General features: G+C 43.3%; 1 protein-coding gene across 1 annotated transcript; it reads right to left on the bottom strand.

The window, feature by feature from the left end:
• Window positions 1–30,188: 30,188 nt before the first annotated feature.
• On the bottom strand, window positions 30,189–91,342 carry LPAR3 (lysophosphatidic acid receptor 3). Its single transcript, XM_082265822.1, has 3 exons — window positions 91,146–91,342; window positions 61,910–62,665; window positions 30,189–31,089 (listed from the first exon to the last, which is right to left on the bottom strand). Exons 2-3 carry the CDS (start codon window positions 62,643–62,645, stop codon window positions 30,764–30,766), a joined length of 1,062 nt encoding a protein of 353 aa, XP_082121948.1. The 5' UTR covers window positions 62,646–62,665; window positions 91,146–91,342; the 3' UTR covers window positions 30,189–30,763.
• Between the last annotated feature and the right edge of the window lie 41,418 nt (window positions 91,343–132,760).

Below are 132,760 nucleotides of genomic sequence, written 5' to 3'. Positions count from 1 at the left end.
GGAGAAAGAGCAAGGAGACTTAACCCTTTCCATGCATGTGGCAGTATGGTTAAAGCAGTGTGACAGCTTCCACAAGTAACCTCTTGAGGCCAAGTGAGAGTTGTCCTTATCTACTGTAAATAGTTCAAGTTGGAGTATCCCATTATTCCCCTTCTCCTATCCAAGTTCCAAAATAAATTAAAAAAAAATAAAAAAAACCCATGGACTGTTTATTGAGTAAGGAGCCATTGGGAGTATGGATGAATGTGTGAACTGTCCCTAAATAACTGTCTTCAGGAAATTAGAGGAGGCCCAACAACAAGTCATCTAACAGCAAGCCCTATGGGGACAGTGCTACGCACAAATATTTAGGGGTGGTTGTCAATAAAACAGCGAGTTGGGTACAGCAATAAAAACATGGTCCGATGTTTTAAAGTGGTTGTAAAATCAGAGTAGGATTACTGTCAGCCCCTCTGTTATACCAAAATATACCACACAGTGTAAATGTTTAAAATGATGCAGATAAATATCTTATTTCAGATCACCTTTGTGTGGTCACATGACCGCCGCTCTCCTCCCTCGATTAAAGAGCTACAGCGGGAGGGGCTGAGACCCCCCCCCCCCTCTGATGTCAGCCAGGACGTCCCATGATTGATGTGCTGTCCACTTAGCCCCTCCCGCTGTAGCCTTTAGATCGGGGGAGGAGAGCGGTGGGAGGTCACTAGACCACACAGAGGTGATCTGAAAGAAGATATTTAGCAGCATAATTTTAAACAAACATGTGTGGTATACCTTTGTATAAAAGAGCGGCTGGCAATAATCCTACTTTCTCTATCGTTCATTGACGGACGCAGTTCTCTCTGATTCATATCAGTAGGGTAATACTGTCTCCAACAGGAGTAGGACACTAGGCAGAAAAAAGTTCTGGCTACGCCTATGGGCAGTCCCGGAGGGTACACCCTCTCTCTTCCTGCATAGGATGCCAGTTTGCAATCTGCCTAGTCAGGAGTAAGGACCTAGTTCCTTGCTGGGATCTTTGGTCCTGGCATAGAAGTATTTTTTTATGTAGATCTTTTTTAGCTAGTCATTTTTTTTCCGAATTGTTTTTCCTGTGAGATCTTCTAGCAATTATGCTGGGCGAGAGACTGGACCCCCATATCCAGTGGTCACCCCAGTCTGGCCATCGAGCGCGTGCAGGCCTTAGCTGCACTGGGTCAGCCGTGACATAGTCCCTCTGGATGGGGACTGGTCCCACGAGTTAAACATCTCGCCAGGACACACACGACAGGGTCTAGGCTGATGTTGCAGCATTCCTATTTGTCCGTCAGCCCCCCTACTCCAGTGGCGTGGGGTCCTGTCATGAGATGGCGCCCTCCTGTGTTCCCGGTATGGTGAGTAAACATTCCCCCCCCTTCCCTGGTGGATTTTGGGGTGGATGTGGGCCCTCTCTCTGGGCTGGTCCAGGGTTCTCTCTGTCCTGTTATGACCCCTCCTCTCCACCACCCCTTACCCCCTCCCCCCTTCCACGTGGGGGACTGTTTGGGCCTACCTGAGGCTGGTGGATGCACTGGCTGTTTCGGTGCGTGACACCCTGCAATTGGGGGTCGCAGCGGTGGCTGCGTCTGGGGTGTAGGTGGCATCTGGCACTCACATGCCATCTGGAGCTGCTCTTTTTGCTGGCTGCTCATGTAGGACTGGACCACCCTGAGATGTTCCCCTGGGGTGTCTAAGCAGCCATTAGACGTTGCCCTTTTGGGGAGTCTCTGGTACAGAGGATTGTTCCGCCTTTGGTGGATGTACGGTCTCTAGCTGAATGGGACTACCGTTGTTCCAGTGGAGGAATCCCCATCCTTTAAGGACTTGGGTGATAGGATGGTGCGGGCTGTGGCCTGCGATCTGTACTCCCTGGCGTAGTCTGCACTGGGAACAGTGTTTGTTTTCCCTTGCCACGCAGACTCTGCCTCATGGGCGGAGTTCCACCGCCGTAACTTGGTGTGGGGCATGTCCCTCTTGTCCTGGGAGTGCTGTTGGACCAGCTGACGCAGGGCCTGCAATTTGTTTGCGATGCCGCGCTGGTCGAGGCTCCCTTGTATGGGTCACTGTGTCATTTTTGGCGGTGGTTGTCCTGCGTCTACTTGATCGTAGTGTTGGTCTGTGGATCAAACTTCTACGACGGTCTTAATGGATCTCCCTGTTCAGGGGGATTGCCTGTTTGGCACTGCCCTGGCTGACATTATATGAGGGTCTCACTGGGGGAAGAGTGTTTTCTTCCACAGGCTAGCAAGGGTAAGGGCCTTCGTCATAGTCGGGGTTCTTCCCTTTCGGCTCGCAAACAGTTTCTTCATCCCTCGGGGACGGTTGATGTGGCGAAGTCCTTCCAGACTTCCGTGTGTGGTTCCAAACGACCCTGGTCTGGAGAACCTGAGATCGTTTTTTTTTAGACCTGCAGACTAGGCCTACTCAGCCTGAAGGTGCTTCCTCACCCGCCTAGGGGGTGGGGGGGAGTTCCTTGCCCGTCGAGGACCTGCGGCTGGCCCGAATCCCGAGTCCCGATCCGGTAAGGTTTTTTCCCTTCCAATATACGGCTGTCCCCGGATTGCTTACTGGCGCTCTGTGGGGCAGTTCAGACTCTGGTTCAACGAGCTAGTCCTTTGATGGTTCCAAGCAAATAAAAAATTCAAGTTGGTATCGGTTTGCACGGCGGTGGCTTCCCTGAATCAGGGGGATTCCTGGCCTCCATAGACATCAAGCTGCCTACCTCCACATCCTATTATGTTCGGGACACCTACGTGTTCTCAGTTTTTTGCCGTGGGGAAGGATCTCTATCGGCTTGTGGCGTTGCCTTTGGGTCTCGCTTATGCTACTAGGGTCTTCACAAAGGTGTGGCTCCGGTCCTGACGCTATTGCGGCAGCAGGGCGTATCAGTCCGGGGTTCCTGGCTTATCTGCTTCTCCCTGTGGAGTCTCCTACGGTGCTGACAAACGAATTTGGAAGTCACCACGAGAACTCTGGAGGAGTTCAGGTGGGTTCTGAACCTTCAGAAATCATCCATGGTCCCTTCCATGAGACTGGAATATCTGGGCCTGACTTTGGATTCGCCCTCAGACAGGGTGTTTTCTCCATCCGGGGAAAAAACTCTTGGAACTTCAGACTGCGGTTCATGTCCTGCACATGGTCGTTCCTTCGGACCTGTATGCGAGTTCTGGGACTGATGGTGCCGTCTTTCGAGACGGTCTCTTTCGCTAAATCCCTCTCGGGGATCCCCCAGAAGGGATCCTTCTCGAATGGGACTAGAATGCAAACTCTCTGGACTTTCGGCCCCAGGTGAGCTGGCTGACCAGGGAGTCTTGAGCTGGAATCCCTCCCCGCCTTTTTCCTGAACACTTATCACCGCGGATGCAAGCCTGTCTGGGTGGGAAGGAGTCCTCATCAGGTTCTCTGCTTCGGGAGTATGGTCCCTGGAGGATCCAGGTTACCGATCAATGTGCTGGGGCTGAGAGCGATCCGGCTTTGCCTGGTTCACTGGATCAGGCACCTGCAGCTGTCATTCACCAAGGGGGCACCAAGGGTGTCCTGGCGGCCTTGGATATGTCAATTCTTTGTTGGGCAGTGCGCCTTGTTCCAACTCTTCCGCTGTTCCATTTTCAGATGTGGAAACCTTGGTGGGTGGATTGCCTCAGTCGACAGGCCTTGGATGCAGGGGAATGGTCCCTTCATTTGGAGGTGTTTCTGCAGTTGTGCCTTCGTTGGGGGCACTCCAGACGTGGACCTGTTGGCGTTGCATCTACAGGATAGTGCTGCGGTTTGTGGCCCGCTCCCGGGACCCTCTGGCGGGTGCAATGGTAGCACCATGGGTTCTGTCATGGGCAAGAACGTTCGCTAGGTTCAATTTGAATGATGCCGTGGAGTTTAGCATGGTTACCTGCGCACGGCTGCCGCCGGCATGGTCGTGTGTGCGTGCTCACAGATGAGCCAAGGTCAGTCTCAGCTGCGGTCTGCCTTTCCTCCTCCCAAGTTGCTGCCAAAAATTTTTGCAGGATCAAGGCGGAAGGGATTCCGGTCTATCTCGTGGCTCCGGACGGGCCTCACCGAGCTTGGTACGCCGGCCTTGTCAGGCTGGCCACAGACGCTCCTTAGAGAATTCCTCTCAGGGAGGAGTTATTGTCTCCAGGGCCCATCTCCCATCCGTCGCTGACTTTTCCGTTAAATGCCAGGTGCTGAAGGACGGGGGTTTGGCTGCTTCAGTGATTCCCACCCTGCTTGAAGCGTGGGAAGCAACTTCTAGGGTGATTTTTGTTCATCATATGAGGCATACGAGGCTCGCTCTTACTCGGTGGCCCGGATCTTGGCTTCCTTCAATGGGGAGTTGATCACAAGTTGGCCTTGAGTACTGTCAAGGGTCGGGTTTCGGTTTTGGCAAATTTCTTCCGAAGGCCGTTGGCCGCCTGTGCCCTGGTGCGGGACTTATTCCAGGGGCAGCGACACTTGGTGCTTCCGGTGCGACCTCCGTCACCCACTGGGGACCTTGATTTGGTGCAGTCGGTTCTTTTAGACCCTCTGTTTGCCTACCTTATTACAGAAGGTGGCCTTCTTGGTTGCTGTCACTCTGCGTGCAGGTGTCGGCACTGGCAACATTGTCCTGTCGTTCTCCCTATATGTTGATCATGGGGCTAAGTGGTACTTTGTCCGTATCCGTCCTTTCCTCTGAAGGTGGTTTTTGGTGTTCACTTGCACAGGGACATTGTATTCCCATCTTGTGTTAGGCTCGCTCTCTGTACTTACGGTTGGCCCGTGAACGGGACTGCCTGCGCCTGCTGCGTCTATTCCCGGATGGATCGGACAGATGGTGGTGCAGGTTTATTCTATTAAGGGTCAGGTCCTACCTTTCCCTGTTTCCGCACATTCTACTCGTAGTCTGGTACTACTGGTAGTCTGTTCACACCTTTACCACGTTTTATAAGGTGGATGTGCTGGCATCTGCAGATGCCTCTTTTCAGCCGCAAGGTTTTTTGCTGGCTGCTGTTTGGAGGGCTTTTGGCCTTCCTTGGGGGTGTTTACTGTTTGTTTTCAGATGGACCTCATCTTTTGTGCTGATGAGTCTTATGTTGCCTGGTCGGCTATGTTTTGCCTTGGGGACTTGTTCTTTTCTGCTGTTCCCACCCCTCATTTTATGGCACTGCTTTGGGACGTCCCTACTGATATGAATCAGAGAGAACTGCGTCCGTCAATGAACGATAGAGAAAACTGGATTTTTGACTTACCGTAAAATCCTTTTCTCTTAAGTTCATTGACGGAAGCAGTACCCGCCCCTCTATTTTGAGTTGGGTTGGTGTTACTTTTCTGGCACTGCTTTGATACAAAACTGGCATCCTATGCAGGAAAAGAGAGGGTGTACCCTCCGGGACTGCCCATAGGCATAGCCAGAACTTTTTTCTGCTTTGTGTCCTACTCCTGTATTGGGCAGTATTACCCTACTGATATCAATCAGAGAGAACTGCGACCGTCAATGAACTTAAGAGAAAAGGATTTTACGGTAAGTCAAAAAATCCAGTTTTGATTTTACTGCCAGCTACTAATAGTGGCAGGAGGGGAGGGGAGGAGATCACACACAGGAGCTGACAGGCAGGGAGGGAGGGAGGGGGAGAGGGATGACAGAGGGATGTAAAATGACCACAGTATCATGGATCAGCAGCTTTGAATACCGTGGTCAGTTTACATAGGGGGACACATGAACAGGCAGGTTTTTTACAGCATAGAAAGGACAGATTGCACAGCACAAGCACTGTGCTGTTTAACCTGCTTTAAAGGAACGGGATCTGTGCGGCGCGTTGGCGGGCGCGGGGAATCACTCACCTTAAACAGGTGTTCCTTCGGGGACGCTTGCTGGACTTTGCCCAGCTTAGTGCAGACTATGACTTACCTCCGAGCATGCTGTTTTCATATTTGCAGCTGCGGCACGCAATCCAAGCTCAGCCCTCCTTGCTGTGCCCGGAACTGTCCCCGACTCCGGTTTTTACTATGATGAGGCGCTGCGTTACGACTAAAGGGTTTATTTCGGAATGCTATTCTATGTTGCTGACTGACTACTTGGAGAAATTTCCTAGCCCTGCTAAATCTCATTGGGAGGCAGATGTTGGGGATATCAGCGATGATCAGTGGGATGAGGCCTTGGAGTCGGTGCGTACATGCTCCCTTAGCGTTGCGCAACGACTCTCCCAACTTTACATACTCCTTCGGGTGCACCGCACCCCCCTCCGTCTTTATAGGATGGGTCTTAGAACTGACTCCTTGTGCACCAGGTGTAGTAGGGATTGGGGAGACCTCATTCACCTTCTGTGGCGTTGCCCCAAGCTCCACAGGTATTGGACGGCGGTGGTCCAGACTGTTAACGTTGCATTTTCTTTATCTGTGCCCGTGGACCCGAAGCCGTGCCTCCTTGGTATGGTGGAGGACTACTCGCCTGATGTCAACGTGCGATTGGCGTTGTCGAGGTCTTTTTTTCAGGGCCAGAAACTTATTTTGCAGCACTGGACATCTCCGTCCCCTCCCTCGTTGGAGATGTGGGTGAGGGCTGTTGGCACTACTCTACGATATGAACGCCTAATTTATCAGCATAGAGGTGTCCCACTGCGGTATGACAAAATCTGGGCTGGGTGGTCGGCACAACTGGGCCTGGCCCCTGCAGATCTCATCATGGATCGCTTTTTGCAATAGTGCCATATGGGTTTCGATTGTGGATATGGGGTGGGAAATATATGCTCTATTGTGTAACCATGCCTGGGGGGCATAGCTGTGCTCTGTTTTGATGGGAATGCATTCTTCTGGGGATGTTATGTTTAATATATTTGACTGCTTATGCTCTCTTTGCAAGAGAGCTTGTTATGTGAAGCCTGTGAATTTTCTGTTTTGTTCAATAACTTTGTTTCTGATTTAAAAAAAAAAGGAACGGGATCTCTTCCTTTTTTTTTTTTTTTTTTTTTTAGGGTTACAACCTCTTTAACTTTCCCTATTCCACAAAAAATGTGTTTTTGTCTTTTATTTACTGTTGACACAGACAAAATAAAACTATAGCAGATGCTCTATTCCTTTTCCCCCACCTTATCCAAAACAAAATATGTTTTTGCTGGTGTGGGACTTTAGGTGGTTTATTTAGTATTTGTCTTCTAAGGGAGATAGATTAGTGGGGATATTTTCCCTTCCTTCGTGGATCTGTGACACAATGGCATGAAATGGAGAATGCTGACCAATTTCTATAGCAGCTGTGACTACTTGTATCTTAGGGAGAGCATGGACTTCCTCGCTGTTGCCATGGTCACCAGGATGCTGCCTGGTCAGGACAGTAAAGAACCTGGTCACCATCTCAGATCTGTGTTTTCCATAGACCTCATTTACATGGGCAGTAAGGGACTCGGTAAAATCAGGCAATTTATTCAGTTTTATTTCCATCAACCACCCACCTAAAACATAAAATGTAGGCAGAGGAATCAAGTAAAATGTAACTCAGCATGCTGGGGAATGATCGATTACTTCCCCTGCCCACTAATGTCAATAGGACCACGCCACATGTGAACCACACTTTTGTCTTGAGGTTGCAGCTTGGTATTTTATTGCATAAATCCCCTTCAGCTGAAAAACAAAAGAAACAGCCAAAAAGAAATAATCCCTTAAAATCATGGAAGCCTCTGCTTTACCACCATCTGAAAAGCGATTTGCTGCAATAGACAGTACAACAGGTGTAAACAAGGCCTTTGAAAACTGAGGAAGGCCAAGGGAGTGGGCATATTTAATTTTAGATGTACGTATGCTTCGGTTTTTTTTTTCAAATCACTGCTTATACCCCCGTCATTTTATTTTTTCAGCAGTACTATCATTCTTGGTAATTGCCAATTATGCAGATCCCTGGAAAAACATCTAATTGTGTAATTATTTGCTATGGATGAAATGCAAAACAAATCCTCTATTCTAAAGATGGTAATCCCCATCTGGTGGCACAATGAGGTTTCTGAGCTAATCCTAGCTACTATTAATCTCATAGTGCAATTACTGGGTTGTTGTCTTAGTGTTGTTAAATAAGGTGTCAAAAAATATATATTTTTCAATGGGCCCCCATATGGACAAACAGAGATTCCTTAAAGCGCAACTAAACTCTTGCTATAAATGTTAAGTATTTTTAATCCTTTTATGCTGCTAGTTAGGAAGGTAGTATATTATATTTACTTCCCACCTAGGTCAAAATGATTTCATACTTCACAGGAATCTATACAGGTATTTTGTTTTATTTTATCTGAAGAAGGGGAGTGGGTTTTTTTTTTTTTTCTTGAGTGGATTTTTTTTTTAATCTAAGCACACCCTCATGCTTGCATGTCTGAGCTAAGGGCAGATGGATTCCAGGAAGTAAATGTTACATAAATCATCTGCCCTTACTCAAGATGCCTGCAGCTTAAATTTCTAAACAAAAAAAAACATGACAACATGGATGGATGGGTGAGTTTGCTTTATATGTTAAAAATGAAATAAATATTGTTTTCAGTTTGTGGTGCTCAGATACAGTTTAATTTTGCTTTAGAAGCCTATAACTTCCGATTCTGGCGCCACATGTAGAGGAGCGGAGAATGGCAGCTCCACACATACCTCCTCTGTTTCAAGCGCGTTCTCCCCAATGGGCGGTTGATTCGATCTTCAATTTACCAACTCAACTTCCTCCCTGCCCTATCCAAAATAATCGTGGAACTAGATAACACATGCTTCTAGATATTCAAATTTTGAACTGGAATCCCAGATGGTGAACCCTTATGGTCTGTTGAAATATATTTTATTCATCCGAGATACAGTAGTGGCCTGGAAGGAGATCAGGAAGAAATTAGGCCTATTCCCTCTTATCTCCAGGCATCTCCAAATTTCTGGGCTATTCCCACAGGTGCAGCAATATGCAGCATTGTCATGTCACAAATGAATTCTGGCGTGAGCAACAATTCAAAATCATGCACAGGGCAAATATCCCCCATTTGATGTCCAATAGCCTTCCAGATAGCAAATGTGTCCTCTTTTCGAAGGCCTTAGGCCCTCTCTGCTTCACATGCTCTGGGCCTGTCCTCTCATCTCACACTTATGGGATCAAGTTGAACTCTTTGCAACATCTGTCACTGGTCTCCATCCCCGCAAGGACATTTTATTTCCTACTTTTTGGCTTCTTGATGCCATTTTGACTTTTTGATGCTCCCTCCCGTAAACCAATTAATCCACAAATCAAAATCATCCAACACATCAAAGCTTTGCTATCCACTTGCTACATGGCTGCCAGGAGAGGCATCCTTTAAAGTTGGACTTCCCCTTCTCCTTCAACAATCAAAGATGTAAAAACCGACCTGCTAGGCCTTTTAAGGAAGGAGCACTTGGACACGGTTCTATCCAATCATCATAAGTCAACTCAACTTAGCTGCAAATGGAATCTATTTTCTACCAGAGTGATACCGGCTTCAGATCACCATTCTTTCAGCATATCACCAAATATCAAGAAGTAGTCTGACTATACCACCCCCCAGGTGTTCAATGCCAAGGGCCATTGAGAGCTAAGCACAAGCATCTTCCAGAGACTCTTACATCAGATTTACTTTCATAGGGTAACCACCCCTAGGTCACACCTGCTACTGTTGGTTACACTTGTATAAAGGTAATTCTCGTGTTCATGATATCTTTTGACTGCCATGTACTTGATATGTCAGAGCTCACTGACAGCTCAGTCTACTGTATGTAAAAGATTTTCCCTCCCCTCCCCTCCAAACTTGTCCTCCTCCTCCTCCCACTCCCCCCTTTAGATGTCTATATAAATGCTACCCTTCTCTGTAAACAGATGTTATCCTATTTTAACATATGTTTCGATATACAGTATCTATTGGTTATGTTTGACAAATACCAATAAAAACTTCTTTAAAAAAAATAAAAAATAGCCTAGAATTGGCCTTTCTCAACCTTTTTAATATAGAGGAACCTTTGAAAAAAGTGTTCAAGTCTGGAGGAACCCCTACTGAAAAGTACCATATGTACAGTTAATGGTATTCACATGGTCAGCAGGTTGTAGAGAGTTTTAAATAAAAGAATTAAGAATGAAATTAATAATTCTGGTCAGAAAAGAAACACAAACAATGAAAATTGTAGTGAATCTGTATAGGCAAGAGATCACTCTGCCACTGTCCTCGAGGAACGCCTAGCAATCAGTGGAGGAACCCTTGTTGAGAAAAGCTGCTCTAATGTTGGTGGAACTTGCAGATCACAGTTAAGAGATCCTATGCACTTACGCTCTTCAGCCAAATAGGGCAACTTGGTCATTCCTGAATCTGAGGCGGTGAGATTGCAAACAATCTCAATCTCTTGCTCCCTCTAGCAGCTAATAAACACATCTCTGGTTTAATAACAAACATATGGAACAGTAAGCATGTATATATTCAAAAAGTACATACAAAAAAGAGTAAAGAATTTCGTAATAACTTAAAATCTGCACTCACTGGAAATACAATATCTGGGGAATTCATAAAGAGCATCTACGACACTCTTTATGATTCAGCAGTGCTTCCTCACAACAAATGTTGGTGCCTGTGACAAATTCATGTACCTGTCAGGGACGAGCACTTGACATTCGTTGGATGTTTGGTGTGGGGCAGCCATACCACAGACACTGCTGTCTTCAGTGTATGTTTCGCCCCATTAGAACAATGTCATTGGACATTGTGCAGCCAACAGTGTCATAGCAACCTGTAAAGCATCCCTGGCCCCTTTCAGCTGCCAGATGAGGAATTTCATGTTATTATCCAAATATAGCCATTATTGGGTAATGACATTAGCATCTCCTGCCTCTTTGTGTACATTTATCTATGGGCTGGGAGATCTTCCATCTTACAGTTGAAAAGGGCAGGTATGAGTCACGGGTTACTAGGAAGCTGGTGGCCCAACAACCACTGTACCCTTTACGGGAAGCTGTCCTGTTCATGGCAGCTTTCTAGCACATACATGCCACACCCTGAGGACTGGCGGCACTCCGTATGACAACTTAAAGTTGATCTTAATTATAATTACCCCGTTTCCTAATATGCGCTCTGATGGCATATGTGTGTGTGTGTGTGTATGTATGTATGTGTATATATATATATATATATATATATATATATATATATATATATATATGTATGTGTGTGTGTGTGTATATATATATATATATATATATATATATATATATATATATACATATACACACAGTATCTCACAAAAGTGAGTACACCCGTCAAATTTTTTAAAACATTTTATTATATCTTTTCATGTGACAACACTAAAGAAATGTCACTTTGTTACAATGTAAAGTAGTGAGTGTACAGCTTGTATAACAGTGTAAATTTGCTGTCCCCTCAAAATAACTCAACGCACAGCCATTAATATCTAAACTGCTGGCAACAAAAGTGAGTACACCCCTAAGTTCAAAATGTCCAAATTGGGCCCAATTAGCCATTTTCCCTCCCTGGTGTCTTGCGACGCGTTTGCGTTACAAGGTCTCAGGTGTGAATGGGGAACAGGCGTGTTAAATTTGGTGTTATCACTCTCACTCTCTCATACTGGTCGCTGGAAGTTCAACATGGCACCTCATGGCAAAGAACTCTCTGAGGATCTGAAAAAAATAATTATTGCACTACATAAAGATGGCCTGGCCTATAAGAAGATTGCCAAGACCCTAAAACTGAGATGCAGCATGGTGGCCAAGACGATACAGTGGTTTAACAGGACAGGTTCCACTCAGAACAGGCCTCGCTATGGTCACCAAAGAGGTTGAGTGCAACCTGTTGAGTGCAGTGTTGAATACAACATAACGACCCCAAACACACCACCAAGACTACTACTGCCTTGCCAATATCAAAGGGAAGGTGGAGGAGCTCAAGTTCTCTAACATCCACAAGCTCTGTGATATCATCATGGAGGAGTGGAAGAGGACTCCAGTGGCAACCTGTGAAGCTCTGGTGAACTCCATGCCCAAGAGGGTTAAGGCAGTGCTAGGAAAAATGGTGGCCACACAAAATATTGACACTTTTGGGCCAATTTGGACATTTTGACTTAGGGGTGTACTTACTTTTGTTGCCAGCGATTTAGACATTAATGGCTGTGTGTTGACTTATTTTGAGGGGACAGCAAATTTACACTGTTATACAAGCTGTACACTCAATACTTTACATTGTAGCAAAGTGTCATTTCTTCAGTGTTGTCACATGAAAAGATATAATAAAATATTTACAAAAATGTGAGGGGTGTACTCACTTTTGTGAGATACTGTGTGTGTGTGTGTGTGTGTGTGTGTGTGTGTGTGTGTGTGTATATATATATATATATATATATATATATATATATATATATATATATATATATATTATCTGTTGAAGCCATAGTGACAGGTTCATAAAGTGGCACAAAAAAAAAAAAAAAAAATAATTACTAGCATCTTCTGGATAAGTCAGAACTTGGAACGAACTCCCAGAATTTTGCCGTAAATGATTTATTAAATTCCCCTATTTACAGCATGTTCCTTGGAGCTGGCAAGTAGTAAATACAGTAAAACCTTGGATTGCAAGCATAATTAGTTCCGGAAACATGCTTGTAATCCAAAGCCCATTTTATATCAAAGCGAATTTCCCCATAAGAAATAATGGAAACTCAGATGAATTGTTCCACAACCATTTATTCATAAGTCCTTATAACTCCAGTTTATAGTTCATATAAAAAGACAGCTTTACCCCGGATGTCTGCATACTTAGATGTGCCTGTTTTAATCATCAACTATGCAAGTTGCTAAATGTTGAACCTCCATTAAATGTAACCATATTGCTACACTTATGCCCCGTACACACGTTCAGATAATCGGACGACAAAACTCGCTTTCGACCTGATCGCACGATAATCTGATCGTTAGTACACAGCTTTTGACAGCCGATCACGACAGTTGGTCCAACAAAATCCGAAGGGACAAACAGGAAAACTTCTGTCGTACGACAGCCTCGCGAACGACAATCGTTTCATCAGTACACTATGCGTCCGCTAAAAATTGATCGACAAAGACCGCGCATGCTCAGAAACACTAAAATAGCCCCGAAAAAAGCCTGGCTGCCATTGTTTTTGTTTTGTACCATCTAATACGTAGCGAAGCAACCAGGAAGCTTTTCCAGAATCGTACGACAAAAATCATACGGTTTGTACGCATTGTTGAATTCGATGTTAGTATCATGAAACAAAATGCGAACGATAAGTCGTCCGATTATCTGAACGTGTGTACCGGGCATTAGAGGCGCCTATCTTCTCTTTTATACTCAGTTGTGACTTGACATTACTTGAATATCAAGACATCGCTTGTTTATTAAGTCAAAGTTTGTAAAACAATTTTGCTTGTCTTTCAAAACGCTCTCAAATCAAGTTACTCTCAATCCAAGGTTTTACTGTACACCGATCTGTCTAGCTATGCCTTACTCAGTCCACTTTTAGGCGATTCCTGAAGACTCATCTCATCAGGGAAAGCCCATCCTGCCTTAAAGAGGAAGTAAACCCAGTAATTTAACAGTTTGAAAAAACAGTTACATTTCCGGCACGTGCCCGAAATGTAACACTCCCATTGGATGTGCACTCAACCAAACTGTCAAACCATCCAATGGTTGGTATCATAACCGATCACATAAGCAGCATCATGGCAGTTGAAGATTAAATGGAGGCCAAGATGGCAGCTTCCTTGCTAGAAAACGATAGGAGGGTTTACTTCCACTTTCAGATAATAACGAAATCTTCTATTTCATCCCTTACAGTTATTACCTTTTATTCCACCAGCCTCTCCCTATTAGATTGTAAGTTTGCAGGAGCAGGGCCCCCCTAACCCTCTTGTATTGAATTGTATTGTTGCTGTATTGTTTCCTTTTATATTGTAAAGCGATGTGCAAACTCTTGGCACTATATAAATCCGGTATTATAATAATAATAATACAGCAACCACCTAGAATTCACTTGGCTGAAGTCAGATCAGTGTATGATGGTCTGTATGGAATAAGTCCAGTTTTTAATTATGTTCCTAATAGTTAAAGCTCATTTAAGTTTTCTTATTGTTTTTATTTACTGTTACAAAACTATGAGGCCTTGTTCTGGATGCTGGACAGCTCTAGTTCCTGCCTGCAAAGTCTTGCAGTTTGACACTGGGCAACCTATGCCATCTTGTAGGTTGGGCATGTGTAATAGTGAGCTGTAGCTATTACCTGGGTTACCAACCCTCCAATATATAAGCTTTCTGGAAAGTCTTTTCAAAAATTCTGGACTTAGACAAACCGGAAGACGTGATTGCAATCTTAACATTTCCCAGTCATTAGGGGTGTCCATGGCCTCTACAATCTGTCTTAGGTTTGTCATAGGCCTTCTTTCAAGCTTTAATTACAATTAACAGGAATGACAGTTTTAGAAAAGTGATATCACCTGAACCCTGGGAGTGCTAATTTTGTTCTACTACATAAAGACATTTTGAATACAAATTTTTGGTTTCTCTTAGTCAGAAAGTGTGATTTTCCCCAATGCAAGTAACTGGAGTCAGAGACAGGTTAAGCATTCCATGGTCCACTAGTAAAATTTATACTAATTTATTTTGCATTGTTATATTATTACCAAATTACTCTGCTGCTGAATGAAGAAGTTGAGGTTATCTGGAAAAACAAGTATTAAAAAAAGGAAGTTGTGCTATAATTGCTCTCTCTGTTGTTTTCTAATAATTTGCTACCTACAAATGCATTTGCATACTTGTTCCAGGGAAGCAACTCAAAATGTACTAAAATCAAAGGATTCGCATGTCAGTCAGGCAACAAGAAAAGAGAGACAGAGACGCGGGGTCTATGCAATGACAGCTAAAGACAAGTTACACCAAGTTTCCACCATACTGACTTACCAACAAATTTAAATTAATAACAACTTTAAACACAAGCAACAGATAAGCATATCAAATGGTTCTACAATAAATACAGGGTATAGGGGGAAATTGCAACAACTCACCAAATCTTTCCTGTTTTGTGTGAAATAAACAGTTTGTACACCGCAGGCAGCTGCAAGACGTAGAATCTACTTGTGTTTTTGAAGCAACACTAAACAGCTATTCTCAACCAGGGTTACCTAGAAGCCAAGAGTTCCTTGGAGGTTACCAGGCCTTCCTTGAGCTGTGGCTGAGTGACCCCCTATTAGAAGGTACCTGTACAGTTCTGGGGCCAATACCACTTGGCAGAGCCAGAACAAGGACACCAAAGGTTGGAATTTTTCCTATTGATGTCTGATAAATTGCTTTGAGCTGGGTCTAAAAATTATTTTAAGAGTTCCTTTAGGGTTCAAAGATTGAGAACGGATTAATTATTATTCAAAAATGAAGACTGCATTACATTTTACATTATTAGAATATGGTGTTTGGCCCATGCTTTAAAAGGTATCTAAACCCTCCCTTTACAATATTCTGGCCCAGTTCACACTGGGGCGACATACGCTCTGACTTTGAGAGCACATGTCGCATGACGTGTATATGTGAGCCCTCTTATCTGGTCCGACACAAGTCAGTCTGACTTTGAAAAAGGTTCCTGCACTACTTTTGCCTATTCAACATTATTGAAGTCAGATCAAAGTCAGATCATCATCTTAACTGATCTGACTTGTGGCATGCGACTTTTGCTCTGAGGAACTTGAAGGGGAACCCCATGCCAAAATTAAAAAAATAAAACAGCTTGGGGTCCCCCCGAATCCATACCAGCCCTTTGAATCTGGTATGGATCTTGAGGGGGGACCCCACACCAAAATAGTCCATACCAGACCCTTACCTGAGCATGCAGCCCAGCAGGTCAGGAAAGGCGGGGGGGGGGGGGACAAGTGAGCGCCCCCCCTTCTAATGGACAATATTAGGCCACATGCCCTCAACATGGGGGGATGGGTGCTTTGGGGCAGGAGGGGCTTTGTGCCCCCACCCCAAAGTACCTTGTCCCCATGTTGATGGGACAAGGGCCTCTTCCTGACAACCCTGGGCAGTGTTTGTGGGGGTCTGCGGGCAGGTAGCTTATCAGAATCCGGAAGCCCCCTTTAACAAAGGGGCCCCCAGATCCTGCCCCCCATGTGAATGAGTATGGGGTAAATTGTACCCCTACACATTCACCCCCCAAAAAAGCATTGTAAATAAAAACAAGAGATGATTTTGACAAGTCCTTTATTAAAAATTAAGAATGTCCCCCGTTGTTGCTCCAACATGTCTTCTTGTTCTGGTTCTTTTCCCCCCTCCAGTTCTTCTCTCTCTGCCGCTTATGTCTTCTTCCTCTGGTTCTTCTGACGGTTCTTCTTCTATTTTTCAGTGCTTTGAATACTGTCCTTTGAGGAAGGCAGAGATGTCATTAATCTTATCCTCCAACATCCAACTTGGAGCTTACACAGGGTTTGACATTCAGCGCAGGAAGGGGGAGTTCTAGTGGGTCAGGGGGTAGGTTAGTAAGAGATCTGAATGGGTAAAGCAAAAATTACATTTATTGCAGCAGGTTGGCTCATACAGGCACAACCATGTACCTGTAGATCACGGCTTTCTTCCGGGTCCACTTGCCCATGTGCACCCGGACCCAGAAGACTGTGCCATTCACTGCAGTAAAACTGATCAGCGGGTCCCAGCCAATGATTTACAGCCAGCACCCACTGATCAGTTGACCAAATGACAGAACAGAGCTCTGTGTTGGTAAACATCGCTACAGAAAGCAGCGATGTTCCGTTTTTTTCTCCCTGCAAAGCAGGGAGATAAGAACGGCACATTGCTTAAGAAAAACAGCACACACACTAAATATTGTTAGGCACACATTTAACCCCTTGAATATCCTAGATATTAACCCCTTCCCGGCCGTGTCATTAGTACAGTGTATATTGTTAGCACTAATCACTGTATTAGTGTCACTAGTGATGGCAATTGGCCAGTTCCCCCCAGCGTCAGATTAGTGTCAGATTGTTTGCTGCACTATTGCAGTCCCACTATAATCCCACTATAATCCCATTTACCTATAGATAAGCCTTATTATAGGCTTACCTATAGGTAAAAGGCATGTATGGAAGAAGGGCCGGGACAAGGGGTGGACAGGAGGGACGGTTTCCCTGTTCGCAATAGTTTATTGCAGGGACGGGGGCGCCCTGACCCTAACCCCAATGTAGGGTGAGGGGTGCGGGTTGGCATCTTTGCACTGGTCCCTCGATGGCCTTGTCCCGGCCCTGTATGGAAGTTTACTTCCTCTTTAAAAAAGATCAAAAACAACTTTTAAAATTGCATTAATGTGTTAAAGCTTATAAGAGATTTTAGTAATTGGTTGGTAGGTGTACTTTAATTTTAAATTCTGATTTAAGTGTACCTTTAAGTGATTTCTGAGATCTGTCAAGATAAAGAGTCACCTGGGTATTGTATAAATGGTGGTACAAGGTCAATCCATCTGCATAAATCATTTTAAAGCTGAAATATAAAAGGATCCATTTGCATTTAACTTACATTAGACCCATAACTTTACTTAATGGATGTATATACAGTGCCTATGTCCATGAATCATTTATGGAATGGTTGCATTTAGGCCAATGTCCTGAAAGCTTTACATGCTCTGAATTACATAATTCACAGCATTATGTTTTAAGCTGGTATTAATTCTTACAGGTAAGCAGAAGAGAGGATGTAAAGGACATTCCCTGCTTACTGCAACCAATAATCTCTAACAATACTTCAGAGAACAGAAAAACCGTTAAATGGGGCTGCAGGGAGAACATCGCTAATCCTGACACCTGAGCCTTCAGGACCATTGGCCAGAAGGTTGCTCTCCAGAGCTTTTTGTGACTCACATAATGAGATAGTGATGGACACAAGGACGTGCACAATGTCAGCTATACTTTTCTGGGAAATGCAGCACATTGTAATCGGGGGGGGGGGGCAAGGCAATGTTTCTTTTACCACAGTCTTCCATTGCAGCAACAAATTCTATTACAAATTGAAGTGACAATAAACTCCCAAAGCACCCAAAGCCGATTTTTGTTTTGGCTCTCTGAAGCTGCTGCCGCCATTCAAGGTAAGTGAAGCGCGCTGTGCTTTGTAATTGGCCTGGTGGTGGAGGAAGAAGGAGGGGGCCGAACTTCGGAGGGACAGTGCCGCAGCGCTGTCTCCCGGGTGTGGGGAAGGGTACCTGTCAAAAACAGGTACATGTACCCGTTCCCCCCTCCCTCCTGAAAGGTGCCAAATGTGACATCGGAGGGAGGGAGGAAGCAAATAAGTGGAATTGGACCACAAGGATTTGCCCCCTTAATGACCAGGCCATTTTTATTTTATTTTTTATTTTATTTATAATTTTTTATTTATTTTTTATTTTATTTGTAATTTATTTTTTAGTTTATTTTTATGTTATTTTTTATTTTATTTTACTTTATTTTTATTTTTTTTATTATTTATTTTTATTTATTTTTATTTTTATTTTATTCTTTATTTTATTTTTATTTGTATTTTATTTTTTATTTTATTTTAATTTTTATTGTTATTTTATTTTTATGCTATTTTTATTTTATTTTTTTATTTTTATTTTATTTTATTTGCTGACTTTTTTGGACTTATATCTATATATATTTTTGCTCATATGATCATATGGACTCACTTTGTTAGGTGATTAGAACTAATAATCTCATGGGTTTTTCACAGAGACCTCATTGGGGAGCCAAGAGGTGGGCCCCCTGAATGAGTGCGTAGCCAAAGGGCGTTGAAAGAAAATCATCATGGCCTTTCAATAGCCACACCATTACAGCCAGCGAAGTTTTAGAGTGGGAATCAGACGATACCGGTCCCAAGGGGCCACCAGAGCGTCTGTGGCATCTGCCAGAGGATCCCGAGACCTGGCTATGAAACTCTGTACCTTCCTGTTGAGAGGAGAGGCCAACAAATAAAACCAATAACACAGCGCAAACACCGATAGTGGGTGGAAAAAATATAGTGGACTTGGTGTTGAGTTATTCACTTTAGGGTCAGCACAAGGGGGTACTCTTTACTTCTAGAGGAAAAGAGATTTCATCTCCAAATACGGAAAGGTTTCTTCAGAGTAAGAGCTGTGAAAATGTGGAATAGACTCCCTCCAGAGGTGGTTCTGGCCAGCTCAGTAGATTGCTTTAAAAAAGGCCTGGATTCTTTCCTAGGTGTACATAATATAACTGGGTACTAATATTTATAGGTAAAGTTGATCCAGGGAATATCAGATTGCCTCTCGAGGAATCAGGAAGGAATTTTTTCCCCTGCTGTAGCAAATTGGATCATGCTTTTCTGGGGTTTTTTGCCTTCCTCTGGATCAACTACGGGAATAGGATTATGTATATGGGATTGTACGATTGGGTTTTCATTTTTGTTTTTTATTGGTTGAACCAGATGGACTTGTGTCTTTTTTCAACTATGTAACAATGTAATGTTCCTGACTCACATTCATACATACCCATACAAGGGCCAATATAGACAGAATCCAGGTAACCTACCAGCATGCAAGGTGAAGCAGCGGCATTGCCGCATTCTACAGTCAGTTGTCCTCAGAATTGCGCATAGTTACTAGTAGGAGTGTCCCACTCATCCCTTCCCCCATCTCCCAGTTCTAAATAAAACACAAAAACCAAATTCCCTGGACTGATTTTTGTCTGAGCCAAGAACTTTTAATGCCGTGTGTCTGCTGTCAGTTGTGTAATTCTCAGCAGCTCTCTAGGGGGCAGTGCTACACAAGTTTTACTTTTTGAATTGAATTACTGAAATAAACTTTTTGATGATATTCAAATTTTTTGAGATGCACCTGTATGTAATAAATTTTCAGCTGTAAATCAACGGGTTTAGTTCTGCTTTAAATCGGAACTAAACTTTCTCAATTAGCATTAACTATTTTTATTCCTTGTGCTGCTAGCATTAGTAAATAGCTAGGAAGGTATATTATCTTTATTTGTTCTAAACTATTTTTATTTAAACATTTCTTCAGTTGCTTCCTGGTTTCTGGCCTAGGCCAAAATTATGTCATACATCCCAGCAGTCTTAAGCCCCGTACACACGATAAGAAAATCTGTAGGGAAAATTCGTCCGACGACCGATCTGCCGATTTTCGGATTGTTAGTATGGTGCTTTCGACAGCCGACTCCGACTTTTCAGCTGACAAAATCCTGATGTGAAGGCTATAAAATTTTTGTTGTCCGTAATACAACGTCGGATTTTTGTCTCATTAGTAAAGATTTCGACAGAAAAAAATCTTAAGAGCAAGACTAGGCATGCTCAGAGAGAAAGAACACATACAAAGCAATCCAACACATGACATCACTTATGAAGTAGAATTTTGTCGTACGGGAAAATTCGTATGAAAATAACCTCTTCACTTTCCACACCAGACTAGCATTCTACAAAAACCGGACGACAGATCGTTCGATAATCTGATCGTGTGTATGGGGCTTTATGGCCATTTTTCCCTTTATCTAGAGGAGGGGAGGAGGGGCTTTCTTAGCTAACTACACCCTCCAGCCTGTATGCCTGAGCTAAGGGCAGATGGATTCCAAGAAGTAAATGCTACAAGAATCATCTGCTCTTACTCAAGATGGCCATGGCTAGAAATGCTAGGGGGGGATGGTTCAAGGTGATTTCTCAACAAAATGAAACATGAAGACATTGACGTATGGGTGTGTTTGCTCTGCATATTATAAATAAATTTAATAGTGTTTTAGGTTTGTTGTGTTCAGATACAGTTGAGTTGTACTTTATACTCCGGAATCATGGAAGACAGTGCAGCCCCTTAGGTCATCTGATACAAAGACAGGATTGCTTGGTGGAACTAAATCCGCCAATTTAACAGTTTCCCAAAACAGCTCCATTCATGGAATGCCTGGAATGATAACGGTTACAGTTACTAATGTGCTTATGTTAGCCATTAAATGGCTGGTGTCATGGCTGATCACTTGTGGAGCAACTAATGATCAAACAGAGGCCAAGATGGCAGCTACCTTGGCTATAAAGGATAAAAGGATTTTGTTCCACTTCAAGTACAGAATGGGGGAAATTTGCTAACCCTGGTGAACTCAGAATCTGATGCAGCGGTGCATAGTACCTAATCAGCTTTTAAATTCAGCTTGTTCAATTAAGCTTTGGCAATAAAACCTGGAAGCTGATTGGTTACTATGCAGAGCTGTACCAGATTTTGCACTCTCCAGTGTTATTAACTACTTGCCGACCGCCCCACGTAGATTTACTGCGTCAGGGTGGTTCAGCTGCGCATAATCACGTAGATCTACGTGATTATGTGCACATGGTCTCGGCGGCTTGCGCGCGCTGCCGGAGCCGCGCTCCCGCTGTGATTAGACTCAGCAGGAGGCAGACCGCGGGAGGAGCAGGCGTGATCGCCGCCAGCCCCCCGCGATCTTCGGCAAGACTGACAGGAGAGCCGTCTGATATGTAAACAATGCAAGACGGCTCTCCTGTCAGAGAGGCAGGGAAAGATCGAGTAATTCAGCTAAGCTGAATCACAGATCTCCCCACACAGTTAGAAAGCACATATAGGGAACACACTTAACCCCTTGATCACCCCTAGTGTTAACCCCTTCCCTGCCAGAGTCATTTATACAGGAACAGTGCATATTATTTAGCACTGATCACTGCTAAGCTGAATCACAGATCTCTCCCTGCCTCTGTTAAATCCATCCCCCACACAGTTAGAAAGCACATATAGGGAACACACTTAACCCCTTGATCACCCTCCAGTGTTAGCCCCTTCCCTGCCAGTGGCATTTATACAGGAACAGTGCATATTGTTTAGCACTGACCACTGTATTAATGTCACTGGTCCCCAAAAAGTGTCACTTAGTGTCAGATTTGTCCGCCGCAATGTCGCACTCCCGATAAAAATCGCTGATCGCCGCCATTACTAATAAAAAATAAATAAAATAATAAAAAGTCCAAAAATCTATCCCATAGTTTGTAAATGCTATTTTTTGAGCAAACCAATTATTATAAGCTTTTTGGGATTTTTTCCCCAGAAAATATGTAGCAGAATACAAATTGTTCTAAACTGATAAAAAAAAATGTGATTTTTTAAGTTTTTTTTATTGGGAATGTTTTATAGCAGAAAATAAAAAATATTGTTTTTTTTTTTTTCAAAATTGTCGCTCTTTTTTTGTTTATAGCGCAAAACCTAAAAACCGCAGAGGTGAACAAATACCACCACAAAGAAAGCTCTATTTGTGGGAAAAAAAGGGCATCAATTGTATTTGGGTACAGCATCGCACGACCGTGCAATTGTCAGTTAAAGCAACCCAGTGCCGAATCACATAAAAAGGCCTGGTCATTAAGGGGTTAAAACCTTCCCGGAGCTGAAGTGGTTAAGTAACCCCCAAAATGTATCTCCTTTGTATTAGAACCACAAGCTATGCAACACTCTTTCTGTGTACAAGATAGCCTTAGCATGTATAGCACCTGAGTCTTGGTGGGCCCTTCCTATGGAGAAGCAGCCATCTTCATCTGCCCCATTATTACTTTCAGAAGAGAAGTTTAAATGCTGAATATGTCATATGGCCAGGAATGTATGGCAGGATCCAAGATACTTTTAACACTCATTTGTGAAAAAAAATCATTTGCAAGTACAGTGCAGGTAGAATATTTTATATGCATTTTCTGGGATAATTAGAATGCCATTTAATGAGCAAAAAGGGGACACCAATACATAAGGTTTTCGTACCCTTACTACACCATGGGAGTTTGTTTATACCCCTTACTACACCATGGGAGTTTGTTTATACCCCTTACTACACCATGGGAGTTTGTTTATACCCCTTACTACCCCATGGGAGTTTGTTTATACCCCTTACTACCCCATGGGAGTTTGTTTATACCTCTTACTACACCATGGGAGTTTTTTTTCTTTTCTTGATTCAGATGCTATAAATATAACGAAGTGTTACCCTAGTATTAAGTAATTACAAAATATTCTCAGCACGAATGCACATAAAATGATAAGCATTCAATAAATATGTTTTTTAGCCCAACAAAAGTAAAAACTCACATAGTCAATAAAAAAAGACAAACAATTACACTTTATATGGTGATCTCCTATGTATCATGCATAGGAAGTTCATTAAAGTATAACAAAAATTGAATGTTTTGGATAGAATGGGGAGGTATGAGGACTCCTGTCAGATTTCATTGCCCTCTGTGTCCCCATTAGTGAGATACACCCTCTATATTTGTCCTGTTTACCATTATCACCAAGAGTGGAAATGAAAGAAAACCCCAAATTTTGGGCTAATGAACCTGTAAGTAGCCAGGGATTTCCCTCACTTTGGAGTTATTTCCTCCCACTTCATGTTCCGACTATGCGACATAGGAAAATTTTGCCAATTGGACACTGATGGTAGATTGTGCTTTTGCAAAAAGCAAACCATTCCCCAGCCAAATGTATATCCACATTTATACACTCAACGGTCACTTTATTAGGTACACCCTACTAGTACCAGGTTGGGCACCCTTTTGCCTTCAGAACTGCCTTAATTCTTCCTGCCATAGATTCAACAAGGTGTTGGATTCCTGGGAGATTTTGGACCATAGTGACATAACATCACGCAGTTGCTGCAGATTTGTCGCCTGCACATCCATGATGCAAATCTCCCATTCCACCACATCCCAAAGGTGCTCTATTGGATGACTGTGGAGGCCATTCGAGTACAGTGACCTCATTGTCTTGTTGAAGAAACCAGTGGTGAGATAATTGAAGCTTTGTGACATGGTGCATTATCCTTCTGGAAGGAGCCATCAGAAGATGGGGACACTGTAGTAATAAAGGGATGGACATGGTCAGCAACAATACTCAGGTAGGCCGTGGCGTTTAAGCCATTCTCAATTGGTACTAAGGGGCCCAAAGTGTGCCAAGAAAATATCCCCCACACCATTACACCACCACCAGCCTGACCCGTTGATACAAGGCAGGATGGATCCATGCTTTCATGTTATTTACACCAAATTCTAACCCTACCATCTGAATGTTGCAGCTAAAATTGAGACTCATCAGACCAGGCAACGTTTTTTCCAATCTTTCATGTTCCAATTTTGGTGAGCCTGTGCGAATTGAAGAGTTATGCCCCGTACACACGTACCGATTGTCGGCCGTAAATATTCGGCCGACGACCGATCGGCCGATTGTAGGCTTGTTAGTATGATGCTTCCGACAGCCGACATTTTTTGTTGGCCAACACCAGAACGGCCGATTGTTCGCCAGTCAGTACAGATTTCGGCCGACAGACAGCAGATTTGCAAGACTGGGCATGCTCAGAAAAAAGACAAGGAAAGTTAACCATCACATGACATCACTTCTGCAGTCGGCTGTTGTTGGCCGACAAAATTCGTGTGCAGTCTTTTGCAGTTTTCAACAGACACGACAGCCCTGGACAAAAGACGGCCGATCGTTCGGCCGACAATCGGTACGTGTGTACGAGGCTTATGTTTCCTCTTCCTAGCTGACAGGAGTGGCACCCAGTGTGGTCTTCTGCTGCTGTAACCCATTTGCTTCAAGTTGCGATGTGTTTATGGTATTCCATATACCTTGTTTGTTATCAGTGGTTATTTGAGTTACTGTTGCCTTTCTATCACCTTGATCAGTCTGCCTATTCTCCTCTGACCTCTGACATCAACAATGCATTTTCCTCCACACAACTGCGGCACACTGGATATTTTATCTTTTTCGGCTCATTCTCTGTAAGCCCGAGAGATGGTTGTGCATAAAAATCCTAGTAGAGCAGCAATTTTTAAAATACTCAGACCAGCCTGTCTGGCACCAACAACCATGCCACGTTCAAAGTCACTTAAATCCCATTTCTTCTCCATTCTGAGGTTCAGTTTAAACTTCAGCAAGTCAACTTCACCACATCTAGATGCTTAAATGCATTGAGTTGCTGCCATGTGATTGGCTGATTAGCAATTTGTGTTACCAAGCAATTGAACAGGTGTACCTAATAAAGCGGCCGGTGAGTGTATATGACACACAGCATGTGTATATGTGTAAAAAAAGTGCGCAGGATGTGAATCAAGTAAAGCTGCAACCTTAGAACCAATCGGGGAAAAGAATATATATAAAGAAGCAGGTGCGCTATACTGATAAGTGTCAACCAATCGGGTTGAAGTGAACCAAAACAACAATATGCAAATCAAATAGTCACACAACTAATACATATGTGTCAATTGGTAAACTGATATACATCAAATGCAAAAATAAGGTTACTATATCAGCAATGTGAATAACTGGATCACACTCAAGCCTAACCCAGCCTAAAGAAGTTCCAATAATTGGCACCTAATCTGGAACACCTGATTCTAACGTCATACATTTGAAGTGGTGTCTCTGACCATCTCCTGTACTATGTCCAGCGGGAACACTCTGCAGCCACACCGCACAGCACACCCAAGATACTTGCGTGGATATATTTACTGGTACCAGAGAGGAATTGTCCAGAATGAGGACGCCTAGGAGAGAGGTCAAGCATCATTCAGGAGAATTTACGATCGAGCCCTAAATTATCCATTGTCTGGTAAGAGGCTTATCCTCCTATTTGAGTGGTATCCCATCCTCCCCTGAGCACTTATTCCTCAACTGGAGTTTTCCATACACGCCCTTAAAATTCTGCTCTCTGGTAAGGGGCCAGTCCTCAACATGGTGGCGGGATCATCTGCACCTTAAAGTTGCTGTGGATACTTCACTTGGATATCTTCACATCTAACTGAAAATATTGTTTTGGACTTAATGCACCTTTATTTCTAACCTTTCACCTTCACTTGAGTGTGATCCAGTTATTCACATTGCTGATATAGTAACCTTATTTTTGCATTTGATGTATATCAGTTTACCAATTACCACATATGTATTAGTTGTGTGACTATTTGATTTGCATATTGTTGTTTTGGTTCACTTCAACCCGATTGGTTGACACTTATCAGTATAGCGCACCTGCTTCTTTATATATATGACACACAGCATACCTCCCAACGTTTTGAGATAGGAATGAGGAACACCAATTAGCAAAAGTATCTAGGCATAGGATACACCCCCCTGCCACGCCCCTTAAAGGAAATTATACAAAAGAAATGAGTTAACCCCAGAAGTGCTTTTTTACCACTACTATTCCTTTATACTGGCTTTAGAAATTTACAAATGAAGCAATTTTGAAATTGGATGAAAGGTTTAGCACTGGGAAACACTTTTTGAAAGATAAACTGTGCATTTTATATACAACTATATAGATCAGACCAAAATGAGGGACAAATGAGGAGGAAAGAGGGACAGAGGGACTTTATTTAAAATCGGGAAAATGGGGAGCTATGAGCACAGGCTTTATTCAGTAAATCTTGTTTGGTTCCTACCAGAATAAACTGCAATGTGAGCACCCCACCAGCTAAGACTCCAGCTCACTATTGCATACAGTCATGGAGCTTAGCGGCAGTATTATATATATATATATACACACATACAGTATCTCACAAAAGTGAGTACACCCCTCACATTTTTGTAAATATTTTATTATATCTTTTCATGTGACAACACTGAGGAAATGACACTTTGCTACAATGTAAAGTAGTGAGTGTACAGCTTGTATAACAGTGTCAATTTGCTGCCCCCTCAAAATAACTCAACAGACAGCCATTACTGTCTAAACCGCTGGCAACAAAAATGAGTACACCCCTAAGTGAAAATGTCCAAATTGGGACCAAAGTGTCAATATTTTGTGTGGCCACCATTATTTTCCAGCACTGCCTTAACCCTCTCGGGCATGCAGTTCCCCAGAGCTTCACAGGTTGCCACTGGAGTCCTCTTCCACTCCTCCATGATGACATCATGGAGCTGGTGGATGTTAGAGACCTTGTGCTTCTCTACCTCCTGTTTGAGGATGCCCCACAGATGTTCAATAGGGTTTAAGTCTGGAGACATGCTTGGCCAGTTCATCACCTTTACCGTCAGCTTCTTTAGCAAGGCAGTGGTCGTCTTGGAGGTGTTCTTGGGGTCATTATCATGTTGGAATACTGGCTTGCGGCCCAGTCTCCGAAGGGAGGGGATCATGCTCTGCTTCAGTATGTCACAGTACATGTTGGCATTCATGGTTCCTTCAATGAACTGTAGCTCCCCAGTGCGGGCAACACTCATGCAGCCCAAGACCATGACACTCCCACCACCATGCTTGACTTAGACTTGAAAAAGGAGTGTGCATGCCCGAACCGGGTATTCGCGCATGCTCCGAAAGGCATTGTGAGCCCAGCTTGCCATTCCTGCCCTTCTTCCTGTCCGTGACGTCAAACGCCGCCGGCCGCAGCAAGTGTCCCCGCCCGTTAAACCCGGAAGACGACAGAGCGGGCTCTCTTCAGTCTCCCCTGACCTGTCAGACACCTCCTGGAAACTGCAGACCGCTATACCACCTTTCCGGAGCCTGACGTCTTCATATGCTAATTCCCTAACCTCCATGTGAGTCACTATGTTTTTATTGCCACATTAAAACGTTTATCACACTCAGAGGCGCTCTCCTCTCTTCCTATTACCATGCTTGACTGTAGGCAAGACACACTTGTCTTTGTACTCTTCACCTGGTTGCCACCGCACATGTTTGACACCATCTGAACCAAATAAGTTTATCTTGGTCTCATCAGACCACAGGACATGGTTCCAGTAATCCATGTCCTTAGTCTGCTTGTCTTCAGACAACTGTTTGCGGCTTTCTTTTGAATCATCTTTAGAAGAGGCTTCCTTCTGGGATGACAGCCATGCAGACCAATTTGATGCAGTGTGCGGCGTATGGTCTAAACACTGACAGGCTGACCCCCCACCCCTTCAACCTCTGCAGCAATGCTGGCAGCACTCATATGTCTATTTCCCAAAGACAACCTCTGAATATGACGCTGAGCACGTGCACTCAACTCCTTTGATTGACCATGGCAAGGCCTGTTCTGAGTGGAACCTGTCCTGTTAAACTGCTGTATGGTCTTGGCTACTGTGCTGCAGCTGAGTTTCAGGGTCTTGGCAATCTTCTTATAGCCTAGGCCATCGTTATGTAGAGCAACAAATCTTTTTTCCAGATTGTCAGAGAGTTCTTTGCCACGAGGTGCCATGTTGGACTTCCAGTGACCAGTATGAGTGAGAGCGATAACACCAAATTTAACACACCTGTTCCCTGTTCACACCTGGGGGGTCACATGACACCAGGGAGGGAAAATGACTAATTGGGCCCAATTTTGGCGTTTTCACTTAGGGGTGTACTCACTTTTGTTGCCAGCGGTTTAGACACTAATGGCTGTGTGTTGAGTTATTTTGAGGGGACAGCAAATTTACACTGTTATACAAGCTGTACACTCACTACTTTACATTGTAGCAAAGTGTCATTTCTTCAGTGTTAGATAGAATAAAATATTTACAAAAACGGGAGGGGTGTACTCACTTTTGTGAGATACTGTACATACACACATACACACACACACACACACAAGGATGTCTAATTACCTAAATAGTTTTTAGTATATTTGAGTTTACTGTAGTTTAATTAATATTTACTAGATTAATTTTAGAGTTTTTTTTATTACTTGTGTATAAAATCTTTACCATTATATACAGGGTGCTTTAATGTCACCTAGACAGAAGAGCATACTTGGCTTGCCGATAAATCCCAGTGCCTTTGTGATATTTCACCGTACAAGTCTTATTGAAAATCCAGCCAACTCTATATGAGCTAAAGAGAGGGGTGTGTGCCACTTTTCTATACCTGTATCTGTGACTGTGACGTTGATAGAACAAATTAGCAGGAGAGCAAATTACCAAGGCTTCTCAGGTTGTTCAGAGAATAGTGCTAAAATGACTCATCCCTATCTACTCGCTGCAAGCGGTAAATTTAAAATATTTCATAATTACCTGACAAAAAATTGTAAACAATTGAGAAAAACACAACAGATTTAACTAATAATATATATATATATATAACTGCCCCCAGGCAGTTATTCATGCTCCCACCCCACCTCTCCAAACCAGTGGAGCATCTGTAATGGAGCAGGACTTCTAGGTAATAGGGAACAAATCAACTTCCGCCATGTGACAGGGCTTGGGCCTGATTGGCCAATCACCAGATCTGAAGACTGTCAAGTGGGGTCTGCAATGTCCCCCCATCATATATCCAACACTGGGGTGAAGACAGGTTGGGATGCTGCAGTGGGGCAGTGGAAAGGAAGCATGGCTTGGCAAATATAAAAGCCAAGGGGATAGTGGTGTGACAGAACCATCTGACTTTGTATTATATTGTTGCTGCCTCCTTTCGTCTGTTTGTTCGGCTGTTCCACGGCCCGTACAGCCCCCCTTTGTTCCTCTATGTTTTAGCTGCTACGCTCCAAATTCCTTTAAATAGGTTGTCACTATGTCTGCAAATTCAATGTGTATTAGCTGCAGATTGAGGGGGGGGGGGATTGTTTCCAGCAGCCCCCTCCTAAAGAATGTCCACTGATTAAGTGCTTTTGTCTAAAATAGGACAGTATGTTAATAGGGTCTGAGACTATTGATAAGCATGTTAATGAGCTCACCTGGCTGTAATTACACAGTCATTGTTCATGTGGTATTCTCAAAGTATATATAAATGTTGTGTTTCTTGCAATAAAAGAGAAGAGAGTTACTCTTGATCGAACCTCACTACAGAGCCTTGTCTCGTACTTGGGGGGGAATTATTGATGTGCTTCATGTATGGTGGATTGGAGTGGTCGATAGCTGTCCGGGTGTTTGGGAGTGGATTATCCTAGACGACTGTAACCCCTTTCATACTTTGGGGTGTCGTAACAAGTGGACTATCCACAGCATGGGTGTCCAACCTTTAGGCTTCTCTGGGCCACATTGAGTGTAGAGAAATTTTCTCGGGCCGCATATAAAATATATACTATAGTTAAGGTATATAAGTAATAAAACAGCGCCACATCCTTCTCGCACAGCGCTCCCCCTCCCCTCCCCTCCGAGGCAGCCTCTGCCTACAGTTAGTTGGAAGCCGCTGTGGCTGTGCCCCCGACTCAACTTCCTTCCTCCCCAGCAAAAAAATACAAATTGTCAGGGTGCAGTGGGCCGCATTGCCTGCGGTTCTGGGCCGCATGCGGCCCTTGGGCTGCAGGTTGGACATGCCTGATCTACAGACATTGTCACTTTGATTAGCCATAAAGGTTTTTTTATGTGCCCCTTTGGTTTAATTTTATTATTAAGGGCCTGACTTCAATGAGTGTATCAGTAGCTAGGAAGGGTTCTCTTATTGACTTCCCTGACTTTTGCACTAAGCTCCACCCAGTGATGGGTGGAGCTTTGCTCTGAAGCCAGGGAGGTCAAGACGTTAGAGACAAAATAAAAACAGAAAAATTCTATAAATGCATTAGGTCACATTATACATCAGAGATCATCACATAAATTGTAATACTTTTCTACTTACTGTATAGTTTTGTCTAATGTGGAAAATATATAAGATCTTCATCAAACATTTATTATTTTATATACAACAGGGCTGTGGACATGTGTATAAGTACATCATTTAGTATGTTGAGACAAACAACTAGTATATTTACATGATTCATATTTATAAAAAGTCCACCACAGGTCTATATACAGTAATATGTCATCCGGTCTTCTATTTAATACATTTCTTACATTGACATAAATAAAATATGTATCGGTTTTTTACTTCCTCAAAGTCAATGTGAGTCATTGCATTCATTCTCTTTGGGTCACTTGGCATTTACTGTCGGTGACTGGCTGCCAATTTCCTCTAGGTAATGACTCATAGTCGTGTCATTGCTCCGCGTGCTGTTCACCGTAGATGGAAACCTCGAGCTGCGCCGGTTTCCCCTATAAAAGCTGCAACGCATCATTCCTTTAAATGTCCTCCACATCTCCTCGTCCTTGTAGGAGTAGATAATGGGGTTTATGACAGAGTTCATCAGGGCGAGCAGAAGAAACCACCTTTTCACCTGCTGAAGTCCACATTGGGTGCAGTTGAGGCCATCCAACAGCAGGACCACCATCCCTGGAGTCCAGCAAATTACAAATGCACCTGCAAGTACAAAGTCAGAGGTTTCACGGTCAATGAAAGCAAAGCACTATTACATACTACAAACTGTCAGTTAACTTCATTTTGAACAAAACCCAATAAAAAAAAGGTTACTTTTGGATAAAATGGGGAAGGGATAGAACTTGCCAGGTTGGAGGTCACCCTGGAGACCCATCATTTCTCTACTGCCGTTAAAACTGAGGTTAATTACTGCCCCATCTCCTTAATGCTGCTAGGAGATGAATCCCTATTTATTGGAAGCGGCCGCAGGTACTGGGCAACTTGGAATGGAGGCGCATGGTTGACGGCATCAGAGACGCAGATGAATGGATAGCTAGATGCAGGGGGACCAGGGAACACAATGCGGCGATATGGAGGCCTTGGTTAGATCACATTGGTGACCCTACCCTCATGCCCTCCAGCCTTGATAGAGCTCTGCTGATTTTGGCCGATCCATCTCTGGCTGATTTAGACAATCCCTGCCCCCAGTCCGGCCCCTGAGTTAGAGTCTTCCCCCATCTTACGATACTGCCAGGTGTGCTGTTTGCAAGCTACAGCTGGTGTGCAGTGACTGGGACGTGAGGTGGAGATGGGTGTGCTCCAGACATTGGCAGGTACGATTCTTTTTCTCCCTCTTCCCCTCTATTCTCCCTTTCCTACTACCTTTTCTTTTTCTCCTCTTACCTTCCTTTCCGATTAAGTAATGCCTACCGCACAAGTTATGTATGCCCTGTGACAAGCATGCTGCCGGCGCTGTGACAGTTGACCTTCCGGGTCGTACATGCCCTGGCTGCTATCTGTCTTGTGTACTGCGATGCCCCATGTAACGCCCCCCCCCCCTCCCCGCCACCCGGCTTGGGTGGTGGGGGGACCTATGGGATCATCCTTGGCCGGGATGCCTGCTCGGGGAGCGGTTTGTTGGAGGCTCTTTCGGGCCCCCCTCTCTCTGTACATGCCCTGACGGAGGACCCCAATGCGGTGCTATTCTTTGCCCACTCAGCCGCCTGGGTACTCGAGTTTTTATGTTTACCTCTGGTGCCCGGCAGCGTGCTTCCCGCCTTTAGGATATTAGCCCCACACTCTTGTTGTTCAACAGTATGTTTTCTGTGCGGAGCAGTTATACTTCTGGGTGCATGGTGCTGTTGGTTTTTCACCCTAGGCATCCATTTCTTTGAATGACGTTTATTTTGCTATTTTTCTTATTTCTTTTCTTCTGTTTGTATTGTGTGATTTTGTCGCAAATTGAAAATAAAGATTGTTTAAAAAAAAAAACTGAGGTTAATAGGTTTGGCAATTTTTACATGACTACAGTGGTCCAGCTTGGACCAATGTAATTATGAATGAGCCATACCTGTGGGATACGTATGGTAGCTGGAAATCACTATAGTAATCACTGCTACTACAGTGATCTCCACCAGCTTCCTGGTGCCATTGTGAGCAGCAACTGTCCTGTATTGTGAACACAGGAGGTTGCCTGCTCAGCACTGGCACAATTCAGGAAACACTTTGCATTTTATTGAAGAAGGCAAAGTGTTCTCTGATTTGACAAGGTGGAGAGGCAGGGTGGTGGCATCACAATTCCTACCTCGTCCAATCAGGGAAAACATTACATTCATTGAAAAAATGTAAAGTGTTCTCTTAAATGCATCTGTGGCATGCAAGTGACCCCTGTGTTCAGGAAGAAACAGGGAAGCTGCTTGGTTCAGGACCCAAAGCTGGTTGAGATCACTCTAGAAGCGGGGAATATAGCAGTTATTTTTAGTTTACATGGAGGTCCCACAGGTATGGCCCATACATACCCACAGAAGGTTGGTCCAAGCCGTCAGACATTCCATGCCTAAACTTCAGCTTTTAGTAACTACACTAAGGCATGCCATACATGCGGGGCCGCCATCAGGGGGGACAGCCCATACACTTGTAGGGGGCCCGAGCGTCCCGAGGGGCCCAGGCCCCAACCAGCATTTGTTGCTGCTGTTTAGTAACAAGTACAACTCGTTGGTAGGGGCCCAGGCCCTCAAACCAACGAGTTGTTGACTTACTATATAGTAATATTTAGAGCTTTTTTACTGGCGGAAAGTGCCAGAACGGTGTTTCGTCACCTCCTCCAGAGACAGTGAGGGAGCGGAGTGATCCGATGCAGCTCATTTATTTTCAGCTGCAGTCTGAGAGAAGGGAAGGCAGAGTGATATCATCTGCACTCCACCTCTCCCTGCAGACCGGATGCTGGTTTGAGCACCAGTAGCAGCTCAGGCATGTGGAAGAGCTGTGCTAGAAACAAGTTGTTAGACATCATATTTTTGGTAAACTGCCTTACAATGTTGCTGGATGTGGGCCTGTGCTGTTACTGTCTCTCTGTTGGATTGGGCTTTCCCTTTGCTCGATGGGGATGTCTCTTTGCTATATGGGGATGTCTTTTTGCTGAATTGGAACGTTTCTTTGCTGAATATGTAGGGATGTCTCTGCTGGATGGGGCCATCTCTTTGCTAGATTGGGCTGTCGTTTTGCTGAATATATGGGGATGTCTCTTTGCTGAATATATGGGGCTGTTGGTTTTGGTAGGATGGCCAGTGGGTGGGCCCTGGGGAATGTTGGTGGTCAGGCTGGGAGGGGGGGGGGGTGCCTAAGCCTAAAGCTGCGATGGCTGCCGTGCATACATGATGTGATTTTCTTTCCTGCAACCACAGGCTGCAGGAAAGAAAATTTGCTTGATTCCCCCATCAACACGATCAGTCAGCAGGAGGAGCTGTTCCCGCTGGGAGAACACAGGGATTACCGCTAGCAGCTATAATAGCCACAAGCAATGATTGCATGTACAAAATCCAGCATGCTATTTGTACCAAAGTCATACAACAATCAATTTGGGCACAATCAGCTTGCCCATAGATGAGGAGCAAGTGATCCCTGCTGAGCTGGGCAAGATTAAAACCATCCATGGGCGGCTTTAATCATGTCCCTGTCCCCAGGATGTAGATGGACAGTAAAGGAGATGCGGTGGATTGATGATCTCATCAATCTGTTACTTTGCTCCCTCCTCCTATCAGCATGTTCCTTGCTAGCAAATGAGTTCTGCAACACATCTGATTGACTCCTGGAGCTTCTTCTTCCTCTTCCAGTCTTTGCTCTGCTGTGCATGTACAAATGCCAAGCCAAACTCAGGTACTTAATACAGAGCTGCATACATTTTTGGAACTTCATAGAATTCAGTTTTTAAAAGAATTTAAATACAAAACATTCCCTTTAAAGAGTTTTATTCCTACTTTCAAAGTGAAGTCACCTACGCTTGCCCCCTCATTGCCAAATGGCATCGTTAATAGCACGCCACATTTCAATAAGTAAGAAACCACCAGTATTCAGGCATGCTGTGAAAGCCTGCATATGCTCAAAGGCCATCCCTACAGAATGAAGGCAGTCAGAAGGACACACATTAAGGTTGGAACTGTGACAAACATTATTTTCAAAGGCAAATGTGCAGCTTTTCACAAGATACAAAATGCTACAGGATGCGGACACTGGTCAGCCCTGGGCAGACAGCCAACAGTGTCATGTCCCACTTGTCTGCATCTGAGGTCTGTAGTTCTCTATTACAGTTTGATGATAAAAGATAGAACAAGACCTGGTTGTGTAACAAAATCAAAAATTAACCACTTCACCTCCGGAAGATTTACCCCCCCGATATGCCACTGTATTAGGTTAACTGACAATTGCGTGACACTATACCCAAACAAAATTCATGTCCTTTTTTCCAACAAATAGAGCTTTTGGTGGTATTTGATCACCTCTGCGATTTTTTATTTTTTGTGCTATAAACAAAAAAAGGCCAACCATTTTGGAAAAAAATCTTAATGTTTTTTTACTTTCTGCTTTACTACATATAAAAAAAAAAATCTTCATAAATTTAGGCCAATATGTATTCTGGTACATATTTTTGGTAAAAAAAACCCCAATAAGTGTATATTGATTGGTTTGCGCAAAAGTTATAGCGTTTACAAACTATGGGATCATTTTTTTAGCACAATTTAATTTTTTTACTAGTAATGGTGGCGATTAGCGACTCATGGCGGGACCGCAATATTGTGGCGGACAGTCAGGACACTGACACTTTTTGGGGACCAGTGACAGTAATACAGTGATCAGCACTAAAAATATGCACTGTCACTGTGCTAATGACACTGGCTGGGAAAGGGTTAACATCAGGGGTGATCAATGGGTTAAATGTGTGCCTAACCAGTGTTTTCTCACTGTGTGGGAGGTGCTTGTACTAGGGCAAGGCAAAGATCCATGTTCCTGCTTAGCAGGAACACAGGATCAATACCTTCCCTGCTGACAGAATATAGAGCACCTTTGGGATATGATGGAAGAGGAGATTCACATCATGGAGGTGCAGCCAACAAATCTGCAGCAACTGCTTGATGTTATCATGTCACTATGGACCAAAATCTCTGAGGAATGTTTCCAAAATCTTTTTGAATCTATGCCATGAAGAATTAAGGCAGTTCTGAAGGCAAAATGGGGTCCAACCCGGTACTATAGTGGCCAGCAAGAGTAGATTTTGACTGGACATTTTTGCTAGACCGAGACGCCTTTCCTCCTAGTAGTGGGGTTTAGGCAGAAAAAACATTTGATACTTGTAAACGCACGTAACGCTTTTAGGCGCATCAAGCTCTTGGGCATCAATTCATTTAATTGGCCAGAACAATATTTTATTCTGACCATTGAAATGATTTAACATTCAATCGCTCAAGCCTTAACACGCATGTCAAGTATTTTTTTCTCTGCCAAAACACAGCTGCTTCTGTATACACTTGCAGTGGGTTTTTTCTTCTGCCTCTAAACGCCTAGGTGTGTATGGACACATTGGCTAACATACAGGGGCTTTTAGAGGCAGAAAAAAAAAACACCAGGCGCCCCTAAGAGCAACGTCAGAAACGTTCAATGTGCATGACACCTCAATCAAACCAAAGTTTTTACCTATTATGGCGCTTTTCCACTGCATGGAACCGAACGGTTCGGCTCGCTTTTGTGCTTTTCCTCTGCTGGGACCGCATGGTATGGTGTAGGAACGGTTCGGTACGGTACGGTACGGCAGCGCTTTTCCACTGCATGGAACCGAACGGTACGGCAAAACAGTACCACCTCGAAGGTGGTTCCAAGAGGTACCATACCGGTACTATATCCCACAATCCTTTGTATGCAGTCACTACTAGCCACTGATTGGTCAGAGAATCGTTGTTATCCCACCCACTTAACTTTAGTACTACTTTAGTGGAAAAGCAAACCGTACCGAACCGTTCCAACACCGTACCATGCGGTACCAGCAGTGGAAAAGCAAACCGGGCCAAGCAGTGCCGAGTAGAGCCGAGCCGGTACTTGCAGTGGAAAAGTGCCATTAGTGTCCATTCACACTAGTACGACTTGTCAGGCGACTTGGTCAGCCTGACAAGTCACGCACCGTCGCGGTCCATTGACTGCTACAGGAACCGTTCTAATAGGAGCGACACAAGCCGCTCCGACTTAGAAAAAGGGTCCTGTACTACATCGGGGCGACCTGGAGCGACCTGCATAGACATTCATTTTATGAAGTCCGTGCAAGTCGTGTCGAAGTCGCGGTGCACGCGACTTCACAGGTCGCCCCCAAGGTCGCGCCGCTGCAGTGTGAACCGGCACTTACGGTCAGCAAGGATCGAGTTAATAGCTAGTCCCAGGTTCTCTTTTATCTTAGGAGGACAGTCACGCTGTTTCCAGCAAATGAAAAGCCTTACATTGATACATCTAATCAAACCATCTCTCCTTTCATCTACACAGCAGTTTCAAAAGTGCTCATGAAAAGGGAGTTTTTCCAGTTTCAGGTCTTTTGTATAATTACTGTGATCAAGAAAGGTGGAAAAGCTGCCTGCAAGTCCCAGCACGAGCTACGATAGAAGAGCAGGATGTGACAAAACATAAACACCCAGCCCACGACAGCTTACAGCCTACATAAACTCTCCATAGGAACCAAAAGTAGTATGAAAATACACATAATAACATCTGATATTCAGCGTACCAAAGCTTTTTGGTGGGCTAAATCAATTCATGGAGCAGAGTAACTTTACCTAGTGTTGCCAACCGTCAGTATTTTTACTGGCAGCCAGTAAAAAAATGGGCATTTTCTCCTACCAGTATATGCCAGTGACAGGAAAAGTTTGCTAGTAAAAAATATGGGTGTGACCAGGGCTTTTTTTCTCAGAGAATAGGTGCAGGAACTCCCCCCTTCTGGGTCCCCCCTTGTCTCCGCCTCTACCCACCTCTGAGCAACATCCACCCCATGCCCGCCTCCCAGTATAACCCCTTTTAAAAAAATGCAGAACCACGTATCATTTTGTGGTTACAAACAATGAACTCCACCCAAGCAACAATAGATCCTACCCCAGCAACAATAGACCCCATCCCCAGCAACAATAGATTCCTCACACAACCATAGACCCCCACAAAGCAACAATGTACCACCCATAACAAAATACCACACCCAGCAACAAAAGATCCACCCCAACATAATTAGTTCCCCCAGCAACAACAACAGATCTCCCAGTAGCCAGTAACAATAGACCCTCCAGCAGCCAGCAACAATTGACCTCTCCCTCAACAGTAGATTACTACCAGTAACATAAGACCCTTCAGGAACAATATTTTCCCCCACCAGCAACAATAGACCCTCACACAAAAGCAGATCCCTGCCAGTGACAGTGGATCCCCCAGCTGCCAGCATTGAATAAACTCTCCAGCACACCCCTTGCTGTTACATACATTCAGTGCTGGAGGTGCCTGAACTGCGTTCCCCCACGTTCCTGCTGAAAAAAAGCCCTGGGTGTGACACTTGGCTCGGAACTGCATATCCCGGAGCCGGCCGAGACCATCCGAGTGCCTGCTACAGTGTGTTCGGGCAGTGCCAGTTGGGGGGGGGTGGGTCTGGTGGAGGCGGTGCCTGAGCGTGTAGTGTGATGTCATGGGGCAAGGCCGAGCTGAGCGGAGTGGCCAGAGCCCCGTGTGCAGGTTTGGGGGACGGGAGCAAGGCAAGCCGGGAGCAGGACTGTAGGTGCTGTTTGGACTAGGGTGGACTGAAGGGACCACCTGGCATGGAGAGAGACTATCACTGTGACTCTGATGGGATGTGTCGGTGGTGAGGTGTCATCATCCATGCTGATGAACACTGCTGTCAGTGTCACTGTCATGTGTGTGTGCGCCCATTCTAATTTTTGACCTCTTGAGTCCTGTCCCTGAGCTACTTACTAGATCAAAAACATGTATCATTTTTTGCATTAATATCTACCTGACATCACATTGTTAATTGTATATTGCACTTGTTTGTAGCCTAAATACTCAAATTTGTACTTAAAACTGTAATTTTGTAATTTTTGTAAATTCCAGTAAAAAATATGGCTGTGACATTGGCTCGGGACTGCGTATGCCGGAGCCGGCCAAGACCATCCAAATGCCTTCTACAGTGTGTTTAGGCAGTGCCGGTTGGGGAGTGGGTCTGGTGGAGGCGGTGCCTGAGCACGTAGTGTGATGTCATGGTGCAAGGCCGAGCTGAGCGGAGTGGCCAGAGCCCCCTGTGCGGGTCTGGGGGATGGGAGCAAGGCAAGCGGGGAGCAAGACTGTCGGTGCTCTTTGGACTGGAGTGGACTGAAGGACTGGAGAGAGACTGTCACTATGACTCCGATGGGTAGAGTAGGTGGTGAGGTGTCATCGTCTGTGCTGCTGACTACTGCTGTCAGTGTCACTGTCATTTATGTGTGTGCGCGCCCATTCTAATTTCTTGCCCTCCTGAGTCCTGTCACTGAGCTACTTACTAGATCAAAAATATTTATAATTTTTTGCTTTAATATCTACCTTATATCACACTGTTAATTGCATATTGCACTTGTTTGTAGCCCAAATACTGAACGTACCCAAACGAAATTTACATCCTTTTTTTTCCCAAAAACAGAGCTTTCTTTTTGCGCTATAAACAAAAAAAGAGTGTTTATTTTGAAAAAATAACAATATTTTTCACATTTTTTATATGAAATCCCCCCCCCCCCAAAAAAAAAATGTAAAAATCAAAATTTTTTTTAATTTTTGGCCAATTTGTTTTCTGCTACCTATGTTTGGTAAAAAAAATCACAATAAGCGTATTCTGATTGGTTTGCGCAAAAGTTATTGCGTTTACTAACTAAGGGAAAGATTTTTGTCATTTTTGGTGTTTTTTTTTTTTTTAACGAGTAATGGTGGCGATCTGCGATTTTTGCGGCGGACAGATCGGACCCTTGACTGACATTTTTGACACTTTTGTGGGTACCAGTGACATTACTACAGTAATCAGTGCTATACATATGCACTGTTACTGTAAAAATGACACTGGCTGGGAAGGGGTTAATTTTATTGGAGAGGGAGGGGTTAATGTATGCCTGGTGCTTACTAACGTGTGTGGGGGGAGGGGACTGTGTGACACAGGGACAGATCGCATGTTCAGCTATGTTGAACCCTGCAATCTGTCACTGTTTGTCACTTAGGAGATCTGTTTACACAAGCGGGCGGATCTCCAAACTCGATTCCCCGACGATCGGGGAAGAGCAGCGGCGATCGCCGCCCCTCCTCCCCTGGCCCGACTCCCGCTGTGACTGAAAACAGCGGGAGCGCCGCCTACAGGGGGAGGAGTCCAGCGACGTAGGTCTACGTCGCTGGACGGAATCAAACCACTTAGCCGCAGTACAGTCCCAGTGACTGGTCGGCAAGTGGTTAAAACTGTAATTTTGTAGCTTTTGTAAATGCCAGTAAAAACTTGGCTGTGCCAGTAAATTTTGGGTGTCATGTCAGTAAAATTCAATATGGTAGGTTGACAACACTGTCTTTACCCAAAGTGGAATTCTCCATTGTGTGCGAAGAAAGACACTTTCCACCACTAATCAGGTGCCCAACAACCCCCCCCCCCCCCCACCCTGTAGGGTGATTTGTTTCCCAGCTGTGGTATGGTCATGGCGCCCTCGGTTCAGTATTCCATCTTAGCTTCTGTTATCACTGGTCTGAGTGAGTTTTCTGTATGTGTCTATGGAGAATCCTCTACAGCTGCCTTTCTCAAACTGTTAAACCCTGCAAGAATCCTTTAAATACTGTTCCGTTCTCAGAGAGCCCCTGCTAATAGTATACCTACAGCTCAGGGTACATTAGTGGGATGGTCAGTGGGAAGAATGCTCTTTACACTTGGGGTCATTAGGAAGAATCCCCTTCTTACAAATGGCAAATAAAATGTCGGTGTCAGCAGTTACTTATCTGAGATGCAGAAATTGCCCATTGCACAAGGAACCCCTAGCAGCCTCTGGAGGAACCCTAGATGAGAAAGGCTGCTCTACAGGGTGCACGGCCTAGATAAATAGAAAACTCAATAGTGTGTGACAGTAAGCTTGGCTCTAAAACAGAGCTTTAGCCTGCCAAAGCCATGGGGGGGGAGGATCTCATCTCTCATCTCTCATCTCTATCGGGAAGGATTAGGAACTAACTAAATTTATTCTCTCTTGAGAAGAGGAGATTAGGAGAAGAGGAGATTAAAGTGATTGTAAAGTCTTGTTTTTTTAAAATAACAAACATGTCAACACACCCCTGACGACGTCAACCTATGACGAAACTGGTTGGGCGGTACCAGACGTGACGTTACCTCTTTGACGTTTTCTTCTATGAGTGCGGGTTCGCCGCTGCTTCTACTACTACCAGCTTTATTATATGGATATGCCTGACTGTTCTAATGTCATGTGAGTGCACCATGTTAATAAATTAGATTGTGATTTTATAACAGTATCACGCTATGTGCCTTTATTATCCCTCTTTACCCATACGGTTCCCATGCATCTTCTCATGAATGCATCTCTATCGTGACCCTTTGAGGATTGGCACCTGGCGTTTTTTGGTTAACCCCTTGTTAAGCGCTTCTGGCCTCTCCATTAGTTTGGGTGGTCACTGAAATCTGGTAAGCTGCTAATTGGTGTGCCTTTTATCCCACAGGTGATCTCTTCCTGCTTTTTACTATACGAGGAGTCTGGGTTACATCTGCATGCTGGGACTTGCGGTTCCTTTCATTTAACTTCACCTTCTTAGTGAATTCCTTTTCATTTGAAAACGGTTATATGGACACTAAAATGTATTATTATTTTTTTTCACATATGCATATTATTATATGGACTTTTTACCACTATGCACAATGTTTATGATTTTATGAATTATGCCATTATGTATTGATAGCGCTGCTTTTTTTTTTTTTACATAAACATATATAGAATAGAATGCATTAAGATAAAAAAAAAGCAACTTCTGCCTTTAGGGGGGGATATGATCAACATGTATAAATACATAAGTGGTCCATATAGTGAACTTGGTGTTGAGTTATTCACTTTAAGGTCATCACAGAGGATAAAGGGACCCTCTTTAGATCTGGAGGAAAAGAGATTTCATCTCCAAATACGGAAAGGTTTCTTCACTGTAAAAGCTATGAAAATGTGTGAAATCGACTCCCTCAAGTGCAGGTGTCAGTGGAAGGAATAGAGCCCCATCATTGGTGTCAGTGGGAGGAATATAGCCCCATCATTGGTGTCAGTGGGAGGAATAGTGCCCCATCATTGGTGTCAGTGGGAGGAATAGTGCCTCATCATTGGTGTCAGTGGGAGGAATAGTGCCTCATCATTGGTGTCAGTGGGAGGAATAGAGCCCCATCATTGGTGTCAGTGGGAAGAATAGTGCCCCCTCATTGGTGTCAGTGGGAGGAATAGTGCCCCATCATTGGTGTCAGTGGGAGGAATAGAGCCCCATCATTGGTGTCAGTGGGAGGAATAGAGCCCCATCATTGGTGTCAGTGGGAGGAATAGTGCCCCATCATTGGTGTCAGTGGGAGGAATAGTGCCTCATCATTGGTGTCAGTGGGAGGAATTGAGCCTCATCAATGGTGTCAGTGGGAGGAATGGTGCCCCATCATTAGTGCCAGTGGGAGGAATAGAGTCCCATCATTGGTGTCAGTGGGAGGAATAGAGCCCCATCATTGGTGTCAGTGGGAAAAGTAGTGCACCATTGTTGGAGTCAGTGACAGGAAGTATGCCTTGTATCAGTGGGAGGAATAGGGTCTCAAGGGCCTGATAAAGTAAAGCAAATGCCACATCTGGTCCCCGGGCCACAGTTTGGGGACCATTGCTCTGAATCAACTGTAGGTATGGGATTGTGTATATAGGATTGTATCATTTATTTTTATTTTCTTTCCTTTTATTGGTTGAGCTAGATGGAGGTGTCTTTTTTTCAACCTGCCTAACTATGTAACTAGGTAAGGTCAGGGCTGCATAGAACAGCCCTGATTTTCTGTTCTGCAAATACACCAACACAGATGTTGCTTTGCCCTTACCACAAGCCACTACCGGTCTATCACCATGATGATCTGCTTCTGGGCAGCTGGAGGTGAGGACAGAGGGAATGTGATCACTTCTAAAAAAGGGGAAAAAAGGGATTTGTACTGTTTTTTTTTTTTTTTATATCTATACACAAATGTTTTGCCTTTCCTTTCTATTTAAAACTGAATGGGTTGTTTTACAAGGTGATGGTTTACATATAAAGTAAACTTGAATAGCATTATCATAGATTTCATTTAAATGGTCAGTCAGAAAGGGTCTAAGAAAAACAGCAAATGGACCTATGAAAAAAATTCAGTAAATCCAAACTGTCATTTTTTTTTTCTTTCCTTTAACCTCTTCTGGACCGCTCGCCGCAGCTAGGGGGCTCCTGCCCCCACTCGGCAGCGGGGACTCCGATGCACTGGGCCGGGGGCTCCGATTGCCGCCTGCCACCCGCGATCGCTCCCCGCTGAGAGAGAAGAACGGTCAGCTATTGTAAACACAGCTGACCGTTCTTCTCACTGGAATGATCACAGAGCGCCTGTGATCCTTCTATATAGGATCACACTTCTCTGTGATCATTTCAAAAGCCCAACCCCCATACAGTTAAAAACAGTCCCCTAGGCTTACATTTATCCCCTTGATCACCCATAATGTTAACCCCTTCGCTGCCAGTGTAATTATTACAGTAACAGTGAATATTTTTAGCACTGATTACTGTAGTATTGTCACTGGTCCCCCCAAAAGTGTCAAAAACTTCAGTTAGGGGTCCGATCTGTCCGCCGCAATGTCGCAGTCCTGCTAAAATCTCAGATCGCCACCATTACTAGGAAAAAAAAAAAAAAAAACAATAAAAATGACATATATCTTTCCCGTAGTTAGTAGACGCGATAACTTTTGTGCAAACCAATCAAAATATACTTATTGCAATTTTTTTTTTTTTTACCGAAAATATGTAGCAGAAAACAAATTGGCTTAAAATGTTAAAAAAAATTAGATTTTTACATTTTGGGGGGGGGGGGGGGATGTTATATAGCAGAATAGGAAAAATATTGTTTTTTTTTTTTCAGAATTGTCGCTCTTTTTTTGTTTATAGCACAAAAAATAAAAATCACAGAGGTGATCAAATACCACCAAAAGAAAGCTCTATTTGTGGGAAAAAAGGGACATCAATTCTATTTGGGTACAGCGTCGCACGACCACAAAATTGTCCGTTAAAATAAAGCAGTGCCGAATCGCAAAAAATGGCCTGGTCATTAAGGGGGAAAATCCTTCCGGTCCAGAAGTGGTTAAAGGTGGTTTGAAACAATCTTGTCCATGTGAGGTGCATTAGTGCTAGATGGAAGTGGAAAGCTTCAAACAGATTATTACCCAGCTATACATCCCTGGTGAACTCATTAGGACTACTGAGCAATGGGCCTTTCTGCAGCCATAATATAAATGTACATTATCAATTTTGGCAAAAATAAAATTGAGACATTTGTTTCAGTTTCTTTCATCAAAAGATTATAATTTTCATTTAATGAGAATATTTTGTTCATATTTACTTTAATTATTATGGTCAGAATTTTAAAAAAATTATAATATATACCGTATTTATCAGTGTATAACACGCACCTTAATTTTAGGAGGGACGTTTCAGGAGAAAAACCTAGATTTTAAATAAAGAACTTTGAAGCGAAATAAGGGTCAGTGCCTATCAATGCAGCCTGATCAGTACCCATCAATGCAGCCTAACTGTTGCCCATCAATGCAGCCTGATCAGTGTCCATCTGCAGCCTCACCATTGCCCATCATTGCAGCCTGAGCAGTGCCCATCTGCAGCCTCACCTTTGCCCATTAATGCAGCCTGATCAGTGCCCATCTGCAGCCTCACTATTGCCCATCATTGCATCCTGATCAGTGCCCATCAATGCAGCCTTACCATTGCCCATCATTGCAGCCAGAGCAGTGCCCATTAATGCAGCCTGATCAGTGCTCATCTGCAGCCTCACTGTTGTCCATCATTGCAGCCTGATCAGTGCCCATCAATGCAGCCTCACCATTGCCCTTCATTGCAGTCTGAACAGTGCCCATCTGCAGCCTCACTATTGCCCATCATTGCAGCCTGATCAGTGCCCATCAATGCAGCCTCACCATTGCAGCCTGATCAATGTCCATCTGCAGCCTTACCATTGCCCATCATTGCAGCCTGAGCAGTGCCCAGCAATGCAGCCTGATCAGTGCCCATCTGTAGCCTCACTATTTCCCATCATTGCAGCCTGATCAGTGCCCATCAATGCAGCCTCACCATTGCCCATCATTGCAGCCTGATTAGTGCCCATCTGCAGCCTCACCTTTGGCTATCATTGTAGCCTGATCAGTGCCCATCAATGCAGCCTTACCAATGCCCATCATTGCAGCCTGATCAATGTCCATCTGCAGCCTCATGAGATTAGAGCTGCCGGATTACACAGAGCGGAGATCTCACGCTTATTCGGCTGCCTCTGTTATAGAGTCCCGCCTCCTGGACCGGCGCCTATGAGAGACGTCACATATCCCAGTGCGCTATCATAGAAGCCGGTCCAGGGGGCGGGACTTCATATAACAGCGGCAGCCGAATAAGTGGGAGATCCCTGCTCTGTGTTATCCGTCGGCGTTCGCCCCCCCCCCCCCCCTCCGAGGCAGCCAATTGAATATATCAGCGTATAACATGCACACATTATTTGAGTTTTAGATGTATTAGCAGATTCAAGAAGGCCAAACATCATACAAGGAAATTGCTTTATTCCCCGCCCCCCAATCAATACACTTGATGGGGGAATCCCTCCTGCAGTACTACTGTGCTTTGCCAGCAGTGAGCCTTCACTACCGGCAGAACACAATGATCACTGCTGACAGCTATAGCCGCCGGCAGTGATTGAAAAATAAAAATATGACAGGCTGCTTATACTCCAGTACAACCAGCCTGCCCATGAGATTGAATCTTGGCCGGTTCGCAGATTTGATCCATCTATTGATGGCTTTAGATACAAATTGAAGCCCAACTCCAGCTTACTCTCTTTTAGACAGTTACACCAACAGTTTTGTTCCTTTTGGGATAACAGTTTTACATAAACTAAATTGAAAGCTGACCATTGTAAGCACCCCTGTCAATGATAAATGATTTCTCTTATTCTTCATGCTACATCTTCAGGACAGCTTGTTCTGTTGAAAAACAACAGAATTACTGGCAGGATCACTGAGTGAAAATAATACAAAGAAAGCCTAAAAAAGAAAACCAATACAGCCACATGTAAGACTTGGTAGGCTTCCATGCAATATATTGAATGTTTGCTTTTAGGATTAATTCCACTTTAAGGCTACACACATTAACCACTTGCTGACCGGATATTGTACATATACAGTGGGAAGGCGGCTCTCCTGTGCAGGATCTCATGTACCTGTATGTGAGATCCTGCACTTTGGATCTGGGGCGCACCCTGCTCCCATTGTGATTGGGCACAGTGGGAGCCAATCAGTGGGTTGGGCGGACTTAATGTCCGGTGGGTCCCGCCGATCATTTGGGAAAGAAGCAGAACAGCGGCCTGCCTATATAAACAAGGCAGACTGCCGTTATGTCAGTAGGGAAAGTAGTGATCCTGTGTTCCTGCAAAGCAGGAACACAGATCTCTGCCTTCCCATAGTACAAGCATTTCCCCCACAGTAAGCACATTGTAGGCACACAGTTAACCCTTTGCTCAACCCTTCTCTGCCAGTGTCATTAGTACAGTGACAGTGCATATTTTTAACACTGATCACTGTATTAGGGTCACTGGTTCCCAAAAAAGCGTCAAAAGGTCTAGTGTGTCACTTAGTGCCCGATTTGCCCACCGCAATGTCGCAGTCCAGCTATAAGTTGCTGATCGTCGCCATTACTAGTAAAAGAATAAATAAAAATTCCATAAATCTTTTCCCCTAGTTTGTAGATGCTATAACTTTTGCGCAAACCAATCAACCAATCAATATACACCTATTGGGATTTTGTTTGTATATATATGTAGCAGGATACATATTGGGCTAAATTGATGAAGATTGAAGAAATTAGATTTTCTTTACATTTTTTTTATTGGATGTGTTTTTTTTCTTTTAATTCTTTTTATTTCAATAGGTGCATAAAAACGAACATTCCAAACGTCCTTTCAACAAAGGGACAAAACAATATAAAATAAAAAAATTATACAATATCCAAATAATTACTCTCTTTATGCCAAGGTATATCCGTTTAGCTTAATTGAACGCCGTTGTCCTGGTGTGCCCCAACCCCTCATAGATTTATTTCCTCATCATACTATGGGCATCCCTCTATATCCTCTTAGTTATCTCCTTATATTCAACCATTGGTTAATGTTGATTGACACCAATTTGAAAGTGTTTTATAGCAGAAAGTAAAAAATAGTTTGTTTTTTTTTCTTTTTCAAAATTGTTGGTCTTTTTTTGTTTATAACGCAAAAAATAAATACCGCAGAGGTACCACCAAAAAAACCCCCTATTTGTGGGAAAAAGGACTTACATTTTATTTAGGTATAGTGTCGCATGACTGCACAATTGTCAGTTAAAGTAATGCAGTGCCGTATCTCAGAAAATGGCCTGGTCATCAAGGGGGGTACATTTTCTGGAGTTGAAGTGGTTAACGTGCGAAATAGTCACAATGCGCAGTTGTAAATGGGTCCTTAACATTTGGTCAATAACATATTGAATGCTTTGTAAAAAAAACCCCTAAGGGCTCTTCACGGCCGCTCCGATTTTTTATTCTGCTGCGGCACTTTTTTTTTTTTTTTTTTTCATGGACACGAATAGCATCCGCTCCGTATGTCCGCATATCATCCCATCCGTTTGCGGATGATATACGGACATAATGTATGTCTATGGGGATTGCGGATGTCAGCGGATGACACCGCTGACATCCGATTTTGCGTCCTTTACGTTTTTTAAACAGAAGAAAAATAGGGTTCTGTTCCGTTCCAAAAAATGGAACAGAACTGAAAGGACGAAAATCGGATGTCAGAGGATGGTCATCCGCTGACATCCGCAATCCCATAGACATTCATTATGTCCGTATATCAACCGCAAAAAAAATGGGATGAAATACGGACATACAGAGCGCCCGTGTGAAAGAGCCCTAATTGATTTTACTTGCTGCATATATTTGTTTTTCAGCATTTCCCTGCACCCCAGCCCACCAAACAATCGCCAACGTATTTATGGATTTAAAACTTAAATTCACAATTACTGTATTATGCAAAAAGTAAAATTACATTTGACTGGAAAAAAAGTTTCATATCTCATATAGTGTAACCGTGTCTGGGAAATGAAAACCTCAAGGCTGATTTGGCGGTGAGATATAGATTTGGGACCGTACCAAACTCCCCCAGGCTTTTACATAGAAAACGCTGTTATTGTTCGAATGTTCTGCTGCATAGTAAACACAGAGGATCACCTGCTTGGTGATTCAGAGACCATTCAGAGAACAAAGGCAGTCTCTGATTGGACAAGGTGTTGATTGTGATGTCACTGCCTTTCCGACTCGTCCAATCAGAGAACACTTTGCAATTACTGGAAAAATGCAAACTGTACCAAGTAGATGACCCCCTATGGTTACTATGTAGCAGGGCAGCTTCTCGGCCTGGTACATAGAACACAACAATGGTCACCGTAGTAGTGGCAGCTACTACAAGGATTACCCGCTTATGAATTATGCTGGACCAATGTAACTATGCAAAAAAAAAAAAAAAAAATGGAATTCAGCTTTAAGCCAATCAAACTATGTTGCAGTGAATAGTGTTGTCAGTCTAATTTTATGGATTGTGTTTACTGGAGAGGAGAGTATACAGATAAATTATTTAATTAGTGTGCCACTTCTCCTTTAAAATTTTAATTTAAAGAGGAAGTAAACTTGTTTTTCATTCAAATGGCTGACAGGCAGGGTATTTATGACAGAAGGGACCCTATTAGTCTATTCTGCCATAAATACATCCTTCTGCCTGTCAGCTGTCATGATTACTGAGCCACACATGCGCAGCTCAGTGAACATTTACGACCCCTGACTCCCGTGTGCATGTGGGGGGAGTGGCGTCATCACAGCCTTGCCTATCAAGTGGCCGAAGAAACAGGACCCGGAAGGAAGGCTGGGCGAAGATGGAAGCACCGGGGCCCGCCGGATCGGTCCCAGCGCTGTGCTGGGAGGATACCATATGACAGGTACTGCATGTCTGCCAAATGTAATAATATGATGTGCATACTAGTACATTATGCCATAACCCACCTGGGGGGCCTTGAAAAAAAAAAAATACAGCAGACTTTACTTCCACTTTAAGGCAGGGGTAGGTCCTTCACCAGGTGGTATTATTCAACTGCAATGTAGACTGCAGAGAGATCCAGTTCCTAGCTGTGCTATCTGGCAGGGGTGCTTATATCACAAGACTGGCTGAGCAGAATTACAAATCTAGTGTTAATATGGCTCTAATTTATGTATTTTTTTTTTTGTGCATTTAGTGATCTGTCTAGAATTTGTCTATGGGATATCCAGAAGCTGGGAAAATTCTTAACGTTCTTTACTGGTTTGGGTACCACTACTTGAATCATAACTGGCCTGGGCCATGTTTTCAGAAATTTTTTATTAATGGTTAATTGTTAGTTAAAAAAAACTTAAAAGACAATGGCATAATATGCCTTATGTTTTACATTATGAAATACTTACCTTAGAACAAAGCCCTCCAGGGGTGTGCTGTCACCACTGACAGGGCTTCCATTTTCACCCAGTCTTCCTTCCGGGTTTGAGTGCTCCGACTGTCTGATTGGCTGAGCCGCGAAGACGTCACTCCTGCGGCACAGGGCTCTGAAGGGATGGCACAGAAACACCATCCCTTCAGAGCGCATGCGCCGGTGACATCACCAACGGCATGCAGTGTTAAAGAGGTTGTAAACCCATACAATTTTCTTTTTTTTGCAACCTGAAAGAGAAACACATAATGAGCTAGTATGCATCGCATACTAGCTCATTATGAAATACTTACCTTAGAACGAGCCTCCGCCGTGCCACCCGCTGACCTGTATGACGGGCGACATGTCCAGTCACCCGTCTTCCAGATGGCGGCATCCGGCCATCTGATTGGCCGGAGCTGCGGTGACGTCACTCCCGCGCACGCGCGCGGGAGCCGATGGTCGCGGCACGGGGCTCTGAAGGAACGGCACCAGCGGCCGTTCCTTCAGAGCGCATGCGCCAGTGACGTCACTGGCTGCATGTAAGGTAAATATCTCCTAATCGGTACATGTTTAGGAGATATTTACAGTACCTATAGGTAAGCCTTATCATAGGCTTACCTATAGGTACAAGTTACAGAGGAGGGTTTACTTCCTCTTTAATATCTCCTAAACAGTGCAAGTCTAGGAGATATTTACTTTACCTTTGCCTTTTTATAGGCTTACCTTTAGGTACAAGTCAAAAAGAAGACTTACTACCACTTTACAGGATTCCTATTCATCAGGGTGGTGAAGAAGGTAACTTTTTTATTTTTTACAGGTAACATTTTTTGAGGTTGGATTTTCAGGGTTCTAAAAACTCAACCTCAAAAAATGTTACCTGTAAAAAAAAAAAAAATGTAAAAAAGGGTAAATTTTTTACCACCCTGATGAATAGGAACCCTCCTGCCATTCTCTACAGAGCACAGTCGTTATGTGGAGGTCCACAGAAGGCATCATGGGACCAGGAGGTTTTCACTCCCAGAAGTGTTGATTTCTAAAGAAGACTTCGGCGGTGGATTCCTCTTCATCAGAGCAGTGTTTGGTGGCACTGGCAGTGGGAAAAGTAGGTATTCTCTTCTTTTACAGGTAACGTGTTTTGAGATTTTATTTATTGCAACAGAGTCACGTTCAATCAATGCCAGCCAACACTTACTGCTTGTCTACTGCCTTACAACATTTCCAAATGTTAATTGTTAATGTTAGAAATAAAAATTTGTTTTAAATGAAAACTAAAGATTACTATGGGCTAAATTCCGTGACCACAAGGAATTATTAAGGTACAAAGAAAATACATTTATCTCCAGACCCAGCAAACATACTGAGAAATTGCCAATCATTGACTCCGTCTGGTCTGCTCAATTAAGCTTTGGCACAGCAATAAGGGTGTATTGCAGGATAATGTACTCTTCTCACTATGACAGTCAGTAATAAAATTAAGCAATTCAGGCTGTTTTCGTAGCAGGATCTGGCAAACTATGTAATTAAAATTAACGTTTATGCAACTACGGAAGAGCTGGATGTCTGAGAGCAGAATATGGAACTCTGTTCCCAGTATCATTTCTATAAGATAAGTCAACTTTGCGGCATAAGCAAGTCAGCACAAAACAGGAACTGCATACTATTTTAAAAGACATATACGGTATAATAAGCCTGATTCATAATTTCACTTCTGCTGCTCCAATTGAAGGCCGCGTACCTATGTGTGGGTTGGTGGGAGGTATTACATCTGTTAAGGGAAACGAGACAAATAGCATTTATTTATGTAATTGCCCTGAACTGTGCTGGCACCATACTAACCTGAATGTCTTCCCTTAGTTGGCAACCTAGAAGGATCTAAAGCAGGGACCTCCAAACTATGGTCCTCCAGCTGTTGTGGAACTACACGTTCCATGAAGCATTGTAAAACTCTGACATTAACAGACATGGCTAGGTATGATGGGAGGACCATAGTTTGGAGACCCCTGATCTAGAGCAGCGATGAATAACTTAGTTCATATAGTGGGCCTCAAGTGCAGACCCTGACATAACCAAAGGACGGGACATAATATTCAGTGAATGTAGTGCAAGGTCAGAGACTGCATTGACTTTGTTATGGATCATATGAGATGGTCTGAGATCATGCAAGACCAAACATGCTCTAGAAGTTCATGGAACATGGGGGACATGATCACTTCACTGCGAATACAGTCTCTATATCAGGGTTTCTCAACCAGGGTTCCGTAGAACCCAAGGGTTCCTCCTGAGGTTGCCAGGGGTTCCTTGAGAAATGGGCAATTTCTGCCTCTCAGATAAGTTCCCAATGACACCATTGTTCCTTTTAGCTATCTGTAAGGGGGTAATTCTTCCCAGTGATGACAAGAGTAAGGAGCATTCTTCCCACTGACTGTCACACGGATGTGTCATGAGTTGTAGATTTTTAATTTTTAGCAGGGGTTCCCCGAGACCAGAAATTTATTTCAAGGGTTCCTCTGTGTTGAAAAGGTTGAGAAAGGCTGCCCTATATAAATGAATGCTGCCACGATTTGCTCCATACAGCCTGAAATGTGTGTGAAATATGGCTCCCCCACTTGGGTCATACAATTGTTGAAAATCCATACTTGCTGATTTATCCCCAACATCTATTGGTTTTTGACATTACATACAAGTCTTTTATTCCTTTGACAGGTTTACCTGTATATACTCCTGATGAGTGGGCTACAGACCCACGAAACGCGTCGAGTTTTCTACTATGTTGTACATTATATTTAAGACAATTTTGTGTGTATCCTGCTCACTCCATGATGTATGATTTTTTATATCAATATTGCTGTTGAAATCTTGCCATGCCATATTTTGTACTCCATCTGTTGGTCAATGCATTTTGCTTACATGTTTTTTACTCATTAAAATCTACTTTTATGCATCAGCGACTCATGTATCCACTTCAATTAAAGTCCCATTTGGGCCATTTTTCTCTTTCTTATATAAATGAATGCTGCCACGTTTTGCTCCATACAGCCTTCCTAAAAATTACTTGTGCCACATTTGATATTTCTCTCAACAAGATCTAATATAAAAACAGAAAGGGGATGGACAGCACCAAGTAAGATAGTATTAAAGAAAAAAAAAAAAAAACAACGAATTAGAGCCCAACTCCAAGTAAAAAAAAAAAAAAGTTTTCTCATGCAGTGGGTCTGTGCTTACACTGCGTGGGTGAACTTCTCGTTTTTGTCTAGGGAATTAGAGAATTGAGATTTACTTACCTAAACCTCCGATCCTCCCAGCACAAGACAAGGCCCTGTGGCTCCTGCCCCCCAGCAGTCTTGCGTGGTGGACTGTTCCTGACATCATCATGCCCATAGGCCTGCTCTGGGATAAGAGGGTGTCATGAATGGTCCACTGCTGGATCTTAGGGGGACGCCATTTTTAGGCAGAGCGGAGGATTGGGGAGTATAGGCTTTCTGCAATTCCCTAGACAAAAACAAGCAGTTGACCTGTGCAGTTCCGGCACAGCCCCACTGCAGGTGAAGACTTTTTTTTTGCCCACAGTTGGACTTTAAATACTAGAATACCTTCTAAAGAATAGTTTCCCTTCACTGGCTTGAGTAAGCACCTAGGTAGGGAAAAGACAGACTACTGACTGCACAATAGGCACAAAAGGGCTGCATGTGGCCCCTGGACCACAGGTTTTCCACCATAGATCTAGACTGAAGCACAGCTTGACAGAAGATGAAACAATATGGGCTCTTAGTGATGTTCTGCATCCACCACCTCTGTGAACTAGCCCTAAAACAGGTCCTAGGCGACATCTTAGGTGTACACTTTTTTGGTTGTTTTTATAGTCTAAATTATAACCCAGCAAGATAAAGCAAATGCAAAGGATGTGCTGGAACTGGAGAAAGTCCAGAGAAGGGCAACAAAAATAATTAGGGGAATTTAGGGCATTGGCTATGAGGAAAGACTACAAGCACTGAACCTATTCTCTCTGGAGAAGAGACGATTGAGGGGGATATGATATCAATGTACAAATATTGTACTGGCAACCCTAGCATAAGGAACAAACTTTTCAGAGAAAGGGAATACAATAAGGCACGTGGCCACTCACTAAAACTAGAGGAAAGGCGGTTTAACTTTAAAATATGAGGGGGTTCTTCACTGTAAGAGCAGTAAGGATGTGGAATTCTCTTCCGCAAGCAGTCGTATTAGCAGGGAGCATTGATAGTTTCAAAAAACTATTAGATGGGCACCTTAACCACTTTAGCCCCGCTCACTGTGCCTCTACTGCGGCACAGTGGCTCATTCCCGTCCAGCGATGTAGACCTACGTCGCTGGACTCCTCCCCTTGTGGGCGGCGCTCGCGCGCCGCCGGAGGCTCGCTCCCGCTGTATTCAGTCACAGCGGGAGTCAGGCCAGGGGAGGAGCAGCGGCGATCCAATCGAGTTTGGAGATCTGCCCGCTTGTGTAAACAGAGCGGGCGGATCTCTTAAAGTGGAGTTCCACCCTTTTTTGCAACTTTAGTGATTCCTGGAGAGCTCACTATGCTGATCAACAATTGGGCATTTTCTATTTTTTTCGGGGGTCCCTTACCTTATTTTCAGGGCATTTTTTATTGTACTTCCTCCTTCTCCCCCCTCTGTGGCCACGGCCAATGACATCACTTCCGCCTTTGCATGGCATCCTGGGAGCTGTTTGTCATCACTCCCAGGAGGCTGGAATCAGGAAGAACTCCCAGAACACTCCCTGAAATCAGGAAGAAGGACACAGCAGATTACACTGCGGCTTCAGATGCCCACATCCAAGATGGCCGCACCCAGACAGCCTTTTTAAAAATAAGATTTTGACTAAAATCCAATACCGCACACCTTGTAAGTATGAGAATAGCGGTTCTGTAAAGGGAGATGGATTAGTATTATAGGGGTATTTTTAGTTAAAAAAGGTATTTGAGGCCGGAACTCCGCTTTAAGTGACAGACAGTGACAGATTGCAGGGTTCAGCATAGCTGAACCTGCGATCTGTCCCTGTGTCACTCAGTCACCTCCCCCCACACACGTCAGTAAGCACCAGGCATACATTAACCCCTCCCTCTCCAATAAAATTAACCCCTTCCATGGCAGTGTCATTTTTACAGTAACAGTGCATATGTATAGCACTGATTACTGTAGTAATTTCACTGGTACCCCCAAAAGTGTCAAAAACGTCAGTCATCGGTCCGATCTGTCCGTCGCAATGTAGCAGTCCCGCAAAAAAAAAAAAAAAAACGCAGATCACCGCCATTACTCGTTAAAAAAAAAAACACCAAAAATGACAGAAATCTTTCCCTTAGTTAGTAAACGCAATAACTTTTGCGCAAACCAATCAAAATACGCTTATTGTGATTTTTTTACCAAACATATGTAGCAGAAAACAAATTGGCCAAAAATTTTAAAAAAATTAGATTTTTACATTTTTTTGGCGGGGAATTTCATATAAAAAGAATGTGAAAAATCGGCATCAATCAATTTTTTTTTTTTTTTTATTACAAAACCTGATCATTCAATTGATCTATTCCAGTGTTGTTGCAATTTCTTCTCCACCTCAAGTTTTGAACCATTTGCTGACAGCCCTCTAGCGGTTTTAGGGCTCTTTCACACGGGCGTTCCGCATGTCCGTATATCATCCAATTTTTTTGCAGATGATATACGGGCATAATGTATGTCAATGTCATTGCGGATGACCATCCGCTGACATCCGATTTTTGTCCTGTCAGTTCTGTTCCGTTTTTTGGAACGGAACAGAACCCTATTTTTGTTCCATTTAAAAAGCGGAACGGATGCAAAATCGGATGTCAGCGGTGTCATCCGCTGACATCCGCAATGCCCATAGACATACATTATGTCCGTATATCATCCGCAAACGGATGGGATGATATGCGGACATACGGAGCTCCGTGAAAAAAAAAAAAAAGTGCCGAAGCGGATCGCAATGCGGTCCGCTCCGTGTGAAAGAGCCCTTACTGTTATAGGGCTGCAGGTATGCATGGGATCACACACACACATAGATAGATATATATATATCTATACAGTATATATATATATATATATATATATATATATATATATATACACACACACACACACATACACGTGATTCAGTGATTCAGCTCTCCCGGGTAGCAGGCTATAATGTGTGCCAGTGGCGGCTCACTCCCACTGTTATTATACACAGCAGGAGCCAATCTGCATGTACTGCGAACTTGATGTCCGCCATCACCCTGCAGAGACACAGAACGACGACTTGCTCATGTAAACAAGGCAGATTGCTGTTCTGACAGGGGGGAAGGCATGGATCCTGTGTCTCTGCAGAGCAAGAACTAGGATCCATGTCTTCTGCTTGTAAAGCACCTCCCCCACACTGTAGTATAACACTGGCTAGGAACATAGTTAACCCTTTGATTGCTCCTGATGTTAACCCCTTCCCAGCCAGTGTCATTAGCACAGTGACAGTGCATATTTTTTTTTAGCACTGATCACTGTATTAGTGTCACTGGTCCCGGGAAAATTTCAAAAGTGTCACTTAGTGTCCGCATGTCCGACGCAATATCGGCATCCCGCTATAAGTCGCGACCATTACTAGTAAAAAAATAAATAATTAGAGATGAATAAAAATATTCCATAGCTTGTAGACACTATAACCTTTGCGCAAACAAACCCATATACGCTTATTGGGATTTTTTTTACTGAAAATATGTAACAAAAAACATATTGGCCTAAATTTTTGGAAGAAATTCGATATTTTCAATTTTTTTATTAATGCATTTTATAAGCAGAAAGTAAAAAATATTGTTTTTTCCGAAATTGTCGGGCTTCTGTTGTTTATAGCGCAAGAAATAAAAAACACTGAGGTGATCAAATACCAGCAAAAGAAAGCTCTATTTGTGGTAAAAAAAGGACATACATTTTATTTTGGTACAGCATCACACGACCGCGCAATTGTTAGTTAAAATAACGCAGTGCCGTATCACAAAAAATGGCCTGGGCATGAAAGGGGGTAAATCTCCTGGAGCTGAAACAGTTCAAAAATAGGTATTTAATGATAGATCTCATGTTTCTATACTCACAGGATCTTTATAAAAAGAGGTCCTCTCTTTCGCTAAGATAATATTGTTTGCAAATAAATGATAAAATATAAAAAAAATTTATAACATAAAAAAAAAAAATGTGATTACTTGTTGTAAAACCACTCAGCGCAAAACGATGAAGTAAATCAACTCTCAGCTGTGTGATGGATGAAGCGCCGGTCTGCTCCACCCCAACCTCAGCTTGCTAGCAATGATCTAATTCTTGCTTCTGCAGAATAGCCAAGATTTCTGAATCACACAGCCTTCTTGTGTCATATACATTAAGGGTGTGAATGAGGTTTAGGAGAGCCGTATTTTCAATATGAAGCTGAGATCAAGAACACGGGGACGTGACCAATAACTATTAGGAGGAAAGTTCAAAACTAATGTTAGGAAGCATTATTTTACCAAAAGAGTAGTTAATGCTTGGAATGGACTTCAAGCTGAGGTAGTCAGTCAACAGAACAAGAACAAAAAAATAAACATAAAAAATAAAATAAAAAATGGGGCAGAGTTGATAGACCACTTGGTCTTTGTTTTGCCGTCACTCTCCTGTGCTTCTATATAGTCACAGCATCTGCTGTCACCTCTACTATACAGATCATTTACACTAGGAAAAAAGAAAGTGATCTGCGCTTTGAACAAATATTCAGCTGCTGAACACCATACCCTTGATACTAGGCATAAACTGAAGTGAAAAACAATATAATACAATGAATAAAGTAAATACCATAAGACACCAAAAAAGTAAATTAATACCGTGTGCATAAATAAAGTCAAATAAAAAAAGGTCCTATATAAAATTCTGTGCATGGTGAGAAAGGGATCTAGGGACAGCGAGTGTGACACCCAGGAAATATCCACACTTGGGGCTTACCATAAAGCCAGCAACCCCCCTTACTCAGAGAGCGCTCTATCAGTCAATGGATCCAATGGCAGGAGCTTCTATAAGTCAATGGATCCAATGTCAGTCAATGGATCAAATATCAGTCAATGGATCCAATGGCAGGAGCTTCTATCAGTCAATGGATCCAATGTCAGTCAATGGATCAAATATCAGTCAATGGATCCAATGGCAGGAGCTTCTATCAGTCAATGGATCCAATGTCAGTCAATGGATCAAATATCAGTCAATGGATCCAATGGCAGGAGCTTCTATCAGTCAATTGATCCAATGTCAGTCAAAGGATACAATGGCAGGAGCTTCTATCAGTCAATGGATCCAATGTCAGTCAATTGATCAAATATCAGTCAATGGATCCAATGGCAGGAGCTTCTATCAGTCAATGGATCCAATGTCAGTCAATGGATCAAATATCAGTCAATGGATCCAATGGCAGGAGCTTCTATCAGTCAGTTGATCCAATGTCAGTCAAAGGATACAATGGCAGGAGCTTCTATAAGACAATGGATGCAATGTCAGTCAATAGATCAAATATCAGTCAATGGATCCAATGGCAGGAGCTTCTATCAGTCAATGGATCCAATGTCAGTCAATGGATCAAATATCAGTCAATGGATCCAATGGCAGGAGCTTCTATCAGTCAATTTATCCAATGTCAGTCAAAGGATACAATGGCAGGAGCTTCTATCAGTCAATGGATCCAATGTCAGTCAATGGATCAAATATCAGTCAATGGATCCAATGTCAGGAGCTTCTATCAGTCAATGGATCCAATGTCAGGCAATTGATCAAATATCAGTCAATGGATCCAATGGCAGGAGCTTCTATAAGTCAATGGATCCAATGTCAGTCAATGGATAAAATATCAGTCAATGGATCCAATGGCAGGAGCTTCTATCAGTCAATGGATCCAATGACAGGAGCTTGAGAATCCACTCGGGTGACTCCAGACAGCCAATTTATAGGTACATCCAGACAAGTGACTCCAGATATCGAATCTACTGGGTCCTCACCCGCAACAATAGGGTCATATATATGCAAGATGAAGGCTCCACATAGTACAGTATTGTGAAAGCATCTGTTTTATTTAAAAAGTATTGCACTTACATTTGAATCAGTAATAAATAGCATATTTCACATCCAGAGCCTTAAACAGGTCAGTTTCCAACAGTAAAGATGGCCGAACAACAATCATGCATGCACACATGCTACAGCGAACGCACAATTGTCGTTCGGCCATCTTTGGTGTTGGAAACTGACCTGTTTGCGGCTCTGGATGTGAAACATGTCCTTTATTACTGATTCAAATGTAATTGCAATACTTTTTAAATAAAACAGTACATTATTGTAAAAGCATCTATTTGGAGCCTTTATCTTGCATATATATATATATATATGACCCATTGTTGCGGGTGAGGACCCAATGGATTGAGTGGATGCTCAAGCTCCTGCCATTGGATACATTGACTGATAGAGCGTTCTCTGACCTCCCTGAGTAAGGGGGGGTTGCTGGCTTTATAGTAAGCCCCTAGTGTGGATATTTCCTGGGTCTCACAATCGCTGTCCCCGGATCCCTTTCTCACCTGGCGCAGAATTTTATATGGGACCTTTTTTCATTTGATTTAATTTGCCTTTATTGAGCCCACTTTGTAATATACAGTTTAATTTAGCGCTGCACATTTTTTTCACAGATTATTTACACTAATTGAAGACATTTCAACAGTAGTATATCCGACTTCCTTTAAGTATACCTCCAGCCCAAACTGTCTTTTAAATTTTGCATAGAGCAGATAATAGTGGAGGGGAATGGGAAATGGGGGGTAGGAGATTTTCAGCTTGTGGCCTTGTTAAGGGGTCACTCTTCTTATCTTCTTATCCTGCGTGATACATTAAGTAAAAGTAGGGGAAGAAACCCACTCTTATACAATTGTCACCAGAACAGGTGTCCCTATTGTAAAATTTTCCCTTAGGCCCCTTTCATACGATCGAAGCAATCGGGTCCGCCTGTCCATCTTTCAGGTGGACCCGATCGGGTCACCCATGGTCCTCTATGGAGAGGCGGATGTCAGCAGACATATGTCCGCTGACATCCGATTAGACAAAATCTGCTGAAAACAGATGGCGATTCATTCGCCGTCCATCCAGTGGGTCGGATCGGATGAAAATTAACAGGCTGTCCGTTTTCATCCGATCTTCCCATAGAGGAGAGCGGGACTTTGACAGGTCTGTCTCTGCACAGTGAGCGAAGACGGACCTGTCATCTGCCTGCTCAGCGGGGATCAGTGGAGCGTTCCCCACTGAGCAAGCAGAGTCTGTTAAAACAGATCCGCCCCGTGGGAAAGGGGCCTAAAGCTGGCTGTGCACTGTTAGTATTTGAGCCAATTTATAGGATTCAGCTGACATTTTCATTATAACAGTGGGCGACCCTGCTGGCTTGACAAAAGTTGATTGCTCAATTGACTTGGTTTAGGAGCCGGGATGAATGTTGACAGCCAACCAGCATCTAATGCTAATCAGTAGCAGGCACTGTTTGGGTATTCTGTCAGAATACAATAAAAGGGATTTGTGAATTCACACCATTTGTATGCCTGGAGAAATCTGTTAGATAGCTTTAATATTAGCAAAATGTCACGTTCCCACAAATCACTCTGTGCTGGGTGTCTTTTAGACACATACGCTATGTAAGTAGTATAGACAGTATCAGAAAGTGTATTATTTTTTACAATAAAGTGGTTCTAAAGGCTGAAGGTTTGTTACCTCCATGCATTCTTTGCATTAAAGTGGTTGTAAAGTCTAATGTTTTTTTCTAAGAAAATAACAAACATGTTATACTTACCTGCTCTGTTGCAGTGGATTTGCACAAAGCAGCCTGGATCCTCCTCTTCTCAGGTCTCTCTTCTGTTCTCCTGGCCTAGCTCCCTCCTGTTCAGTGCCCCAACAGCAAGCAGCTTGCTATGGGGGCACCCAAACTGAGTAACAGCTCCCTGTGTCCATTCAGGCACAGAGTCCTGCCCCAGCTCTGCCCCCTCCCTCTCCTGATTGGCCAGCTGACTTTGATTGACAGCAGCGGCAGCCAGTGGTGCCAGTTTCTCAGCCAATCAGGAGGGAGAATCTCAGATGGCTGAGACACTCGTGGTTATCGCTAGACAGAGAGGGACCTCTCTGTCTAGGTAAGTATTAGAGGGGCTGCTGCATACAGAAGATTTTTAGAAATCTAAAAGATAAAAAACACTCTGAAGGGAAGTCAGTCCGGATCCCTCATCCATTTTATTGCTATGGATGTAGGGCCCCACTCCCACAGCGATGCTGTTACAAGGCTAGTTGGCCTGAGAGTTCTTGAAAGAAGAAGAGGGGCTAGAGAGGAGAGCCCACAGTTCAAATGCAAAGTTCGAGTTGCTGCTGCCTGTTGCTAGGGCCAAGCCTTATTCCCAAATACCCCTTTCCCTTCTATCCTTGCAAAAAGGATCGGGAAATAAGTAAAACTGCTACCATCGGGTAGTGCTATTGAGGAGAGCCAACCCTCTGACTACAAAAGAGACTCTTTGTTCAAAAGACTTCAGTAGTTACTCAGTTCTATGCTTTAGTGGCTAACAGAAGTTGCTCTTACTGAACGTTCTATGGAGATCCCTTGGGCCAACGGGCCAGGATCATTTACTATTTCATAGCCAAAAAGACACTTTGCGAAGAAATTTTTACAACATTTGCCTCTAACAAATGTTAGATTAAATGTCCAACATTCCAGCCAATACTTGCTAAGGGAGTGAACCACTTTCAATACACTTCAAGGTACTAAATCTGCTTCTTCAGGAGAAAGGAGTTCGCAAATCAACAGAATTACATAATCTAATTATTAGTATGTACAGAGCATATATTATCACAGTGATGTCTAATATTGATGACAGTATGTGAGAACCCATCTACAATTTCGTCTAATGTGCTTGGCCAACAAGGCATTTACAATCCAACCAACCATCCCACATGGAGAGGGACGGCCACATGGAGAGGAAAGATAATTGTGGCCAACTGGCCATTATGAAGATCATTATATCAATGATCTTCATAATGGCCAGTTGGCCACAATAATCTTTTAGATGCTGTAGATGTATTATATGGCTATAAAAATATATCATATGACCACATATTAATAAAAAGATGGACTTAAAGGCTATATATCTACAAATGTGCGTACCAAATATAAGAATACACATTACAGATATAAAATAATCCCTTACTAAAAGATAGAATTTCTATAATTATCTATGAAAGATTATAATTTAACTGTTCTTCAGTCTGCACATTGGTCAAAGATGATCCCAGATGACCCAAGAGGATGCTCATTGTCTGGATAAGAAAGCTACCAAAGTATATACTGAATATAAATCACAATATATAATCCCGTTTTTAAATATTTACAGGCCACCATTTCCATCATCTCAAAAAAAGTTTATCCAATAAATGGACCCAAGAAGCACCACTCAGCTCTCCTCAAGTAGAGGAGGACAAGAAATTCTTTAAAAAACAAATGGAGTCAGAGCTCCACCTATATTCCCCACAATGTGTGTAACACGCTGACCAATAGAGGAGCCACAAGGGAAGTCACATGCTGAGTAGACCCCCCCCCCCCCCACCACCACCAAGCATTGTTTTCCTTGAACATTCTATTTTCGGCCTGGTATAACAAAAGACCCTTCCACTCTTTCTTACCTAATACAGTCATGACAGTCTTCATCAACTTTATTGGAGTCCGTCTTCGGCTGATAGAGCCGGTGGTGTGTGAAGACAAGACGTTGGTCTTCCTCTTCACATATGTGTAAATCCTCAGGTAGACCACCACCATGATTAGAAAAACTACCAAATTAGAGACAGTCCAAAAAGTAAGATAACTCCGGCTGTAAAGGGGTGCAAGGGAGGAGCATGTGGTGATATCACAAATACAGTTCCAGCCCAACGTGGGCACAGCACCCATAAAAATAGCAATAACCCAGATAAGCAGAATGAGACAAGTCACCCTCCTTTTGGTGAGGTTGGTATGGATTCTCATTCGTACAATGGATACGTGCCTCTCAACAGCGATGACCAGGAGATTGGCCAGCGATGCAGTCATGCTAGTATCCAAGAGGCCCTGCCGCAGGAACCATCGATGAACAGTGAGCGTTTTGGACACTGGTCCTGTGTGGAACATCATGAAAACATAGGCAATCCCAGAGAACAAATCCGCAGCTGCTAAGTTGGCCAACAAGTAATAGAAAGGGTAATGGAACCTTTTGTTGATCACAACGGCTCCGATCACTAACAAATTTGACATAAATATGAACAAACTGCAGAAGGCACCAAAACAAAACAACATAATTAGCTTGGTCCCGGTCCAATCATCCTCTGTTTGAGATTTACTCTGATTGTAGAAAAAGTCCATCCGCTTATCGTAATGACAGGCATTCATTCTGAAAGGGGGCTTTCATCCTAAAGGAAGAAAAAAAAAATTGGGAGGTCAAATTTTTCCAATATCTATGCCCTTATTTATTAAAAAGTGAAAACAAGTGGTATTCACCATACGTAATCAGTGACATTATTTGTTAATTTGCTGATTTTAAAGGCTCATGCACACAGCTATCTGGGGTCATTCAACAGAAAGATGTATTTCCCAGCCATGGAGTCTTAGTTGGTGCATGCTGCCACCCCTCTGACATGAATGGCTATATATATATATTTTTTACATTGCTGGGCTATTTATTACTAAACCATTGAAAATTGTGGTTTTGCATTTTAGGTTACATTCACATTTGAGCTTCAACATCTTCGGTTCTTTCCCCTTTTTCTGTAGTCCTGTCCTAGGGTAACAATGCAGCTCCTTTATAGGTACAGTACTGATATTGAGTTACCTGGATGACATTAAGTTTGCTAGACCACCCTTTTTTTTTTTTTTTTTTCATAAGATACTGTTTTTGTCTTTATTTCATCTTTTTTTGTGTCTTAGTGTCACTCTCCTTCAACCTCTTTTAGCTAATTTCTGTCTACATGCACTCGTTCCAGCATCGGCTGAACATCATTGCTCTGGACCGGCCTCCTGACAGTAACAAAGAATGATGCCTGAATTGCATGTGTTGAAATGGTCATACTAGTCTCCTTCATAACCCTGCGTGATGGGGTGACAACACAATGCCACAATTAAGACACAATTGTTCACCCCCTAATCTGGAACAAGGACATTCATGGTAAAATTATTATGCTAATGAAAACTTGAATGATGGCTAGTGACCCCACCCTTTTTGACCATTAGGTCTCTTGAACTTCCACACCCCCTTGACCTTAGCTAATCTTGAACCTTTAATTCCTTCATTTTTGCAGTCTAGAGGGAGGGCAACTATCCAAAGCCTTCCCATTTAAGGATGTTTTAAGAGGCCAGGTCTCCCTTTGTTAAATTAGAACTATAGCCAAAAAGTTTTTGTCATCTGTCTCCCATGGGTAGATTTCCCTTCACTTCCTGTCCCATAGCCAAAACAGGCATCTGCAAATTAAGAAAAAAAATTCCTTGGGCACCCCCAGATCACCAGAGCCAGTGTCCCCATTGGAAATTTTCCATTCTATTAATTTTCTGCGTACAACACAAAATTCGTTTTTTTGTTTTTTAACTTTCACTTTTAATGATAATGGTAAACATAATAAACAGAGATGGTGAATCCCCAAGCAGGGGCAGGGACAGCAATGAAAACAGGAGTTCTAATCTATCTTCGCTCTATCCAAAACTAAAAAAAAAAGTTTTCCTTTAAATATACGTTAAGATCAAGGAACACTGCTAGCGATTTCACCATGGCAGGAGTGTTGTCAGTCCTCTACAGGAACTTAGGAGCTCACTATATTTCCAACAGGATCAACAGATATTGTTCTGTACTAAAAGAATTTTAAAAAGGGAAAAATACTTGTGTGAATGTGTCTGTATTGCAAAGATACACTATATTACCAAAAGTATTGGGACACCGTCCGTTACATGCACATGTACTTTAAAGGCATCCTAGTCTTAATCTGTAGGGTTAGTAGTAAATTGGCCCACCCTTTGCAGCTATAACAGCTTCCACTCTTCTGGGAAGGCTGTCCACAAGGTTTAGGAGTGTGTCTATGGGAATGTTTGACCATCCTTCCAGAAGTGTAATTGTGAGTTCAGGCACTGAGGTGGGCGAGAAGGCCTGGCTCGCAGTCTCTTCTCTAATTTATCCCAAAAGTGTTCTATCAGCTTAAGGTCTGGACTCTCTGCGGGCCAGTCAAGTTCCTCCACTCCAAACTCGCTCATCTATGTCTTTATGGACCTTGCTTTGTTCACTGGTGCATGGTCATGTTGACACAGGAAGGGAAATTGTCCAAAATGTCTTGGTATGCAGACATCTTAAGAGTTCCCTTCACTGGAACTAAGAGGCCAAGACTAACCCCTGAAAAACGACCCCCCTTCCACCAAATGATTTGGACCAGTGCACAAAGCAAGGTCCATAAAGAGATGGATGAGCGAGTTTGGGGTGGAGGAACTTGACCGGCCTGCACAGAGCCTGACCTCAACCTGATAGAACAACTTTGGGATGAATTAGAGCGGAGACTGCGAGCCACGCCTTCTCATCCACATCAGTGCCTGACCTCACAAATGCGCTTCTGGAAAAATGGTCAAACATTCCCATAGACACACTCCTAAACCTTGTGGACAGCCTTCCCAGAAGAGTTGAAGCTGTTATAGCTGCAAAGGGTAGGACAACTCAATATTGAACCCTATGGACTAAGACTGGGATGCCGGTAAAGTTCACGTGTGTGAAAGGCAGGCATTCCAAAAATGTTGGCAATACAGTGTATATTGTATTCATATTGATTTATGTTTTTTTTTTCTTACCCAAACATTTTTAGCCAACAGAAGATGAAATCCATTTTTCTAAGATTATAGTTTTTCTAAGTGTAGTGCAACCACCTAGAGGGCCGCTGGATTTTTGGGTTTCCCTGTTCCTGCACAGCCAGGAAACCTGCATTTTCCAACTTACACACAGAGTCAATAACTAGCCCATTGGTTTGTTTTATTGAGGAAAAACAACTTGGATGAGGATAAGGGTTTATGGGATGCCCAACTTGACTTGGCAGAACAACTTGGTGACAAACTTCCTTCTCTATGTACACAAAAATGCAGATCTGTACTGTACTACCTCCGGAGTGAAAGCAATCTTAAATGGATCAGTATAAAAGGTTACCCTATGTCCCCTTGGTGAATTGTGGCAAAGTCCTAAACTTGCAGGAGCTCTATGTCCACTTGGTGAAACTCACAAAGTCCCAACACTTGCAGAAAGTACTACCCCACCTGCCTGCCTTAAAATGAGTCCCAGCGCAAGGAATTTAGGTTAGCTTGTGACACTGTCCCATATAGGCTTGCTGAATGTTGCATCTGGCAGCCTTCTCCCTTGCAGGCCATGGGGGTGTCGAGCTACTCACACTGTCCCTTTGAATCCTGCTGCCTTAGAAAAGACTGCTGGACAGATCTTCCCATGCTAGACAAGGTGTCTCCTGGATAAGACCAGTGTTGGGGTAGTTACTCAAAAAATGTAACTAGTTACTTCTGTAAATTGTAACAAGATTACTTTACTAGTTACTGCATTTGAAAAGTAACTTCACTACTTATTACTTTACTCTCCTCTTTCTTAATTGACCGTGTAGAAGAAGATACATGACACTCTTTCTGCATAGAGTTTTTTGTATAAACACAGGCTTTGGGAAACATGAACAAAACCTGAAAAAACTGAATTAAACATAAAGTGCAACAAAAAGTCATAAACTTCATCCCTCTCTATTCTTCGAAATAACGATTGTATCGTACGGCTTGGGTAACGCAGGAAAGCGCGTTCCTATAGCCTAATAAAGTAGTGTAGTTACCTCCTATAGCCTAGTAAAGTAGTGTAGTTACCAATATTAGTATTGTAACTAGTTACTTTACTTAGTTACCAAAAAATGTAATGTAGTTACTGTAATCTGTTACTTTGTAACTAGTTACCCCCAACACTGGATAAGACTAAAGGGTAGCAAAGGTCCCTCTCTTCAGCATCTCTCCTTCCTCAGCTCCAGCCTGGAGGCAGAGCCCCTAAGCCCCAGGATCCCCTCCCAGGTCTCACGATTCTCAGCATTTCATATTCCATCCGACAACAACCCCCCCACTTGCCAGTCTCCTCAATATTTATGAGCCAGTCTTACCGCCCTGCCAGGCCTTCTTTCTGGGGATTGGTAAAAACTCCCATTAATATTCATAACCTGCCTCTTTACCTCTGTCCACTCGTTTCTAGAAGTTTCCATGTACCTTCAAAACCAGGGGGAGAAGATAGAGGCCTGGTCTGCAGAACATTGCAGCCTGACCTTAATGCTGAATTCCAGCCTGTATTAAAAAAAATTAAATATATATATATATATATATATATATATATAAAATTTATCTTTTCTTGTTTGCCATTTGCTGTACCTTATTGGGGTTTTTGGCACATGTATTTGCTCATGGGGTTGATAGGCTCTATCCTGCACTTCTCCTCCCTGGCTGTTGACGGCATCAGGGGTACTAGTATACCAGTAGTGAGTAATTTATCAGTCATATGTTAGTTTTTCTGTTTTATGGTTGTGATAATAATGTTTAACTTTGTTGTTACCAGCACAATATCTCCTGAAGAAGCTAAAACCACGAAACATGTAAAGACTTTCCAGCTCACTGAAGTCCCAGCAAATTAGAGATATATGTGTTATATGAGTTACTATGTGGGGTTGTACACATTGGACTAATAGTTGGTAGTGTCTTTTGGGGAAAATGCTCATCTTTATTGTTAGGGATTTTAAACCTTTATATGCAATAAAATGTATACCTTTTTAACATAACTAATGTCTGTTTATTCCTGAGATGGCTTATCACTGTTAAAGTCCCACATTTTACACCTACTCACCCATTACCCATCCACTTCCTGTATGTTCTTCTTCAGAAACGTTATCAGAAAATGTAAAATCCTTTAACAAATACTGTATTTATTCTACAATGACCATCAAAAGACCATACCATTTAAGATATCAGATGAAACTTCCCTTTTGCGGACACACAATGGAGGAGATCATTTAAAAAGTTTATGCCCAGGAATGCAGGGTATAGACACACATGCAGGGTGTTTTTCCATTCAACCAGCGGGTTGCAAGAAGAAATCTCTTAGATCCCCACATCCACTCAAGTGATGTGGATGCAGGGATCTCCCCCACTGCGCTATTGTATTCTGACAGCAGGAACCCCCCTCCCCACCTGTCAGAATACACTGATTGGCGCTCCAGAGATTGAATGCTGGTTTTTCAGCAGAATCGTTCCACAGAAGCCAGTCTAATTACCGGCTTTTGTTGAACAGAAAGGGCTACACATCCCGAAATTCACCCGGCTCCAGCTTTAAAGTCTCTGGCCTCAATGCAGTGCAAGAAGACACTCCAACATAAGTAGATTGCTCCTATGCATAAAAAAAATAAGCTTGGGCCCCATGATGATTTTTTACAATTGGCATCTAACTTGGGTGCTCTGCATCGTTGATCTATGTATGAAATGCCTCCTTTCCCATTATCCCTCAGGAATATAAAGGGATCCTTTAGTTTATTATTTCTGAAAAACAGTTGCTCCTAATCAAACTTAATTCAATACTTAAACCAAACTTTCCACATGATCACTCTCAAGTAGCAGTAGTACACCTTGCAGGAGACAAGTTCAAGCAGGTTTGTCCCACATTTCTATTCGGCAAGGCAGCAAACAAAAGAACATCAATGCAGAAGGCCTTTTTTTTTTTGTTATAGGCTCACTGTACAAACAAAAATCTGCTTATCTGTGCTACCATCTAAATTCATGCTAGTTCCTGACTAACGGGGTGTCTCATAATGGTCTCCCCAAAACAAAAAGGCAGCTCTAGTATCTTTTTAGTATTCTGACAGCAGTTAGCCATTTCACGCAACAGCATGCACCTACATCAGAGAGCAAGAGAGCCCTGAGAATCAGTTGGCTCACATATAAAAGGCACGTGGAAAGCGGAGACAAATAATAATAATAAGGTCTGCCTACCAGGTAAAATGGGGACCTAGGACTGGAGGCTTTTCCTACCCAAAGCTCTACAAAGCCATCAGGCTTCAGGACAGGATCTTCAGATCCAAGACAGGATAAATGGGTTCAAACCCTGGAGTTACCATGCTTAGGTGAGAAGGTGGCACATACTGTACAATTCTACAAGCCAGTGCCCCACAATGTCAAAACAAAACCTTTTCTTTTTTTTAGTTTTATATTGAATGAAGGAGGGTTAGAACCTTTTTCAGGGGCTCTGATAGAGAGATTTTACAAACCAAGCATTTGGCTTGCGCTTGCAGTACAGCCCTATTAACTTAAATTGGTCGCAATTGGTGGCGGTACTGCCCACCAAACACTACATGTGATATAATTTTGATGCGGTATGTGTAAGACCCTTTTTGGGTTGAGGTGGGTGGGAGTGGGGGCTGTAACTGTGGCTTAACCACCTGTTTTTACTGCCTCCTGTACATGTGAACAAATCCTACATCAGTTTATTTCTGATCCAAGTGCAGGTAAAGGAAGATTTTATCACAAATCTTGAAAGAAGACCGTAGGATGCATTTTGTGCTTTAAAGTGAAATATAGACGAAGGGCTTAAAGCCTAAGTTTACACAGAGAAATAAATAAATAAACTAAATCACCACGAGGGGCATGACTTACCTTTAATGTGATGTGTCCCTTGTGCTGCTGGCTCTTGGATTCCTTGAAACCTTCATCCTCTGACCCACCGCCCACCCCTGCTGCCATAAGCTTCCAGCGCAGCATTGCTTATTAGAGCCAAGGGAGCTGTGAAAGGTACTCATCAAGAGTGCCAACTATGCCTGTCCTATCTCGCCCAGCTTTACCAGTCACAGAAGCCAAACTATAGCTTCTATAAATGAAGCACAATCTATGGGTTGAGAAGGTGGACATTTCAATCATCCACCTGTCTTTCATTCATAGATCATATTTTAGCCATATAAGCTGAGGTACACATCAAATTATTAGTATGTCATGTTCCTTTTTTTGGTTTTCATTTTTTTTCAAACACAGTCTTTAATTTAGGATTATGTGTTAACTTATTACCCTGCCTATAATCTATGTGCTAAACCTTTTTTCTAAGGCCCACCTAACCACCTGCTCCCAGGACCCTGTTCCTTCCCAAATGCTACAGGTACCCTCTGGCTCCATCTTATACTCTCTAACTCACATCTTCAATCTCTCCCTCTCTTCTGGCATCTTCACCAACTCTCTAAACATGCACAAGTCACCCCATACTTAAAATGCCCTTTACTAGACCCCACTAATCTTAACAACCCAAGGCCCATCTCCTTACTCTCCTTTTCCTCCAAACTCCTTGAATGTCTACAATCGACTTAGCAGAGGTGGGGGACTCGAGTCAAATGACTTAAGTCACCAGTTTGAGGACTTGAGACTTGCTTGACTAAAATTAATAAAAGACTCAACTTGACTTTGACTTGGTATTCATGACTTGAGACTTGACTTTGACTTGAGACATATGACTCGAAATGACTTTACTTTTTAAATTAAATATTTGCATTTTCTCAAGATGTGTTAAAGAAAAATTAATGTGCCTGTTATGTTTCTGACACCACAGTCACTTAAAACACCTCAGTGTGTCCTGATTTTTAGATCACTGGCTGTTTAACAATGGAAATACTTAACATGTTTTTAGTGACTCTGGTGTTGAAACATGACCGGACAAAGGATTTTGAACTGTTTGGGCATTCAAAGTGTTTTTTTAATATGCCAAGAAAAAAGCACTAAGCAGTTTTGTTAATGTTGAAAATTAAACAAAACCTTTCCTGACCACTGACTTTTGAAAATTGGGGTAGATCAGTATTTTGACTTGATTTGTGACTTTACCAAAATAAATGACTGACTTGACTTGCTTGACTTATAGAAGGGACTCGACTTGACTTGCTTGCTTTTCGCCACAGTAACTTGGGACTTGCTTGTGACTTGCACATGTGTGACTTACTCCCATGTCTGCAACTTAGTGACCATCTCACTGACAACAACCTTCTTGATCCTTTTCAGTATGGTTTTTTTTCTCAACACTCTATAGAAACTGCTCTCCTAAAACTCACAAACAATCTACTTACATCTAAAACCAATGGAGACTATTCTATACTCCTACTCCTGGACCTCTTTGCTACCTTTGACACAGTGGACTGCTCCCTCCTCCTAAAAAAACTGACTCTTTTGGTCTTTGCGATTGTACTCTTCTCTGGTTCTCATCCTACCTATCCCACCACATCTTCAGTGTCATTTACAATTCTACTTCTCCTCTTCCTTTCTCCGTCGGGATTCCCCAAGGTTCTGGCTTTGGACCTCTCCTATTCTCAATCTACACCTCCATGATGACACCCAAATCTATCTGTCAAATCAGCTCACTCTATCGGTCTCCTCACACAGCACTAATCTACTAACAGACATATCAAACTGGATGTCACACCACTTCCTCAAACTTAATCTATCCAAAACCGAGCTTATAATATTTCCTCCCCCCACGTGCCCCCTCCCCTGACTTCTCCGTCAAGATCAACGTCTTAACTATCAACCTGTCACCGCATGCCAGGGTGCTAGGTGTGATCCTGGACTCTGAACTATCATTTCAGTCCCACATTTATTCACTGTACAAAGCTTGCTGCATCAACCTCCGCAACATCTCCAAGATATGCCCCTTCTAACAAATGACAACACAAAGCTTCTAATTCACTCCCTGGTCATCTCCCACCTTAACTACTGCAACTCCCTCTTCATCGGATTAGCTTTACATAGGCTATTCCCCCTTTAAACCATCATAAATACTGCTGTCAGACTCATCCACCTTACCAACCGTTCAGTGTCTGCTACCCCTCTCTGCTGATAACTCCACTGGCTTCTGCTCACCCGAACAACAAAATAAATCAAAATACCATCCAAATTATTCTCTTCATTCCTCCCATGCTCCCTTGTCACCTCCTCCTATGCTCACCTCCAGGACTTCCCCAGAGCCTCTCCCATCCTCTGGAACTCCCTACCCCAATCTATCCATCTCTATCTAGCTCTGTCTGTCTATCTCCAACTTTGTCCACTTTTAGACGATCCCTGAAAACAATTGAATTTTGTATCTCTTGACTCTCCCTCTTAGATTGTAAGCTCAAACAAGCAGGGCCCTGTTATTCCTACTGTATTTAATTGTATTGTAATTGTACTGTCTGCCCTTTTGCTGTAAAGCGCTGCGTAAACTGTTGATGCAATATAAATACTGTATAATAATAATTATATTGAAAGCCAAAACTTTTTTGCCATCGGTGTTCCATCGAGATTTTTCGCTTTCTCTTCCGTAGACGCAACAAGGTGTGAGAAAAACTCTCCAAAAGTGTTGCAAATCCTCTCTAAAAAGGATTATATACCCACTACAGATACAACTCAAAATTTTGGCTTTTCTATTACTTTTATTTTTTTTTTTATTTTTTTTTTTTTTTTTTTATTTTTTTTTTTTTTTTACTTTTAGTGTCAGTGACAAACGTCCCTAGGACAATAAGGGCAAATCTCTCCAGTTGGGACATAGACAGTTTAGGTTAAATGTTAAAGTGATTGTAAAGTCTCGTTTTTTCTCCTATAAAAATAAAAAACATGTTATACTTACCTGCTCTGTTGTAGTGGTTTTGCACTGAGCTGCCCGGATCCTCCTTTTCTCAGGTCCCTCTTCTGTGATCCTGGCCCCTCCCTCCTGCTGAGTGCCCCCACAGCAAGCAGCTTGCTATGGAGCACCTGAGCCAAGTCACAGCTCCCTGTGTCCATTCAGAAACAGAACCCCGACCCAGCCCCATCCCCTCGCTCCACTGATTGGCTAGCTGACTTTGATTAACAGCAGTGGCAGTCAATGGCGCCGCTGCAGTTTCTCAGCCAATCAGGAGGGAGAATCTCAGATGGCTGAGACACTCCTGGACATCGCTGGACAAAGAGGGACCTCAGGTAAGTATTAGGGGGGCTGCTGCACACAGAAGACATTTTTTTTTATTATATAAGATAAAAAACTTTCTGCCTTTCTGCCTTTACAACTCCTTTAACCTCCCTGGCGGTATGATTCTGTCAGGAATTCTGTACCAAAAGCGGTACAATTCTTTTCATGGAAATTTGGCGTTATGTATTATAGGCCTACAATTCTTAGTAATTACTGACTTAAACCTGACCAAAACAAGACTCTAGTAGACATCCCAGATGTGATAAATTTGAAACACAAACGCATGAATTATAATCGAATCAATAATATAATTTTATTATATAATATATAATATATATAATAAAATTATATTATTGATTCGATTATAATTCATGCGTTATATATTATATATATATATATGTGTGTGTATATATATATATATATATAATATATATAACGCATGAATTATAATCGAATCAATAATATAATTTTATATATATATATATATATATATATATATATATATATATATGTGTGTGTGCATATATATATATATATATATATATATATATATATATATATATACATATATACACATATATATATATATATATATATATATATATATATATATATATATATATATATATATATATATATATATACACACACATATATACATATATGCATACATATATATATATATATATATATATATATATATATATATATATATATATATAGAAAATAAATTTTTGGATCCCCTAGGGGTGGGACTTTTTAGGTCACTCAGAATACACAAGACTTATAGTCAAAAAATACAAAATTTTATTAATACATATATGAAGAAAATGTCAAAAGAACACAACAGTATACAAATGCACAATTAAAATGGCAAAAACTCTAAAATGGAATATGCGAATACACTCAACCAACTGCTCCAGTTTGAATCCGACGTTTCGAGGTGATAAGAGGTTTATCACCTCGAAACGTCGGATTCAAACTGGAGCAGTTGGTTGAGTGTATTCGCATATTCCATTTTAGAGTTTTTGCCATTTTAATTGTGCATTTGTATACTGTTGTGTTCTTTTGACATTTTCTTCATATATGTATTAATAAAATTTTGTATTTTTTGACTATAAGTCTTGTGTATTCTGAGTGACCTAAAAGTCCCACCCCTAGGGGATCCAAAAATTGATTTTCAATCTTTTTGGGATGTGGCACTCTAACTGAGGAACACAGCGGGATCACACCTTATTATATATATATGTGCATATAATATATATAATATAAAATGTGTAATGTGTTTGTGTTTTGTGCAACTTTTTTTTTTTTTTTTTGAATTTCCCTCCCTAGTTCCGCTCCCATGCAGCATTGCTGCTGCAGGGAACGGAACTAGGAAGTCATCAGACCGACGGAGACCGACGGAGAGCGGCGGGGATCTCGGCTGGCGGTCACAGCAATGAGAGATCATCGCTGGATTGCCAGGAGAAGGTAAGAGAACACCGCTGCGCTCTCTGCACCTCCACCCCGAGCGTGACTCGGGGTTACCGATCCTGGTATGAAAAATGCACCCCGAGTCACGCTCGGGGTTACCGCCAGGGAGGTTAAGGGTAATTTTTAGGGATAGGTTTAGTGTAAGCATATGTTAAGCAGACAGTTAGGCGTTTAGGGGATCTATGGCATCCCAAAACCTTACATCTTTAACCAGTTACCGAACACCTACCGCAGATTTACTGCGACAGGCATCCGCTCCTGTGCAAAAAAACGTAGGTCTACGTCGCTCGCTCTCAGGCGGCTAGGGGGTGAGCGCGCACCGCCTGCGGCGCGCTCCCGCCCCCGCTCTACAGCGGGGAAGCCGATAAGTGTATCAGGTGGCTCCGATTGCCGCCTGACACCCGCGATCGTTCCTTGCTGAGAGAGAAGGACGGTCGGCTGTTGTAAACACAGCTGACCGTCCTTCTCCCTAGGATGATCACAGAGCTTATGTGATCCTGCTATATAGGATCACATGTCTCTATGGTCATTTCAGAAGCCATGCCCCCCACAATTAGAATCACTCCCCTAGGCTCACATTTAACCCCTTGATCACTCAAAGGGTTAACCCCTTCCCTGCCAATGTCATTATTACAGTAACAGTGCATATTGTTAGCACTGATTACTGTTGTAATGTCACTGGTACCCCCAAAAGTGTAAAAATTGTCAGTTAGGGGTCCGATCTGTCAGCCGCAATGTCGCAGTCCCGCAAAAAAAAAAATCGCAGATCGTCGCCATTACTAGTAAAAAAAGAAAAAAACAATAAAAATGACATAACTCTTTCCCATAGTTAGTAGACGCGATAACCTTTGCGCAAACCAATCAAAATACGCTTATTGCGATTTTTTTTACCAAAAATATGTAGTAGAAAACAAATTGGCCTAAAATGTTAAAAAAAAAATTAAAATTCTTATCAGATACTTCTTATCTTATTCTTATCAGCGTAATTTTCCTTTCCTGATGGTCTCCATGGCAGCCTACGTGTGGGTTAACCCCGCCTCCACTCCAAGGGTATAGGACCCCCCTCCCATAAATTTCAGCTCACAGGTTACAGCCAGTGTTACTTTTTTTGTCCTCCTCCAAGGACCCTATTGGCACGTGCCCGGAAGGAAGGTCTGGATATGGCCCTTTCAGTCGGCACTCTTAGAGTTCAAGTATCGGCCTTGACTGCTTTCTCCGGTGTCCTGTGGGCCAAACACCCACTCATCCAGCAATTCTTTAAGGGAGCGGCCAGACTCAGACCACAAAGAAAACCTAGATTTCCTAGATGGGATTTTCCTCTCGTCCTAAATGCTTTCTCAAAATCTGGTCTGGTGTCCTCTACATCTATCAAGGACCTTACTATCAGGACAGTTTTTTTTGGTGGCGATCACCTCGGCCAAAAGGGTCTCAGAAATAAGTTCCCTCGGTCACAAGGAGCTGTTTCTTACCTTCTTTCCGGGCCGGGCGGTTCTTATACCCATGTTGAATTCAAATCCGAAAGTCACCTTGTGTTTCATGAGAACCAGGAGATTGTTCTCCCTACCTTCTGGTCTTCAGAGGATTCCAATCCTCATCCCTTGGATGTGGGTAAAACCTTGAAGCTACAGCACCCATCAGACAGTCAGACAATCTTTTCATCCTCTTTTCGGGAAAGAACAGAGGGAAGCGTGCCTCGTCCAGGACCATTGCAGCTTGGATTGAGGCAGCTATTCAGCTTTTTTTTCCATTTTTGATAGGGTGATGGAAGAATTGAACACACCTGTCAGGTTTTTGTTGTTGTCTGTGCCCTCATTAAGAAGATTCACCCTCGCTATTTGTCCTGATGGCCATTATCAATGAAATTGAAAGTAAATTCTGAGTTTTGTACCCAGAACAGTAGGAGGGGAAACATTCCAATGGGGACACTAGTTCTGGTGACCCCTGTGACAACCAGGGATTTCCTCACTTTGCAGAAATTTCCTCTCTCTTTCAGTTTTGGGTATGGGATAGGATGTAAACCGAAATCCCCCCAATGGCATAGATGGCAAAAGCAAAAACCTAACAGGGGGGTATAACCTGTTTTTTACTCCATCCACAATGAAAAAAAAAATTCCTTTAGCTCTACTTTAAATTGGCCAATAAAGAGTAACAACTAAAATGCTCCTGGTGGGCCAGGGCCGCATGCCCAGTATATTATCGGGGCAGACTTTAGCAGCACAGTAGCTTGCAGAGTGGTAGCAGGATGCCAAGTGCTGTAAATGCTCTCTTCACTCCTGCACCCAGCTCGAGAAGAAACCATGCAGTACTGTCAGACGGAGGTGGTTAGTCCCGGTCTTCTGCTCTACAGCGTGACATCATTGCCAGGCTGTAAAGCAAAAGGAGCTGCGTGGGAACAGGTCACAAACGTAAGTGCTGCAGCTGAGGATAAATGCAGCTGTCTACAGACAAATGGTGAACTTGTGGGAGTGAAGGGGTTAATTACACACTGTCAATAGCTAGTGATGCAAAGGGTTAATTAACATCGCCACTGGCCATTGCTGCATTCATAACCGGTGGCAATGTTTATTAACTCCCTGCTTTACTGGCTAGTGGCAATGTAAATTACCCTCTCACTCCACCAGGGGTTTAATTTTTCTTTGTAAAAAGCTGTTATAGGGGACAGTGGCAGTGTTTATTATCCCCTTTATGCTATGAAGGGGTTAATTAAAGCTGCCACTGACCACAAATGGGGAGGGATGTCCTAAATACCACTGCCTCTGACCATCAATGCAGGAAAGTTAAGGGGTTACCAATGAAGGGAGTTTACATAGCATAACTCCGCTGACCAACAATGTGTATGCTAGTATTGCGTAAACTGGCACCAATGCTGGTGACTATTAGTGCGTAAACTGGCACAAATGCTGGGGTTTATTACTGGGTAAACTGGCAACAATTCTGGGGATTATGACTGCATAAACTGGCACCAATTCTGGGGGTTATTACTGCGTAAACTGGCAGCAATTCTGGGGATTATCACTGCATAACTGGCACCAAAGCTGGGGGTTATTATTGCGTAAACTGTCCCCAATGCTGGATGTTATCACTGCGTAAACTGGCACCAATTCTGGGGGTTATTACTATGTCAACTGGTACCAATGCAGGGGGTTATTACTACATAAAACGGAACCAATGCTAGAGGTTATTACTGTGTAAACTGGCACCAATGCTGGAGGTTATTACTGCATAAACTGGAATCATTGCTGGAGGTTATTACTGCGTAAACTGCCACCAATGTTGGGAGGTATTCGTGCGTAAAATGGAACCAATACTGGAGGTTATTACTGCGTAAACTGGCGCCAACTCTGGTTGTTTTTACTACGTCCACTGGCACCAATGCAGGAGGTTATTATTGCATAAACTGGCCCAAATACTGGAGGTTATTACTGCACATACTGGAACCAATGCTGGAGGTTATTACTGGGTAAACTAGCACCAATGCTGTGGCTTATTACTGCGTAAACTGGCACCAGCGTTATTTGTGTGTAAACTGGAACCAATACTGGAGGTTATTACTGCATAAACTTGCACCAATTTTGGGGGTTATTACTATGTCAACTGGCACCAAATGCAGGGGTTTATTGCATAAACTGGCCCCAATACTGGAGGTTATTACTGCATAAACTGGAACCAATGTTGGAGGAGATTACTGCGTAAACTGGCATCAATTCTGGGGGTTATCACTGTGTAAAAAACTTGCACAAATTCTGGGGTTATCACTGCGTAAGCTGGCACCAATGCAGGGGGTTAATCCTGCATAAACTGGAACCAAATACTGGAGGTTATTACTGCGTAAAGTGCCACAAATTTTGGGGATTATTCGTGTGTAAACTGGAACAAATACTTCCTGTACCTATTTTCTGAGAAAAAAAGCCCTGAGTAAGAGTACTTCATAGCAAAAAACGTGTTTTTTGGTTTTACTCAACCAGGCAATTCATCCTTTTTTTGTATGTGTGAGATATTTTGGGCACACAGTGGCTTACTCACTTTGCTTGTATGATCAACTGGTGCTCTTCATAAAATCACATTTTAAATGTAGATAAGTGATAGAAAAATCAATACACTCTAAAGGCTTTAATTCTTTACCCACAGAGGGAGGGGGTTAAAATGTGAAAAAATAAAACATTAAAAAGCTGTCAATGCATTTAATCGCTACCATATAAATATATAACTCATTGGCATTGGGTTTCATATTAAAATTGCCACTTGTGTGGTCAGCCTCAATTGCTATGGGCACCATGTGCCCACAACATTTCCCAGCATCCTAGTTGCACAATATTCAGAATCAGGAAATGTATTTTCAGTGTCACGTTTTATCCAGTCAGGGTAATAGAAGTGCATTTCCAGTAATTACATATTCTCCTGGCTGCACCAAAGGGTGTGTAGTGACACAGTTCCCACGGTCTGAACCGAGTGCCCAAAGTGGGTGAGATTATGATAGCACTAACCCTTTTAGTGTAAGGAAGAGGAGTGTGGTACAGGGTGATGCAGAGTTTAAAGAAGACGCATAAACCATGCGGGGAGGAAAGGTTGTCCCTCGTGTTCTTGAGAAAGGAACCAGCGTCAAGCAGTCTATTACAGAAACATTGTTACAGAACCACCAATGGTACAAACTCAAGCTTTAAATGTGCACATGTGGTTAGTGCGTCCACCTAAAGACCTGGACAATAAACAGGTTTTTGCTGGGTGACAGAGCATGCAAGAATTTAAAGGGAACACATAAGGACAGAAATATTGGGCTGCCATTGTGAAATTGGTTTTTAAAAGGTGCAGATTCTGATCCTGGCACCAATACATAGTGAATCACTTACTTGGAGCAAACATGTGATCCATAAAATTAAAAAAGGTGCTGAAATATAAGAAAATCCTCCAGTGCTGACAAGTGCAGAATAAGCAGTTGCACAGCTGCCAGCACAATTATTATAAGAAGATAATCCGCAACTCCCATACATGCTCTTCAATATCTTCAAATTTATTAATATTCTATAAAAGACACCTGTGGTACAGCAGATGTTAAGCAAGCACATGGTACACTTGTTCACATGCCAATTTCATACTGGTTCCAATTAAATTACTCACTCGTAGGGATAAGTGAAATTGAAAGTTTAATTTTCCTGAAATTTTGGCACAAAATTAGAAGAATTCAGTTGAATTTCGCCACATTGGAGTCAATAAAGAAGGAGAAATTAAGGTGGCTTTGTGGTAGTTTTTAAAGCAGAATTATACTCTCTCGATCAACATTAACTATTTTAAATCCTTACGATGCTATCATTAGTAAATAGATAGGAAAGATTATCATTTTTACTTGGTTTTAAACCTTTTTTTACATTTCTTCATTTGCCAAGATGGCAAGATGGCCACAGCTAGAAATGCTAGGGGGGTGTTTTTCAAAGCGGTTTCTCAACAAATAAAAGCATGAAAACATGGATGAATGGGCAAATTTGCTTTCAATATTAAAAATGAAATAAATATCTGTATCTGAGCACCAGAAGCATGCTAAGTTCTACTTTAAGGGTGTAATGGGCTTTAAATCGCTACTGAAGGTTAAAGAAACTCCATTCAACTATCCTGGGTCTGTTCATATTCTAAAAAACAGCCTCTCCTGAACCTCATTATTTTACGTTCTGACAATCCTTGCTGGCCACTGTTGAAATCATAGTGGTGTCACCCCTCTGCACTGTGTCTACCCATCAAGAGAAGATGATGGCACATCGGAGCTATACATCTGCATATAGGCATTGTTACCCTGGAAAAAGCACCAACAAATCCTAGTGCAGTCTATGGCATATGGCACCTCCCCTTCTCCCACCCTTGCTTCAGTTTCCTGTTATGATGTCATCATTAGAGCCCGCCAACTAAGAACATCTTCATATTACTCATTACACTGATTAGCCAGAAAACCCTTATTGGCGCACCTCTCAGATTGCATATTTCACATTTCCATTCAATTAAAAAAAGCTTTATGGGTAGGACCAAATGCGTTGTAGCATTGCCAACTTAATGTAGTAGTTATAGTGCATTGGACATGGAGGAAGTTGGTGAAAAAGAAGTACTATTATATTATTAGGGTAAGGGAAAAAACAAAGGGGGTCCAGGGATGTTGTTAGGTAACTTGCTGAAGGAAATGTGGAAGTTTGACATCTTTTGAAAATGGTAGAGGCTTCATTGTCATGTTAATCCCGTCTCTTCAATACTTCAAAGCGGACATTCACCCTTTCCACCCACTTTCCTTCATTTGACTCTTAATCCCCTCCTTTCTCACAAGCAGATTTTTGTCTTAATATCTTTTTTTTGGGAAACCCTCTCCACATTTTACAGATTCTTACTTGGGCCAAAATGACCTATTCAGTTGGTCGCAGCCAACTTCCCAGGAGGATCACTACTACCTTGGTACTCTACAGCACATGTGCTGTGGCATCAAGAGGCAAGCTCTTCCTGGTTCTTGCAGATGACACTTCGGAAGAGACAGCCAGCTCCTGGTAACAAGATGGCACTGCACCGGGTGTGCATCAGCAGAACTGGGCGTGAGAGTATGTTAAATGCTTATTGATCCCAGAGGCAGAGGAATACCTGATTAAAATTTGACAATGTTTTGACACAAGAGAAAACTGCATATTCCTTAAATTATGGCTTACTTGGAAATGCTGATACGATAAACTGGTCAGTTGATTTATTGTTTGAACATCCTTTTTGCTGTTCGGTTATCTCCACAATGGGAAGTGGCCTTAGTTTACTTCCCCCTTAGCGAGAATCAATGTCTGAACTAGCTCTACTTTACTTTTTCTCCAAATACCTGGTCAAATCTGCTTACCTAGCCCCCCGCTCACTACCCTCTTTATTCTGTTATATAACTGGAACATTCTCACAATCAAAATATTGTTATTCCTTGATCTATATCACTACTAAGAAGCATAATGCACTTATATTTTGATTCTTGAACAACCCTATGTTCAATATTGGGACATCAACACAATTCTAATCTTTTTGGCTCTATACACCACCACAATAAATTTGAAATGAAACAAACAAGATGTGCTTTAACTGTAGACTTTCAGCTTTAATTTGAGGGTATTTTCATCAAAATCAGGTGAAAGGTGTAGGAATTACAACAGTTTGTATATGTGCCTCCCACTTTTTAAGGGACCAAAAGTAATGGGACAATTGGCTGCTCAGCTGTTCCATGGCCAGGTGTGTTATTCCCTCATTATCCCATTTACAAGGAGTAGATAAAAGTTCCAGAGTTAATTTCAAGTGTGCTATTTGCATTTGGAATCTGTTGCTGTCAACTCTCAATATGAGATCCAAAGAGCTGTCACTATCAGTGAAGCAAGCCATCATTAGGCTGGAAAAAACAAAACAAACCCATCAGAGAGAGAGCAAAAACTTTAGGTGTTTGGCACATCCCTAAAAAGAATGAACGCACCGATGAGCTCAGCAACACCAAAAGACCCAGAAAACAACTGTGGTGGATGACCGAAGAATTCTTTCCCTGGTGAAGAAAACACCCTTCACAACAGTTGGCCAGATCAAGAACACTCTCCAGGAGGTAGGTGTATGTGTGTCAAAGTCAACAATCAAGAGAATACTTCACCAGAGTGAATACAGATGGTTCACCGCAAGATGTAAACCATTGGTGAGCCTCAAAACAGGAAGGCCAGATTAGAGTTTGCCAAACAACATCTAAAAAAGCCTTCACACAGTTCTGGAACAACATTCTATGGACAGATGAGACCAAAATCAACTTGTACCAGAGTGGTGGGAAGAGAAGAGCATGGAGAAGAAAAGAAACTGCTCATGATCCAAAGCATACCACCTCATCAGTGAAGCATGGTGGTGGTAGTGTCATGGCGTGGGCATGTATGGCTGCCAATGGAACTGGTTCTCTTGTATTTATTGATGATGTGACTGCTGACAAACGGATGAATTCTGAAGTGTTTTGGGCAATATTATCTGCTCATATTCAGCCAAATGCTTCAGAACTCATTGGACGGCGCTTCACAGTGCAGATAGACAATGATTCGAAGCATACTGCGCAAGCAACCAAAGATTTTAATTTTAAGGGAAAGAAGTGGAATGTTATGCAATGGCCAAGTCAATCACCTGACCTGAATCCGATTGAGCATGCATTTCACTTGCTGAAGACAAAACTGAGGGGAAAATGACCCAAGAACAAGCAGGAACTGAAGACAGTTGCAGTAGAGGCCTGGCAGAGCATCACCAGGGATGAAACCCAGCGTGTGGTGATGTCTATGAATTCCAGACTTCAGGCTGTAATTGACTGCAAAGGATTTGCAACCAAGTATTAAAAAGTGAAAGTTTGATTTATGATTGTTAATCTGTCCCATTACTTTTGGTCCCTTAAAAAGTGGGAGGCACATATATAAACTGTTGTAATTCCTACACTGTTCACCTGATTTGGATGTAAATACCCTCAAATTAAAGCTGAAAGTCTGTAGTTAAAGCAAATCTTGTTTGTTTCATTTCAAATTCATTGTGGTGGTGTATAGAGCCAAAAAGATTAGAATTGTGTTGATGTCCCAATATTTATGGACCTGACTGTACTTTTGCAAAACCCAATAAAAATAAATGAAAAAAAAAAAAAAATTGACAACGATTTTGCTTTAGATACACTTTAATCCTTTTTTTGGATATCTCTCTAGTGTTGGGATCCCTTGTGCTAAAGACCAGTCTTTCCTGCCTTGAAGCTTTCTAGTGCTACTAAGGTTTGCTGCTCTTTTGTTACTTTAAAACTGGCTATGATCGGTCTTCCCTAAAATCTCTTAATTTTGACCACCTCCCTTTATGTGCTGTGGGAGGCGTGCAAGGCTTATGCTAAAGGTGAATACATTTTCTCTATTAAGGCCCTGCGCTCCGATTTTGCCTCACAGACCACTCAGCTGGAACAGCGTGAGTCGCAGGCCTCAGTGGCTTTTGCAGAGGATCCGACTCCTGAATCATTCTCGGGCCTGTCGCAGATTTGGAGGGAGCTCAGGCTCTATTACCCCTCATTGGTCCAGTCTGATGCACAACACCTGGCTGCCAAAGTGTTTGAATCAGGCGATAAAAATGGAAAAATGCTATCCAATTTAGTAGCAGAACCTTCCTATCAAAGTGTGATTCCTGGGATATAGTCTCCCACGGGCGGCTGTGCTATGGACGCAGAGGGCATCCTAAGGGAATTCCATCATTTTTACAATATGCTGTATAAGAATTCCCCTCTGGACCCGAATAGGTCCCTGCTGGATTTCCTGAGAGACCTATGATTGCCGCTTTTGTCTGCTTAGGATAGGGAGGTACTTGACAAACCCCTATCACTCTTGGAGATTGAGGCTGCTATCCAATCCTTCCCCAATCATAAATCCCCAGGGCCAGATGAGAGTGGTACAAAGCCCATATTGCCCTATTTGGCCCTAGGTTACAAAAACTTTTTGCTTATTGCTTGGAGGTTGGACAATTGCCAGATAGTATGTATCAGGCACATATTGTGCTATTGCCCAAGTCTGGCAAAGATTTGATGCAATGATCTTCCTATAGACCATATCACTTCCGAATTATGACCTAAAGATCTTCACCAAAGCCCTAGCCAACAGGATAATGTATGTATTACCATCAATTATCAACATTGACCAAACTGGCTTTATGCCTGGCAAATCCACTGATGTTAATATCTACAGGTTTTTACACATCTCCAGCTTCAGCTTGAAGAGACTGCCTCCAGAGACTTGGTAGCCTTTGATTTCGAAAAGGCTTTTGACACAGTCTGATGGGGTTACTTGATGCAGGTGTTCAAGGTCTATGGTTTCAGTCTGGTTTTTTGGAAGTGGATTGAGATAATATACAAAGTCCCTGTAGCTAGCATGAGGCTGAAATGCAAGTTGTCGTCTCCCTTTCCGATCCAGAAGGGGACAAGGCAAGGAGGCTCTCTTTCCCCTGCCTTGTTCACGCTGGCTATGAAACCATTGGCAGAGGCATTCAATAAGGTAGCTGGGATTCGTGTGGGCTCCATTGTAGACAAGATAGCGCGCTACGCAGAGGATTTAATTCTCTTTCTACGGGACCCTGGGCCTTCACTTGTGGAGGCACTACAGATCCTGGATCAATTTGTGGCCCTTTCGGGACTACGTACTAATTGGGGTAGTTCCCTGGTGTTACCGATTGATCAAGGGGCTAAAAGGTTGGCTGACCCCAATTCTCTTTTGTAAAGGACAACAGCTATTAAAAATTGAGGGATCTATATTTCTCCATAAACTAAGAATTTCAGACATCCTAATTTCAGTGATGTAAACAGAGATTGCAAGCCTGGTCACATCTCCCTTTATCCATTATCGGGAGAATTAATTTAATTAAAATTAAAAATCCTTCCAGTTCTATTATACAGCTTTGGGCACACCCCAGAGCGGCTACCAAAATAATTTTTTTAAACAATTAGATTCACTTATAGGCTCCTTCTTATGGCAATCCCAACCAGCTAGATTTAGCAGGAAAGTTTCATGCAGACCTTGGCGCAAGGGGCTTGGCTTGCCCAGACTTTCATACCTACGATTTGGCGGCCATGCTTACCCATGCTCATAACTCGCTTATCTCTGATGACACAAATACCTCAGTAGTATTAGAAGCTGTGCATTCAGGATCCTATGAGACCCTCTGTAATCTTCTCTACAGGGGTCTGAGAGTCTCTCACCCGCCCCTTACAGGCACTTTGAGGGCATTTATTAAGGCCTGGCATGCTGTTATTACTAAACCCAATATAGTGAGGGGTAAAATGTCCCCATCAACTCTGCTATGGTTCAATCCCATGCTACCAAAATGTCATTCCTTACCAGACCCTGATCTTTGGGCTGCTAAAGGAATCAGATACCTTTCAGATATGTGTGATGGGAGTGCACTATTTAGGTTTGACAGGTTGAAAGATGAATTTACACTGCATAATCTGTTCTTTGCAGTGCAATTTGGGTCCTCCTTGTTTAGATTGGAGCAGGATGATTTCGAGGTTCTCCCGCGGGATGACGCGCTCCAAAAAACACGTTTTGTGATCTACAAGTCACTACTTCCCTCCGTTCATGTGGGACTAGATGCCCTGCTAACTAATATCGACTAAAGACCAGCTGATCCAATTCAAAATAGTGCACAGAATTTATTTTACACCACAACGACTACATCGTATATACCCTAATTCCTCTTCTTGCTGTTGGAAATGCTTTAGTGACCCTGCTGGATTTGCCCATATCTTTTGGGAAGTGACCCAGTTTATATCTACCCTAACTACAATACAGGTCCCTGTAAACGTTGGTGTTTGCCTCCTGGGGCTAGTTGACTCCCTGGCCGTTAGTAGGGCGATGCGTACTCTCTTGGGTCTCTTATTATTTTATGCCAGGAAGGCGATAGTGCTCAAGTGGAAATCAGACACAGCCCCTAAATCTGCCCTTCTGGAAGCATTTAATCAATAGAGTTGTACCCCTATACAAAGCTACTTGTTTGTCCTGGGGTTTCCCTAGGAAATTTGAGAAGGTCTGGCACTTGTGGACAGATTTGGAGAGTACAACAGATGATTAGGAGTCCACAGACTGAATTCATTCCCCCCTGTTAAGGCTAAGTTTATGATATGAATTAAAGTTAAGTTAATATTCTTCTGATACATTATCCTGATGGTTGAGAGGGAACAGGAATCTCCCAATAATTCATCAACTCTTGAAGTGATATTTTAAGAGAATGACAGAGCGAGGTGTATGGAAGGTGTGTTGTTTCTTCACCCCCCCTTTTTTTGGGGGTGGGGGGCTTTCTAGAATAAGGAGGTGTTATTTTATTAGCAGGTACTTATTTTATGTATTAGCCGGGGAATGCCCAAAGGCTATGTTTTGTACCTATACATTTTTCAATAAAAAGAAATAAAAAAAAAAAAAAAAACGGCTATGATCAAACCTCCTAAAGTTGGCTTATTTCAAAAGAGGAAATAATACTCAGAGAAGGTTTTCAGACTGGATTCATTCTTATTTTCACCATGAAAGTCAGCCAGCACATAAGCAGATGCCTACAAGGAAGATTCTGTGTGTATAGGTAAGTTAGTTGTCCTGCCCAGGTTGGGAAGGGGTTCTGTGGGTCTGGACGATTTTCCCGGGCTTTTTAGGTCCTGCCTTATTTCCCAGTGCATATATAAATAGGAGTTAGGCCAGGCCTAGGGAGAGCCTGCTTATGGGAGGAAGGGCTGCTGCGTCATTTAGTCCCACAAGATACCAGAGTTTCAGAGGAATCTGCCAACTTTGGAAAACACCAGTTATGGACTTACACCTTCTTAGGGTATACCTGGGCAGCCACAACTTAGCCAGTTAGGGTTAGAACTGTTTTGCACTTGTATTGACAATGCCATAAAAGTTTTTAGTAAAGCTCCTAAACTGTTCTAAGCCTGGTCTGAAGTTGTTCAAGGGGTACATGGTAGAACATAGTTCATCAGAAGAACTGGGCCTGTAAAGCACACATTGGGTATGAAGTAAGTAGACTACAAAAGGGTAACTTGGCAAGAGATTCGGTGTAGGGGAGCAGTTGTCATGGTTAACCAAAAACTGGTGGGAAGTGTACAGCAGCTGGTCATAAAGCGTGGTACCTGGCAATGGTGACTGGTCCTCACTAGAGGTTGTTTCCTCCAAAAATAACTGGGACTGATCCTGCGGTACAGAGACCCCATATACCTAGCCACATGGTATGGGAGAGAGAAGGAGTTAATTAAGTGCATGCATGAGATCTGTGCTAGGTGCACGGTGGGACTCCATTCTGTCACTGGGGGTGAGGTGGAAGAGGTACGTTGGACTGGTGGAGAGGGCACGGGCTCAGCAGTGTCCCTCCAAATTGCAACATACTGTACATTGAGGAAGGTGTGTAGCAAGATGGGACAACACCTTTTACAGAGAGACTCTGTACTTTAACTACGGCTCCTCTCTACACTGGGGTACCGCCATAATGTTGACTTTAAAGTGGTTCTAAAGGCAGAAGGTTTTTTTTATATTATTGCAACCTTCAGTGTGCAGCAGCCCCCCTAATACCCGAGCCCCATTTCGATCCAGAGATGTTGCACGGGAGCTCTCTGGCATTCTCCCTCCTTATTGCCCGAGACAGCAGTGGGCACCACTGTCAAAATTAATTGAGCCAATGAAGAGGGAGAGGAACTGAGCCGTGGCTTCGTGTGTGACTGAACACACAGAGCAAAGGCTCCTCTCTGGTGAACCCATAGCAAGCTGCTTGCTGTGGGGGCACTCAGCAGGGGGGAGATGCCGGGAGCGCTTGTGAGGGACCTGAGAAGAGGAGGCTCAGGGCTGCTCTGTGCAAAATTATTACAAAGAGCAGGTAAGTATAACATGTTTGTTATTTTTTAACAAAAAAAAAGACTTGAAGATCACTTTAACATGAACCCAACCCCGCCTAGTACCGGGCATTGTTGAGCACGTACAGGTCATACGTAGCCCCACGTGCAGGGTGAGCAGGCCCTGCCCACAAGCAGGTATCTGCTACTAACACAGACATAGCTTCTGAGCTGGTCCAAATCTCCATTTGACATCTCAATTTTATGAGCAACATAAAGCATGTCTAAACCCAAAAGCAGAAATGTAATATAGTGCAGCTTACCAATCCTTAAATGTGGTGACTACATAAGTTTTCTTTTTTTTGGGCTGTTTTCCTTTATTTTCACCCCGTGATCAAGCCAAAAACACTTCCTGTCTTAGGGTTCCTCCACTCTATAGAGGAGCAATGGAGACACCCTTGGATCAGTGTATTGCCAACCTGTGGAGAGGGTAGGGTTAGATGCACTGGGAAAATTTTATTCCTTTTAAAAAAAAAAACAAGTTTTTAGGCATTCAGTTTAATGATCTAAATGTAGCCCATCACTTTCAATGGCCCTGTACACACAGGTATGTAAACTTGTGCTGCGTATAGAAAAGCTAGAAGATTTTTTACACGTGTGTATGCGTACCAGGTAAATATGCTCAAGTGCTATTCAGCCCATTCTTGTGTTTTTCTGCCAGGAATATCTGATGTTCATACATCAGTACTGCGTGCAAGTACCCACAGATTTTACATGCATTAAAAAGAAAAAAACAATTTAAGCACCCCTGTGAGCGTAAAATAGTTTGTCTCAATCCTCTAACTGCCATTTTTGCTGGACAGCTTCATCTGTTAAAGGAAGCTGAACAATAATAGCGTAAAGCCATACATGGGTCAAATTTCGAAGTTATTTTCTTTAGAAAATAAGAAATTCTGTGCATTGTTTTCGATGCTGTCACCATTGATTTCAAAATTCGACCAACCAAACCTTCAATTTCACCTCATGTTGCTACAGAAAATAATGTTAGTGGCCGGGAATCTTCTTTTCTTTCTAGGTCACAGCTTATGCACATTTCTTTTTTGATTGTCTTTCACGTTTCTCCCATCATCGTTTTTTCCAAAAATTTCCAACATGCCCGATCACTCAAATTCGATGGCCACACAAAAATTGCCCATTGCTGCAGCCCACTAATGGTGCGAAATGTCAAAGGAAATTCTTAGTTACAATTTTCGTAAGTAAATTCTTTCGGAAAACGACCAATGTATGGCCTTGCTTTACTTGACATATCACCAGGTGAAAATTAAAGTGGTAGTATACTCCGCTTTTTAACTTTTACCTACAGGTAAGCCTATAATAAGGCTTACCTGTAGGTAAAATGAATATCTCCTAAACCTGCAGTGGTGCATGTGTTCTGAACGTCTGGTGGACCTTCAGAGCTCCTTGCCGGAAAGTGAACTCCCGTGCGCATGCACTAGAGTGACGTTATCGTGGCTCCGGCCACTCACAGCGCCGGAGCTGCTGAACCCAGAAGAGACGCCGAGGGAAGATGCCAGCTGCCTCAGCGGTGTCCGGGCGACAGGGCCAGTGCTTCCACTAGGCAAACTAGGCAGCCGCCTAGGGCGCATTGCCACCTAGGGGCTCAGCCAGGAGTCGGCACTCTCTCTCCATCATGAATGATTATTGTGAGCTGAGGGAGAAGTGGCAGTAGGGGAGGAAGAAGGGACAGAGAAAGATGCCAGGTGTCTTGGGCAGTGGCGGAACTATCAGGCCCTGGCTTTCCACCACTGTTGGAGGGGCCCCAAGAGGCAGGAATGGAGCCCAGCAGAGTGCTGCCTGCATGATGATCCTCTTCAGCTGGAGCTGAATGGCCTTAACCCCAGGAAGGAAGTGACTCTCTGCACTGAGCTGGTAGGCAGCCGTTCATTTCCCTGGGTTGGTATTAAGCAGGGAGCGGAGGAGAGCTGAACCTGAGCCGGAGCTCGGCACTGGAGGGCAGAACCTTTACTGGGGCAGAAGCGACGAGGCACCGGAATGGTCTGAGGAGGTTGGTGATGAAGGACATGCAGAGCTCTCTGACTGCTGCTTTTCCCTCCACCAGGAGCCGGTTGGAGCTGTGGTGAGCACTGTGGTCCAGGAGAGGAGCGTCCTGGGAGAAGGAATCAGCAGGATCACTGTGAAGGAGAGCAGAGTGGGGGCCACTCTCTTCATACCGCCCAGTTAGTGTCCCCAGAACAGGGGACCGGGGTCCCTGGGTGTAACATGGAGCATCCCTGGTATGAAAGGGAATCGGGGTCACCAGGTGTGCCATGGGGAATCAGAGTCACCAGGTGTGACATGGAGGATAGGGGTCACCGGGTGTAACAGGAGTTTGGGGTGACCAGGTGTGCCATGAGGTATTGGGGTCCCTGGGTGTGCCATGGGGGATTGGGGTCCCCAAGTATGACACGGAGGAACATCAGGGTCCCCAGGTGTGACATGGAGGAAAATCAGGGTCCCCAACTGTGACATGGAAAAACATCAGGGTCTGACATAGAGGAACATTGGGTCACTGAGTATGACAGCATGACATGGAGGAACACGGGGGTCCCTGGGTGTGACATGGAGGAACATCAGGGTCAGTGGGTATGACAGCAAGACATGGAGGAATATTGGGGTCCAAGGGTGTGACATGGAAAAACATCAAAGTCCCTGGGTGTGACACAGAGGGACATTAGGGTCCCCGAGTGTGACATGGAGGAATATGGGGGTCACTGGATATGAAAGCATAACATGGAGGAACCATTGGATGAGGGTCACTGGGTATGACATAGTGGAGTTTTTAACCCCTTCCCCTTTTTTTTTGGGGGGGGGGGGGGCAAGTAGCTGGTCTTGCCTAGGGCGTAAAATAGTCTAGCACCGGCCCTGCCGGGCGACCGTATCGGGGCTTTGTCCTGCAGGGTTTTTTTTTTTGTTTTTTTTTGAGGATACAACCGCTTTAAGGGAAAAAAAAAACAATGCAACCACCGCATGTTGGGACTGGTAAGTTGAAATATAATACATGTTTGCTTTTGTGTTTAAAAATGCTTTAAGTCTCCTCAATCAAGTCTCCCATCTTGCAGCTTAACAAGTGCATCATCCAAACCCACCAATGCAAAGTTAACTTTTATTCCCACCCTGCACTTCAAACGTAATACTGTAAATCCTTCCTCTGTTGTATGCCATTCTTAGTAAGATGTAAGAAGTAAATAGTAATAATTTGTTTGCACTTGAACAAAGTTTTTTTTTTAAAAAAGTTTTAAATATTGTTAAATGCTGCAAAAATTATCTTCATTGCTAAAAATTGTAATATAGCCGTGCCACAAAAGCATGTTAGAAATGAACATGCAAAAGAGGACAAAAAAAATATATAAACTCATTGTATATGTTTAAAATAAATTAGGTTTAGCAGAATCAGTAAAAATATATATAATAACACACGGTATATAAAATATATATATATATATATATATATATATATATATATATATATATATATATATATATATATATATAATATATTATTATTATTATTTCAGGTACTTATATAGCGCTGTCAATTTACGCAGCGTTTTACATATACATTACACATTCACATTAGTCCCTGCCCTCAAGGAGCTTACAATCTAAGGTCCCTAACTCACATTCATACATACATAGTAGGGTCATTTTTTTTATACAGGATCCAATTAACCTACCAGCATGTCTTTGGAGTGTGGGAGGAAACCGGAGTACCCGGAGGAAACCCACACAGGCACAGGGAGAACATGCAAACTCCAGGCAGGTAGTGTCATGGTTGGGATTCGAACCACCAACCCTATTACTGCTAGGTGAATGTGCTAACCACTACACCACTGATTTTTATATATATATATATATATATATATATATATATATATATATATATATATATATATATATATATATATATATATATTATATATATATATATATATATATATATATATATATATATATATATATATATATATATATATATATATATATATAAAATAATATAATATATAACAATATATAACTATATATAGTATATAAAGCCTGTACTTACCAAGCTAGGTCTTCTCCAAGTCAGACACCTTTGTGGTTTGTGCAGGTGGCCAGCGCTGGTCGATGCAGCAGAGGCATCTGGCCTGTATGGTGGAGATCTGTGGGCATGTTGTTGGCCGGTCACAGTTAATATCCTCCCTGTGTGTGTGAGAGGCAGAAGATGACAGGACTGTGGTGAGAGATGCTGGTTACAACTTGCAAACAGTCTGAATGCATTCAGCTTGTCCCACCCCACGCAAGACACAGCATAGTGCTCCCTCCCAGATTAACTCATCAATCGCCCCATGTACTTCGCCTAATTCCAAGCCCCATCACAGAGCGAGATCTTCGCCTCCACAAACCAACACAGCCCGGCTCTTCTGTACTTCTGAGATACGCAAGAATCATTGCCATGATATCCAAATGTGTGAGAATAAGAGGAAATGATGAGTACGTGAAGCTGATCTAAACTCAAAAAACAAAAATGTAATATATTGCAGCTTACCAATTCTTAAAGCGGTAGTATACTCATTTTTTTTACTTTTACCTACAGGTGAGCCTATAATAAGGCTTACCTGTAGGCACAATTAATATCTCCTAAACCTGCACGGTTTAGGAGATATTTGCCCTATACTTACCAAGCTAGGTCTTCTCCAAGTCAGACACCTTTGTCTTACAGGGTTTGTTTTTTTTTTTCCCGCAGTATACAACCGCTCTAAATGTCTGCATTCCTTTTTTTTTTTTTTTACTTCATTTTCACCCTTCCAGCAAGCCTGTTGTTTTTCAACTTAACTGAACAACCACCAAAAGTGACAATTAGAGTGTTGAGCAAACCATTTAACACTAACTGGGGTGCTTACAATGAACAACTTTTATTCATTCATGTAAAACCTCCTGCCCCCCCCCCCCCCCAGCAAAGAAATTTAAGTCGGATGCTACACATACTATAACTGCTGACTTTTATTATTAGATCACTTACCTGTCCTGGAATCCAGCGATGTCGGCACTCCAGCCGATGTTTCCATCAGCTCTCGGGTGCTGCCGCCGCCATTGCCTGTAGGGGAATCCGGCAGTGAAGCCTTGTGAAGGGTGCGAAACGCGCTGCACTTTCTGAATTGCCGGCAGCAGGGGAAGGAGGAGGGGGTCAAATTGCGCACCACGATCTCCCAGAAATGGGGACAGGTACCTGTCAAAAACAGGTACCCAATCCCCCTTGAAAGGTGCCAAATGTGGAACCGGAGGGGGGGGAGGAGTCAGATAAGTGGAGCTTCCACTTTTGGGTGGAACTCTGCTTTAGACTGCAATTGCTTATAAAGTGTTGGCTTTCAGGTATAATTTATATAATTTTTTGATAGATGTGGTGGCTGCATTCGTTTTCTTTTAGGCTTATTTTACTCTATTTTCACCTAGTGGTCCTGCCAGCAAGCCTGGTATATTTCAAATTACTTTACTGGGTAAGACTTTATCCCAAAAGGGAAACAACTGTTAAGCTGCAACTGCTTATAAAGTGTCTTGGCGTTCAGGTATAATTTATTATTCAAATCCATCTAAATTTGCTAATATACACTACCCTCTCCCCAGACAGACAATGCTGCTGTCCAAGGGTGGCTCCATTGCTCCTCTATAGAATGGAGCCACTCCAAGGCCAGCCATAGAAGACCGAGCAATTTTCTTTCCTGCAACCACGGATTGCAGGAAAGAAAATGGCTTAATTCCCCCACCCCCCCCCCCCATGATGGGGAAATCTCTCCTGCAAAGCCATTGTGTTCTCCCAGTGGGGGGACGGGGGAAGCCATCCCTATCGGGAAAACACAGTGATTACTGCTAGCGGCTATTATAGCCGCTAGCAATAATCACATGTAAAATCCGACAGGCTGGTTGTATCGAAGTTGGTCAATAGATCAACTTGGGTACATTCAGCCTGCCCATACGAGGTTCAAAATCTTGTCTAGTCCATGCTGAACTGGCCGAGATTCGAAACGCCGGCTTAAGACAGAGAGTTTGTTACTGGCCAAATCTCCAAGTGGAAATAAAGGGAAAAAAGTGTAATAAAGAAAACTAATGTAGCCAACACATTTAAGGGGTGCTAATGTACAATGTATTACATTTTTGTTTTCGGGTTTAGATACGCTTTACATTATTTGTGGTCAGTGAAAAAAAAGCAGAGTAAGCGTTAACCGTTATAATTACCAAAATCAGTTGTGGTGTGCCAAAACCATCGTTCGGGCAGGCCTGTAAATAACGAGGGCCCACCAAGATGGAACTTTGTAAAAAAAGGGGAGTTGTGGGTGGGGTGACCAAGCGACATCAGCCCGGCATGGAGGTGGCCTGGGCTTAATAAGGCCGGAACATCCCCTCCCACCACTCCAGACTCCACCTTCTCATATATCTCAGATCATCTCTGATCATCTTTCAATGAAAAATAAGTAATGGCCATTAAGTAGTGGATGCGCATGGATTATTTTTAGAAAGTAAGGATATCGTTGAGTGTGTTTATGCCACTCCAAAAAGAGATGATGAAAAGAATGCATGCAGTGCTCAGGCATCTGTGACAGATTACTATGAAATTACTGAGGAGCAAAGTTACTGATTTAGAATGTCAGCTCTGAGTAGGACCTTTTTACCAAGCATTTCTAATCACACAGCTACTGTAAATGCACACACGCACACTGATGAAACCAGGGCTTTTCTAAGTGGCAAAATTCTGGTATGCAGTATCGGCACCTCCTTGCAGGCACAAGTTCTGGCTGGGAGGGGGCGCTGTGTCAGTGGTGAGGTTTGCCCCTAGTAAAGCTTTGCTTTTTCCTCCAGCCAACTGGGATTCACTATGACAGACAGAACAGCTGATCGTTGCTGCTGGAGGATTAATTGTTGCTGCTGGGTATATATTGCTAATACTGGGTGATTTATTTTCGCTGCTGGGGGATTTATGGTTGCTGGAGGGGGATTATTTTGTTGCTGTTTGGGGAATTTATTGTTACTGCTGGGGGATTTATTATTTTCTAGTGGGTAGAGACAAAGGGGAAGTGCTGGTTCTGTGATGAGGTGGGTAGGGTCAGAGACAAGGGTGACCTGGAATTGGATGGTGGAAGTACCTGCAGCTTTTCTTTAAAACTAAATGATGTAGCACCCTCCTCTAGTTAGGCTGTTGGGAAATGTAGTTTTGGTTCCATTGTAGTTAATGGAGCAGTGATTGTTTTTGTCTGTTCAGGGTTTATAAAGCTGGGCGTTTGATATCCTCCACCTGCTTCTGGAAGAAGCTTCCAGAATATAGGGCAGGGAGAATCAGATACCAGGTATGAATATTTATCATGCCCTAGCCAATCCCTGGAGGGAGGCATCCAGAAGGTGGCTGGGGAGGTGTTACATGTTTGGGTTGTGTCCTGAGCAGAATAAAATTTCCTCATTCAGGAGGGTTCTAGTCCTCCTGGGGCTTTTGCCACTACTAGTAGAGACACTGAAACAAGAGACTGCAGTCTGGGCCTCAGCAGCTGATGAGCAGAAGGTCTGTAGAACAATGCCAAAGGATTATACATGCAGGAGGGCACTGTCTGTAAGTCCTGGTATGGAGATGGATGTTTTTATCTCCCTCACTGAGGATCTATCTATGAATGTTGCATTGCAGACAGCTCCTGGGACACTGAATAAAGACATTGCTGGGGACTATTAGTTGTGCAAGTGGCAGAAAGGAACTAAGTACCAGAGGTTGCTATACGGACTTCTACTGTAGGGTTCTTGATCTGTTTGGAGTATCCTGTGACCCTAAACCCCTCTCCTGTTAAAGTACATCAGCAATAAATACTAAAAAGACATCCCCTAGACTGAGTTTGATTGGTTGGTGTGCATGGGACTGAACTTGTGTAGCAGCCTCTGTACTATTGTGGGAGACCTGGATATATTCTCAGTGGCCTCTGCGGGGGTAATACTTACTCAATGTTGTACCTTCCAATGATATCTGCACATCTTGTGATCCAACCACCCCTGTTGGGCTTTACAGCAAAAGATACTGTACAATCTAAAGAATCTGTGCCACTGCTCTGCCTCCTAGTGGTAATCATCACTACAGCGGGGACTGCTTATTCACTTCTACAACAGCCACTCCCACAATAAGCCTGATTTTTAAATTTTTAACTTTTCGCTGGTGTGGCAACGGTAAGAAAAAATCCAAGATATTAGTCTAGCGGACTTGAGAATCAGTTTCTTAATTTTTCTCCACCTGTCACAAGAGAAATACAGGGGCTAGCATTGCCAAACTAATTCTGAAAATGCTATTTTACTGGCCACTGGCAAAACCAAAACAAATGTGTGATCAGGAAAGTATGAGAAAAGTCTGGCACCTTTACCTCCATATCTACTCCAGGTTAGCAACTCATAGCATGGAAGTCAGATAATCCCAATGGCCAAAAGACAACTAGAATTTTTGGCATTGGTAGCCGCCATTTTAATTTTATGAGAGATTCACTTTAAAGTGCAGGCTTATCCTCCCTCATTATGTAGCGAGTTCCTGAGCTGGAACAAGCATGGTCATATCAGGTGTCCATTGGCCCCATGATTATCCCAGGTCAATGACTTCCACCACCACCAAGTAGCAACTTTGCCTTCCAAGGCCTTCTGTATCTCTTGCTAATGTATGATAACTTGCTACTTTCCACCTAGAATGGCACTACAAGTCTCAGCAGGTCGTTAGTGAATTCAGGGATCAAATGTTGCACAGCTGCAGAGGGATCAGATGAATCTGTGCTTTGATGAATTGTAACACAATAACCGATATATGAAGTGATTCAGACCAAAACAGGTCTGCACATGTCACTGGTTTAACATGATTCTCCAGTTTTCATTTCAGGAAGCTTAGTCTTCCTGAAACAAAATTTAATGATTATGAAATCAGAACAACGCGCCTCATACAACCAATCTAGACAACCCCAGACAACACAGCTAAAGCAGGTTTAAAAAATAAAATTAAAGACGATGCACCCAAACTGATATTTTAGGTTTGTTGGATAAAACTGTAATGTTTAAAGTCAGATTCCTACTCAGACCAAATAAAAACACGTAGCAAGGGTTTACTCATGGCATGCCAAGGACAGAAACAAATCAAATCAAAAGTTATTTTTTTTCCACATTAATCAACTGCACTCTTAATGAAGGTAACAGTTACACATTACCTAGGCCTAGACATTTCCCAACCAGAAAGTGTCAAGCCAGTGATTGAGGTCCTAGTAAAAAAAGCCATGCAGAAAATGATGCCATCAGGTGATAGCTGTGTCACCCCATCATCCTTTAGGAGACCCTGTCACCTACCCATACCAACCCTAATGGGACTTACAGAAATAGTCCGTCTGGTATTCTACAAGCAACTCCTTCACATCACCTCCAGCAATGCTTGCCGGCTGACTTGGGCTGAAGAGGACACTATGATACTGGGATCACAAACAAAACAGCAGCTCCAAAACATAGCCAAGGGGAGGAAGGAAATCATACCACCATATACACTGCTCAAAAAAATGAAAGGAACATTTTTTAATCAAAGTAAAACATCAAGTCAATTACTGTATACTCATGGGATAATGATCTGATCAGTTAAGTAGCAGAGGGGTTGTTAATCAGTTCCAGCTGCTTTGGTGTTAATTAAATTAACAGGGGCACTAGATGGGAAACAATGATACAACCTCCAAAACAGGAATGATTTTACAGGTGGAGGCCACTGACATTTTTTTCCCTACTAATCTTTTCTGACGGTTTTTCACTAGTTTTGCATTTGGCTAGGGTCAGTGTCACTACTGGTAGCATGAGGCGATACATGGACCCCATAGAGGTTACACAGGCGGTCCAACATCTTCCAGGATGGCGCAGCAATACGTGCCATTACCAAAAGATTTGCTGTGTCTTCCAGCACAGTCTCAAGAGCATGGAGGAGAATCCAGAAGACAGGCAGTTACTCTAGGAGAGCTGGATAGGGACGTATGCAGGTCCTTAACCCATCAGCAGGACTGGTATCTGCTCCTTTGTGCAAGGAGGAACATGGTGAGCAGTGCCAGAGCCCTACAAAATAACCTCCAGCAGGCCACTGGTGTGAATGTCTCTGACCAAACAATCAGAAACAGACTTCATGAGGGTGGCCTAAAGGCCCCACATCCTCTAGTGGGCCCTGTGCTCACTGCTGGGCAATGTGGAGCTTGATTGGTATTTGCCATTGAACACCAGAATTGGCGGGTCCGCCACTGACACCCTGTGCTTTTCACAGATGAGAGCAGGTTCACCTGAGCACATGTGAAGCTATGGAGAACATTATGCTGCCTGTCACATCATTCAGCATGACCGGTTTGGTGGTGGGTCAGTGATGGTTTGGGGAAGCATATCCATGGAGGGACACACAGACCTCTATAGGCTAGACAATGGCACCCTGACTGCCATTAGGTATCGGGATTAAATCTTTGGACCCATTGTGAGACCCTATATGCTGGTGCAGTGGGTCCTGGATTCCCCCTGGTGCAGGACACTGCCCGGCCTCATGTGGCGAGAGTATGCAGCCAGTTCCTGGAGGATGAAAGAATTGATGCCATTGAATGGCCCCCGTGCTCTCCTGACCTAAATCCAATAGAACACCTCTGGGACATTATGTTTCGGTCCATCCAACACCGCCAGGTTGCACCTCAGTCTATTCTGAAGCTCAGTGATACCCTGGTCCAGATCTGGGAGGAAATACCCCAGGACACCATCCGTCTTCTCATTAAAAGCAATCTCTGATTGCTCCATACAAACTAGTAAGTACATACAAGGCCATACAATTCCATACAAACTAGTAAGTACCATTTTGAGTTGCTGCAATGAAATTTCAACAAAATGGACTAGCCTGCTGCATAATTTTTTCACTTTGATTTTTGGGGTGTCTTTGAATTCAGCCCTTTGTAGGTTGATTTCCATCAAACGAAGTGGCATCCTTTCGTTCCTAGCACATTACCCAATCCATATCAGTATAAATATCCAGCATGAGATTTTTTTCCCATTGAGAAATTATGTGTTTTTAAAGTGTTCCTTAATTTTTTGAACAGTGTAGTTTTACTGAACAACAAGGACCAGGGCAAACTATGTACACTGCCAACAACTTACAGAAACTTGTCTCTCCAAAACCCCTAAAAAAGTAGCCTAACAAAATCTCTTATGAAAAGGACATAATAAATAATTTCAAAGAAATATATGCCAGAGAAAGGAGAAAATAAATGAATTTCCAGAAACCAACTACTTACCAGTCACTGCAGAAAGACTACAGACTGGCCCCATACCTGGAGATGCTAGAAGTTCCCCAAAGACAGATTGTCTTCTCAGTCTGTACACGTTTACAGTCTGAGTGAAAAAGAAATACAGAGGTTGAGAAAAAGAGAGAGAAATTGGTAAAGCGGTTATAAAGGTTGAAGGCTTTTTACATTATTGCATCTCTGTATTAGTAAAAAAAACCTAAGTGCAGCCCCAACCCCGCCAAGCCCCACCTTATCCTTAACTGAGTCCAATCTCGATCCAACAATGTGCATGACAGGAGCATCTCTCCCGGCTCTCTCCCTACTCATAGAGACTCAGAGGCAGCAGCAGGAGCCTATGGCCCCTGACAAGGAGGGAGCAGGGGACAGGGCCAGAACCGGCTCATGGGAAAGCCTTCATGAGTGACTTTCTATGGTATATTGCATCAGCAATGAATAAGCACATGGTGTGAAACGTGTTTGCTGCTATCCGGTTTGTCTTGCACATGTCGATGTTGGACTTTTTGATTTGAAGAAATAAAACTCAAGTTTCTACTTTCCTGAGACTGGAAGTGCCACTTTCTTTCTACATGCATATGGACCTCTTAGGTTGCGGACCTTGGTGAGCACCCAGTCTTGCAGGACTACTACAGTTTACTTGGGAATCCTACTGGCCCAGCTGTCAGCACTTTGAGCAGTGATTTGTTTCTTTGCTTCTTTTGACTTGCTATGGTAGGCATTTGGCGGGAGAGAAGAAGCCAGGAACACTGGTGGGAGGACCCGAGATGAGGAGGAGCGGGGCTGCTTTGTGCAACACCATTACCATAACATAGAGCAGGCAAATATAAAATGTTTGTTTTTTGTTTTGTTTTTTAAATTAAGGGTTTACAATCACAATTTAAAAAAGGTTGGGAAATATCAAGATTAACAGAAATCGAGAGTACCGGCAAGTGAGAATGGAAAAAAAGTATTTTTTTTACGTATTTTGGTATTTCTGGATTTGTTTCTGGAGTTTGGAGATTTCAGAGTTTTGGGAAGGAAGAAATCTCCCATCCAGTGTCCAGGTCTTGCAGGAGACTGCAGATGCACACAGCCCTGTTAATGAAGGATTTCGACATAGCTCTGGGCTCCCTGCAGGAGACAGGCGTACTTCCATCAGGGGATGGTTGCAGGCTCTCGTTAGAAATGCTCCATTCAAGAGACAGCACTACATGCTGGAGAAGAGATTCCTTACTCACAGGATTGAGAGGGTCGAGGTGGCTAAGCGAGTACTGGAGACTGGGAAGGCCAGGACGGCTATTTGAGCCCAGGGGACTGCAGGAATTTGTAGGTTTCAGAGGAGTGAGAGATCTTGGGGTGCCAGGAGACTCCCTATTCATAAGCCAGGGAGTGAGCCCGTGTAGCAGGGTGCTGTAATTACAGACTGAATGAGCCAGGAGAGCTGGTTAAGATGGTCAGAAGAACCAGTGAAAAGCGCAAAGGTGAGCCAAGTAAAGAGGGATCCAGGTGGCTTGGCATTATTTTTTGTCACTTACTTTGATGGTGGAAACCTGATGTAAGGACTTTTGTTCTATTGTTTTATAAAAGTGGGCCAACAAGCCCTAAAACCACAGTTGGGACTGGCATGTTTTACTAAAATTGCTACTACCACTGATCTGAATTCCCCCGCAATATCACAATCGATAAATAATTTTACAATTTCTGTGGACCTAAATGAATTACAGAAGAACTCAGTGACTACATTCTGTGGAGCATCTTATACCTTGTATGCATCACTGTTATGCACAATGATAGTTCATTTACAAGGAGAAAGGAATAATATAATAGACCGTGGATCAGATTACTAATCATTATGTACTTAGCGGGCCTGAACCACGTTCACACATTCCCATATGGTTTCAGACAAAATATCAGAGCTGGTCCGGATTCAATAACCTGAGATTAACACTCTACCCCTCTGTAACTGGTATTCATTCTTCTCCAGATTGAAGATAAGAGGGGAGAAGAGGGAACTGAAGCTATTAAGGCATTACCAAACAAACAAGTTGCATCATGTATAAAGCTAGCCTAATGGTAACATTCAGAGATGTAAAAGCCCAAAAAGCTGTACAGACACTGAAAGATTTGCCTTTGAGCAGCATATTATCGTAAACTATCCATTATCTGGAATCTCACTCTTCCTGCTGTAATAGAGGATGTCTTGTACTTTCCGATATTCTTCAGATCAAAAATTTCTTTATTCAGTTTTAGTTTAAATAAATTACATTTACAGAGAAAAATAATAATAAAATGTAACATAAAATATTAAGGAGATTAAGAGTCAAACAGGGACAAGGGAGGGAAAAGGAGAAGAGGAAGGAATCAGAAATGGATACAAAAGGGGGAATGATGGGGCAATAGTCAAACCTCAATATATCAGGTAATCCCAGAAACAACTTCAACACCTTCCCGCCCGGCCAAAGACAAAAAGATGGCTGGGGGCACGCAGCCTGGCGATCAGTGGTGCAGTGTATCTCTCGGACACACCGCGTCTCCAATCACAGTAAAGAGCCTATGATGTAGGCACTTTACAACATGATCAGCTGTGTCCAATTACAGCTGATCACAGTGTAACTAGGAAGTGCTGGTTTTTAGCATTCCTCTACTCGTGCTGACAGCGTCTGAGTAGAGGAGAGCCAAAAAGCAGCTCTCCTGACACGGGGGCGGGGTCTGCGCTGATAATTAGTGCATTATCAGTGCAGTCCCATCAGTGATGCCTGCCAGTGCCCACCAGTGATGCCCACCTGTGCCCACCAGTCCTGCCTTTCAGTGCCTATCAGTGATGCCTGTCAGTGCCTCCTCATCAGTGCCATCTATTAGCTCCCATCAGTGCCCATAAAGGCTGCCCATCAGTGCCGCCTATCTGTCCCAAACAGTGCTCCATATTAGTGCCTCATCAGTGCTGCCTCATCAGTACAGCCTATCAGTGACTGTTAGTGCTGCATATCAGTGCCGCCTCATCAGTGCCTGTTAGTGCAGCCTCATCAGCGTACATCAGTAAAGGAGAAAAATTACAAATTTACAACATTTTGTAACGGAAACTAAGAAAAACTTTAATTTTTAGTCTTTTTTCATCTGTTTAGCAAAAAATATAAAAACTCAGTGGTGATTAAATACCACCAAAAGAAAGCTCTATCGGTCTATCTGTACTAAAAAAATGACAAAAATTTTGTTTGGGTACAGCTTTGCATGATCGCACAGTTGTAATTCGAAGTGCAACAGCCCTGAAAGCTGAAAATTGGCCTGGCAGGAAGGGGGAGAAAGCGGTTAATAAGGTTTTTGGTAAGGTCTCTACTATAAATGTCGGAGCCACGGAGAATAGGGAACTAGGTGAAAGCGCCTTTCCTAGTTATGGAACTAAAAATACTTTTGTTGACCACTTGTCAGAGCCTTAAAATATCTGAATCTCGATATGCTCCATAAACATGATATAATTTAAGATTTGTGCCCATTCCACAATATAAGGGATGTGGTAAATGTCTAATGCCAGCAGACTGCAACCCATACTGCTAACAAGCAATGCCTCAAGATGCTCTTCTTGGCTTTGAAGAGGGACCCAGGTATAAACAGTAACTCACCCTAGCTCCACCGCACTGTGGGAAAATAAAGAGCTAAGTGTCGGTGCTCAGGCTGAACGTCCAAACCAAATGTTATATGAATAAAGCCGGCACACAAAAAGTCTTCTTCCAAAAACCTAAATTAGGGCATGGGCATGTTCTATGCGACTCTGATTCGCCCATGCTATCAGTGTGACTGAGTTTGTGTCGCACAGACTTTGCGTGTGATTGTAGGAGCGGTGCGCTCCGAGTCGCATGCGGTGTCTGTCATCGCATTAGTGTGGACTGGCATTTAATGTTTGTTTTCCTATGGGACACATTCCTTGATCCTTGACCGACTTGAACACACCACCCCTCCCCTGGTGTTATGTATTGATGTTAATTGCAATTAAGTATGCACCGCCCCTAGTCTTAGGAGCAGTTTTCACACTATATAAGTTTGATTTTATTGTACATGTACATGCTATGAGGAAGGCGTAAAGCCGAAACGCGTCAGCATCTGTCATGTTGTCACCGCTATCCATGTTGGAATAAAGCATTATATTTGGAAGAAGACTTTTCATGTGCCGGCTTTATTCATATAACATAGGGACCCAGGTATCATCGAAAGGAGGGCCACCTAAGAAGCGTTCTTGCCGTGTGAAATACACATTGTTCTTTAGACAATGAAAACAAATTCCCAAAAAATTAGAAGTGACAGCTCTATCAAATGTGTAAGTAGCTGCCAGGTTGGTTGGAACATCTCCAGCACAGGTTAAGAATCCAAGGGTATATGTGGCTTGCTGTTGCACTACTTAAACATTGATCCCTATTGCCAACAGTCCATAGAGGGGCATCCTTGTTTCAGTACATAAGAGATCTAATTACCAAAGAATATAAAAATACTAGCTATTGACTCAACCAGACATGGAAAGGGTATGTATTTATGCAATAGTCCTGATAGCCAAAGCACTGTATAAATCCACTTTATTATACACACCTCCACTGTACTACAAATTGATGACCAAGTGCATACTGAGATTGAACACAAAGTATTAGACATTGCAAGACTAAACCTTTGTACATGGAGCACCCTCCTAGGTAGGTGCTAGAAGATAGAGTATAATTTTGCATCTTTCTGCTTACCAGAGAGATTGCCAGGTACATTTATATTGCTCTCTGCATACCAGAGAGCAGGATCTGTTAGTGAGGTCCGCTAATGGTGCAGCTCAGCTTGTCTGAAGTGTTTCATACTGGTCCAATAGGGAGGCATATTGGACAATGGGAGGAAACCTGAAAAATGAGTGCACAGGTATTTACTACAGCCCCGGTGATTGGGAGAGGAAAGTGCCTCGGTGTATGCTGAGATACTGTATAAATGCCAAGGTCACATGTGCTTGGGGTCTTTCAGCTGGAGAGCCTGATCCCGGAGGGAGGGGCGGCTGCCTCTCCTCTGTAGAAGCTGACACGTGGCCTCAGGTGGTCGACCTGAGGGCTTGAGAGTCAGAGAGGAACTGAACCCGGAGGTCCTGCAGAACCGACTAAAAAGGGAAACACTGGAAAGGAACCGATTTCTGCCTACAGGGAGTACAAATCTGTGTCCTGGGGCCTGTCCTGTGAGGGCCACCCCTTCTGCTAGAAGAGTCAGTGGATTGATGTCAGTCATGGGGATGCTAGAGACTGTCCTGAAAATAATGTAGTTGCATCAAGTCTGCTGCTATAGAGAGCAAGAAAACGTAATTCTTCCATAAAAGTGGAAGTATGGTCAAAGCAGTGTGTCTGCTTCTACAAATAACCTGGTGAGGCCAAGTGAGAGTTGTCCTTATCTACTGTGAATAGTTCAAGTTGGGAGTATCCCACTATTCCCTTCTCCCAACCAAGTTCCACAATCAGTATAAAATCAAATCCCCTTGACTGTTTATTGAGTAACGAGCAACTGGGAGTAAGGATGGATGAGTGAATTGTCCCTTAGTGACTGTCTGCAGGTTATTAGAGGAGACCCAAGAAGTCATCACACAGCAAGCCCTATGGAGACAGTGCTACATACATGCATTGTGATGTCCAAGCAACAACAATATTGGAAAAAAAAATTGAAAAAGTGATGGAAAAAAAAATGTGTCCATTTGAGGAACCTATGTTGATGGATTAAATATAACACATGCAGTGTCTACTTAGAGAACCATGTCCATATAGTGATATATAAGTTCATGAACTCTGAAAGTCACCATAGATGCAAGAGAGTGTTGTAGTGTGGTCTAGAGGAGGGCCAACTAAATAAGGGGAAATAATATGCAGACATACAACCACCTACCTTGCACACTGTTGTAAAAATGAAGTTTGTTTCCAGGAAGTGGTTAGTCCTTGGTGGGAACAACACAGATCACACAAACATTAGTTAATGGCTAATGAAAAATAGCATAATTGCATTTAGACAGCTTGATGGCTACTAAGTAGTAGCATTGTCACACATACAGTACATAAGTTGATGGCTAATGAGCAGTAGCATGATCCAGGGGAGGGTTGTGAAGTCACACAACCCCCCCTCAAAAGTTTTATTGAAAGGCTTGTTCATGCATACAGTGCTTTGAAAAAGTATTCATACCCCTTGAAATTTTCCCCATTTTGTTATGTTACAGCCAAAAAACGTAAATACAAACCCGATTCCAAAAAAGTTGGGACACTGTACAAATTGTGAATAAAAACAGAATGCAATGATGTGGAAGTTTCAAATTTCAATATTTTATTCAGAATACAACATAGATGACATATCAGATGTTTAAACTGAGAAAATGTATAATTTTAAGGGAAAAATAAGTTGATTATAAATCTCATGGCATCAACACATCTCAAAAAAGTTGGGACAAGGCCATGTTTACCACTGTGTGTCACCCCCTCTTCTTTTTATAACAGTCTGCAAAGGTCTGGGGACTGAGGAGACAAGTTGCTCAGGTTTAGGAATAGGAATGTTGTCCCATTCTTGTCTAATACAGGCTTCTAGTTACTCATCTGTCTTAGGTCTACTTTGTCGCCTCTTCCTCTTTATGATACGCAAAATGTTTTCTATGGGTGAAACATCTGGACTGCAGGCTGGCCATTTCAGTACCGGGATCCTTCTTCTACGCAGCCATGATGTTGTAATTGATGCAGTATGTGGTCTGGCATTGTCATGTTGGAAAATGAAAGGTCTTCCCTGCAAGAGACGACATCTGGATGGGAGCATATGTTGTTCTAGAACTTGGATATACCTTTCAGCATCAATGGTGCCTTTCCAGATGTGTAAGCTGCCCATGCCACACACACTCATGCAACCCCATACCATCAGAGATGCAGGCTTCTGAACTGAGCGCTGATAACAACTTGGGTTGTCCTTGTCCTCTTTAGTCCGGATGACATGGCGTCCCAGTTTTCCAAAAAGAACTTCAAATTTTGATTCGTCTGACCACAGAACAGTTTTCCACTTTGCCACAGTCCATTTTAAATGAGCCTTGGCCCAGAGAAAATGCCTGTGCTTCTGGATCATGTTTAGAAATGGCTTCTTTTTTGGCCTATAGAGTTTTAGCCGCCAACGGCGAATGGCACGGTGGATTGTGTTAACCGACAATGTTTTCTGGAAGTATTCCTGAGCCCATGTTGTGATTTCCATTAGAGTAGCATTCCTGTATGTGATGCAGTGCCGTCTAAGGGCCCAAAGATCATGGGCATCCAGTATGGTTTTCCGGCCTTGACCCTTATGCACAGAGATTGTTCCAGATTCTCTGAATCTTTGGATGATATTATGTACTGTAGATGATGATAACTTCAAACTCTTTGCAATTTTTCTCTGAGAAACTCCTTTCTGATATTTTTTTATGATACTCTTTTTATACCCAATCATCTTGCCAATGTACCTAATGAGTCCTCCAGCTGTTCCTTATATGTACATTTAACTTTTCCGGCCTCTTATTGCTACCTGTCCCAACTTTTTTGGAATATGTAGCTCTCATGAAATCCAAAATGAGACAATATTTGGTATGACATTTCAAAATGTCTCACTTTCAACATTTGATATGATATCTATATTATATTGTGAATAAAAACCTACCGTTAGTTTACCGGTAACGGTCTTTCTTACGAGCCTTCCAGGAAGGCCCAACATGAGAGATGATAGGCTCCTCCCTACCGGAAACACAATCAATCACAGTTTGTTAAAAGACCCCACCCTTCCCTCTGCCCCTCAGTTGTAAAAAGTATCTTCCACAACCATTTCCGAGGGAAGTGTTCTTAATCATTCTATAGGTACTTACCACCTAAGTTTTATCCATAGTTACCACACCCTTTTAACAGGGCGGGAATAGGCCGGCCGTCCTGGAAGGCTCGTAAGAAAGACCGTTACCGGTAAACTAACGGTGGGTTTTCTCTCCTCGCCTTCCAGGATGGCCCAACATGAGAGGATAATAGATTACCCTTAGGCCTACCTTAGGGAGGGACCACTGCCTGTAAGACCTTTCGCCCAAAGGCTAGGTCTTGTTGGGAGAGTATTTCTACACGGTAATGCTTCAGGAAGGTGTCATGACTGGACCAGGTGGCTGCACTGCGGATCTGTTCCCATGATGCTCCGGCCTTCTCGGCCCAGGATGCAGCTATGGCTCTTGTTGAGTGCGCTTTAATCTTAGTTGGAGCAGGAACACCTGATGCCTCATAAGAGGTGGTAATTGCTTGTCTAATCCACCTAGACACTGAAGGCTTAGAGGCCTGCAGCCCCTTTCTGGGCCCAGAATGAAGGACTAAAAGGTGATTTGATCTCCTGAAGGTCTTGGTTCTTTCTAAGCAAGTGAGAAGGGCTTTTCTTGCATCAATACAGTGGAATTCCTTTTCCTTCTTATTTTTTGGTTTATCACAAAAGGAAGGTAGATTTATCTCCTGTGTCCTATGGAAAGAGGTTGCTACCTTAGGTAAATACAGGGGATCTGACTTTAGGACAATCCTATCTGGAAAACCCACCAAGAATGGTTCCTTTATGGAAAGAGCTTGAAGGTCACCTACTCTTCTTGCTGTTGTAATGGCTAGCAGGAAGGCCAATTTTAAAGACAAGAATTTAAAGGAGATTTCCTTTAAACGTTCAAAAGGGTCCTTAGATAAAGCCTCTAGGACCCTGGTCAGGTCCCAAGGGGGGAACCTGTCCTTAATAATAGGGTAACCCTATGTCTAGCTAACAAAAATCTTTTGATTAACGGCTCTTTTGCCAGACTTGTGTCCAAAAATCCGAAAGAGCCGCTATTTGTACCTTAAGGGTGTTAGTTGCCACACACTTATCTACTCCGTCCTGTGAGAATTCTAGAATTGTGGGAATAGAGGTAGAGGCAAATTCCTTTTGCCTATGCCAGGCACAACATTTTTTCCATACTTTCAGATAAATATTTTTTGTGACTGGTTTTCTGCTCAGCAAGAGAGTGTCTACCACTCTTTCTGAGCAGCCCTTTGAAATTTGGAGTTGGCGTTCAGTAACCCGGCTGTCAGCTGGAGAATCCTGGATTCTGACACAGAACTGGTCCCTGAGACAGCAGATCTGGGGAAACTGGGAGTTGCCATGGGCAAGCTACTGACATGGCTTTCAAAATGGCAAACCATGGCCTTTTTAGCCACCATGGGGCAATTAGAATCAATTGCAGGTTCTGAGACTGGCTCAATTTCTGTAGGACTCTGGGAATTAGCATCAGAGGAGGGAAGGCATAGGCTAGACTCAACTGCCATGGCTGGGCTAGAGCATCCAGACCGGCCATCCCTTTGGACCGTGTGAGGGAGAAGAATCTTTTCACCTTTTTGTTCTGAGGGGAGGCAAACAGGTCTATCTCCGGCTGTCCGAACCTCTGCACCACTGACAGGAAGATTTTGGGACTTAGCTCCCCTCTCCTTTTATGAGGTGGCAGCTGAGGAAGTCTGCCTGCAAGTTGTTCTTTCCATTGATGTGAATGGCCACCAGGGAAATTATCCTCCATTTGGCCCAACCCAGGATCTCTTTGGTTAAGGCTAGGAGGGGACTTGATCTGGTCCCTCATTGTCGATTCAGATAGACCACAGTTGTGGTGTTGTCTGACAGAATCAGAACTTCTCTGTTTAGGATGAACTTTTGGAAGGCTCTTAAAGCTTCGCCCACTGCCTTCAACTCTCTGAAGTTGGATGAGGCCTGTGCTGTTCTTTTGCTCCAGACTTCTTGAGCCCCCTCAAATGAGCTCCCCAACCTTTGGTGCTGGCATCTGTGGTAATCTGTATGGGATTCCACTGACCCCAAGGTCTGCCTTCTCCCAGGTTGTTTGGATTTGTCCACCACTCCAAGGATGTCTGTACCTGTGGGGTGAGATTGACAAATTCGCCTAGAGATTCTATCTTTTTGTCCCAAGAGGACAGATGGAAGAAAAGACGCTTTCTGGCGTGGAGTTGTGCCCACACAACTGCTGGGATGCTGGCTGACATAAGTCCTAGGACTCTTAGGATTTCTCTCCTGGAGCAGGATTGAGCGTTTTTGAGGGCTAGGACTGCAGAAACTATTTTCTCCCTCTTTTCTATGGGTAGAAAGAGTTTCTGAGACACTGAGTCCACCTGGAAACCCAGGAAAGTCTGTATTTGGGTTGGTACCAGGGATGACTTTTCCAAGTTTATAAGCCATCCTAACTTCTGTAGGAAGCTTATCACCTGCTGGGTGTCCACATTCACTTGAGCTGCTGATTTGCCAAAGATCAGTAGATCGTCTAGATAGGGAATCAGGGCTATCCTTTGAATGTGTAGATGGGCTACTGCCTCTGCTAGGATCTTTGTAAAGTTTCTTGGACTAGCTTCTAGTCCAAAGGGTAGTGCTCTGAACTGCCAGTGAGTCGTCCCCTCTTTTGTCACTATCGCAAACCTCAGGAAAGGCTGATGTTCCTGGTGGATGGGAACATGCAGGTATGCATCTCTAAAGTCTAACGTAGTCATGAAAACGTCTTTAAAGTAGATTCTTTCGTACTGAATAAATGGTTTCCATTGAAAATTTTTTGTAAAGTAGAAACTTTTTGGAACCACAAACACATAAAAATCCTGGAAGATTTGATCTTCTGGGACCGGAATTATCACCAACTGCTCTGCCAGTTCTTGAATCCCTTGTAGTAGGGCTTCCTTTTTCTGAATCTCTTTGGGGACATGTGTAAGAGTTACTGTTATAGGGGGTATCGATGCAAATTGTAGACGGTAACCTTCTTTTATGAGGGAGTAAATATATGGGGAGACTGCAATTTCTTCCCAAATGGACAGAAATTGGCTCAGTCTGCCACCCACCTTGACTTTGACGTCATTTGTAGGGTTGAGCGAACACCTAGATGTCCGTGTTCGACGGGTTCGGCCGAACTTTAAAAAAAAGTCCGGGTCCGTGTCCCGGACTTTTACCGAACTTTTCCCGGACACCGAACCCCATTGAAGTCAATGGGGACCCGAACTTTAAGGCACTAAAATGGCTCTAAAACACCAAAGGAAAGGGCTAGAGTGCTGCAAATGGCAGCAAAACGTAATTAAGAGCATGGCAAGTGCTCTGCAAACAAATGTGGATAGGGAAATAACTTAAAACAACAAAAAAAAACAGAAAAATAAAACAATGTTCTTCTTCATCTCTGAAGGACGAGGCCCATATGGAGTAGGAGGGAGGTTGAGGTGGTGGTGGATGTGGCGGTGACTAGACATATGCCGGTTTTCGGTAATTCGATATATCGCGGTATTGCATAGCCACGGTATTGTTATTGTGGCATTTTTAAAATACCGAGTTTCTCTGTCAAGTCTGCCTGACTTGTGAATTGATACATTTCAGTGAGCTGGATGACTCATTCACTCACTCAGCTAACACCTTTCAGCATTAAGTCTCCTAACTATAAACAAAAATGATTACATTTGTATCTTTTCCTTCCCTCTGCCAGGGAGAAAGGAAGTTTAACCTCTTAAAGACTGGATCTTTTTCTGACACTTGCTGTTTGCAAGTTAAAATCAGTTTTTTTTTTGCTAGAAAAGTACTTAGAACCCCCAAACATTTTATATATTTTTTTAGCAGAGACCCTACAGAATAAAATGGCGATTGTTGTAATATTTTATGTCACACTGTATTTGCGCAGCAGTCTTTCAAACGCAATGATTAGACTTTAATGAATAAAAAAAAAAAAAAAAACGTAACAGTAAAGTTATCCCAATTTTTTTTTTTTTTGTTACACAGAGAATCGTGAGAGAATCGTGATCTTTATTCCAAGCTAAAAAATCGTGATTCTCATTTTGGCCAGAATCGTGCAGCTCTAATAAATATATATATACACACACACACGCCTAGCAGCCCACATTACATTATTATATAGCCATCAAGCAGTGTCTGGCCTACCTGGTGATGACTGGTCCTGGCGCTCTGATCCGATGGCCTGGTCTTTAAAGGGGCAAATCCTTGCGATCCAGAAGTGGTTAAACCTGCAGGAGGACCGGTGTTTTTATCTATTAATGACTTTACTATTGCTTTAGGCCTGGTTCACATGTATGCGGGTTGGTGGTTCACATGTATGCGGGTTGGCGGTTCACATGTATGCGGGTTGGCGGCCCACATTTGCACAGGCATAGCAGCCCATTGATTTGAACGGGCTGCTATGCCCTCATTTTCCGCAGAAAAAAGGTGCATGCAGCATTTTTTTTAAATTCAGTGGCCTTGAAATCCATCCTGCTTTTGCACCATGCGACTAACCTGCAGTTCCTGCTCTGGCAAGCTTTCTGCATTTTTTGTATACGTGGGCACGGCATTTAAAAATAAACAGTTTGCGTGTGCAGCAACGGCAGGTAAGTCGCATGGTGCAAAAGAAGGATGGATTTCATGGCCACTGCATTTTTTTAAATTCTGCATGCACCTTTTTTCAGCTGAAAACGCAGGCATAGCAGCTCAAGCCCATTCACATCAATGGGCTGCTATGCCTGTGCAAATGTGGGCCCCCAACCCGCATACATGTGAACCAGGCCTAAAGCAATAGTAAAGTCATTAATAGATAAAAACACCGGTCCTCCTGCAGGTTTAACCAATTAATGACTTTACTATTGCTTTAGGCCTGGTTCACATGTATGCGGGTTGGGGGCCCACATTTGCACAGGCATAGCAGCCCATTGATGTGAATGGGCTTGAGCTGCTATGCCTGCGTTTTCAGCTGAAAAAAGGTGCATGCAGAATTTAAAAAAATGCAGTGGCCATGAAATCCATCCTTCTTTTGCACCATGCGACTTACCTGCCGTTGCTGCACACGCAAACTGTTTATTTTTAAATGCCGTGCCCACGTATACAAAAAATGCAGAAAGCTTGCCAGAGCAGGAACTGCAGGTTAGTCGCATGGTGCAAAAGCAGGATGGATTTCAAGGCCACTGAATTTTAAAAAAATGCTGCATGCACCTTTTTTCTGCGGAAAATGAGGGCATAGCAGCCCATTCAAATCAATGGGCTGCTATGCCTGTGCAAATGTGAACCACCAACCCGCATACATGTGAACCAGGCCTAAAGCAATAGTAAAGTAATTTATAAACAACACCTCCTTCAGGTTTAACCACTTCTTGACCACAAGGATTTGCCCTCTTAATGACCAGGCCATCGGATCGGAGCCGAGCGCCAGAACCAGTTATCACCAGTTAGGCCAGACACTGCTTGATGACCTATTTTAGGCCTGGTTCACAGAGTCTGTACTGACTGACTATATAATAATGTGCATAAGTGAACCAAAGCCCCTAAATTCAGCAATGAAATTGAAGTGAGGTGGAAATTTAATAATTTAAATTTAATAATAGAATACCGTGATAATACCGTATACCGTGGCAAAACCTTAATCAATTAATCGCAGCATGAAAATCTGATACCGTCACAAGCCTAGCGGTGACATAGGCGTGCGCACAGGGTGTGCTGGGTGTGCCTGGGCACACCCTAATCACCTAGGGCACATAGCATTGCCAGTGAGGAGATGGGAAAGATCTCCCTGGGACCTGCTCTGCTCTATTTCTCCTTGCCTACAGGTACATGGCCCCGATACATTACTCTCCCTGCTGGCAAACACATGCATGTGTATTTCAACTTTGGGGTGCACACCTTAATGCAATAGGCTGCGCACACCTATGGGCGGTGTAGGTGGAAGCGGCGGTGGAGGAGGACCAGGGCCGGATTAACAGCATCATGGGCTTGGTGCTGAGGATTTTGAAGGGCCTTAAGGGCCGTGCCTTGCCATGCACCCAGAGGAGGAAGGGTGCAGCCATGCATGCCTAATTCAACATGGGATGCTGTCTCTGAAGCCCATAAACACATCCATGCATCGCCAACTGTCCCTCCTTGTCCGGCCTTCACGCTGTGTGGGGAGGTTCTGAGGGTGCTGCCTGGGGAAGCGAGCATAGAAGCCAGACTTCTGTGTTTACAAGTGACAGAAGAGCGGTAACAGTGAATATGGCCAACCCGGGGCCTATATAAAAGGTAGGGGCCTGGAGCTGCAGCTCCAATAGCCCCTACATTAATCTGGCCCTGAGGAGGAGGACGAGGTAGCCAACACTGCTTCTTTTCAAAAATTTTAAATGAGGGTACACCCCAAAAGAGTGAGAAAGAGCAAAAATGGAACAATGGGTGGGTAAGGTCGGTATCCATTGCTATTCTGCATAAGGTACGGAAAAGTCCCGTGGGATCCATGCCTGGTTCATTTTAATGAACGTGAGCTTGTCCACATTGTCTCTGGACAGGCGGCTGCGCTTGTCTGTTATAACGCCCCCAGCCGTGCTAAATACCCGTTCAGATAATACACTGGCTGCAGGGCACGCCAGCACCTCCAAGGCGTAAAGGGCAAGCTCAAGCCATGTGCCCAATTTGGAGACCCAGAAGTTGAAGGGGGCAGACCCGTCATTCACTACATGTAGGCGTGTGCACACATACTGCTCCACCATGTTGGTAAAATGCTGCCTCCTGCTAAGACGTTCCATCTGAGCTGCTGGTGCTGCTGTTTGTTGTGGCGTGCTGACAAAGCTTTTCCACATTTCGGCCATGCTAACCCTGCCTTCTGAGGTGCTGGCGGTGCCCTGGTTGCGTTGGCGACCTCCTCCTCCTCCTCCTCTGCCTTGTGCTTCCACTGTGGCCCCGCTGTCAGATGGGAATGCCAGCAGCATGGCGTCTACCAGCGTGCGCTTGTACTCGCGCATCTTGCGATCGCGCTCCAGTGAGTGAATTAAGGACGGTACGTTGTCCTTGTAACGGGGATCCAGCAGCGTGGCCACCCAGTAATCAGCACAAGTTAGAATGTGGGCAACTCGGCGGTCGTTGTGGAGACACTGCAGCATGTAATCGCTCATGTGTGCCAGGCTGCCCAGAGGCAACGAAAGGCTGTCCTCTGTGGGAGGTGTATCGTCCGTGTCCTCTGTATCCCCCCAGCCACGCACCAGTGATGGCCATGAGCTGGCCTGGGTGCCACCCTGCTGTGAACATGGTTCCATCTCCTCCTCCAGCTCCTCCTCCTCCTCATCCTCCTCATCCTCCAGAACTGTGCCCCTGCTGGACAATTGCGTCCCTGGCGTTTGCGTGTGCAGGAACCCACCCTCGGAGCCCCTTGCGAATGACTGCCCTGAAAGCCTTGGAAATGTTACCTCTTCATCCTCCTCCTCCTCCTCATCCTGTGCCACATCCTCTTCCATCATCGCCCGAATTGTTTTTTCAAGGAGGCATGGAAGTGGGATAGTTAAGCTGAGAACGGCGTCATTGCCACTGGCCATGTTGGTGGAGTACTCAAAACAGCGCAACAAGGCACACAGGTCTCGCATGGAGGCCCAGTTAAATTAAATAGCGGAATAGAAAATATGATCCCAAAAAAGTGTATGTATATCACACGTACACAACCACACTAGGCCCCAATTACTATTGTTTGTACCCCTAAAAGGCTAGGAGTAGGGGGAGTATGGAACAGGCAGCACCCTCAAACCTTCAGAAGTATGAGATGAACCCCAACAACTTGGAAAGGTGGATCTCTCTCACACGTACCGACACAGACTATCCCGCAATTCAATTGATCCTCAAAGGTTTTTATTGAATAGCGGAATAGGAAATATGATCAAAAAAAGTGTATGTATCTCGCACGTACACAACCACACTAGGCCCCAATTACTATTGTTTGTACCCCTAAAAGGCTAGATGAGGAGTAGGGGGGGTATGGAACAGGCAGCACCCTCAAACCTTCAGAAGTATGAGATGAACCCCAACAACTTGGAAAGGTGGATCTCTCTCACACGTACCGACACAGACTATCCCCCAATTTAACTGATCCCCAAAGGTTTTTGATTAAATAGCGGAATAGAAAATATGATCCCAAAAAAGTGTATGTATATCACACGTACACAACCACACTGGGCCCCAATTACTATTGTTTGTACCCCTAAAAGGCTAGATGAGGAGTAGGGGGAGTATGGAACAGGCAGCACCCTCAAACCTTAAGAAGTATGAGATGAACCCCAACAACTTGGAAAGGTGGATCTCTCTCACACGTACCGACACAGACTATCCCGCAATTCAATTGATCCTCAAAGGTTTTTATTGAATAGCGGAGTAGGAAATATGATCAAAAAAAGTGTATGTATCTCGCACGTACACAACCACACTAGGCCCCAATTACTATTGTTTGTACCCCTAAAAGGCTAGATGAGGAGTAGGGGGGGTATGGAACAGGCAGCACCCTCAAACCTTCAGAAGTATGAGATGAACCCCAACAACTTGGAAAGGTGGATCTCTCTCACACGTACCGACACAGACTATCCCCCAATTTAACTGATCCCCAAAGGTTTTTGATTAAATAGCGGAATAGAAAATATGATCCCAAAAAAGTGTATGTATATCACACGTACACAACCACACTGGGCCCCAATTACTATTGTTTGTACCCCTAAAAGGCTAGATGAGGAGTAGGGGGAGTATGGAACAGGCAGCACCCTCAAACCTTCAGAAGTATGAGATGAACCCCAACAACTTGGAAAGGTGGATCTCTCTCACACGTACCAACACAGACTATCCCCCAATTTAACTGATCCCCAAAGGTTTTTGATTAAATAGCGGAATAGAAAATATGATCCCAAAAAAGTGTATGTATATCACACGTACACAACCACACTAGGCCCCAATTACTATTGTTTGTACCCCTAAAAGGCTAGGAGTAGGGGGAGTATGGAACAGGCAGCACCCTCAAACCTTCAGAAGTATGAGATGAACCCCAACAACTTGGAAAGGTGGATCTCTCTCACACGTACCAACACAGACTATCCCCCAATTTAACTGATCCCCAAAGGTTTTTGATTAAATAGCGGAATAGAAAATATGATCCAAAAAAAGTGTATGTATATCACACGTACACAACCACACTAGGCCCCAATTACTATTGTTTGTACCCCTAAAAGGCTAGGAGTAGGGGGAGTATGGAACAGGCAGCACCCTCAAACCTTCAGAAGTATGAGATGAACCCCAACAACTTGGAAAGGTGGATCTCTCTCACACGTACCAACACAGACTATCCCCCAATTTAACTGATCCCCAAAGGTTTTTGATTAAATAGCGGAATAGAAAATATGATCCCAAAAAAGTGTATGTATATCACACGTACACAACCACACTAGGCCCCAATTACTATTGTTTGTACCCCTAAAAGGCTAGGAGTAGGGGGAGTATGGAACAGGCAGCACCCTCAAACCTTCAGAAGTATGAGATGAACCCCAACAACTTGGAAAGGTGGATCTCTCTCACACGTACCAACACAGACTATCCCCCAATTTAACTGATCCCCAGAGGTTTTTGATTAAATAGCGGAATAGAAAATATGATCCCAAAAAAGTGTATGTATATCACACGTACACAACCACACTAGGCCCCAATTACTATTGTTTGTACCCCTAAAAGGCTAGGAGTAGGGGGAGTATGGAACAGGCAGCACCCTCAAACCTTCAGAAGTATGAGATGAACCTCAACAACTTGGAAAGGTGGATCTCTCTCACACGTACCAACACAGACTATCCCCCAATTTAACTGATCCCCAAAGGTTTTTGATTAAATAGCGGAATAGAAAATATGATCCCAAAAAAGTGTATGTATATCACACGTACACAACCACACTAGGCCCCAATTACTATTGTTTGTACCCCTAAAAGGCTAGGAGTAGGGGGAGTATGGAACAGGCAGCACCCTCAAACCTTCAGAAGTATGAGATGAACCCCAACAACTTGGAAAGGTGGATCTCTCTCACACGTACCAACACAGACTATCCCCCAATTTAACTGATCCCCAAAGGTTTTTGATTAAATAGCGGAATAGAAAATATGATCCCAAAAAAGTGTATGTATATCACACGTACACAACCACACTAGGCCCCAATTACTATTGTTTGTACCCCTAAAAGGCTAGATGAGGAGTAGGGGGGGTATGGAACAGGCAGCACCCTCAAACCTTCAGAAGTATGAGATGAACCCCAACAACTTGGAAAGGTGGATCTCTCTCACACGTACCGACACAGACTATCCCCCAATTTAACTGATCCCCAAAGGTTTTTGATTAAATAGCGGAATAGAAAATATGATCCCAAAAAAGTGTATGTATATCACACGTACACAACCACACTGGGCCCCAATTACTATTGTTTGTACCCCTAAAAGGCTAGATGAGGAGTAGGGGGAGTATGGAACAGGCAGCACCCTCAAACCTTAAGAAGTATGAGATGAACCCCAACAACTTGGAAAGGTGGATCTCTCTCACACGTACTGACACAGACTATCCCGCAATTCAATTGATCCTCAAAGGTTTTTATTGAATAGCGGAGTAGGAAATATGATCAAAAAAAGTGTATGTATCTCGCACGTACACAACCACACTAGGCCCCAATTACTATTGTTTGTACCCCTAAAAGGCTAGATGAGGAGTAGGGGGGGTATGGAACAGGCAGCACCCTCAAACCTTCAGAAGTATGAGATGAACCCCAACAACTTGGAAAGGTGGATCTCTCTCACACGTACCGACAGACTATCCCCCAATTTAACTGATCCCCAAAGGTTTTTGATTAAATAGCGGAATAGAAAATATGATCCCAAAAAAGTGTATGTATATCACACGTACACAACCACACTGGGCCCCAATTACTATTGTTTGTACCCCTAAAAGGCTAGATGAGGAGTAGGGGGAGTATGGAACAGGCAGCACCCTCAAACCTTCAGAAGTATGAGATGAACCCCAACAACTTGGAAAGGTGGATCTCTCTCACACGTACCAACACAGACTATCCCCCAATTTAACTGATCCCCAAAGGTTTTTGATTAAATAGCGGAATAGAAAATATGATCCCAAAAAAGTGTATGTATATCACACGTACACAACCACACTAGGCCCCAATTACTATTGTTTGTACCCCTAAAAGGCTAGATGAGGAGTAGGGGGAGTATGGAACAGGCAGCACCCTCAAACCTTCAGTATGAGATTGTGTTCACTGTACCCCACAAAGATTGAGTTCACTGCACCCCACAATGATTGTGTTCACTGCACCCCACAAAGATTGTGTTCACTGCACCTCACAAAGATTGTGTTCACTGTACCCCCCAAAGATTGTGTTCACTGCACCCCACAAAGATTCTGTTCACTGTACCCCACAAAGATTGTGTTCACTGCACCCCAAAAAGATTGTGTTCACTGCACCCCAAAAAGGATGTTGTTCACTGCACCCCAAAAAGGATGTTGTTCACTCCACCCCAAAAAGATTGTGTTCACTGCACCCCACAAAGATTGTGTTCACTGCACCCCAAAAAGATTGTGTTCACTGCACCCCAAAAATGATTTTGTTCACTGCACCCCAAAAAGGATTTTGTTCACTGCACCCCAAAAAGGATGTTGTTCACTCCACCCCAAAAAGATTGTGTTCACTGCACCCCAAAAAGATTGTGTTCACTGCACCCCACAAAGGATTTTGTTCACTGCACCCCAAAAAGATTGTGTTCACTGCACCCCAAAAAGGATGTTGTTCACTGCACCCCAAAAAGGATTTTGTTCACTGCACCCCAAAAAGATTGTGTTCACTGCACCCCACAAAGGATTTTGTTCACTGCACCCCACAAAGATTGTGTTCACTGCACACCAAAAAGGATTGTGTTCACTGCACCCCAAAAAGATTTTGTTCACTGCACCCCAAAAAGATTGTGTTCACTGCAGCCCAAAAAGATTGTGTTCACTGCAGCCCAAAAAGATTGTGTTCACTGCAGCCCAAAAAGATTGTGTTCACTGCAGCCCAAAAAGATTGTGTTCACTGCAGCCCAAAAAGATTGTGTTCACTGCAGCTCACACACAGAAAAATGGATGTGGATCACTGACACCTGCCTATCTCCAATCCCACACCACACAGCAATATCGATTGTAGTTTGTAGAACACAGTTTCCCTAAAATTCAGCAGACTCTGTCCCTAACAGGATTGAGAAGAGATCGTAGATCAGGATTGAGTGCAGACCCCACCCCCCACACAGCAATATCGATTGTAGTTTGTAGAAGACACTGACCCTATATAATTCAGCAGACTCTATCCCTAAAATGCCTACAACTCGCCCTGCCTAAACACTCCGACCTGTCCCTCAATTCTATCCGGACACAAATGGTTTTTTCCTGCCTATCTTTCCCTAATCAGCAGCCAGCACGTTGATGTGTGCTCTGTCCCTGAATCTAAGCAGCATAATGACGCCGCTGCGGCTGCCTCGAACTTATAAAGACTTGGTCACATGCTTCAGACGGCCAATCACAGCTACTGAGACATTTGCAGGCATGGCTGGGATGGCTTAAGGCACACCAGTTAAACGATTGTTGATTGGCTGTTGAAAGCCCGCCATGAAAAGAGCGCCAAAGCATGCAAAACCCGGAAATAAAACGACCGAACACGGATTTTTACCCGAACATACAGTAAAGTGTCCGTGTCCGTGTTCGGGTACAAAAAATCCAATTATTCGGTACGAACACGAATAATACAGTCCGTGTTCGCTCAACACTAGTCATTTGTTGTCCCTTGCACCAGAAGAGGAAGGGAAAAGCAAGCGGTTTCTTTGTCTTCCCTTCCGGAAACCCCAACTTTTGGCAGGTTCTCTTTTGTTTCTTTGCTGTCTTTGTTCCCGGAGGCCACGAAAAAATGTTCTGCTACCCTCTTTTTTGGGTTCTGCAGGGAATTTCTTTCCTTTTTCCGAGGATCTGGTTAGGACATCATCCAAACCGGAGAGGAACAGAAGGGACCCCTCAAAAGGTAGACCACAGAGTTTTGTCTTAGAGGTGAAGTCACCTTCCCACTCTTTGAGCCAAATGGCTCTCCTGGCAGAGTTTAGGAGAGCCCCTGTTTTGGCAGAAGCTACGACCGATTCTACAGCTGCATCTGCTAGGTAGGCCACAGCCTTACCTATCACTGAAAGGGAATCTTGTAGGTCTTGGGTTTTGGTCTGAGGCAAATGTTTACTCAGTCTGTCAACCCAAAAAAAGGCATTCCATGCCACACAAGAAGCAGCCGATGCTGGGGCCATAGCAGACACATTGGCATCCCAGGCCTTCCTTAATAGGGACTCCGCTTTACGGTTCATGACATCCTTAATGCTGCCTGCATCAACAAAGGAGAGGTCTGACCTTTTTGTTACCTGTGCCAAAGGGGCATCTAGTTTAGGTTTTTTAAGAAATTTTCCTATTTCTTCTTCTTTAAAGGGAAACCTCCTTTTCCAAGATCCTGCTTTGTTCAACCTGTTCTCAGGTAGTTGCCATTGTTGAAGGATTAAACCTTTAAGGGAATGGTGGATAGGTAACACTCTAGAAGGGCTTTTCCCTAGTCCTTTGTAGAGTCTATCCTGTGCTGAGGTTTCTTTAGGCAGATCGGGTATCTCTTCGGAGGCATAAATGGCCTGAAGGAGCCCCTGCATGTTTTCCAAACCAAATAGATTTCTTGTTGGTTCTACCTCATCAGGTCCATCGGAGTCCCTTTCCCCTTCACCTTCTGAGCAGGTTTGGGAATCTGAGCGGCTCTCCTCTGGTGATAATCTACTTTCTTCCCTAAATTGAGCTGAAGGGAGGCTTTGGGAAGATGGTATGAGACTTGAAGATCCTGCCCTGGATAAAGAACTTTCCTCTGAAGAGGTACCTTCCATTAAAGAAGGTTCTTTGGTCTCTGCAGTTTTTGGATTTCCTATTATAGAACGCACTGATTTAATAGTAGTCAGCATTTCATCCTGCACAGACTTTAAGAAGTCTTTCATTAACCCCAAAGCTTCTTTCCCTGATAATTTGTAAATACACTTATAGCAGAAAGGCTTGGTGTGGGAGCTAGATAATCTATCACCACAATTACCACACTTCTTAGAGGCAGCAGAACCTGATAGTGCTGGGGTAGTAGTAGAGGATTCTTGTGAACCGCTCAGGGACTCTGGAAGACAGGATACAAAGCCATTTAAGTATCACTCTTCCAAAACATTAACATAAAGACCATAGAAAGGACACTAGCAAGTCCGACAAAGGTCGGGGAAAATGGGATAAGTACCAGCAGACTTTAGAAAGAACAACCAAAACAAGGTTACGTTCTTAGCACTTACCCGGTTCCGACCTGGGTTTGGCTACCGACACCTGGACCAGCCTCTCCTCCTCCTTTCCCGGAGGGTGAGTTGTGGAGGGCTTCATTTCCCCTGCAGCTGTCCGAGCTCCAATAGCCTGGGAGTCTGCTTTACCTCTAGATAGCGGTTCCGGCGTCTCCTCCACACTTTTCCTCTTCCGCATCTTGCAGGTGCGTCCTGACGTCGCACCTGAAGTTCCGGTCTGAAGATGAGGCTTGAGCCGCCCGTCCAGCGGGCTTTTCAAAAATGTTTCTGTGGAGGAGAGCTGCTGGCGCCGGAGACAAGCCTAGAGGGACACCACAGGTGACCGACAGCTTGTATACCTGGGGGCGACCTGTGAGAAGCCTGAGGAGGCGGCAGGTAGAGTTCAGCTCTCACGGCAGTTTGCTGAACCTGGCTCACAGGGGGACCATCTGACTCACAGAGTCTGCAGGTCAGTGAACATAAACGTTTAGTTGTAGGAAGAAACACAGTCTAAACTGAGGGGCAGAGGGAAGGGTGGGGCCTTTTAACAAACTGTGATTGATTGTGTTTCCGGTAGGGAGGAGCCTATCATCTCTCGTGTTGGGCTGTCCTGTAAGGCGAGGAGAGAAACATACGTTTATGAAATTTGTAAATTAGTCCATTCCTTTTTTATTCACAATTTGTACAGTGTCCCAACTTTTTTGGAATTGGGTTTGTAGATTTTATTGGGATTTCATGTGATAGACCAACACAAAGTGACACATAATTGTGAAGTGCAAGGAAAATGATAAATGGTTTTCAAAATTTTTTACAAATAAATATGTGAAAAGTGTGGCATACATTTATTCAGCCCCCCTGGGTCAATACTTTGTAGAACCACCTTTCACTGCAATTACAGCTGCATGTCTTTTTCGGGATGTCTCTACCAGCTTGGCAAATCTAGAGATTGACATTTTTGCCCATTCTTCTTTGCAAATTAGCTTAAGCTCTGTCAGATTGGATAGAGTGCCTGTGAACAGCAATTTTCAAGTCTTGCCACAGATTCCGAATTGGATTTAGATCTGGACTTTGACTGGGCCATTCTAAACACATGAATATGATTCAATCTAAACCATTCCATTGTAGCTCTAGCTGTATGTTTAGGGTCGTTGTCCTGCTGGAAGGTGAACCTCCACCCCAGTCTCAAGTCTTTTGCAAACTCTAACAGGTTTTCTTCTAAGATTGCCCTGTATTTGGCTCCATTCAGCTTCCCATCAACTCTGACCAGCTTATCTGTCCCTACTGAAGAAAAGCATCCCCACAACATGAAGCTGCAACCACAATGTTTCATGTTAGGGATGGTGCATTAAGGGTGATGTGAAGTGTTAGTTTTCAGCCACACATAGTGTTTTGCTTTTAGGCTAAAAAGTTCAATTCTTCCACATGTTTGCTGTGCCCCCCACATTGCTTCTCACAAACTGCTAATGGGACTTCTTATGGCTTTCTTTCAACAATGGCTTTCTTCTTGCCACTCTTCCATAAAGGCCAGGTTTGTGGAGTGCACGACCAATAGTTGTCCTGTGGACAGATTCTCCCACCTAAGCTGTGGCTCTCTGCAGCTCCTCCAGAGTTACTATGGGCCTCCTGGCTGCTTCTCTGATTAATGCTCTCCATCCTGGCCTGTCAGTTTAGGTGGACAGCCATGTCTTGGTAGGTTTGCAGTTGTGGCATATTCTTTCTATTTTTGGATGATGAATTGAACAGTGCTCCATGAGATGTTCAAAGCTTGGAATATTTTTTATACCATAACCCTGCTTTAAACTTCTCCACAACTTTATCCCTTACCTGTCTGGTGTGTTCATTGGCCTTTATTATGCTGTTTGTTCATTAAGGTTCCATAACAAGCCTCTGAAGGCTTCACAGAACAGCTGTATTTATACTGAGATTAAATATACACAGGTGGACTCTATTTACTAATTAGGTGACTTCAGAAAGCAATTGGCTCCACTAGATTATAGTTAGGGGTATCAGAGTAAAGGTGGCTGAATACAAATGCACGCCACAGTTTTTAGATATTCATTTGTAAAAATTTCAGATGCGTTTCGTTTGAAATAACGTAATTTGGGGAATGAATAATTCTAATGAAATGCGTTGGGTAGAGTCCATGTCCATGAGATACCACGCACCCCAAACCTGTATACTGGTTAATCAACTTCTAGGCCTTCAACTTCTAGGATGTCTTGGATCTATTAATGCTCGTTTTAAACCAGATTTCTGTAAGTGTTCAGCACTGATTTCCTTTAATAAACTGTCAAGCAGTTTTACACTATGTGGCTTTTATCCTTACTTCATGGGCCCTACCATGGAGTAAACTTTACCATCAGCCATGACATCTGCAATATAATAAGAGGAAGCTGTTGGATCTTCTATATCACACCTGTCTAGACCTCTGGTAAGGAGGCATTTTATATCAGTAGCAGCGGAGGTGCACTTGGGTGATCAAAATGCACATTCATTATACGCACTGTTACTGGATGTTCATCAAGGAATTCACCTGCATTGCTCAGAACAGCACCAGTGGTTCACACTTCATGGACACTTGTTTATTCATTATCTGTTTAGTGCAGCAACATTTTTTGTCTGTTTCACGTTCATCACGATTGGTCCATTTGTGTTGTTGGCAGAAGCTTGCACTTTTATATTTAGTCTGTATACCTGCGCAATCATTTTTTTGTTTAGATTTCTAAAGGTGCTATTGACATGAAATTTTCACCGCATGTTGGTAACAACCCATGCAATCCATACATACGAAAAAAACAAAACAAGTTAAGAAATTAAGTTATGTGTAATAAAATGGAATGACACGGAAAAAGTATTGAACACATGAAGAAATTGAGGCGCAAAAAGGCATGGAAAGCTAAGACACCAGCTGAAATCTATCAGTAATTCGAAAGCAATCCTTCCCCTTTGTCAGTGCAAATTAATATCAGCTGGTTCAGTATCAACTGATGGCCTATAAAAAGGTATCTTATTACCAAGGGGTCACACAAGAAACATCTCATGATGGGGAAAAGCAAAGAGCTCTCTCAAGACCTTTGCAACCTTATTGTTGCAAGATATACTGATGGCATTGATTACAGAAGAATTTCTAAAATTCTGAATTTTCCAGTGAGCACTGTTAGGGCCATAATCTGGAAGTGGAAAGAAGGCCATGTTACCATAAACCTGCCACCACCAGGTGCTCCTCGCAAGATTGACAGAGGAGTGAAAAGAAATAGAAGAGTTGTCCAAGAGCCAAGGACAACTTGTGGAGAGCTTCAGAAAGACCTGGAATTAGCAGGTACAATTGTTTACACACATTACACATAGCTAGGCACAAACACTATATTACAAAAATTATTGTGACGCCTGCCTTTACACGCATATGAACTTTAATGGCATCCCAGTCTTAGTCCATAGGGTTTAATATTGAGTTGGCCCACCCTTTGCAGCTATAACAGCTTCAACTCTTTTGGGAAAGCTGTCCACAAGGCTTAGGAGTGTGTCTTTGGGAATGTTTGACCATTCTTCCAGAAGCCCATTTGTAAAGTAAGGTACTGATGTGGACGAGAAGGCCTGGCTCGCAGTCCCCATTCTAATTCATCCCAAAGGTGTTTTATCGGGTTGAGGTCAGGACTCGTGCAGGCAAGTCAAGTTCCTCCACCTCAAACCCACTCATCCATGTCTTTATGGACCTTGCTTTGTGCACTGGTCCAAATCATTTAGTGGAGGGGGGATTATGGTGTGGGGTTGTTTTTCAGGGGTTGGGTTTGGCCCCTTAGTTCCAGTGAAGGGAACTCTTAAGGCGTCAGCATACCAAGACATTTTGGACAATTTCATGCTCCCAACTTTATATGAACAGTTTGGGGATGGCCCCTTCCTGTTCCAACATGACTGCACACCAGTGCACAAAGCAAGGTCTATAAAGACATGGATGAGCGAGTTTACTATCATTCACTGATAAATGGACATAATTGGTAATAATCACTCACTGTGTTCATTCAGGAAAGAAAGGGGCCAGTAAATTATATTTTTACCAGCCCCTTCTCCCTCTCTCCATCTTGAAAGAGCCCCCTGTGTGCCTGCAGCACCTGCTGGCAGAAGAGGAAAGGGAATCTGGCAGAACTGTGGGGGAAAGGGGCACACAGGGAGGCATGAACAGCAGATGGAAGGGGTGCATGCACTAGAACCAATACCCCTGCCGTGCAGCCAGAGGGAGAAAGAATAGGAGAAGCTGGAAGTGCTGCAGGCGGAGGCAGAAGAGGATCAGTATTTTGCAATAAGACAGTACAGCTGGACCTCCTGCTTAATGGGTGCCCATGTCCCCCTTTTGAACTGATGGGCCCAGTACAGGAGGGCTGGCTATACTGCCTTATCAGCAGCCCTGTCACTGCCGGAGAGAAAGTAGAGGAAGGACAATATAACAAAAATCTATAAAGGGCCATACACACTATACGATTTTCTGAAGACTTTTTCCTTCAGATTTACCTTTTCTATGTAGTGCAAGGGCCTGCCAGATTGCATAGAAATTGAAAGTGTTTAGGTTTGACCTCATATTATATGGTTTTGGGAAGTCTAAAGGAAAAAGTCTTCAGAAAATCTTATAGTGTGTATGGCCCACTAGTCTCAAGACAGGTGCACCATTATGGTGACCACAGACGTAGCAATCTCATCCAACAATTCTTTAAAGAACAAGAGAACATGATCAAATCTATGAATTATTGAAAAAAAGACACATACTGTGTTATTAATCAATTTTGAGCAAAACCAAATCAATGTTGTTGAAATTATCCTGATCGGTCTTGATCGAAAATTCAATTGCAGGAAAGTATAGATAAGAGTGGATTATTAAGTGTAGGGCGCATCAAACAATCTTTTTGATCTTCAGGTTGTATTTTTCTCCTGGACAATAAATAAGCAGTAATACGATTGTATAGAAAATCATTCTGTTAGCCCACCATCGACTAGATTAGTGTTAGGGACCTTACATCACAAGAGGCCTTGATGGGGCAGTTTGGCTTCCACATATATTTGAAAATGTATGCAACAAAAACTTCTGTTTGGGGCTGCTGTTTTGTTGGTTAGCTGGTATGAGTGCTAGGAATGTGTGTTCTATATTGTTCTGTGAAATACCTCATCTATGTGAATCGTACTTTAAAAAGCTAGGCATAAGCTTTTTTTGCCATTTCTGTATTGCTTGCAAGAAGAGAATGGCCCATGACTTCAGACTGCTGAAAATAAAACAAAACCTATATCTGGGAGGGCTCCAGGGAGGGAGAGGTGCTGGTGTAGGATTCAAGGGACCTGGAGTTCAGCTTTGAATCTTAGAACATGCCTTTGGAGGTAGCATGTTGTCTACTTTTGGAGGCAGCATGTGCTCTACTTCATATGAAGAACTACTTTTCTGCCTAAACAGAAAGAAGAAATGGTTTTAGGTTTCCTGAACAAGCCGTCTGGCTCTAATCGTCACATTGTGTACGCACTTCCCCTTATAGCTCTCTTGCGGAATAAAGGTTGGTAATAGGGGAAAAAATACCACGCAAAAGTACAATAAAACCTTGGATTGTGAGCATAATTTGTTCCGAAAATGTGCTTGTAATCTAAAGCACTCGTATTTCAAAGCAAATTTCCCCGTAATAAATAATGGAAACTCAGATGATTCGTTCCACAACCATTTATTCATAAGTCCTTCAGTCTATAGTCCATACAAAAAGATTATAGCAATGGGACTTCAAGGCACTTTGGAGGCAACTTGAGGGAATGCCTGGGTAATGTTGTATCTAAATTACATCAGTTAAAGAGGAAGTAAACCCTCCTCTGTAACTTGTACCTATAGGTAAGCCTTATCATAGGCTTACCTGTAGGTACTGTAAATATCTCCTAAACATGTACCGTTTAGGAGATATTTACCTTACATGCAGCCAGTGACGTCACTGGCGCATGCGCTCTGAAGGAACAGCCGCTCGTGCCGTTCCTTCAGAGCTCTGTGCCGTGACCGTCGGCTCCCGCGCGCGTGCGTGGGAGTGATGTCACCGCGGCTCCGGCCAATCAGATGGCCGGATGCCGCGATCCCGGAAGACGGGCGACTGGACATGTCGCCCGTCATAGAGGTAAGAGGACGGCACGGCGGGGGCTCGTTCTAAGGTAAGTATTTCATAATGAGCTAGTATGCGATGCATACTAGCTCATTATGTGTTTCTCTTGCAGGTTGCAAAAAGAAAAAAAAACTTTTTTGGGGGGTTTACAACCTCTTTAAGATGAGGATCCCACTTAGGGCTCATGCACACTGCAGCTAAAAAATAAATGTTGCTTTTACGAGAATTTGAGCTTTTATGTCAGCTGGAAGAAGCTTGTGCTTTTTTGCACGTTTTTATTGAGCTTCTTTAAGCGTAAACGTTTTTTTTGTCGCAAACCCTCCCTAAAAGCTATGGGCAGAAGTCGGATTTGAAAGCACCTTGAAGTAGCACAGGAAACGTTTCTTAAGTTGGAGCCACTTCAGTAGTGCTAATGAAGACAGCTCTTATTGACTAAAATGGGACGTGATGCTTCTCGTATTGCAAGACCTCACTCGTTTATCAAGTCAAAATTTATAGAAAAATGTTTGCTCGTCTTGTAAAACACTCGCAGACCAAGTTACTCCCAATCCAAGGTTTTACTGTAAAAGGGTAACACAATTTTAAGATTTTGTACAACATCTTGAAACATCAGTTGTTGGTGGAGTGGCCTTTTTATAAACTAGGGCCCATAGCAGTAGTCAATAGTAACCAATTTTTAGTATACTCTTTATATAAGGTAAAAGGTTATATTGTACTTAAATATAGGCTGTAGCAACAAATCAGAAGCTTGGTGGGATCTCTGAGGAAGTGGATCCTGGTTAGCCAAGTCACGGAGAAACACTGGCGCTGTTGTATAAAGATAACCACTTTACTAAAGACTTTACAAGGGGATCAAACTTCAAAGAACACAACATTAAGAGCCTTCAACTATGATCTATCAGCTACACACCATTTTAAAAAGGAAGACCATACTTTCAGTAAAATAACTACTATAACATACAGTATTTATTTTCTACACAAGCCTGTTAAAAAGTATTGTTTATTAAACATTACCTTTCTTTTCTATCTGAAAATGCTGTATTTTTCCAAAATATTTCAAAAACATATATGTTACGTCACTGAAATAGGACAGCTTAGAGGGGATTTATACATCATAGGTCCACAGGATGTCCACAAAAATCTCAATTCTTGTGACTGGCTTCCTGCTTTTCCCAGAGGTCACATTTCAGTGAGAATTTGGTACCTAGGCAAGAGGTTCTTGAGTGATGGGGTCCATACACCCCTGAAATGTTGGGTTCTTCCTCCTCCACTCTCTTTTCACCACAGTCCGGCTCAAGTTTCCTTCTCATTAATCCTCTGTGTCCACTTCACATCCAAATGCAATTCCAAAACAACAGTGTCCTTTAGGACTCCAATAAAATTTCAATTTCACCCCACTGTACACTCATGCATTGTTGTACACTTTGATTATTGTGTGAGGTATAAAGTGGAACCTTGCAATTACTGGACACTTTCATGTGGGAATATTTTTAACTATTTGCCCGTTAGTAATGTAATATAGGATTATAAATGGGGATATTTGTTTATTATTGATTTCATTTGATACAAAGCAGGATGGATCCATGCTTGTTTACGCCAAATTCTGACCCTACCAGCTGAATGTCGCAGCTGAAATCAAGACTCATCAGATCAGGCAAAGTTTTTCCAGTCTTCTATTGTCCAATTTTGGTGAGCCTCTACTGTCCAATTTTGGTGAGCCTGTGCGAATTGTAGTCTCAGTTTCCTGTTCTTAGCTTACAGGATTGGCACCAGGGGGAGGGGTCTTCAAGGTTCGATGTTATTCTGCATGCCTTGGTTGTAAAAAATGATTATTTGAGTTACTTTTGTCTACTATCTCAAAACAGTCTGCCCATACTCCTCTGACCTCAACAAGGCATTTTCCTCCACACAACTGCTGCTCACTGGATATTTCCTCTTTTTCAGACCATTCTCTGTAAACCCGAGAGATCGTTGTGTGTGAAAATCCCAGTAGATCAGCAGTTTTTGAAATCCTCAGACCAGCCCATCTGGCACTAACAACCATGACATGTTCAACGTCACCTAAATCCCCTTTCTTCCCCATTCTGATGCTCGGTTTGAACTTCAGCAAGTCGTCTTTATCATGTCTAGATGCCTAAATGCATTAAGTTACTGCCATTTGATTGGCTGAATAGCAATTTGTGTTACCAAGCAATTGAACAGGTGTACATAATAGGGAGGTAGTTGAATGTATATATGAACTGTATATTTTTAGAGTATTAAATATATAGGGAGCAGTGCATTTTCAGCCACAGCCATGCATGCACCTCCCGCAGCACTCTACCATCCAGCACCATCCTCCATCCATTGCCACTTGCCAGCCCACTAGCACAGTACAGTACTGTCTGCTTTGAAGGGGGCATGCACGCTGGTCTCTGCATTGAAAGGGGGCATGTATGCTGGTCGCTACATTGAGGGGCATGTACGCTGGTCGCAACATTGAGGGGCATGTACGCTGGTCGCTACATTGAGGGGCATGTACGCTGGTCGCTACATTGAAAGGGTACATGTATGCTGGTCACTGCATTGAAAGGGGGCCTGTATGCTGGTCACTACATTGAAAGGGGCATGTACGCTGGTCACTACATTGAAAGGGGCATGTACGCTGGTCACTACATTGAAAGGGGGCCTGTACGCTTGTCACTACATTGAAAGGGGGCCTGTACGCTTGTCACTGCATTGAAAGGGGGCCTGTACGCTTTTCACTGCATTGAAAGGGGGCATGTACGCTGGTCACTAAATTGAAAGGGAGCATGTACGCTGGTCAATGCATTGAAAGGGGGCATGTACGCTGGTCACTAAATTGAAAGGGGGCCTGTACTGTGGGATTAGTGCTAGGGGGTCTGTACTGTGGGGTTTGTGCTAGGGGGTCTGTACTGTGGGGTTTGTGCTAGGGGGTCTGTGCTGTGGGATTAGTGCTAGGGGGTCTGTGCTGTGGGATTAGTGCTAGGGGGCCTTTACTGTGGGGTTTGTGCTAGGGAGCCTGTACTGTGGGGTTTGTGCTAGGGGGCCTGTACTGTAGGGTTTGTGCCACTCTCAGTCAGCGTATCCCATAATAGGGCCCCTGCTCCCTATTATGGGATATACTAGTACTGATGGACCCCTTAATATGTGATATATTGGGAGAATTTGTTCACGCAAGCAAAATACAGGGGGCAAAATGGGTGGAGTCTATAAGGGGTGGGGCTTCTGATAAATGGGAGGGGTCCAAATGGAAGGGCGGGGTCTTGCGCCCCCCCATCTTAAAACTTCTCCAGCCGCCACTGATAGGGAGCAGCGTGACACTCCATTTTGAAAATTTATCTCAATGGTGTGTGAACATGTCATAGCTCGAGCAGGCAGCTCATAGCTAAGCACTGTAAACAGAGGTAGCACAGGAGTACAAATAATTAAGAATAACTATTTATTTCTGAACATCACCTGCTTAAGATGTGCACAACTGAAATTTTTTTTTTTGTTTCAGTTTCATTTGTTAAAGCGCAACTCCACTTTTGTTGAGAAAAAAACATCCCCCTCTTGGTGATCTCTGTACATTACAAGGATTTTAACAAACTTTTGTTTCAGATTCCTACCTTTTGTTATTCTGAAGAAATCCCGGTTTGTTCCTCTGTGCCTCTGTGCTGAGGGGGTCAAATAGGAGTGGTTTCGTTATTTATCTATCAGCTGTAGCAGCTGCAGAGCTCTAATTAGGAAATCTGCTGGGCCTGCATCCCTTTAGACGTGTTCCTATTGGGAGTATCTCACCAAAAATGAAATTTTTGTTGCAGGGGATGCCAGCAATTTGACTTGTATCTTAGGCAGCCTTCTGGGAAAATTGGTGAGCCAATCACACAAGCAGGAAATGATGTTTCCGGGTTGTGGTCAGTATATATTCTCTGTACAGAACACCTCCAGGTAGCCATATTGCATTGCATTTTCAGTAAATTACAACAGCTGCAGATTGAAAAGGAAAGGTCATTTTTAATAACATTCATTTTTACAATATGATTTGTGTCACAATTTTATACGCTATATTGTTTTTTCTTTATTAGCTATTTTTTTCCCCTACGAAAGTGGAGATACCCTTTGGGTAAATCATTTTGGTTTACCATAATCGTCATCTCAGAATGATTCGTTTTCGGAGAGATTTGTTTTTTCAGAAGACTATGTATTTATTGTTCTGAATCAAATCATATTTTTAGAAGCTCCGTTTTCATTTGTTATGTTGATAAATCAAATTAATTTCCTCATTCCCAACTGACTGTTGGGTTACGCACATATCGATTAAACTAATGGTCTCCTAAACCCAACACAAAAAGACTCTTATTAGAATATTTATTCTACTGTTTAAGTTGAATACCCCAGTGTGAGATTGGAGACAATGACCATTCTGGCATCTTTGGTTTGTTTTGTTTATTTTGTAATGGGGATGGGAGAAGGGAATAAGTGGGATACTCCTCTGGCTCAACTAGGTTTTACTGGGACTCCTTACAGAAAAATGCCTGTTAGCGCTGTCTTGATGCCAGCTAAATGCCGACCAACGCCTCCTGGCGCTTGAAGATACTGTTTTGCTGAACTGTGCTAGAACTTCGACTTTAAAGCGGAGTTCCGGCCACAAAAAAAAAAAAAAAAATGTCAATAAACATACCCCCGGGACAGTCAGGGCTAGTACATTCCACAATGGCTAGCCTCTGATCTGTCCCGGTTCGCACTTACCTACAAGAAGAAATACTGACTTTTAAAATTTCTTCTCCAGCGTTGCCATCTCTGTTGTGGGCAGCTGAAGCCAGCGCGATCCTCTTATGTGTCCTCTTCCGTGTCTTCTTCTCCCAGAATGTGCCTGCACCGGCCCCTCTCGTCACTTCCGGTGCGTCGCCGCATTCCTCCACAGCTTCTGGGCAGAAGCTGTTTAGCAGGGAATGCGGCGTTGCACCGGAAGTGACGAGCGGGGCCGGTGCAGGCGCATTGATTCCTGGGAGCAATGATGTTCAGCTCCCAGGAATCATTGCAAAGCGGAAGTGACGGCGCGAGCCGTGCGGCCGAGGGAGGAAGTGGAAGGAAGGGGAGTATTTTTTTTTTCTGCAATTACAAGTAAAAAAAAAAAAAAAATCCTAACTACCCATTTCTTTTTCAGGTGAGCTATAGCAAGCGGATGGCCCAAAATCGACTGTCGATTTTGTGGCCGGAACTCTGCTTTAACACACTGGTTAACTCAGAAGATCCAGGACTGTAATACACTTGACTCTTAACACTCTGTTTAGCTCAAAAGTCTGCTGAACAGCTCCCTCCAGGCTTCACTGACTGAGGTAGCTCCTTGTAACTGCTTGTGCTGCTGCAACTCTCAACACTGCACGCTGTACACTTAACTCTTCAGGGCCCAACCGCTGGCACCCCCTTTACACTTCAGGGTCCTCTCACTAGGCACCCCCTTTACCGCTGGCTAGCTCCTGGATCCCAGGGACCTTCACTGGAGTGGTCCCCTTTAAGCTGGGCAGACCCCTAGGGGTAGTTCACAATACTCACGAACTTGGAATGCTTTCCTGGAACTGAACCCCTCTTTCTCCGCTGGTCCTCGGTGCAACGGATCCTCTCTGCAGCTCAACTCAGCTCTCTCTCTGTATTCTCAGGCAAGACACCCGATCCTTCTGACAGGAGGAGAGACAGCCGTACTCTCCCTCCTGGGACTCTGCTTCCCGCCAAAGACGCTGCGTCATGCACTCCCCTCAAACTTATACCCACTCCCAGAATCCTCTGTGGCAGAATCTGCCTTCTGGGGTTAGATACAGGCCTGAATGTGCCTCTGATTGGGTTTCCTCCACTGCCCAATGAGAATCCTCTCATGGAGCCAGTGGGGAGACTCCCCTCTCAGCAGCCACACCTGGGAGACATGACAGCTCAGATGAAATTCATGGCCCTGCTGTTAGGCAGCCAAGGCCCACTATACTTTACCTAGAATCTACCTTATAGGTTGCTACACATATCAATGCAGATCAATCGTTATGCCATAACGTTATTTCAGATGCTTCAAACATTAACAAAAGGCCCAAACTTTCACATCATATCATCCAAATAAAATGAATGAATATGAATGAATTTGTTGTTTCATTACACTGTATTTCGAAC

Source organism: Pelophylax lessonae (genome assembly GCF_965119305.1).
Source record: "Pelophylax lessonae genome assembly, chromosome: 8".
Classification (NCBI taxonomy): domain Eukaryota; kingdom Metazoa; phylum Chordata; class Amphibia; order Anura; family Ranidae; genus Pelophylax; species Pelophylax lessonae.
Note: the sequence above shows the minus strand (reverse complement) of the source record. Positions and strands in the feature narration are given on the sequence as shown.

What these genes read in the sequence shown, in the direction of transcription:
- LPAR3 (XM_082265822.1), bottom strand. Translation starts at nt 62,645, where the DNA reads ATGAATGCCTGTCATTACGATAAGCGGATGGACTTTTTCTACAATCAG. An exon ending in GACTGTCATGACTGTATTAG is followed by an intron (nt 31,090 to 61,909) that starts GTAAGAAAGAGT and finishes TTGTACTTGCAG; the next exon opens with GTGCATTTGTAATTTGCTGG.